The 124,068-nt window shown below is 32.1% G+C and overlaps 10 protein-coding genes, 1 long non-coding RNA gene and 1 other non-coding gene across 17 annotated transcripts; 6 read left to right on the top strand and 6 right to left on the bottom strand.

The window, feature by feature from the left end:
* Positions 1–177: 177 nt before the first annotated feature.
* On the bottom strand, positions 178–18,218 carry LOC123906963 (phospholipid-transporting ATPase 3-like). Of its 2 annotated transcripts, XM_045956996.1 has the most exons (27): positions 17,850–18,218; positions 16,595–16,660; positions 15,902–15,963; positions 14,588–14,669; positions 13,522–13,632; positions 12,563–12,640; positions 12,376–12,472; positions 9,877–9,983; positions 9,661–9,726; positions 8,478–8,599; positions 8,263–8,356; positions 8,091–8,168; positions 7,893–8,009; positions 6,921–7,067; positions 6,744–6,848; positions 5,661–5,803; positions 4,732–4,833; positions 4,592–4,655; positions 4,295–4,507; positions 3,100–3,265; positions 2,919–2,998; positions 2,589–2,828; positions 2,173–2,394; positions 1,918–2,085; positions 1,470–1,832; positions 1,270–1,376; positions 178–753 (listed from the first exon to the last, which is right to left on the bottom strand). In XM_045956996.1, the coding sequence occupies exons 1-27, from the start codon at positions 17,967–17,969 to the stop codon at positions 453–455; spliced, it is 3,621 nt and encodes a 1,206-aa protein (XP_045812952.1). In that variant the 5' UTR covers positions 17,970–18,218; the 3' UTR covers positions 178–452. The 2 variants fall into 2 exon arrangements, with proteins under 2 accessions (XP_045812952.1, XP_045812951.1); XM_045956995.1 differs by having other exon boundaries at positions 7,893–8,168; positions 17,850–18,166.
* A 5,286-nt stretch (positions 18,219–23,504) lies between these two features.
* On the bottom strand, positions 23,505–25,346 carry LOC123904393 (agamous-like MADS-box protein AGL80). Its single transcript, XM_045954066.1, has 2 exons — positions 25,226–25,346; positions 23,505–23,977 (listed from the first exon to the last, which is right to left on the bottom strand). Exons 1-2 carry the CDS (start codon positions 25,344–25,346, stop codon positions 23,505–23,507), a joined length of 594 nt encoding a protein of 197 aa, XP_045810022.1.
* Positions 25,347–33,912: 8,566 nt separating this feature from the next.
* On the bottom strand, positions 33,913–34,614 carry LOC123904395. Its single transcript, XM_045954067.1, has one exon. The coding sequence runs from the start codon at positions 34,612–34,614 to the stop codon at positions 33,913–33,915; it is 702 nt and encodes a 233-aa protein (XP_045810023.1).
* Positions 34,615–42,189: 7,575 nt separating this feature from the next.
* On the top strand, positions 42,190–45,775 carry LOC123911119 (protein SHORT HYPOCOTYL IN WHITE LIGHT 1). Its single transcript, XM_045962473.1, has 4 exons — positions 42,190–42,491; positions 42,713–42,922; positions 44,453–44,518; positions 45,393–45,775. The coding sequence occupies exons 1-4, from the start codon at positions 42,306–42,308 to the stop codon at positions 45,525–45,527; spliced, it is 597 nt and encodes a 198-aa protein (XP_045818429.1). The 5' UTR covers positions 42,190–42,305; the 3' UTR covers positions 45,528–45,775.
* Positions 45,776–54,864: 9,089 nt separating this feature from the next.
* On the bottom strand, positions 54,865–58,518 carry LOC123909880 (transcription factor BHLH089-like). Of its 2 annotated transcripts, XM_045960808.1 has the most exons (7): positions 58,367–58,488; positions 58,023–58,252; positions 57,272–57,460; positions 56,435–56,500; positions 56,138–56,206; positions 55,973–56,044; positions 54,865–55,421 (listed from the first exon to the last, which is right to left on the bottom strand). In XM_045960808.1, the coding sequence occupies exons 2-7, from the start codon at positions 58,140–58,142 to the stop codon at positions 55,293–55,295; spliced, it is 645 nt and encodes a 214-aa protein (XP_045816764.1). In that variant the 5' UTR covers positions 58,143–58,252; positions 58,367–58,488; the 3' UTR covers positions 54,865–55,292. The 2 variants fall into 2 exon arrangements, with proteins under 2 accessions (XP_045816764.1, XP_045816763.1); XM_045960807.1 differs by having other exon boundaries at positions 58,023–58,518.
* Positions 58,519–63,081: 4,563 nt separating this feature from the next.
* Positions 63,082–63,675, bottom strand: LOC123909913. Its single transcript, XR_006810037.1, has 2 exons — positions 63,492–63,675; positions 63,082–63,394 (listed from the first exon to the last, which is right to left on the bottom strand). It is a non-coding gene; the product is annotated as an uncharacterized LOC123909913 (long non-coding RNA).
* Positions 63,676–67,065: 3,390 nt separating this feature from the next.
* LOC123909975 (paramyosin) lies at positions 67,066–72,733 on the top strand. Of its 4 annotated transcripts, XR_006810103.1 has the most exons (13): positions 67,066–67,177; positions 67,250–67,294; positions 67,386–67,484; positions 67,575–67,685; positions 68,498–68,672; positions 68,785–68,841; positions 68,941–69,077; positions 69,177–69,236; positions 69,324–69,401; positions 70,120–70,193; positions 70,804–70,876; positions 71,348–71,531; positions 72,255–72,552. XR_006810103.1 is itself a non-coding variant. In XM_045960947.1 (12 exons), exons 1-11 carry the CDS (start codon positions 67,106–67,108, stop codon positions 70,853–70,855), a joined length of 960 nt encoding a protein of 319 aa, XP_045816903.1. In that variant the 5' UTR covers positions 67,066–67,105; the 3' UTR covers positions 70,856–70,876; positions 72,567–72,733. The 4 variants fall into 4 exon arrangements, 3 of the variants coding, with proteins under 3 accessions (XP_045816903.1, XP_045816902.1, XP_045816901.1); XM_045960947.1 differs by lacking the exons at positions 71,348–71,531; positions 72,255–72,552 and adding an exon at positions 72,567–72,733; XM_045960946.1 differs by having other exon boundaries at positions 71,348–72,552.
* Positions 72,734–88,378: 15,645 nt separating this feature from the next.
* LOC123908855 lies at positions 88,379–92,201 on the top strand. The gene is made up of 10 exons (XM_045959581.1): positions 88,379–88,447; positions 88,589–88,844; positions 89,376–89,456; positions 89,611–89,985; positions 90,088–90,223; positions 90,495–90,657; positions 90,745–90,873; positions 91,019–91,213; positions 91,807–91,929; positions 92,012–92,201. The coding sequence occupies exons 2-10, from the start codon at positions 88,646–88,648 to the stop codon at positions 92,120–92,122; spliced, it is 1,512 nt and encodes a 503-aa protein (XP_045815537.1). The 5' UTR covers positions 88,379–88,447; positions 88,589–88,645; the 3' UTR covers positions 92,123–92,201.
* An 8,652-nt stretch (positions 92,202–100,853) lies between these two features.
* LOC123909599 (hydroxyproline O-galactosyltransferase GALT6-like) lies at positions 100,854–105,295 on the top strand. Its single transcript, XM_045960465.1, has 7 exons — positions 100,854–101,816; positions 102,829–103,061; positions 103,260–103,550; positions 103,633–103,761; positions 103,861–104,034; positions 104,457–104,564; positions 104,762–105,295. The coding sequence occupies exons 1-7, from the start codon at positions 101,045–101,047 to the stop codon at positions 104,969–104,971; spliced, it is 1,917 nt and encodes a 638-aa protein (XP_045816421.1). The 5' UTR covers positions 100,854–101,044; the 3' UTR covers positions 104,972–105,295.
* Positions 105,296–109,019: 3,724 nt separating this feature from the next.
* LOC123908495 (wall-associated receptor kinase-like 15) lies at positions 109,020–110,438 on the bottom strand. Its single transcript, XM_045959148.1, has 2 exons — positions 109,552–110,438; positions 109,020–109,272 (listed from the first exon to the last, which is right to left on the bottom strand). Exons 1-2 carry the CDS (start codon positions 110,384–110,386, stop codon positions 109,217–109,219), a joined length of 891 nt encoding a protein of 296 aa, XP_045815104.1. The 5' UTR covers positions 110,387–110,438; the 3' UTR covers positions 109,020–109,216.
* Positions 110,439–111,468: 1,030 nt separating this feature from the next.
* On the top strand, positions 111,469–111,539 carry TRNAG-GCC. The gene has a single exon. It is a non-coding gene; the product is annotated as a tRNA-Gly (tRNA).
* A 1,091-nt stretch (positions 111,540–112,630) lies between these two features.
* LOC123910268 (glutathione S-transferase U17-like) lies at positions 112,631–114,021 on the top strand. Its single transcript, XM_045961356.1, has 2 exons — positions 112,631–113,037; positions 113,420–114,021. The coding sequence occupies exons 1-2, from the start codon at positions 112,714–112,716 to the stop codon at positions 113,810–113,812; spliced, it is 717 nt and encodes a 238-aa protein (XP_045817312.1). The 5' UTR covers positions 112,631–112,713; the 3' UTR covers positions 113,813–114,021.
* The last annotated feature ends 10,047 nt before the right edge of the window (positions 114,022–124,068 follow it).

The raw sequence follows: 124,068 nt of genomic DNA on the forward strand, positions 1-124,068 counted from the left end.
GTGCAATACTGCAGACCATTTCCTAAGTCGGCTGTACTAGCAGTATAGCAACTCCAATGAAACACACATTTGCATCTTAGTCATTTAACTAAATCTCGCTTACCATCTCGCTGCACCAGACACGAATATTGCTGCAGTTGACTTCGATAGTCTGGTTGTGTATCCAAACTTAAAAAATTACAAAAGGAAGTGCATTGAAATTGACTGAAACAAATCCACAACCTCTATACATACAAATTGACCAACTTTCTACAACTAGTGGAGTATACATTTGTGATAATTCTTGAAACCTCGCTGTAAACTGTTGCGGAAACACATAATATGCCTAAATGAACAATATTTACCTAAATGAAAATGACCAACATTTGATATGACTCATTTACAAATCTCCTATGGCCGGATGTCAAACTTACGACTAAAACGAAAGTAAATGTACAACCATCAAACCCAAATTACTCTTTTTGTTCAATATCCTGGGATCTCACGCTAGCACGTTTTGCGACATCCCAAGCATTTTGAGACGTATGTACACCAAGCTGTGTAGCAAAAAATGACTCGTAACCAGGTGAATCAAAAGCAAACCCGGTGTTCTTTGATATCGCACGTGGGAGTTCAGATATTTCAAGGGTTGTTTCCTCAGGTTGAGACTGGTTCCATATCTCTAGCCGTTGAGCCCTGCCGGAATCATCATTCTCATGTCTATGCAGTTCTTGAATAATTTGATAATCATAAGGAAAAAACCATCTCTGAACCCTGCAACCAGATGAACTAAACTGAATAAACAGAAATATTACAACATATAAAAAGAAATGTTTGACCCTCTCAAGCTATGTGTTGCTACCATATATGCAACTGGCATAAGTTTATTATTTAATTGGCACATGTGTCACATCCATAAAATAAATTGGCTGTCACCTCAAAAAGGCGCAACATAACACGATTACCACAAAAGATCATAATACAACAATGTTATCATCAATTAATCATCCATACAAAAATTGACTAGTTCTTGAGAGTCAAAACTAGGACGCTTTAGCTTTTGAAACAGGTTGGCTTCCAAAAAGTGACTCAACTAGGATATTTTAATAGAAGGCTTCATTTAAATGGGAATTTGAAATGTCTATGCAAAAGTGATTCATCCTTGTGCACCATGATCAATTGTTCCAGAACTAGATTAATGTAACCCAACAGCATAATAATATTTCCATATAAACAAGCAGAAGAAAAATGAGAAAAATGAGTCAAGAGTTCTTCAATTTTGAACCTTACCCTAGGTAAACAAAGTCACAAAAAAGTGCCGCAATAGGGACAAGAATTAGCATAATGTAGAAATACGGTGTACTCATCAAGACATATATGACAAAATACACATTCTCCTGCAGGTAAATGTAATAGAACTCGAGTTAATTGTGCCCAAAGGATAATAAGGAAAATAGCAAAGTATATTCTCCGATAAAGAGAAAATTTACCTGTCGATCATAGCGAGTTCTGATCCATGAATATATGAATACAAAAATAAACCATCCTAATATACTTCCACCAACACTAATATAGTGCCACCTTGTGATTGAATTAGAATTCATCAGAAGTCGGAAGTTAACAGTTATTACAACACATGTGAAGGCCATAGTACTAACATCCCAGAGTCCAAATATCTTGCCTTCTGAATTTTTAGCACTTAAATTTGAAGAACTCACAAAATAGAAGAATACTAGAGACTGGTAAACAGAAAGAAAGGCCCTTATAGCCACAACTCTCCATTTGAAAAAGGAATTTCTTATTCCCTCCATGTATAGTTCAGGATACTTCATGGATAGTGATGCACTAACATCCTTGCAAAAGGTACAAGTAAAATAATCAGAAACACATAATCATCTGAAATAAAACATTATACAATGATCGGAGAGAATGTGATACCTTGTCATATAGGCCAACCATGATCACAGGAAGCGCAGTGAATATAACATTATACAATGACTGAAACCAATCATCATAGAATCTCTGGCCTGAAAACCCAGTTTGGAAGTTAAACCAAAACTGAGTAAGAGTGAAAGTGAGATTCTTGTAAAAGAAGTATGTCACCACCTGCAATAAAAAAGTTTCAATTCAAGGATGCTACAACCAAAAAAAGAAGCTATGCAAACAATTTTATAGCTCACAAAGACATGATACCTGGCATATTCGAAGATATGACCACCGACCATGAACAAGAAGTAAATCTACAAGGTAACGAAATTGTGCAATTGCAAAATCACTAGCCATTACAGCTTGCATCCCCTCCATCCCACTTATTCCAACACCAACATGAGCAGCTTGAATCATGCTAACATCATTGGCTCCATCACCAATACCAAGTGTTATTTTCCGTGCACCATTCTTGACCAAAGCTGTGACCTGTAAGCACATGGAGTTATAAGCCAAGCAGCCCCAAATTCAACAAGGAAAGTAACTCAAGCACGTGGTCTAAATAGGATAAAATTGATTTAAGAATTACCTTTGTAGACTAACCTAAACTCTACTGAACGACAAGAAAATTAATAAGGTTTGCAGAAATAACATAGTCATTGGCATTGATGCATGAATGTTACCTGTGCTTTCTGTAAAGGAGAAACTCGGCAGCAAACAACAGAATGGCAATTCAAACTCAAATTCAGTAGAATGACTCTCAAACTTGGATCCAGTGCATACATTAGACATTTTCCATCAATTACAAGTGCTAAATTTGGTGCAGGTGGAGAACTAAAATAGCTTCGTACTTCCTCAAGGCACTTCGTCAGCTCTTTCTTAACTTCTTCTCTAATAAATCGCGCAATTTCTACTTGGTCCCCCTAAAGAAATTATAAAATAGTACTAACAATCAGAAGTATAAGAACTATGATTGCATCAGCAAAACATGTTGGTTAAAATATAAAGCTTACCCTTTCTTCAACTTCTCTAATGGCATCGGTTTCTGAACTGATAATGAATTGCTTCATTTCATTGTTTATTAAATTGCAAGCTGCAGGCAAAGAGTGGAAACACAAATATGAAATAAGTAACTACATAATAACCATGCACAAAAATCAATCATCAATATACAGAAAAACTGCCTCCACACACCATAGGCAATATTGATTGCTGTTTCAATCTTGTCCCCTGTAAGCACCCAAATTTTTATGCCAGCTCTTTGAAGAGTATCTATGCAGGCTGGTACTCCATCTTGAAGCTTGTCTTCTATGGCAGTGCTACCAATCAAAATGAGATCATTTTCGATAAGTTCTGCCACCTATATTATCTCCATAGGCATCAGTATGAACATACTATCTCATTTAGTGAAATATGTGAAAATAATTATACGTTTCTGCACCAACCAATTATAATTGGGTGCATATGACTAGTAAGTTTTTTAATACGACGCTAAAGAAAGATCATTAGAATAAAAAGTATAGTGGCAACGAGAATAGCACATTTATTTATTTGTGATCTACTGAAAACCCTAGCCATATCCACTGCAGACACCCAGGAATTCCGTCATTGAAGCCTCTAACACCTTCATTGTGTTGTGCGTCAGGTGTCTTGAGATAGTACTATAGAAGTCCTTATAAAGGTTTGGATAATCCTCACCCCTTGAAATAGTACCGTAGTCACCTTCATTGCCACCTTGACCGACCTCTATTACAGGTTCCAACACCTTCATTTCTAGGCATAAGAGTGTTGAGATCCCTCAGTGACAATAGGTAGGGCAATTATCCGCTTCATGGGCAATTAACAAAAAACTTAATGGGTTTGGCAGAAGGTACTCTAGTACTGACCCTACCATGCCCGCACATTCAATTATAATATATCCATATTTATAATAATATATCGAAAAAATTCAAAGCAAGTATAAAAATTTGTTGCTCTAGAAATTTATTGTTGTAAAAATTCAAAAGCAAGAAATTCATTTTATTTTTTGGGTTAATGTTCTTATGTTTTATTATTACTTAGTAGCTTTATATGTAATGCTTTACAATTAGGTTGGAAAAATCTTTAAATAGTTTTTCTGATGGATTTTTAAGCAATGTTACTTTTTATTGATTGATTTAATTAAACTGCAGGCAATGGGTACATGTATAAAATTCGATGCCCACGGGAGTATGTGTATGAGTACTATAGTACCCTATCAAGACCCTTCCCATTGTCATCCTAATCCATTTATGTTCACAGAATTTTGCTGAGAAACAAAAAAAAACTGAGGATGTTCACAAAATTTGCTGAGGAAAATAAAAAGGTAAATATGCACATGAAAACTACCAGAGCAGAGGTAAGAATGCACCTCATCTAACTTCTTTTCCCGGTCACTTAGAGAGGATTTAGCATGAAGGAACTTCTTGTTCCAGTTTTCGTAAACATCAGGATGTAATTCTTTGTATGCCAGGCACAATGTGCGTAATCCAGCAGATCCAAACTGTTCCAAATGCTCCCTGGTAACTGTTTTAATATCATTAGAACCATCAACTAGTCTCTCATAGATTACATTATCAGCACCCTGTGAAAAGCAACATCTGGAAGATATTACCTTCGTATCCAAAGTCATGCAATTTTAACCTTGTAAGTCTCAAGAAATTATTACCTTACAGTACAATACAAGCCTCCCATTTGGATAACGGCAAACAACAGATTGGCGCTTCCTTGTACTATTAAGGGAACAAAAATTACAAGTGCTACCTAAAATCTTGAAACCATTTACCAAAAAAAGAGATAGATAATTACCTGTTAAACTCAAGCACATTCAAAATCTCATATGAGACATCTTGAATTATGTCCATCTTTTCAGCATGAGATTCACGAACATATATCATTGTAGGTGTACGTCTGGCAGGGAACAATACTGATTAGAATCAATTCAAACTGCAATTACCTCAAAACCCCCAGTTGCTCTATAAAAAAAAAATGGCAGCAGAACCAAGAATCAATGTGCATATTTAGGGTGAGTTATAAGAAACGAAGTTGCTACTTGAGCTTCTAAAATGAAGTCTCCACTCAGACTCATCTTTCAGAAGATAAGACATAGTAAACTCCATACCCTTTATAATGATAGAATTGTTATAAAGAAAATGGATTATCTTAGAATTTTGGTCGAAGTCATCCTCATAAAACCCACTTATAAGGTGAAGACTGCCCAAACCTCATAAAGCACAAGCAGAGTAATGATATATCATTTCATTCAAGTGTCTTACATGAAGCACAAGAATTTGATTGCATGATTTTTTAATTGTTTTCCGCATAGCTAAGGTGGACTCTAATCTGGATTCAATAACTTTAGGTAAAGTCATGTGAAGGGATCACTGAGGAGATGACAAGTTGACAACCAATTATTCATCGGACAGTAGTCAAGACAGAAATTTTGGTTAGAGAATCACTATTACATAGCAGGACATATAGGAGAATCCAAGGATATCATGATCTCATGGATTATATTTTACAGATCTTCCTTTACTATGTGTATTTCTTATTTTTATTTACTAATTCCCTCCTACCATTCCTTGATAACTACGAAGAGACTTTATTGCATTCCATCTATTTAAACAGTCATAGACTGCTTAATAAACCACAACAGCTTTTACCCGTTCTTCTCTACAGTACAAACCCATAAAAGTTGAGGTAAAATGACAACAGTTTACATAGAAAGAAGTCTGAACCTGTAAAAGAAGAAACCGAAGTTCTTTGCAGCAATAACCAAAGCAGCCTCATCGGGTGATGCAGCCTGGTATCTGATCTTCTCAGGGAACTCGTCTCCCTCAGGAAGCACAGTATGGCAAATAGCAAGGCATCTGAAGAATTCCTACATAGCCAATTTTTTAAAAAATTGTTTCTTCATGCCATGTCATGTAAATATTTAACAATAGTACAACACTCGACCTACCGAATTCATGAATAAGTATATTGAAAAAATAGCAGCCAAGTGCTTAAAAAAGATAAGCTTAGTAGAAGAGAAATGAAATTTATACAACATGAATAAACTTCGCTTCAAGTAACTGATAGAATTCTAGACCCTCATTCAGGCTGTGTCGCCACCAACAATACTCGATTTAATTGCAATTGAACAGAAGATCTAATTCTTACAAAACAAACAGGCCCTTGATATTCCTTCTTTTACCAATTGAACAAAATTTGAAAACCAAAAGATTATCAACACAAATAATATCAGCATAACTAACATCCAACAATAAACTACAATGCAAATTTTGCAACTGAGTGCTAGTGTATAAATAGTTTTGTCAAATAACAACCACTTTATGAAAAAATTTCATGTACAGAAGTCACAAGGGAAACAAACAGACATTGCTTAGTGAAGATGTTGGCACTAAAACTACACGGAAAAAAGGATATAGAGCTTCATAAGTGTTGGTATCATGAATACATTATGCAGTTTTTAAAATCCCGGATGCTCAAATCATAGCACAAAACTCTAGGAAACTAAGTTTCTAAATATGCAGACCAGTCATAAAAACCTTGCATTGTAGTTACAACACATTGTAGAAGTAGATAAATCTTGTTAGTTTCTTCCATATAAATCAACCAAGAACTTATAATATAAAGGATAAGCAAGGAGGTGGCCAACTGATTTACCATAATAAACAAAACACACTAAGAAAGTTGTAGATATAGATATATATACAATTAAAGATCCTCCTAAATCAAATTTACAAACCATATAAAACAATTAAAATTGAAAGCTTAAATTGTGTTGTTAGAAATTCAAGTCAAGAGATATGATTTACCTTGCAGCTATCGGGATTTGGCTCATTCCTCCAAGCTCCTCCCATGAGCCTAGCATCATCAAAATTGAAACCCCTCTCTCGCACTGCGTTGGGTGAGATATTTTCCTGCAAAGAAAGAGAGATTCTTTTATAATCATCACTCTTTGATTACTTCCATTCAATCAACACATGTATTACCTCTAGTTTTATGCCCCTGCGCTCTGCTATTCCTTTCTCAATTTCAGTCACACCATTTCCATACACCTCTCCTCTAATTGAGCACTTGAAGAACTCCATTAAGTTTCTTGTAAGAGTCCCAGTTTTGTCTGAGAAGATGTATTCAACCTATTCAAATCAGCAAGTAAAACTGCATAATGCAACTCAGAAATGTGCCAAAAATATTACACACAGGACTACGTAACAACTTTTATAAGACACTAATTAATAATTAGATTTGTTTATATTTAAAAAATTTAAAAATAAATAAAATTGGGGAGGGGATGGAGGTAGAGGATAAAGGAATCAAGCACAATGATTCCAAACAATAAACGCTATATATATTGCAGAAACCGTACAGAGAAGAGAAAATACTGGAGAGGGCAGGATTAATCTATCAAATGCTACTTAAACCAATTGGTTTTATGAAAAGGATCACCCCATGTATAGACACTGAAAGGAAGACACTTTAGAATAAGTAAGAAGATCCCATTGGAAGAAGTTTTATCTATTCTGCTTGTTGAGGAAAAAAAGAGTAAAGATGTACTAGAGACTGAAAATCTTGTCTAAATGATGTGAGGGGAATGAACATATATATACAAGTCTTCTAATCAACCCCACGAATTAGGGAAAGAATCAAGCATAAATGATAAATCTTGTCAAAAGGAGAGCTAAAAAAATATAATCAATACATTATCACGCAATATCCTAATGGATACTAACCCTATTTACAATAGCTTAACACTCCCCATCAAGGTGATGCATATACATCGTATGCATTCATCTTGTCACAAGGAGAGAATTTTTTCTGTAATCCTATTTACAATATCAGACTTACTACACTGACTGGAAAAGATTTGAATCCCCGTGCAATCCTCACATACACGACAGCTCAAACAAGTGAGCTGCCACGGCTTCTTTTCTGTTGAGAAAACAAAATGTAGAACAACTTACCTGTCCAAGTTCTTCATTCAGATTTGAAGTTCTGGCCAATGCTGGGGTATTGGTTTCATGATGGTACATGTGCAAGTCGTTGTTGATAAATTTAGTAGACTGAATAAATTTGATCATCTGATACAACAACAAAAACAAATTTACTTCATCATCAAGACAACAGCATTTATAGGGCATATATATGGATGGGACACAAACCTCAATTGATACATAGAGTGAAATAGGGATGATTGTTGAGTATAACGTGATGAGGGTAAACATGGTCAAAAGAAAAACCTGAAAACATGGTAAGTAGAACCAACAAAAAGTAAGTCAAGAGGAAAAGAGCTAAAGGAGATGGCTTTTCATCTCAATGTGAAATATATAGTACCCCAATTCTATTTCCTGGATTGAACTGTGCTAAGCCATCCTCTTCTGTTGAGTCAAGATGTAAATAGAAATACTTCGTGTTTACAAAGATAGAACTGCAGTTTACACAAATCCAAGAACAACATTCATAGATAATTAAAATAATAGTTATAGTAATAATAACATAAATAAACAAGCAGTGCAGGATAGGCGTACTAATTGATTTTACAAACACACCTGCCTACAGCTCCTATAAAACACATCGTAAAGAGAGTTGCAAATAGAGTGAGTATGAGCTTGTCAAGTTTCCTCTCCAGTGTACTTCTTTTGGAGGGAACATTCATAGCATTCATCATCACCTGAAATGTATTCCAAATGTCATTGCAACAGTTTATGAACATTTACAGAAGGAAAACACACTGCTAATGCAACAAAGAATAAAAATAACTATAAAATATTATGAGGCAAATAATTCCAAGTAGTTTCATATAACTCAGTCAAGAGCCCAAATTAATCCGCACTTCCATCGAGAACTCATACAAATAGTACAGAAATCAATATCACCAAATGATAAGAACTATAGTGAAGTAAAACCTGCAAGTGGTGCTCACAATATTGAGATACCATTTCATAAACTTTAAAATAAATGCATAAATATCAAAACAACCATGAAGAAAGTGAATTTTACGTTGTTCTCTTCTTTCTACACACCATCTTCACCCAAAAGAATAATCACGGACATTTGATATTGAGAGTTCTGTTAAGAAGTCCCACATCGGATGTGAGTTGGCATGGACATGGGTTTATAAGTAAGAGGCAATCCTTACCTTACAAGCCGGTTTTGTAGGGTTGAGTTAGGCCCAACTCCTAATTCTAAGAAGTTCCAACTTTGGATAGTGATATGGCATTAAGAGTTTTATAAATGGAAGGAACCTCTCGTACAGGCTGGTTTTGCAGGGTTAAGTTTGACTCAATCCAAATTATAAGATGGTATCAGAGTCTATCCTAAATCCGTTTGAGCTACTCATTGGCCACTTGGGTCACATGTTCAATTCTATGTGTGAGGGGGAGTATTAAATTTGAAAGTCACACATTGGATAGTGATATTTCCTAAAGAATTTTTATAAGTGAGAGGTATCCCTCACCTTACAATCCTGTTTTGTGGGTTGAGTTAGGCTCAACCCGAATTTGAAGATGTATCATGTGAGAATTAAGAGATGAATCAAATGCTAATGACAATTGATTCATGACAACATTAAACAAGTGAACAACAGTAATATGTTAGCACTACATCTCAGCAATCAATGTATTACACAATCACATTTTTATGACCATATTTTGACCAAAAGCAAGATCAGAGACTAGAAAATTAAAAGAGGCGTCGATAAATCATCATTTAGCATCATCTCATAGTAGAAACCTTTGTTTCATGTCCTGTGAAAATAACAACCCCGACAATATGTCCTGTATTCCTGAGGCTGCATCCCTGAAAAAGGAGGAGATTTCAACATGTCAATACCAGTTTGGTTACACGAGTAGTACAAAACATCAGTATTTGTCAATGTTATTAAGCAATGTATAAAGTTTTAAAAAAATCTAATGAAGAAGTGAAGAGAATAAAAAAAATATGTCATACTCGCAACAGAAGTTGATTTGGACTGAGAGGAATTGTTTGGTCTTGAATTATAAGATTTCCAGTGAAGGTATACAATGAATTGTTTGGCTGTTCACACTGAATTTCACCTGCAAGTTGTTTAAGAAACAACACGTAACAAATTAGAACTAAATGTGAAGTTTTGCAAAAAGCATGGTGACTGTTGGTGTTTTGAGTAGCAGTAGGAAGAAAGGAGAATATTGCCTCTTAAGTTTTAATTATCAAATGAGAAAATGGTTACACAAGAGAGCTATTCTCTCCTCACAATTGATATCTAGTCAATACATGTATTTTCCAAAAGATCCCTAAAACAGAAAGGAAAGTCTTGTTTATAAACTTTCTAAACAGACTCAAGTACAGGGATCTATAACAGAAAAAAAAAAAAAAAAACTAACTAATTATAACTACCATAAAAAAAAAACTAAACAACCTATGCGAAAGTGTAAACTAATTCCTATTTCTTAACCTCCTGTGAAAGACCTGCAGAGTCCTTTTTGTTGGGTCATTACTGTCTTGCCTAACAATAACTGTGACCCTTATCAATCTGATTTCTGATATTAATTGTGACGAACACCTAGGAAAGACACTCTTGAAAAGCAGCACAAAGTTCTGTGGAGTATGGACAATCACAATTTAGGAGTTCCTAAAAACTTGGGGAAAATTTACCAGCATAGTACAAGTCAATAATCAGCCAGAGAGAAAAACTAGGATTTTTGTGGCCAGAGTTGGTGCTCGGCCAATGAACAGGAGAGACACAATGAGAAAGAATTTCTAGATTTCTGGAACATTGGAATAGTGACAGAATTAGGCCCCTGATGATGGTAACACTATAAATTAGAATAACATGTTGACATGAAGTATTTGAGAGAAACTGTGTCTGTTGGCTGTAACCGTTCTTTTTTCTGTAGTGTGATGGTGATCAATCACAGAGCTACTCAACAGGTAACTCACATCCTAATTGTGAGCTAACAATCAGAAATTGTCATAATTACAGTTAAATGTGTAATAAAATAAGTATTTTGACATAAATGCCAATATTCAAACTGATTATGTGTGAAGTTCTTACTTTTAGCTTATAGAAAGAAGAAAAATGTGTGAAGATCAAAAAAAATTAGGTAACTACTATATTCATTAATAATTACCATTAAAATGTCTCATACAATACTTTACCATGAACAAATTAATGATATTAAAAATAAAAAGTTTCCCGCTGCCCATAGTCTATAGGTTTCCCACTTATGTCATTCTCGTGGAAAAGAAAGCTATGGATACTACTAACTTGTACTAATGTGGTTAAAGCATTTGATCCAAGAGTTGACCTTTTGTGAGATAGGTTTTATGGAACTTGTTTATGATAACTGATGATATTAAAATATTACTTATTCTTCAATATAGGAATAATTTGTAAATATACCCTAGCGTATCCTAGAATGTTCTTAGCATAGCATATTCCGTAGCACATATTCCTTTTGTAATTAATGCTCTTAATTGTAGAATTGCTATATAATAGAATGTCCGTGATGCTCTTTAGACACATGGTTTCATCATATGCCTCTCATATTCTCTTACTTTTCTCCCTTTCAATAATAACAATCAACTTTGTATCTCTCTTCAAATGCAATCTTACATAAAATAACTAAACATATAGAAGTTGATTTTATTTCATTTCATACAACGAAAGATCTTCCTAAGCATCATGGTGACATGTGTATATTCCAAAGATCAATTATGAGATCCTAGGTTAGCATACATATATGATCCAGGTAGTGGGGAGTCTTAGTCGTAATCATAATTAGTTTTCTTTCCCATTATTATACTTTCCTCCAATTTTCCGATACACTTTAGTAGTTACTATAAAATCCTGGGCTGATCGATTTGATCCCAAAATTCAGGGATCTCAGACATCGTTTCTCTTGAGCATATATATTTGTTCAATTTTTTAAAAACAATACAACAAATTTTCAAATTCAACTATAAGGAGTTCGGATTTGGATCCTCTAAAGTGAGTAAACTGTAAAGTGAGGAAATCAAGGGTTGTGATTGTAACAACCACATAATTTGTTATGATTTAGCTAAAATATCTACTTTTGATTTATTAATTAACGATTGATATTATTTACTTTACACTCTAAAGTGAATCACTCACTTTAGAGGAGCCAGATTCAAGGAGTTCATAATAAATTAATAATGATTCATACACGGTGGAAGTTTAAGGATAATCTCTACACTCGAGTACTCAAATAGAGTCAAACAGGATTAATGCAAGAACAATTAGTTTTACCACCAATGCTAGAAAGGAAAATTGGAGATAAAAAAAGTAGTTGGTGGTAGGTTCATCAAGTATTCTTGAATAACAAATCAAATGCACAACATAGAATCACAAGTATAAGGCTTGTACCAAAAAAAAAAAAAAAGAATCACAAGTATAAGGTTAATCAATGATGATGCTCAGAAAACATGGGTCAGTCAATAAATTTGAACCTTTAAATTCAGAGGCCTTCTCTGGAGTCACGTAATCCCAAGTCTTTTCCAATGCTTTTCTGATCTTCAAATTGGTTTCTCCATCCAAATTAGCAGTCTATAACCCAAAACCCGGGATTAATAAACGGCATGGCTGCGCAAAGAATGTCAAAACAACAAATTTTCAGATTGAAATCAATGAATACACCTCAATGTAGCAGACACCATCAACATTTGTACTAGCTAGGAAAAGCAAATCCGCAGGAATGAATCCATCCTGCTTAACCTGCAACAAAGAACAAAGTTATCATAATCACAATGAAGTCAATAAAAGCAGTTTGAGAAAATGAATCGCAGTGGACTCAGATTACACAACTGCAACCAAAACTGACAAGAACAATTTTTTGGTACAAAACATAAACATTTTAAAATATTGACAAAGGAATTTGATAACATAAAGATATTTGGTTTATTTCCCCAGTCAGTTTTCAAAAGACCAATGTTAAAGGAAAACCCAAAAAAATATTTCAGCTCAGAAGGGAACACACTTCAATATGCAAATAAAATCCCACATGAGCACATACTTAACAAGAATTACAACCACATTGAAAAGAGATCATTCTTACTAATGTCTAATATTGAATCACACAAAGCTGGAAAAACAATTGTCATCTAGATATAGGTCGGGGATGATAATAACGGATTTCTCGTACAAGATAATGAGAAATTTATCAGATGTAGGAGGATAAAGCATTACTTTGAACATGTAAAACGGAGATTGTAGCCAAAAATATTACTCCCTCTATGCCTAATTTTTATACCTTTAAGCTTTTGACACACATATTAAAAAACAATAAATTTAGACAAATATAGATTGTCTCCTTAATTTGTTTTATAGAGGTAAAATTCATTTAATGCATGTTTTTGGTTATGTATGGATACAAAGGGATAAACATGTTTAATTGTGTCTTGGTTTCCTAAAACAATCAAAGATTTGGGGCAAAAATAAAAAAGATAAAAAGACTAAAGATTAGGGATGGAGGGAGTATAATCAACAAGCAATTTGAAAGCATACAACCTATTACCATTTTACTAATACAGATACCCTTGTAAGCAGAAGTTCAAATGCAAATATGTCAATAAAATCTTAACATAGACTGCCCTCACCTTAACAATGTCGCCAACTTGCAGTTTTTTCCACGGTATAGACACCCATTCTTTATCTTGCAAAACATGTACCCTGTTATTGTTTATGGCCATGTCATTTTGAAACCGTTTCTGTTGACCACAATTTAAGAAAACTAAATAAATCATCTGAATAATTTATAATGTGTAACTTGTATTACTCAACAACATTGTACAAATTTATACAAGAGAGAATCTATCTAAAAAAGGAAAATAAGAAAAAGAAACTACCAAGACTAGGGAACTAAATCAAAGGTAATAGACAGAAATATTGAAATAATAATATTGATTATGATTATAATCAACGAAATCAATAAGAGGAATAGAGACACATTGCTACTTCCATGATCATAATGAAGGTCGACAATATTTAATTAAGGATGCCATTTCAAAAATTCAAGATATTAGGTCGTCACCATGTAAGAAGGGAAACCTTGACACAACAGATGGAGTTGATACTGTGACTAGAAGATCATGAGTTCGAGTCATGAAATCTACCTCGTACAAATGTAAGGTAAAGCTTCCCACAGCAGACTTCCAATGGGTTCAACCCTTGAGTGAACCCTACCAATGGAAGGAGCTTTGTATCACTAGGTTACCCTTTTTTATGAGTTCATAACCATGTTTCTTCTTGGCATTTAAAATAATAAATACTTCAAGACAAAAGAAAATACAAGGATTATGGAGGTAAAGGGATACTGCATAATGAAAGAGGGAAAATAAACAAGGAAAAATAGAAAAGACAAGAAAAACTGTCCAGTCAATTGGCACCTGTTACTGAAAACTGTTAATTTTTTATTAAGTTACAAGTAAACTGTCCAATCAAAGGGCACATGTTACAGAAACCTGTTAATTTTTTATGAAGTTACAAGTAAACTGCATAATAAAATGTTTATTTCTACCTAACTTTCTCCTATATGACCGTTGTTTGGAATTTTCAACAAAATGCTACCGGAAAGATGAAACCAGAGTCCCCTTAACCTCAAAAACTTAGGGAAAACGTATATAAACAATAAAAATGCACATGGAAAGAAAATAGCATTCTCACCCAATCCTCAAATGCTTCCTTAATAAGAGAGAGGAGAAGCACCATAGATAGAGGAAGCACATTAGTGATCGGAGACACAGGGCTACAGCATCAGAAAATATATAATTACATCAGAAAACATCAGAAGATATATAATTACTAATAACTACACTTGTTCATTTTTAATAAAGCAATTGTACAGATTTTTATTTGCGGAAAATTACAAATGCGCAGAGAAAATAATACGGATCACAACAAGCAGAAGCAGATCAAGTACATATTACTGATAGTCACCTTCACAATAATTAAAGCAAGACAGAGAAACATAACGCAAAGACAAAGTAAAACGAGACAAAGTAATAAGTCGTATAAGGGACAGAGTATCATAGATTCAACGGAAAAATTACAATCAAAATCAATTGAATACTAAGGATCTGTTTTATGTATAAAAGAATATTGGACTAGACAGAGCAAGAGTAATTATTCCATGTTTGATTTAAGTAGTGGAAAGACACAACAAAAAAGTGGATGAGGAACAACACAAAAACCCAATATCTTGTTAGTCAGTAAACCACAGAACAACTAATTCTGTCATAAACGAACAAATCAAAAGACAAAAGTATGTGTTCCTTCCTACTTAATAATTGTGTCCTCTCTTTTATCTCTCTCTTATCTCTATATAAAGAATAAAATGTCACCAAAACAAAATACACACACACACCATCCAATATTATTGTTATTATTTATATGAAACAATGTAATAACGTAAAAGTAAACTATAATGTTTGCTGCTGTTCCATTATTAGTATGTATGTATATGTATGTGTATGTGTATACTACATATTAATTATATGATTACATTATATATTGTAAAAAATATTGTAGTAAACTTCACATCATTTCGTTTGAATTGTCCATTGTCCACCAAATAACAAAAAGAACAAGGAGTTACTCTTTGTCCTGTTACTCAAGGATTTACCCCGTGTTGTTCTTCTTGTCTTGTGTTTTAATGAGTATCAAAAACATCCTAGAAGTTGCTAAAAATTCGACATGACATCTAACAAAGCTTCATATAGAGCAGTTCAACGAGTGTGAATGGGTGGATTTAGACTTACTCCAACATTTACTTAGAGATGTGACCTGTGGTTTTTATATAGCTTGGGAAACACCCACCTTACAAGCCGGTTTTCTAAGGATGAATTAGGCATAACATAAAATCTAACAAGAAAATAAATCACTCCTTTTATCCTTCAGTCAGTATACCCTTTTCTCACAATTAAACTTGCGAGTAGCAAAACAACCATATAACAGTGAGTTTAACTAACATGTACGTACCTGATTGGTGTGGTAGACAAAATTGAGATAGTAAGAAAATAGAGATTAGCAACCCGCCTGAACTGCAGGATAAACAGAAATTTCCATCTTTAGTTAAATAAAAGAATTGTTTAGTTAGCAACAAATTGAACTCATTGACTCATACAAAACAGGATAAATTGATGTCAGCACAAAAAACAGTAGTAAATTATTGACTCCAAATTCACATATTTTAAAACAAGACCTAAAAGCCAAATATTTGTGCCAAATAAATTAAAAAAACCATTGGACTCCACCACCATGGTTTTGCTTTAATGGTGACTGAAAGAAAGCTAATTTAAGATTAACGAATTATAAAAAAGATGGTAAGATGAACAAAATGCCTTAAACAATCATAAAAAAGTGATACTCCTGGGTTGGCATTCTTAATACAACATCTACTTCGAACCAACCAGACAGATCTAATAAAATGTTTAAAAACAGATTCATAAAAATTGCAAAATCTGAAAAGTGTTCAAATATATGATACCATAAAGACAATAGGCATGCCATCTGCAATAACCATCTATGTACTTCGAAAATCAGCTGATGAATATAGCTTTAGCACAGTGCAACAATTCTTATAATGGCTAACCAAGCTTGTAACTTTCCGATAACTAATTGAATGCATCACACTGCCAAGAATTAAAATAAAAAATCTTAAAAGTAACTTACCTGTTCAAACAATCCTTTTGGCAAAAAAGTGAAAAAGTTGTACTTTGTAGTGGATATTGAATTGCCCTGGCATAATGTATAACAGTTAATAAAAATTCTCAAGTATAAGTATGAACATACAATATAATTTAACCCATGAAGCAGAAATCCCAAAAACAGAAAATTAGTGAACTTATTTCAATGAAATGGCACTCAATTTCATTTTAGTATGTTCATAATTGTGCTTGATTGAAGCTACATTCTTAAACGATTTTCCTGTGCAATTTGCCAGGCAACTTTCTTTCAAGTTTCAACCAATCAACCAATAAGTTCAGTAAAAGAACCAAAGAAAAAGATACTAAAAGTTGATTAAGCAGTGCAAAATATATCACAAAGAAGAATGTTATTATTATTAGTACCATGTTTAGTTCATAGAGAAAATGGCTTTTCACTCCCAAATACAAATTATATGTTACTATCATTAACAGGGTAGCTCAATTGATAAAATCTAAAACCCAATCCCCGCTTTCCACACTCAACAAAAAAAAAAAGTGGCATATGAATGAATGAACCAGAAAAAGTGGCACATCTCAAATCAAACCAGAAAAAGAAGGGAAAAAATAAGTTCTTGTACTAAGCAGTTCTTGTATAGCTCAATTATTCCCGCCAAAGTACTTACTCCATCCCATATTAATTTTCACATTAGCAAAAGAAGAAAAATGTCTCAAAATAAATATCAATTAAATTTATGTTTTCCATGTAATATTATTAATTTTATTTCCAATTCTACCTCAAATTGATACTACCATATACATTATTCTCAAGTTCATTATGCTCAATTATGCATTTATAATTCAGTCCATAAATCCTAGCTCAACCGGTAAAAATGCCGAAATTGCAGTGCGGACGCCATGACCGGGGTTCAACCCCGGTCCCTCACCTTTGTGAGTTTTAAATGACTTTTCCATTTTGTCTATCAACAAAAAAAAAAAAAAAAAAAAAAATTCATATAAAAGTGTGCCAGTGTAAAGAGTTTTTACACTATCAATCATATCATTAGAAATGTTACTTTTATAACATAATAACCACTTCAAAAATCACACATAATTTGTTTACACCATCACCATTAGTGTATGAAAATTAAACCCTAATGTTTAATACTTAATAATAATCATCATAAAATAACAATGTAACACTGAATAATAACATCGATGAAGGAGTAATAAAGAAAATAGAAAGAACGAACGAAAAGTGCATGGTAATGAAGAAAACGAACCTTGAATCGAGCGACGTGATTGGCTTGACGATCGTTACAGAAGATTGTGCGGTTACCGGGAGCTTGTGGCTTGACTCGGCCGAGTCGAAAATTTCGAGATGAAGGAATGTGTTGGTTCATTGTGGAAACTCGATCGATCGATCGAAGAAAGAATGAAGAAGATGAAGATTACGGTTACGTTTGATACTAATTTTATGCGTTTGGTTCAAATTGAACCGTACATTGTTCGTTTCGGTTTATTATTATGTGGCAAATATGAAGAGGCGCTGAAACTGAAAGCGAAACCACAGAGAAAGAGAAAGAGAGAGAGATTCGTAATTTGTTATTCTTCTTCTCGCGTTCTTGCATTTTTTTGCCATATTACAATACTATCCACGTTCTTGCACGGTTTCGATCGTTGATTTGATATTGGACGCTCTAAATTTAAATTGAGTATTATACATTAAATTGATTTCAACCATCGATTGAAAAGTGAGCGGTTTAGATCTATTACAACACCTATTATAACAATGTGCGATTGAATTGTGATTAATTGGATACAATTAATAATGATTAACTACAAATAATTAAGTGTATATTTGAACATAAATTGTGATTAATGAATATTACGTATATTCAATGACTTCGAAAAAAATGTATATTCAAGGACCAAGTTAGGAATTAAATGAAGTGAAAATATCAATAACAGGAAATTAAAGTTTGACTTGTCACACTTTAAAAACTATTTCTTCCGACCTCTTTTGTAAGCAAATATGCTCATTTGTATATTTATTAATGAGTTACTTTTTTTTTCTTCTTGATTTTATGTAAAGTTTCTATTACCATTCCTAAAATGACCTTAAATTGATATTGAAACTCTACAATCATTTTAAAAAGTAGAACAATTAATGAGGGTAATTTTGGAAGAATAAACTTGATTTTGGTAACTTTTACTTATATTTAAGTCCGAAAGTTTTTATTGACTTTTGCTTATAAATAAAGTCGGATGGAGTATAATTTAGCAAAAATTGTGTTCTCAACTATCAAAATAAAGAAATGAAAGACACAAAAGATTGACACGAAAATTTATTACGATTCATCTAATGTGGGATAGTTCAATCCTTACAATTAGGGGCAAATCTATTCACAGCTGACGGGGTGCAGCTACACACCCTGAACCTTGAAAAATTGTATATATTAATCCTATGTTTTTTCATTTTGAACCCCCTGAAAAATCAATGATCCATTCCTAAGTCTTCACACACTCTCACTAGAAGAAAAGGATGAAGCAAAAACTGTGTTATGGAATGGGCCAAGAGTTATCCCAAATATAGTCCTGTCGGATTATGGGGCATGGCCCAATAAGATAAGGCCTCCCTATACACGTCAGCATATAACGTGGCCTCCCCGACTCGTCACTACCGCACGGATATCACGTGCCCATTGCTCATCGCCACCTGAATCCCTTGAGCTTATCTATTAATTATCCCTACATAGCGGAACGGCTCCAACCAGGATATGGGCAACAACTGCTTTTCCTATGATATAGGACATATCCTGGCAGTCGAGTCTATTGGGCCTGCTCATTCCAGCCCATTAGACCGACCTTTGGTCCAGCGCCGGGGGCAACTATATAAGGCAACTATATAAGCTCTCCTATACAGGAGAGCCAAGTATTGAATTCTCTACACTCTCTCTTCTCTTATACCTCTCGTTCTCTTGACTTACGCATCGGAGTGCCTGCAGGTACAATCCCCCCCCTCCAGTAGATGAATTACTGCTCAGTGAACGATTGCTGGACATCACACCTATTCTGATCAACAGGTTAGATCAAACTGAGTATCATCAACAACATTAAACATAGCCGACAAACTGCAAAGTAGGAAATGAAAGAATGGAGGAGATAGAAGAAGTCTAAAACTGACCGTCGCTTTTCTCCTATTCATTCATTCATCATCATCATAATAAAACAATTTAGGGTTGTATCTTTATTATGGGTTGTGCCTTATGTTTCTTTTGAAGTCCAAACCGTTTTTGTCCATGAAGAAAAAATAAGATGGAAAAGTTATGCTAAGAGACATGTAGTGCCATTCATATTTTTTATTTCATTCCAAACATTTTTTTTTGTTAGTTCCAAATGTTTTTTTTAATATAAGAGCATATACACAGCTACAACACTATATTTTAGTTTAGTAAAAGAAAAACTATATTTTAGTAGTATTATAATTTTTTATTTTATTGAAATGTTATAATATTATTATCTATATATATATATATATACACGTAAAGAGTCAGGATCCGTTGACACCAACTAGTTTAACACTAAATGTCACACCTCTCAATAACGTTTTAACCGATATAAATTTTATAAAATTCATCGTTGGATTGAAAAATTACATCATATATATCATTTCTGTAAAATTTTAGAAAAATTCAAAATCATTTTATGTGCTATTAAAACACATAAAGATTAACGGTATTATCCAAAAAAAAAAAAAAAAGATTAACGTTATTTAGAAAACACAAAAACCGTTAATTTTGATGTATCTCAATAACATATCAAATGATTTTGGATTTATTTGAAATTTTACATAAATGATTGATGACAGTCAATTATATGATGTTTTTAGTAGCAATTTAGAGTAGTTTTAATAGCAATTGAATCCCGAAAGCAAACAAATACCTGGAAAAGTGAAGTTACTTGGCCCAGAAGCAAGAAAAGTGGAAAAAGCAGCAAAAAAGGGCAAAAACATAATAAACAGCGCAAGCCATCGTACCTATAATGAGATCCAGTGTGGCGCGATGAGAAGGCGATTTAAATTGAAGAAAAAACTGCAACAAATCTTTTCCATCGTACCACGATGACTTGTCATCGTGGCACGATGATAACGGCAAAAGAACGCAGAAAATCTTGAGGAAATCTTCCATCGTACCACGATATGATCCATCGTGGCCACGATGAGGCGAAAATACATGCCATTGTGGCCACGATATGTGCGATGGACGCGTAGAAAAAGCTCAAACCCAGCTGAAAAACTATAAATAGAGTTTTCCTCCTTCACTATTAGATATTCCAAAATATTCAGAAATATTCAGAGACATTGAATATTCACTCTAGAGTTAGGAGAACTCTAAGGATGAGGCAAGGAGACCAAGGAACTCCAAGACCAACAAGGTTCTTTTCTTTCCGTCTTTGTAATTTATTTTTCCTAGGTTAGGTGGAGTCGAGGATCTCCCTTACGAATGCTTGGTTTTGTATAATTTGGGTATAAATTCAATTGTTTTTGATTGCAAACTCTTTTATTGTCCGGTTTTATATTTATTTTAATACTGATCACATTAGAATAAAATCTAAGGAGCTAGTGGATATCAGATAGGAAACGAAGCTAGTTATCCTGAACGAAGGACGATATGCTAAGGTCAAGATGAGACCATTAAATTCAGTATCTGAGATTTTAGTATAGGATTAAAAGCTTAGCCTAAAACAATAATTTCTACCTGAGGCAGAGTTAGGACTAGTTTAGGCACACGTAACAACTTGTGACACATTGAGCCACTAAGGTGATGATACCAACGTTTGTAACAAAAAAGTGGAACTTGGGGCAAGGATACTTAAATAGAGTAAGGGTAACCTAAACTAGACTCTGAACAGTTTGTAATAGAAATAGGGAACGAGTGCTTCCGAACCTACTTTAGAAGACTAATCCTAATAGAGGGAAACAAGGGAAGTAACCACCAAGCAGGAGTAAGGGAGAGATTCGACCACACTTAACCACTCCGTGTGGTCACACACACAACATTAATTTTTCTGCCATTTACTTTTTGTTCTTTAATTTCCTGTCATTTACTATTACCCGCAAAGATACCTTTCAATAAAACAAAGCGAAGACCATTATCTATATTCCTAGGCGAGATTAGTAATTTTGGCACAATCTCTGTGGAGAACGATAAACTTATCACTTTATTACTTGGTAGCGATTCTGTGCACTTGCAGAACTACCGCCAATGATCTATATGATATAAACTTTCAATCCAACGGTGGATTTTGTAAAATTTATATCGGTTAAAACGTTATTGAGAGGTGTAACATTTGGTGTCAAACTGATTGGTCTCAACGGATCCTGACTCATATATAAATCCTAGATTGTGTATTTTATTCAAAATAGTTATTATTTTTGCTAATAATCTTTGTGTATATAAACAGTTGATTAAAAAAAATAAAAATAAAGAGTTGATCGATTGCCAGAACTACTGCTATGCATGATTTTTATCACATTCGATTTTGAGTACGGGTTAAATTGGTTTATATTTGCTCCAATAAATTTCTAATTAATATAAATGAAAAATTCGATAATGAACTAGTTTATCCAACTCAAAATTCTCCAATGAGATTTATAATATAAAAAAAAAAAAAACTTATGTTTCAACATCAATTTTTTTCATGGTCAATTATATGTTGTCATTTCCAGAGTTATTTTAAAAAATGTGTTAAAGATATTGCTAACCAATATTAAGAAAGAATATACAAAGGTAACTTCAAATGTGATGTACAAATAAGTTTTTTTAAATGTATAAACACATATTTAATATCTATATCACATTTAGATAACTTCTATTGTTACTATTATTTTAATAATACCTATTGTTTTAATTTTAAATTTACTACTTATACAAATAATTTTTTAACGTTATAATGTAAAATAGCGCATAAGACCCGTGCGCTACTTTTATGGGTAAAATGCTCGATTGGTTTGCCTCAACAAATATACAAAGTGGACCGTTGTTTGACTAACCGTACTAAATAATATAAATAATATAAGTGTTATTTCTAAGGAAAGTAATTTTTAGTTTTTTTTTTGACACAGGAAAGTAATTTTTAGTTAGAACTATGGATTACCATCTAGGAAGCACCGACACTTTTCAGATTAGGCGTGTCCGTGTCGGACACGTGTCGGTGTCTGTGTCCGACACTGACACCGACACTTATGATTATACTAAATTATGTCATTTTTCCAAATTTTTATCAGTGTCGACGTGTCAGTGTCCGTATCGTGTCCGGTGTCAGTGTGTGCTTCATAGATTAGATTACCATACATTTAACAGCCTCTCACGCTCCCATTCCTTGTCGCGATTTTTTTTTTGTTCAGAGATTTATGTGAATGGAGTAAATGAAGAGCCAAGATTTAATTCACATGCTTATCATTGAATCCAGTGGCTAGGATTGATTAAACATTTATATTTTTGAAAAGAATGTTAGTATTCAATAAAGATACATAAAATGTCAGGAAAAAGTATTATCCAAACACTTACTTATCCCCTGAATTTTATCTATCTAACAAATTTACCAAATCATTAGAAAAAAAAAAAAACAAAATTAAAGAAATGACACAAATAAAGTCACGAATAATTTCATTGATGACCATATAAAGCGATCAATAACATTGTAAAAACAAACATAGCTTAAAAAAACAAAGACACAGACACAAACAAAGACTAGCAAAGACACAAACAATGACTTAAAAACACACAACATAAATTTTTCAAAGGAGATATGGACTTATTAGACCAAAGACCAGTTATGTCCATATTAAAATCATGAAATGGTAACATTGTGATATACCAAAGCATATGTTGATTATCACTTTGCATACCATAATTCATGTTTTCCTCCAAACCTTACGCATCAGCAACATGACCCAGATTAGCTATTCCATTGACAGCTTCAATTCCATTCTCAGTCTCCTCTTCAGCTTGAATTTTTATCGAAATCAACTTTTGTTCGACTTCATTCAGTCTCTTCTCAATAAACCCCTTCCAATTATTGGCTTCATTAATGTTGAGATCTCTAGTATCACATTCTAGATTCTTATAGGTATCACTAATAAAAATGCCAGATTTCTTCTGGTTTTTCTCAATTTGTTTCATCAATATCTTTTGAGTTTTCTCTAGGGTTTGATTCGCGAAACCCTCCGAGTCTAGCATCTTTTTGTTTCTTTCAAGTTCGGGCAAACTCATGAACTTTCCTAACACATTTCTTGTTCTCAGACCAGGTGGCCAAATATCTGGCTGAGCACTGTTTTCAGGATAGATTATAATGCATGCTTCTACCCCACAAAGAGTGCTGAGTTCATTCACCTTCTTCAGTAAACCTATTGAAAAACATACATATTTAGATGTTAAAGATATATTTGACACAAATTATTGTAAAAATTGTAAAAAGTGACATTAATCGTCATTTTATAATTGATTATGAGAATATTTGAATTTTGTCCTATAAGATTATAAGGTCATACTTTTACCACTGAGACGCAAAATTGGTTTGAAATCCAACATAAGCAACCAGACAAAAATCCGATAAATTAACCAAATGTGAAACAAACAAATACACACCACAAACACAATGCAAAACGAACCCAATGCGGGGCATGAAACCACATAGCAAAAAAGGTGGCATATAAAAGTCCGCATGAATTAAATCAAAGATGAGCTTGAATAAATTCAAACTCATCTCTTCAGGAACAACAAATGAATTCGACTGCCGTCATGGAAATGAATTTACTAATTGATCATAACCAATGTTTTAAAAATTGGACCGAACAGGACGGTTCGACCAGAAACTGGAGCAAGTACCGGTCCGAACAACTTTGCTGAACCGCTAGTAGTGAAACCGGTAAAAACTGGAAAAACCGGTGTAAACCTCATAAACTGGTGAATCGGTCCTAGTTTTACAACGGCCAGTCCGATCAGTTTTTTTCCAAGTGACAATTGAATTTTTTTTTTTTTCCAGTTTCCTCTCACCAGAGTTAAAATAAATTATCTTTTTATTTTTGTATTAAAAAAAGTTTCAATTTTAATCCCTGAATCCTCTTTGTCTACATGGAATCAACATTTAACTAGCAGAATCAACTCTTGTTAAGCCGTCAGATAACTTTTAAGGATTGGTTTTGATGTTCATATTTATGCGTAAATTGTGTGCTTGAGCTTAATAGTGAAGCAGTTTATATTGGACGAGAATTGAACGAGGATAAGATTGAGAAGAAAAAAATATTACACAAAAGAACAAAGAAGTTTATATTAAAATAAACTAAAAAAACAAAAAAGAAGAAGAACAACAAAATATGTTTCGGCGGTTGTTGTTGTTGTTGTTGTGATTTTTTATATTTTTTGAAACAATGTTGTGATGTTTGTTGAATTAAGGTTGAGGGATATATATTGAAAATTTTAAGCTCCAAGCATTGAAAATATTGGGCTCTTAAAGTATTGAGCCTGAAAATTAGTGCTTAAAACAATAATCTTATTATTATTTTAATATATATCAATGAGGCTTAAAACAATATATTAATCTTCATTTTATTTTGACTAAATATATTTATTTATTAATTATCTGGTTTAATAACAGTTTAACCAGTTGAACCATGAACCAGAAGGACTCATTGGTTCAACTTCCTGTTTGTTTTTTAAAACATTGGTCTTAAGCATATCTTTCCAAACAGTTGAAGGAAACAACACAACAACCATTGAAACAACGACGATGAAACCAAACAATAACTTATGACAGCAAAACACCCCTAAAGTCGAAACAAAGACGAACAAAAAAAAACAAAAACGATGAGAGAGAAATCAACCAGTCAATCAAAAAGGAAAAAAAAAACAATAGTTTTTTTTTACAAAAAAATAATTAGTTTTTTTTTTACAAAAAAATTAATTTAAAAAAAAAACAATAGTTTTTTTTTTTACAGAAAAAAAATAGTTAAAAACATCAAAATATACAATTATAAAAAATGTATTAATAATTTTAATTTTTTCAAGATGAAATAAAATTAAACAAAATAACTAACATCGAATTACCGATATTCCTAAACCATTTTCATATTTTGCATAATTTTTAATGGCATAACATATGTTGTAGGTAAGACTAACAGAAACTTTTTTAAAAAATAAAACGGCAAAGCTCGTACCCTCTTTTCTTCTTTTGTAGCATGCATTCCTCTTTGATCGATTGGTTATATAAGCAAGTTTCAATTTTGTCTTTGCCATTACAATGATGTTGGAAAGACAAAATGAAACGAGCAGGAAGAAAATTATTAGCAATATGTTTTGCGATGCTTTTCTTATTATTCTAGGTGTGCTATTTATAACAGAAATTTGATGTAAAATTATTTTTCATTTAAAGCAAGAATGATAATTAATTATTATAATATTAATTACATGAATTTTTTATAAATACAAAAGTTAATTTTTTAACTATTATTCATATTCAATGTATCGTTTATTACTATTTCTAATTTATTTCTAAAATAAGATATATTTAACTAATATTTATTTCTTATTTGTTATAATAAGTAATAACCAATTATAAGATAAATTTCTCTATAAAAAAAAATTATCAGATAAATTTTAAAGTAATTTTTCACACGATGAATATTATATTATTAAAATTAAATTATAATTATTTTTTATTCAATTATTAAAATGAAACGGTATTATTATTGGAAATATATTTTAAATACTTTCCAAAAAATTTAAATTACTTTTATATTCATTAAAATTAATTTATTATTTTTGGATGAGGTAGAATTAAATTTTTATTCATAAATAGGTATAATTAATATTTTAGTTTTTTTGATAAAGCGAATTAACATTTTAATTGTATTGTTAACTTTTTGGTTGTAATATTTAATAATAAAATGTTATGACCAGTCAAAATAAATAAAATTAATAAAAAAAAATTAATATAGATTTCATGGTTTTTTTTACCAAAAGTTTATATTTCCATATTTTATTTTATTTTTACAAAAAAATATAGATTTCATAGTTAATATTAATTAAATTATTTATAAGGCATAGATAGTCTTAATATTTTAATTATATGTTTATTAGTAATAACGGTATATATCATTTTTAAGAAGATGGCGTTAACTTTTTTTTGACACAAGATAACTATAACGGCCCAACTGTCTAGAATATTTAGTCGAGACATAAATAATTGAATCGATATACATTAAAATTACAGAATAAAATTTTGTTCGAATGATACTTTAAATATTTTTCATTCAAACAACAGGTTACAATAAGGTATGTACATTAGCTGAGTACAATACAACGGAAGGGAAAAGAATAAAAAGATAGATATCTAAACAAGTAAAATGCAATACTGGAAGAAATACCGGAGTCCTATAGACTAGCTAAGGGCTCATTTTGATTTGACTTATTTTCAAGCTTATGAAAATAGATTATGTAGAGAAATAAACTTTAATATTGATTCATAAGTTTTCACCAACAAAAATTGTATCTTTATAAGGTGTTTTCTCATAAACTACCTTGAAAAACTTATAATAATACATAAAAATTTATTTATTTGCATAAGTTGTTTTACCTAAGCATAATAATAAGTCAATCCAAACGGATCCTAAGTCTGGCTCCAGTTTCAGCCTAAGAAGAAATGTTACAATAAATATCATATCTTTGACGTCAGTTTAATGAAAATCAATGGTTGAAATTAGAGTAGCACTCAATATTTTGATTTTGAAATCAAATAAAATGCATATCGATGACACAATATTATGTTCTAGAGATTTATTTTTGCCACCATACCGGTTACTCGTACGTCCTATGCATTTTCCGTATTACCATTCTATTAAAGTAGTGGACGTTATATGAATGAGTAATTTTTGAATAATTTCACCACTGTCGTCGGCTTAAGTAGCATATCAGTCGGTGGTCAATTCTCCTGCATTGGTCAAAGGCCTGCCAAGTGCTAATTTTAATGGCCAAAATTGCTATAAATAGATCCCTTCAGAATTTTTTGGTCTCACACCTCTCTTTCTCTTTCTATTCTTCTGTTTCTTTTATTAGTAATTTTAGTAATGTTAGTTTGTTATTTTTTTTATTTCGTGTGTTAATATTTGGGTACAGTATGATTAGTCGAAAGATTCAATGGTGATTCATTGAAATATGGTAGTTGATCCAATGCTTCTAGTACAACTGAAGCCAAAATATATGGAAGTTGTCAAAAAATCATGTATGGTTGTTCTATGTTAAGTGGATAATCGTTGACAAGTCGAACCTTCTTTTCCGTTTGTTTGTTAGCGTTAATTTTTTACGTTAATTCGGGGACTAAAAAATCACAAGAGGAGGTTGTTTAGTTTATTTAATTAGCGTGTTAAGATATTTAAATTGATGTAATTTTTGTGTCTAATGTTTTAATAAAAGAAAAATATGTGTTAACATTCATTTATCCCTTGCTTGCCTGATTATGTGATATTTGAGTTTCTGCAACATACATAATTGCTACTTAAGTAACGGACACCCTAACCAGGACGTCCGTTGCTTAAGTGACGGATGGCCAAACACCCTCAATTATACACCCATTACTTAAGTAGTGGATGGTTGTGGAGGCAGAACCATAAGCAGGAAAACCTACAAGCAGAACCAGTCATTTTAGGACTTGTTTTGTGTTTTGGTCGACCATTTTCATCGACATAAATTACGCGTAATAAATCCAAAAAGTGGACAAAAGATATTCGTTACAAAATTCAAAATTATCCAAACTAAAATATAAAATTATCCAAACATAACAATAACAAAAACTACTGAGTAACATGTTGTTATCTCATATTTTAGTCGAGCTAAAATATGCATTAAATCTCTTGTTTAAACTAGTGTTGACTACATTCAAAGATACCTTGAATTTGACATTCATAAAGTAAGACATGAATGTCTTCAAAAACAAGAGAGATTGTATTTAAATCCTCTTAATTATGAAGGTTAGGGTAATATGTTTAAGAATAAGAGAGTTATAATGGAAAGTATTCGAAAGTATGAATTTTGTATCGTACTTTAAGTCCAAAAAGGTAAAAGATGAAGAAATAACTTAGTTTCTTTACTATGTGATATAGTTATGCCTTTCGAGCATTCTTCTTTTCGATCATGTCTATTAGATCGAAATATTAATGATTATGGACTTAGAATATTTTCTTACTTCAAAGTGTAGTTCGATTTCGACAGTTGCAGTGTTTCAAGTAACGTTTCATTTCAAACGAAAGAAGACATGTGGCAGAAGATTAGTATTAGAACGTTAGGCAACAATTATCTATTTGTAACTATAAATACTAGTTTCTTAGTCGAAATCTGAGTCACAATTCGCATACAAAAATTCTCACAAACTCAAAGTACCCATGCTAAAGCGAGAAACGAGTGCAAAGAGAAACATGTATGAATCTGTGAACCATTCCTTTTACTTGTAATCATTTACAATTCAATGCAAAGTTAATTTCTGCAAAGTCTTTAATTGAATTTTTTGCAAAGGTGCAAGCTTAGTAAAACTGAAGTCATGCTCTGCCCTCGTTGTAGTGAAGTGTTCGACAAAAAGGCTACTGATGGCCTTAAGAAGTACATACCTTTTGCAAAAAATAAAGGAAATTGGCCAAATTCGAGGGTAATGGCAAGGCAGAATATGGCACATACCATACCTATCCATCAAAGGTTAGGATATCCAACCACTTTTGTTCCACCTAACAAAACACCGGTGAACAAGTGGTTTCATGGCCATTCAACAACCCCTATCAGGAATTCTGTTGAAAGAGGTAGTTCAAGTAACAGCAAATCAAACCAGTCAGTGGATTTGAAGAAGTACGCTTATAAGAATAACTAAATGGGAAAAAAACCCCATGATGTGTACTCAGTGGCACAGACACCAGCGTCAAAAGAAGTTTGCACTTCAGAATGTGCAAAGTGCTACAGAAAATAAAGGAAGGCAGATTATCGAAACGGACAAAGAGCCAGTTAAAGAAAGGTTATCTCAACCAGTGTCAATCAAAGAAATCGAAGACAAGGTTGAAGATGAAAATATGGAAGATGATGATCTTTTAGAATCAGACCCTGACTTCGATGTGTTAGTCAATGTCGTCTCTATCTTACCTACTGAATATGATGTTCGGTCAGAGGTTACAGATGGGGAAGACGAATTTGGTAGTGATGAATTGGCTCTTCACAAGCCAATGTGCTACTACGTGATGAATAATGGATGTATGGAGGAGCAAATGGCTACCTTCGAGAGGCCCACTGAAGGGATGAAAAATCATCTCAAGCCACTCTTCATTCAAGCCAAGGTTAACAATGTTGGAGTTAACAAGGTTTTAATAGATGGAGGGGCTGCAGTGAATTTGATACCAGAGTTTATGATAACTAAAATTGGCAAGTTTTCAACTGATTTGCATCCTCACAATATTGTGCTGTCGAATTATGAGGGTGAAAATGAATTTTCACTAGGGGCAATTCAGGTGGATGTGGTTGTTGGTAGTACTATGAGGCCAACTTTATTCTTGGTGGTGGCATCGAAAGCTAACTATAATCTGCTCCTAGGTAGAGAATGGATCCATGGCGTGGGGGCAGTGCCTTCAACACTTCACCAAAGGGTAAGCATATGGAGAGATGGAGTTGTGGAGAACATTGAGGCTGATCAAAGTTACTTCAGAGCCGAGACTCACCACATCACCAAACATTCTTTCGATAAGAAATTGGCAAACATTTCGCCATGTACAGAGCAGGGATTTGCCTATGCCCCTGCAAACAATGTCTATCCCTCTGTGAAACTAGACCCAACCCATGGATTTATATGGGAAGGGAAGAGGTAGATGTTGTTCCTTATGAAGAGGAAGGCAAAATCCGCCCAACTAGGTGGAACATTGATGAGAACTACTATGACTGAGCCCCAAGCATGGGCAAAGATTTCGGCATACATGGCCGAAAACAAGATCAATATGGCTTTAGAAGCCAATATGTTGCAAGAAAAGGCGGATGTTGAAGCCAATAGTCTCGAAGATGGCAAAACTTTGCCACCAACGCAAAAATTGGAATGCATTTATGACGAAGAGCCTCTAGGATTTGAAAAAGATCCCTTAAGTTCCAATCAGAAAATGCAAGCCCAAGATCCTTTGGAAGAAGTTGACATTGGAGATGGCTAAATAAAAAGGTCAACGTATATAATTGCCAACATTCCAAAGGATTTGAGAATAAAACTGATCAAACTCCTCAAAGAGTTTAAAGATTGCTTTTCTTGGGATTATAATGAAATGTCATGTTTAAGTAGAAAATTGGTGGAACATAGACTACCAAATCGACCAGATAAAAAACCAGTAAAGAAATTGCCAAGAAGGTTTGCACCTGACATCATGTCCAAAATCAAAGGAGAAATCGAAAGGCTGCTGAGGAGCAAATTCATCAGAACTGCCAGGTATGTCGAATGGTTAGCAAATATAGTTCCTGTTATTAAGAAAAATGGATCTCTTAGAATATGCATAGATTTTAGGGATTTAAATAATGTTACAACTAAAGATGAATATTCAATGCCTGTGGCAAAAATGTTAATAGATTCAGCAATAGGTTTTGAATATTTAAGCATGTTAGATGGTTATTCTGGTTATAATAAGATCTTCATTGCTGAAGAAGATGTGGCTAAAACTTTTTTTCGATGCTCAGGAGCCTTAGGCACCTATGAATGGGTAGTGATGCCTTTTAGTTTAAAAAATGCTGGGGCCACACATCAAAGAGCAATGAATTCGATTTTTCATGATTTTATAGACACATTTATGCAAGTCTATATTAATGATATTATTGTTAAATCCTCATCACAAGATGATCATTTGGTTTGTGTGCATGATCTTCCATCGTTCGAATGATTTTCTCAGACAAACCAAATGATCATCTTGTGATCAGGATTTAACAATAATATCATCATTATAGGCTTGCATAAATGTGTCTATAAAATCATTAAAAATCGAATTCATTGCTCTTTGATATGTGGCCCCAGCATTTTTTAAACCAAAAGGCATCACTACCCATTTATAGGTGTCTAAGGCTCCTGGGCATCGAAAAGCAGTTTTAGCCACATCTTCTTCAACAATGAAGATATTATTATAACCAGAATAACCATCTAACATGCTTAAATATTCAAAACCTGCTGCTGAATCTATTAACATTTTTGCCACAGGCATTGAATATTCATCTTTAGGTGTAATATTATTTAAATCCCTAAAATCTATGCATATTCTAAGAGATCTATTTTTCTTAATAACAGGAATTATATTTGCTAACCATTCGACATACCTGGCAGTTCTGATGAATTTGCTCCTCAGCAGCCTTTCGATTTCTCCTTTGATTTTGGACATGATGTCAGGTGCAAACCTTCTTGGCAATTGCTTTACTGGTTTTTTATCAGGTTGAATTGGTAGTCTATGTTCCACCAATTTTCTACTTAAACCTGACATTTCATTATAATCCCAAGCAAAGCAATCTTTAAACTCTTTGAGGAGTTTGACCAGTTTTATTCTCAAATCCTTTGGAATGTTGGCACTTATATACGTTGGCCTTTTTATTTAGCCATCTCCAATGTCAACTTCTTCCAAAGGATCTTTGGCTTGCATTTTCTGATTGGAACTTAAGGGATCCTTTTCAAATCCTAGAGGCTCTTCGTCATAAATGCAATCCAATTTTTGCGTTGGTGGCAAAGTTTTGCCATCTTCGAGACTATTGGCTTCAACAACCACCTTTTCTTGCAACATATTGGCTTCTAAAGCCATATTGATCTTGTTTTCGGCCATGTATGCCAAAATCTTTGCCCATGCATGAGGCTCGGTCATAGTAGTTCTCATCAATGTTCCACCTAGTTTGGCGGATTTTGCCTACCTCTTCATAAGGAACAACATCTACCTCTTCCTTTTCCCATATAAATCTATGGGTTGGGTCTAGTTTCACAGAGTGATAGACATTGTTTGCAGGGGCATAGGAAAATCCAAGCTATGTACATGGAGAAATGTTTGTCAATTTCTTATCGAAAGAATGTTTGGTGATGTGGTGAGCCTCTGCTCTGAAGTAACTTTGATCAGCCTCAATGTTCTCCACAACTCCATCATGTCTCCATATGCTTACCCTTTGGTGAAGTGTAGAAGGCACTGCCTCCACGCCATGGATCCATTCTCTACCTAGAAGTAGATTATAGTTAGCTTTCGATGCCACCACCAAGAATAAAGTTGGCCTCACAGTACTACCAACAGCCACATCCACCTGAATTGCCCCTAGTGAAAATTCAGTTTCACCCTCATAATTCGACAGCACAATATTGTGAGGATGCAAATAAGTTGAAAACTTGCCAATTTTAGTTATCATAAACTTTGGCATCAAATTCACTACAGCCCCTCCATCTATTAAAACCTTGTTAACTCCAACATTGTTAACCTTGGCTTGAATGAAGAGTTGCTTGAGATGATTTTTCATCCCTTCAATGGGCCTCTCGAAGGTAGCCATTTGCTCCTTTAGACATCCATTATTCATCACATAGTAGCACATTGGCTTGTGAAGAGCCAATTCATCACTATCAAATTCATCTTCCCCATCTGTATCCTCTGACCAGACATTATATTCAACAGGTAAGATAGAGACGACATTAACTAACACATCGAAGTTATGGTCTGATTCTAAAAGATCATCATCTTCCATATTTTCATCTTCAACCTTGTCTTCGATTTCTTTGATTGGCACTGGTTGAGATAACCTTTCTTTAACTGGCCCTTTGACCGTTTCGATTATCTGCCTTCCTTTATTTTCTGTAGCACTTTGCACATTCTGAAGTGCAAACTTCTTTTGACGCTGGTGTCTGTGCCACTGAGTACGCATCATGGGGTTTTTTCCCATTTAGTTATTCTTATAAGCGTACTTCTTCAAATCCACTGACTGGTTTGATTTGCTGTTACTCGAACTACCTCTTTCAACAGAATTCCTGATAGGGGTTGTTGAATGGCCATGAAACCACTTGTTCACCGGTGTTTTGTTAGGTGGAACAAAAGTGGTTGGATATCCTAACCTTTGATGGATAGGTTTGGCATGTGCCATATTCTGCCTTGCCATTAGCCTCGAATTTGGCTAATTTCCTTTATTTTTTGCAAAAGGTATATACTTCTTAAGGCCATCAGTAGCCTTTTTGTCGAACACTTCAATACAACGAGGGCAGAGCATGACTTTAGTTTTACTAAGCTTGCATCTTTGCAAAAAGTCAATTAATTCCTCTTCAGCTTGAGGGTATACCACTTTAGTATTCATCCTTTGGAATCGAAATCAATTGTGCACCTCTAGACAAGTCCATAGCATCAATCATTAGACATTCAACTAGCTCCACGTACGAAGCATCAGATACTTGCAATGGATCTTCGTATAGTTTCTTTGGTTGTTTGGACTTATCTCCAAATTTAAGTCTTCCATCATTCAGAGCTTTCTGGACCAAGTCCCTGAAAAGAACACATTGTGAGGTTTTATGACCAAGAAAATTATGAAATTTGCAAAAGCCTCTTTTCTTTCGTTGTTCCAAAGGAGGAGTTTTTAACCCTTTTGGGACAACAATTTGGCCATCAGTAACTATCAAATCACAAATTTCATCACATTTTGTTATATCAAATGTATAAGTCTTAGCAACAAATTTATCATTTTTTGGTTCGACAGGATTTTTCCCATTTGATGGTTTTAACAATTTACAAGTGTAGGGAGGTCCTGGTTTCAATTCAGCCACATTAACCTCATTATCATCAACGTCTTCATAATTTACACAATATTCATCATCATCATCTATTGTTTCGACATAAGCTATTTTCTCTTTCTTATGAAACTTAGATGATCTGGCTTTTTTAGCCTTAAGACGTTCGACCTGTCTAACCCTATCTGCTAATTGTGTCATATCTCTTAGATGTTGTGTATCTAATTTCTTTTGAATCGAATAGTCAAGGCCACCAGCAGCCATTTCGACTAACTCATGTTTAGGCACTTGAGTAAAGCATCTAGCCTTAAGCAATCTAAATCGATTCAAATAATCATCCACGGACTCTGGCGTTTTCCTTCTAACACTGGTCAATTCCTTCAAGCTAATTTTAGATTGGCCCATGTAAAATTGTTCATGGAAAACCCTCTCTAATTGAGTCCAATTGTGAATCAAATGTGGGGGAAGTGTTGTGAACCAAGTAAAAGCATTTTTGGTTAGAGAATTTGGAAAATATTTCATCCTTAAATTCTCATTGTCTGCCAAATTTCTTACTTCTATTAAATACCTAGCAACATGTTCTACAGTTGATTCACTTGTATCCCCAACAAACTTTGTAAATTTGAGGATTTTCCAACCCCTTGGTAGTTCAGTTTGAAGTACGTATTCAGATAATGGTGATACAAAATTAGGCCTTTGCAAACCCACATTGAAACCATTTTGGGCCAATATTGTTTCGACTAAATTGGCCAAGTTATTTTGTTGTGCAAAATTGTTTTGTTGCACATTCCTAACAATTTCATTATCATTTGGTTCCTATTAACCAATACTATTCCCTGATTCGGGACTTGATTTACCACTTGAGCTTGTGGTGTCTCTCGGTCCACTTGTGGTACTTGGTTCGCAGGAGCCCCAACATTTTCGGGCACACCTTGGTTCTAAATAGGTACTTGGTTTTGGATTGCTTGAATATTTTGGTTAGGCATTGTAGGAGTGCCAAAGAAATCTGCAATTCAACTCATTTGATGTGCTAACAATTGGTAATTGTTATTTGTGTTGTTAATCAAAGGTTTTAACACAGTTGCCAATTGTGACGTTAGCGTGTTAACCATTTCATGGTTATTTTCATCCATTTGTTGTCTTAATGACATGATGGTTACATTCGTTAAATTTTGTTGAGAAATTTCTCTACCCCTATTTCCCACTACAGATCCTGAAGGTGAAAACATGGTAACCCCTTCTGCATTGGTTGTGAAATTGTGTAGGCCTGCCATCAAAGTCGTTGGCATACCATATACAGAATCTTTGGGTAAAACAAAAGGGCGAAGTGGGCTCCTTGGTTCGCTAGGATTACCCAGAGTGTTCCCTACGGTATAAGACACTGAGGATGTAATTGAACAAGACAAAGTTGAACTCGTCGAAGGGGCAGTCACCCCTATGTGACTAACATTGGAGGAAGGTCCAGTCGAACCGATTGTCCCAGAAATATTGGCATTAGTACTTGCGTTGTTATTCGATGCTTGTGTTGGTTGTCCCCCAGGATGTCCAGGGACATTATTATTGTTGTTTTGATTATTAGCGGGTGGTCGAACCATTTTGGAACGAGATTTAACACTAGTCAAATTTGGTAAAGATTTACCACTTCTTAAATACATACAAAATCAAAACACGCAAAGTTTGACCACCAACCAACGAGTATTCAACACAAATTTTAGATACAAACTACTTTTTAAATGAATATAAACTGCACAAACAACCCGTACCACTGGGCGTGCCAATTTCTTTACACTGATTTTTGTTAAACAAGCGCTAGTTTAAATTAATTGCTTGAGAGATCAACTAGTAAATCTCGGGACAAGTGTTTGTGCATTGAATTCAAAGAGTTTTGAATATTCATCATTGAATGAAACATTTATTGTATTGTAGAAACTGTTTTAATGTGAAAAAGGTTTTAAATTGCAAGAGAAATGTAAATTGCAAGTTTGAATGTAAAAGAAACGAAAGTTCACTCGAACGAGATAACCATTTAAATGCAAGAAAATAAGTTTGAAAGTAAAGACTTTGCAGAAATTAACTTTGCATTGAATTGTAAATGATTACAAGTAAAAGGAATGGTTCACATATTCATACATGTTTCTCTTTGCACTCGTTTCTCGCTTTAGCATGGGTACTTTGAGTATGTGAGAATTTTTGTATGCGAATTGTGACCCAGATTTCGACTAAGAAACTAGTATTTATAGTTACAAATAGATAATTGTTGCCTAACGTTCTAATACTAATCTTCTGCCACATGTCTTCTTTCGTTTGAAATGAAACGTTACTTGAAACACTGCAACTGTCGAAATCGAACTACACTTTGAAGTAAGAAAATATTCTAAGTCCATAATCATTAATATTTCGATCTAATAGACATGATCGAAAAGAAGAATGCTCGAAAGGCATAACTATATCACATAATAAAGAAACTAAGTTATTTCTTCATCTTTTGCCTTTTTGGACTTAAAGTACGATACAAAATTCATACTTTCGAATACTTTCCATTAGAACTCTCTTATTCTTAAATACATTACCCTTAACTAGAGGTGGGAACAGGCCAGACCGGCCTACATGGCCTTAAGGCCTAGCCTACATAGGCTCAGGCCAGGCCAGCCTATTTCTTTAAATAGAGCAGGCCAATGCTTTTTTATAAGCCTATTTAGCTAAAAAGGTCAGGCCGCAGGCCATTAAAAAAGCCTTTGAGGCCTACTAGGCCGGCCTATTTAAGTTAACATGAATAATATTTTTATTACGATTATTATTTATATATTAAAATTTATACTTTGATTAAATTATAAATCTATTAACTTTTTAAGTAATTTAAGTTTATTAATCTACATTAGTTTTTAACATATATAAATGTATTATTATAAACTAGAATTGAAATATGATGACATATATAGTCAAATTCTCTAAAATATCAAATGGAACATTATTTTATTAGTTCATAAGTATATTTCAAAATAAATATAATTATTTATTTAAATATGTTCATATGAAATAGGCTTTTAAACAGGCTAACAGGCCACATCAGACTTTCAAAAGGCCAGGCTCAGGCCTAGAATTTAAGCCTATGATAGGCCACAGGCCAGGCTCAGACCTTCGATTTTTTGACAGGCCAGGCTCAGGCTTGGCAAAGCCTAGCTCGGCCTAGCCTATTCCCACCTCTACTTAACCTTCATAATTAAGAGGATTTAATTACAATTTCTCTTGTTCTTGAAGACATTTATGTCTTACTTTATGAAAGTTAAAGTCAATGTATCTCTGAATGTAGTCAACACTACTTTAAACAAGAGATTTAATGCATATTTAGCTCGACTAAAATATGAGATAACAACAAGTTAATAAGAATTACTTAACGATTAATTAAGAATTACGAAAAAAAAAGTACTTAACAATTACTAAAAATAGTTCTTAACCATTACTTAACAATTACTAAAAAAAAGTACTTAACAATTTATTAATAATTACTAAAAATAGTTCTTAACAATTACTAAAAATAGTTTTTAACAATTAATTAACAATTACTAAAAAAAATTTAACAATTACTAAAAATAGTTCTTAACAATTAATTAACAATTACTAAAACAAGTAATTAACAAATAATCACTTGGAGCAGTGTCATGTAACATGTGATCACTTTTATCTTCGACGCACTAGTTGTAGAGAGACCCTTGTACAGTAAAGTCAGAGATTCAGAACCCCACGCATAATCAGACACCAACTCCAAATCAATGAAGTACATCAGGTAGTGGTGGTGGACACTATTTTTGCTCGTGTCGGCAAAAATAGTGTATCTGACCAGCAGCAACAGATAAACTCTGGGGCGTAGTGCGAGTGCTTCTCATAAGACTCATCATCCTCTAACGCAGTGAAATGTCCTTCAAATAGGTCGTCCTGACATGGGCACATTTGGCCTTTGTGACCTCGATGTGAGCATTAAAAGCATCTGATCCAAGAAGATCCACAATCAAGGTAATACCCTCATCTTTTGTAAGCGAAGTGTGGTCCAGCAGACGGCCCCCGAGGGGGAGATGCAGCAGACATGACACGTCATCCAATGTCATTGTGATCTCCCCAACACTAATAAGACACGGGTCTAGATGTTGATACCCTGTCTTGGCGAGGTCCGCCAATCCAGTGATTGTTAGTCTTTCTCTAAACTATTCTTCGTTCGGTACTGTTCCTGTTAAAGAACTAGGGGGGTTGATTCAGTGATGGATAAATGAATAGGTATATTACTATGGTTAGTATCCATTTGGAACCTCCCTTCCTTGTTGTGAGGAGAGGCTTATATATAGGCCTTGGAGGAGATAATGAAGGGGGGGGGGGGGGGTTGATTAATTATGGAGTAGTGGCCTGATGGTGGAGTAAAGATAGGAAGTAGTGGATTAATTCTATGACCTAGTCTTTTTGGGCCTCCTCTAACTTGGGCGAGTGGCCCAATTAGGCGTGCTGAGCTTAGATAAATGGTACCCCGGTATTTTGCCCGGTACACAGCCCCCCAAGCATGAGACCTGAAGGGCGAAGTGATAATAAATAATCTACCATGAATAGTTAAGAAACAAACATAATCCTGACATGTAAAATTTTGCCCAAGAGATTTGGAACGATGTCACCTGGTTATGAGCAATCAAGGCGGCAGTGACGTCCATATTTGAAACAGGCGATGGGCAAAGTTGCAGCATCAACGACGATTGATAGCGAGACGACAGTGTTGGACAACAGGTTGGCGACGATAGCTCGGCGAGACGTCACATTTTGGCGACACAGTCCTCACTCATTTTTAATATGGTGACCATTATTGACGATATAGTCACAACTTCATGATGACATATATTGTTGTCGAGACAAACTTTAACTTTACAATGACCTCCACACAATGAAGATGATGGAAAGACTTTCTTTGAGTCACCTTGAAGATGAAGATCCTGGAAAAACTATCTTTGAGTCGCCCATGAAGATGAAGATCGTGGAAAGACTTTCACTTAGTCGCCTATGAAGATGAAGATCCTGGAAAGGCTATCTTTGAGTCGCCCATGAAGATGAAGATCGTGGGAAAGACCCTTGGGGCTCCCTTTTTTAGGAAAGACGCATAGCGCTCCTTTTGAAGATCATGGGAAAGACCCTTGGGGCTCCTTTTTAAATTATGGCAAAGATCCTTGGGGCTGCCTTTTAAATGTTGCTTTATTTCAAGTGCCTTTATCAAATGGAGCTTTATATCAAATGACGCTTTATCTCAAGTGACGCCTTATCAAATGGAGCTTCTCATGGAGCCTTACATGTATTTATACATGTTCCATATATTTCCTTTGTCCTCCTGGGATGGTTCACATGAAGCTGTTGAAATATTCAAGACACGTCACAATTAATTAACAAGATAAGTGCCACTACTACTACTGCTGCGAAATGGTGAAAACTAGAGAACTCAAAAGTGTGATGAACTGCGCCATGCTATTTTCTTTTCGATTGAATTTCAGAGTCTACACTATCAACTACTTGAATTGCAATAACAATTAACAAACCAGTAAAAACTGAAAAGCAGAAAACTCAGTCATTGCCCAACTAATCAGCAATTAATTACCAAAACATACTAAATAGTGACAATTTAAATAAATCTTATACTATACTTTAATAACAACTCTGATTAAATTAATGTGACGATGACGGTAATGACGGATTACATGAAGACTTTGATTAGATAAAAGGACGTTTTCCCTCATTCTTTCGATTTCTTCTCTACTATTTTAACTGATTGAAATGTATAAGTAGATATTGTGTACTGGGTAACATTTTCCTTATTAATACCAATCCTATATCTCTCACAATGTATCATGTTCCACGGGCCACGGTCCCCCAAGCATGAGGCCTGTATGGGCGAGTTGCTTAAATATACAGTGTGGATTGATCAAAACTCCTCAAATATTTCAATTTTAAGAAGTATAGATGATATATAAAGGAAAGTAGCAATTATCTTATCTTCATTTCTCACCATGGTTTTAGGAAACTTGCCCGCGCCTTTCACTCTCAACAAATATGTAGTAAAGCTACTGACAAGTTGACAGAATGTTTTGTCGCAGCTGATCCCTTCTGGCAATAGTGGCTGTAGGTATATGCTCTGGTGTGGCGTGGCGAGACCAAACAATCGGAATGTTAGTTGGCGGCTTTTATCTCGCCGCCTCCGAGTGGTATTAATAAGTGACCGCCTCTTGGAAGAGTGTTGTTTTCATGAAATTAAGTAAGCAGGTCCTTAGCAATGTGAAGACTTGTGAATAGTAAATATGATCGTGACAGACAGTGATAATGAAATTATTGGAGGCGTAGTAGTAAGTAGTAACATAATTTATTACTACATTCTTCTTTAACGACACACCATCTTCAACTGTCATCGTTGTTTCAACACCAATAACATAGAAAAGAAAACTTATAGTCATGATGATAGCCACGATTTAATAAACTAATAATTAAGGATACCAATTAATTACGGTTATTAGAGAGGCAGAGTGACAACTATAATAATAATAATATATGAAAAGAAGAAGTGGGAGTCACACATGACCTGTTTGGAAAATTCATAGAACACAGATGCATTGGTCCGTCTTAGCAGCACCGAATCATCGAATTTTGACCTGTTTATTGTCGCCTATTCCGCTGGGCGAAATGGTTCATATCGCCTCTTGTTAACTGACACCGCCATGGCTACTTCATAACCGCGCGCTTTAAGACGTGATCGGAATCGTCACGTCACCCGCTCCTCCCTCCCCGGAATCAGCGAAGGCATCGCACATCATCTATCTGGCACATCATCTATGGTTAGTATCCATTTGGAACCTCCCTTCCTTGTTGTGAGGAGAGGCTTATATATAGATAGGCCTTGGAGATAATGGAGGGGGGGTTGGTTGATTAATTATGGAGTAGTGGGCTGATGGTGGAGTAAAGATAGGAAGTAGTGCACTAATTCTATCACCTAGTCTTTTTGGACGATTAACAACATGCAAACCAGTAATTCGCCATTTAAGTGACGGATTTGAACAATTCCAAAGAAGAAAAAAATGTGAAAATAAAAAATTTAACCGAACAAATCAACTAACTTGCCATTGGACGATGTTGAAAGATGTTTGCGTGTTGATTCCGAGTAGAATGGCGAAGAAATGGTTGAATTTGGAGTTTTTTTTCGAGTTTTTGGATTTATAGTGTTTTTGAAACTGATCGAATGAGGGGAAAGGTGACGCGTGTTCCTTATATACGTAACACGTTACATTGTCCGCTACTTAAGTAACGAACATTTTAAAATTGTATGTCTGTTACTTAAGTAGCGGGTGCACAAAAATTGCTGGTAAAGTACCTTACACACAGTTCTTACTATGCTAGATACATGAAGATGATTATTATTATTTAAAAACTATAAAAAAAACTATTTTTACATGAAAAACTGCACCTAAAACAATGCACATAAATTTTGTAAATTTTTTTACACCTACGAAGCAGAAGATGAGTTTAATTGTTGTGCACCGTCGGTGTAAAAGTTTTTTACACATACATCCAATGACGCGTTGCCACATCACTTAATGAATGTGACACATCATGTGTTTTTAATTACCATACATGATGTGTCGTTATATTATTGGACGAATGTGCAAAATAACTTTACACTGACGGTGCATATAAATTAAATTCGCAGAAGATATCTCCCGAAATCTCCCGAACACATTAAATCATAATTCCTGATTAATAATATAAAGGGTATTTTGGGAATTCTGGAGTTGGTGAGCGATATAGGAGGTTAATAAATCCTAAACTCCGTTAATTTACGAGACAATAAGTCCATATTTTTGTTCTCGTTCGTTCCTGTTCTTTTTGTAACGATGATGATAGCAATAATTAAACAAAATCTTTAAAACCTTAGTGTTTGGTCTCAAATGGCAGCAGCAACATCTACTGCAACAACAAAAATAACACAATTGATCAATCCCACGCGCTCTTCACGCTCCAACCTTCACCACTTCTCAACAAACAATGTTCTTATTCTTCATCACCAACCCTTTCCTTCCAAACTCTACTTCAACCATCGCTCAAATCTCTCAATCATCAATTGCAATAGCAAGGTATATATATATATATATATATGATACTATATCGTTTTTCCTTCATGTTGCATCAAAGGGTCACTCAAAATTTTGTTTTTAGAAAAAGGGTATCTCAAAATATTGTTTTTAGAAAAAGGGTAACTTAAAATTTTGTTTTTTGAAAAAGGGTAGCTCAATTTTATTTTATTTTTGTTGAAATCTGGTTTATTTTTGTTTTTACTGTTATTTGTGATTTGAAGCTGAATAACTCAAGTGGGGGAGAAGCATATGAGATGGATGAAGGTGTTTTTGGGAGCTATGATGGAATTGAAGATGAGAGTGATGAAGATGATGCAGAGAGTAGTGTTGATTTGTTGATAAGATTCTTGCAAAGTATGTTTAAGAAAATGTCTAAAAGGGCTAAAAAGGCTTCTCGTTCTATTTTGCCAACAGTAATATCTCCTCAGCTTGTAAGTTTTTCCTTTTCTTCATTATCACATTGCAAAGTATGTTTAAGTATGAGTTTTTATAGTTGCCAAGTTACTCCTTTAGTGTTGTTCTATATTGAGTGTCACTCTAGTTTACATTTCACAAACATAAATAAAAGTTGTAAATAAGTAATAGAGCGAAACGTCCTGTAAGTACAACTGAGTTGGTAGCTACTGGGAGTCAGGGATGCTGATATGCATTGGTCCGGGTTTGAACCCGGGATTCCACACTCCACATTTAAAATGTGTGAGCCTAGCCACTAGGCTACTAGACCAAAAAAAGTAATAGAGCGAAACATTTTTACAAAATTATCCTTGTTAACCGTTAGGCTACTAGACCAAAAAAAAGTAATAGAGCGAAACATTTTTACAAAATTATCCTTGTTAACCGTTGATGCATATAGTATTAATTAGCGAGCAGGATTGAAAGAAAATAGTTAGTCCTACCTCCGGCTCTTTTTATAAGAAACAATTGACTTTTTAGGTTCATTGAATAATCAATGTATCTAAGTCTATAATATACACTACATACATTAGATATGCAATGAATCTAAGAAGTGAGTTGTTTCTTATAAAAGGGACCAGAGGGAGTATTATATTGGAAACATAAAGCACACTTATTTTAAAATATTTTGTTTTGTTAATGTGACATTCATTAGGAGATAGATGGAGAAGGATTACTATAGTACAAGTTAGACCATTAGTGATCACGATTAATAATGTGCCGATGGAAACACTAAACAAGTTTAGTCCATTCTATGTTAAATTATCACATTTTGTTAAGGTGTTTTGTTTTGCATTACATTTTGGTATAACTTAGGTATGCAAATCCTCGAGTCTCAAGAGTTTAATGTTGCTGCAATCTCAAAGTTCACACTTGGGACTTCTCGTTAAGCTAGAAGAGTCCTGTCTCAACTCGCATTTAAGTGCTATTAGGTTGCATTACATTTAAATTTACTTCTTAGAGAAACTACCAATAATGAAAAGTGTTAATAGCGTAAGCAACATTTCCAATATATCACACTTTATACTAACCAAAATATGTACTACATCACCAATAATTAGTTGATTTTTTATTATATTGCTCAAAGTTTTAGCTTGAAGTTTCCTTATCCTCGTTTCCCTTCTTTTCTTTTAGCAACTTTGCAATGAGCTTTGTGACGGTTCTATAATTTAGAGTTTTAGACATGCCTTTCACCTTTTCAATTTTTAAAATTTAAGATTGACGTTGTTTTCGGATTAGCTAATCTTGTTGTCAAAAAAGCTTATGATGAAAATCATAATAAGGGAGCTGTTAAAAGAAAAACAATTATTTCCCAAAATCAAAGATGAACCAAAACCATGCAGTTATTTTTGTGCCGTGGTTTCCCCTTTGATTTCTAAACAGTATGCAAGGTAGAATATAAATGTGCTGCGTGCTGCATTTTTTTAAGTTTAGGTGCTGAAATTTATCTTACAATGTGTCCGTCACTGCTTTCTCATTTTGCTTTTCATGTTGATGGGGAAATTCAGGTTTCTTTTGCTGTTGACGGGACTCTGCTACTTGCTTCACTTTCTGTTGTCAAAGCACTTCTTGAGGTATCGCTTCCTCATTACTCTGTAGCTTAATAAAGCGTTCATGTCTCGTCGAAACCTCATTTTGTTTTACTTTGCATTTACAATTATCTTTCATGAGCCTTTTGCTTGTTATAAACCTATAAACCCTACTGGAAGGGAGCGTTTGCAATAAAATGTGTGCAAATGATATTTCCCCTACTGTTTCTGGGGATAAAATGTGTTTCTCTTATTTGCTACATGACTTATAATTTGTTTTTTCTCTTCATAAGTTAGGTATTGAAATGTTATTTGCACACTGTTTATGCTCAATGCGCATTGCACACCGTCCTTGAGTCTCTTACTATTAATATACCTGTATGATATGCGGGTGAGTTATGTGGGAGGATGATAATATCCGTGTCATATGCGACATTGTTTATGATTTAGACAAAAAGAAAATGAAGGATGTGAGTGAACTTGAACAATAACTTGGTTTGGCTTTAGATTATTTGTATGTTTTTGGTCGCGGAATTTACATCAATGAAATACTTGAGTAGTGTTACAATGCTCAATAAATTTTTACCAAATACATATTTTATAAAGCTAACAGTTGAATTAAAAGTTTATATGATATAGATCGTCTCTATATGATATTGAGGTGCATCACGATTAATGTCTTAAACGCTTTTATGAAACAACAATAATTTTGATGCACCTTAATAACATATCAAATGATTTCAGATTTATTTAAAAATTTACAAAGATGATTAATACATCAAATGCTTACTCACATGAATTTCTGATCATAGACGTATACGCTTGCAAAGCTGATAGAAGGTTCTGGATTATGTAGTACTTCGCAAAATTCCTTTGATGTATCTTACAATAATCAGTGAATATTGATTATGAATTGCAGGTTATCTGCAACATTGGAGGCACTGTATTTGCTGCAATTCTGATCCTGCGTGTGATTTGGGCCGCAGTTTCTCACTTCCAATCCAGTGCAAATAGTTTCAATCAAGGGAGCAATTCCTTTGGTGCTGTAGCTTAGACAGATATGCTCTACAAATTTAGTTTTCATATGAAATTTTGTTGAGGTACATATTTTATTTGCTTCAGCTGAATAAAAGCACCTTTGGTGTTGAGAAAGAAGAAAAATAAAAGATCATGTGAATGAACATGTGTGTCACACTAAAGGATGTAACAATGAGTCATAAATGTAATTACATCATATATTGTAATTGTTATTTTCTCTAATGAAAGGACAATCTATGAAAATGTACTTCACCTTCTCATGAATTACTGTACTCAAATGTAGGGAGGACATTCTGATTATCACAAATGCAATATATGTTTAAATATAATACTCTTTTGAAAAATTTATTTGTCCTTTTTTTTTTTATAGAATCTCTTCAATTGGTAATTTTTTCTTGGCTAAATCTATTATTTATATATTTAGGAGTTTCTCTCTCATGGTCTTATTCCTATGTGGCACCATTTCCTTGATCCATGTCTTATGTGGCATTCTAATATTTCTCCAATTCCTATGTGGCTAACTATGAAGGCCTTTGCAATTTCTCTAATACATGATGATATCATTTTACTTAGAATCTTTGGCTAATTTGGAAATTCAATCATTTTTCAATTATTGTTTATAAATCGAATTTAATGCACCTATTAAAAATAATTTTAAAAGGAAATAATTGACTATTTTTGTACCAATTTCGTCAAAAAAAAATATTTTTGTACCAAAGCAATTGTTTTTAAAAAATTTTTTATGAAAGGAAGATTGTCAACTGCATATAATAATTAGGTATAATTGTCAGCTGCATATAATAATTTTTATGGTCTTCAAATTCAATTAAAAAAATATAAAATCTTTATGGTCTCCAAATTATTCTCTCACAAATTTTTTTCTAAATGGTCGTGTATCAAAATACTAAGGTCACACACACACACACACATATATATATATATATATGTATATTTATTGTATTACGGTAAAAAAAAATTATATATTTTCATAATTTTATAATTATATAGAGTCACATAATATAATTAATATTTTATTATTATTTAAAAAAATTGGAATATGTGTGTTATATTCATGTGCATTAATTTATTTAATTTATTTATAATATAATGGAATATGTCTTATTTACTAATTTACTACTTACCAAAAAAAAATTTACTAATTTACTAATATATTTTTAAAATTAAAAATGGAATCAATATATTTGACTTTTAATGAATTTAATTTCATATTAAAGACAAAATTACTCATTTGTCCATTTTTTTTTACTATATATATAACATTTGTCTGAACTCTAAAACTCACAATTTTTCAATCTTCATTATCTCTTATTCATCTCTCTCGATAATCACTATTTTTTCTGTATATCGTCACCTTTTTAAATTTCTTTATTTTTTCTTCTTTGTTCGATATTTCTTATATTTTTAATATATTGTTGTTTTACCTTTTAGATTATTTTCTTTTGGTCATCTTTTTATTTATTAATCCTATTTATTTTTTGTGACAGGGAAATAATTGAGAGGCAAGACGAAATGCATCACATTCTCACAAAATGAATTGAATTGAGAGCTTGGAGTCTGTTTTAACAACTGTAGTTTTGTTTTTTTAGAAAATCTTGCTTATAGCACTTTATCAATATCAATGATGTCTTGGATACAAGTTGGAATATCAATGATGTATTTACTTGATGAATCTATCAACAAATTAATCAAATGATGTATTTTTCCAATAGTATTAAGTTCATCATTATTGTATATTTTTCTATTGCAATTTTTATTTTATACTTCTTTTTTTAAAAAAAAGGAGATCTTTATTTTTGTGAATCTATTATCTATTATTTATATGTTTAAGAGTTTTTTCTCAAGGAAACAAATCTACGTGTCACTTTCTTATGAACTTTAATTTTTATTAATCCAATGTGGCATCCTCTCATTCATCATTCTCTTAGGTGGCGTCCTCTCATTTCTTTTACCGGTCAAAATCTCACGTGACAATCTCTCAATTCATTTTGCTGATATGTCATTCTTCTATGTTTTTTCCTTTAGTCATTAGTGCTCAATTATAAATATAGAAATTGTTCAATCAGGTTTTATGAACAAATGTCTACATATTAATATTTTGATACAATTGAAATTTTACATATGGAAACTTTTGATTATTGACCAACTCATTTTTGGAATATATATTGATTAAATTAAATCAATGCTGAAATGTATGAAAATTTCAAAAATTAAGGACCAAAAATCTACTATAGTTTCTATATATACGGGTCAACATGTAAGAGTGAGGGTCATTTAGTGTCTCAACGCCCCTTCTCTATTTTCTCTTCTCACTTTCACTGAACAAAAATATTTACCTTAAAAGGAATATAAAAAAAAATAAAAATAGTAATTTAATTGTTCACAAAAAAAGTTATTCTTAAACTTCATACTTATCGAACAGAGAAAATGGTGTGATTGTCTGAAATATAAAAGGAATGAAGTAATTGACTTCATAGATTATTTTTCTATTTTATTTTATTATTTTATTAATTTTATTAATAAAAAAAAGTTACATAGTGATTTATACCAAACATAATATTACAATAGGGGGTATTGATAAAAAAATAATCTACTTGGAGGTATTAAGCAAAAAATAACTTACACGGGGTGAGACATACATTTGTAGATTTTATTATATAAAAAATACGATAAATATCAATTGAAAGTAAGGAAAGTAACAATGATTTTATATATAAAAAAAGAAAGAATTAAAAGTAATAATATCATGTATTACTTTGTTTTTATTTTCCAAACATCACTGTAAGATAAACAAATAGATAAATTTTTTAAAATTTGCACCATTAACAGATGAGATATGCATAAAAAAAATGATATAAATTTTTTTTGTGTCAAACAAATGACAAATAATTCTACTATTCATTACACAAATGTGAAATTTTTTCACACGGGGGCACGAGCTAAAATACTTCAAAAGAAAACAAATGTCTAAAGGAGAGAGATGACGATTAAGAACTAATATATATTAATCGTTAGATTAGTTTTTGCTTAATGACCTTTTTTTATGAAAATAAAAGAACAAATATACGAACATGTGGGTTGGGAACGATGAGTGGAGTATCACTCTCCGTTCTACTATTTCTCCTTGAAATCTCCAAAATTTGGATCATTTATCATATTTAAATAAATTATTACATTAAATATAAAATTAATTTTACAAATAATTAAAAAAATCACAATATTAAAATTTTAATAATGCATATTTTTCATGTGTGAAAAAAAATGATCTATATTTTTCATAGAACATTAACCCGGGCGATAGCACGGGTAAGTTATACTAGTTATATATTTAGTCACTTAATTTATTTATCAATTTCGCTAGCTTGTTGTAACACCTACATCTAAAACACCAACGAATTCCAACACTTGTTCACTGCAACTTTTATAGGGTTCATTTTGAAATTTTGGGGATTTTAATTTGAGTTTTAGAAAGAAATTGATGATAACATAAAATAAAGATCTATGTTATTTGTAGGTGTATTTGAGTAAATTGATTTTGATTTAAAGACGAAGATACGAAGATTGTGATGAAAATATTCATATCTTCATGTATTTTTCAGATTTTTATTTAATTTAAATGAAAAAATTTTAAAAATAAGATTGTCCTATATCTCAACATTTTTTAATAAAAAAAATGAGAAAAATGATAATATGTGCATATTGTAAAAGATAAAGGACTTAACCGTGATAAAAAAAATATAAAGGACTAAAGTGTTGCCAATAAATAAGATAAATAACCTATAACATAATTTTGCCTATTTTTAATTTTAATTATATGATCTTTTTGTTAGAAAAGATACCATTGGATCTTGTAGTTATTGAATCTAATAGTGAACTATCAACAATTTATTTTAGGCTTAAATGCAGTTTTACCCTCGATGTTTTGAAAAATGCGGAATTTTACTACCCCTATTTTAAAATGCGGAATTTTACCCCCCCTATTTTATAATTTATTGGATTTTGCCCCCCACCAAAATTCTGCACAAAATCTGCTTCTGAGCCTCAAGTTCAAAGCTTCGCACAGAACTCTATTTGGATCAATAATTCACAAAACTCATACCGAAACGACCGTAATCGAGTTAGCTTTCCACAGAATCAAACCCCACTAAATTTGGAGTTACAGAGAGAGATTAATTACCGTTTTAGTGAAGGTCTGTCCAATTACTAATTCTGCAGAAATCTACTTGTGATCTTCAAATTCAACACCGTCTACCGAATGCATCGTAACTCTAAATTCGACGAAATTGAAATTCCAACAAGGGTAATTTCGTTAGCTTTCCATACATATAAATAGTATTAAAAAATGAGCTACAGGGTGAGAGGCATGACGAAAATACCAGTAGTAGTTTCATACAATAATTAATTTGAACAGACTTTCACTAAAACGGTAATTAATCTCTTTCAGTAACTCCAAATTTAGTGGGGTTTGATTCTATCGAAAGCTAACTCGATTACGGTCGTTTCGGTATCAGTTTTGTTAATTATTGATCCAAATTGAGTTCTGTGCGAAGCTTTGAACTTGAGGATCAGAAGCAGATTAATTACCGTTTTAGTGAAGGTCTGTCCAATTACTAATTCTGCAGAAATCTACTTGTGATCTTCAAATTCAACACCGTCTACCGAATGCATCGTAACTCTAAATTCGACGAAATTGAAATTCCAACAAGGGTAATTTCGTTAGCTTTCCATACATATAAATAGTATTAAAAAATGAGCTACAGGGTGAGAGGCATGACGAAAATACCAGTAGTAGTTTCATACAATAATTAATTTGAACAGACTTTCACTAAAACGGTAATTAATCTCTTTCAGTAACTCCAAATTTAGTGGGGTTTGATTCTATCGAAAGCTAACTCGATTACGGTCGTTTCGGTATCAGTTTTGTTAATTATTGATCCAAATTGAGTTCTGTGCGAAGCTTTGAACTTGAGGATCAGAAGCAGATTTTGTGCAAAATTTTGGTGGGGGGCAAAATCCAACAAATTATAAAATAGGGGGGGTAAAATTCCGCATTTTAAAATAGGGGGGGTAAAATTCCGCATTTTTCAAAATAAGGGGGGTAAAACTGCATTTAAGCCTTTATTTTATTTTTCTTCATCTTTATAGTGAAAATGTTTCCAGCACTATATATATATATATATATAGGGTCAGCCCCGACAAAAACTCACTCATAAAATGTGTTAATAACTAGCAGAATGTTTCAATTCAATATGGATGAATTCAAGCAAATTTGTATGATACATTTATAAAATAAAATAACCAAATTTCTTCTAAATTTGTAGCAATATTTTAAAATTCAAATTGGAGTGGCCGGTTCATCCATGAACTATGCATATATCCGGTCCGATCAAACATATTTTGCTTATTTTTATGTTTGGTGCAAATGAGTATAAATACAAGTGGCGGCCATAAAAGAATATTTCAATTCAAAGGAAAAAAATATAATTCATTTTAATCTAATACTACCTTAAAATGATTATTTTGCTTATTGTTTATATGCTTATAATAATAATTCTTGTTTTTTTTTTTACAGATAGTCAGATACTGTTGTTTATGGGGCAAATTCTAATATGGATCACTTCATTAAGTGGTCCATGGTGGATCAATCATGAATAACATTATAACGAATACGAATTTTACAAAATCCACCGTTGAATTGAAAGTTTATATCATATAGATCATCCATAGAAAAATTTAGAAAAATTGAAAATCATTTGATATGTTATTGAGACACATCAAGATTAACGGTTTATTAAATAACGTAAATCTTGATGGGTCTCAATAACATATCAAATGATTTTCAAAAAAAATTAAAAAATTTATGGATGATCTATACGATATAAACTTTCGTAAAATTCATATTCGGTAGATCATTTATCCACGGTGAACCACTTGTAAAGGTGGTCCACCATAGCATTAGCCTCGTTTATGCTTTATATTTTGGGATTTTGCTATGATATTTAGAATGATTATGGTTCACGCTTTAACATTTTAATAGATAATCATTTTGTTGGTATTTAAACATCCACTTCTTAAAATTAGACGAAAATGAAATGGTTATAATTTTGCTATGATATTTAGAATGATTATGGTTCAGGCTTTAACATTTTAATAGATAATCGTTTTGTTGGTATTTATACATCCACTTCTTAAAATTAGACGAAAATGAAATGGTTATAATTATATATTATTTGTGCTTTTTGTTAATTCCATAGATACAGATGCTTGATAGATGGTTAACGAAATTGCTTTATACCATGGCCACTGACAGGTTGTTTTTTTTTTCTTTCTTTGTTTTTTTTTTTGGCATTTGGGGCACCATTATCTTGCTTTTGGGGACACCATTAATGAAAATATGGTGATTTTTGTATAAGGGTGTATTGAAGACTTCCGGTTCCAACTGCGTAGGCTCCTAGACTTCCAAGTTTAAAGTGGATAATACTCTCTCCGTCTCAAAATATAAAAGCTATTTTGACTAATACACGTATGCCAACATACAATTTTGATCACTAATATCTTTAATTCTCTATTGGTAAAAATTATAAAAATTTGATATTTTGAAAATACTCATCAAAACAAATAGAAAAAGAAATAGTAAAAAGACTTGTGAAGAAGAAAGAGAAAAATGGTAAATGATGGTATACTTGATATTGGACGGATTTGGATTTCTCCAATTTTCTTTCATGTTTTCTCTCCTTTTTTTTAATCAAAGGTTGGTAAATTACAAATAATAAAAAGGAGAAAAAACCAACCATTAAATTAAGAAAAAAGAGAGAAAACATGAGAAAAACTTGGAGAGGATCCAAATCCGTATTGGACGACCCTATGTTGCTTTTTTACAAAACAAGTAGATGGTGGTAAAATTATCCAAGAACAAGAACAAAATTTCATATTATAAGAAAAAATGTCTCGTAATAGTAGTTCAGCTAGTAGTTACTAAAGGACATTATTAGATATGAGTAATTTCTCCAAAAGTATTTCATAATTAAGGATGGGGAGAGTATATTAAAGAATACTAAGAGAGAATGGCTCTTTTCTTTTTTCTTTTTTTTTTTAATAAAATGAATTCTTTAGAGAGAATTGAATTCAATTATTTGTTAGATAATAAATACATACCCCAGTGCTATATTATAAACAAAAAATAATAATTTAACACTTGTTAAGAAAAGTAAGATAGAATAAGTTAGAGTATGACCTTTTGTGTTTTCATTGAAATAAGTTTCATGAAAATATGTAAAATGAATTTTTATTGGTTATTGATTATGGGGAAAAAAAAGAGTAAATTAAATGCAATTTGAATCAAATTTCATAAGAATAAATAAAAGTAAATTTTGAAAATGATAAAAATTAGTTACTTTTGCTTATAATTTGAGACAAGAAAAAATGATTTTTTTCCTTATAATATAGGACGGAGGGAGTATATTATTACATAATACATGACTCCAAGAGTCATTTAATATATGAAGAATTAGAGAGAATTAATTCTTTTAAAAATATATTGGTAGTTTTATACATGTAGTTGGTTGGTGCAGTGATTTTAGTGATTGATAAGGATGACTCCAAAGAGTCATCATATTTAATATGGGAATGAAGAAACCTTGTGTGTGATTTATTAATATTCAAAATTTATTTCTTTTTTATTTTAAATTGCATAATATATCGGTGATTGTGTTCTTACTTCTTAGTGATTGATATGTGCGAAAGAGACAAAACCATAAATTAAACTTAGGGAACCAAGTTTAAAAATATAATTTAAATATAAAAAGTTTCTGTTGCAAATTTGCCTTGAAAACGTGAAAAAACAACTCTAGTCTGCTGTTTTCCGCCCCGGGCGGAAAACCTGTGTTTCGGGCGGAAATTTGAAGCAGAATAAGGGGGGCTCTCTGTTTTTCCGCCCCAGGCGGAAATCTTGGTGTTTCAGGCGGAAGTTTCCGCCTCAGGCGGAAAAAGCTGTGTTTCGGGCGGAAATCGCTGCAGAGTATTTAAAGGGTCACGTTTTCTGTTTTTCATAAGGTGTTTTTAGGGTTTCTAAAGCCAACAAAAGACTAGGGTTTATTAGAGAACTTCTCTTGGGCATACTCTAGGGTTGGGAATTGATTCATCACCTTGGGAAACACTTTCATTGAAATCTCTTGGTCACGGGGAGAGATTTGGGAAAAAGGGTAGAATTTAGGAAAACTCTAAATTCTTGAAACTCTTGTATTGAATCTTTGTAATCAAGCTTTTTCATTGATAGTGGAACGGAGAGTGGCTCTCTCCCCCAGAGTAGGTCGGTTTTGACTGAACTGGGTAAACAATTGCTTCGTGTTCTTTACAGTTTTTCGTTATCTTTTGTTCGTGATTATTATTGCTATTTCACTTAATTGATTGCTTATTCGATTTGCTCCACACATCAAGATTATTGGTGTGATTCAATCCAAATTCACAACAGTTTCAAATGCACAGACAAGCTAACATTTATATGGTGTTCGTTATTTTTAAAATAATCAATTACTCCATCTGTTTTTAAATATAAGATCTAATTTGACCAATACACGTATATCAATGCATAATTTTGATCACAAATATATTTAATTTTCTATTAGTAAAAATTATAAAAACTTAATATTTTGAAAATACTCATCAAAACAAATTAAACAAATCTTATATGATAATATTTACATCTATATATTATTAAAAAAATACGGTCAAAACAAAATAAATGTATAGTACATTTTAGTCAAAGTAGCTCTTACGAGGGAGTATAATATTTGACGTAGATTTTTAGCATTTCCAGTTTCAATATAAATATAAAAATTTGTAATATTTGAGAAAATCCATCCATATTGTCAGATATAGCCTTGATTTTACAATTTTCCTTGTTGAAAATACATATGTGGTTGCTATCGACAATGGATAAGAGTTTGATTTATCGATCTTAACTATATTTTGACATAAATCACCGTTAGCGGACAACATTTGAAAATTGAGATATTTAATCACATCAAACTCATAATGTTGTAAGTAATATATCAATTGAGTCTTTTCTATAATAATACGAAAACTTGACGTGTAAAATTTCTAAACAAAATTCTAAATGTCGTCAACATTATATGATTTGAATGCATCGTTAGAAACATGGAATTTAAATTTTCACTCAATATAAGAAGTTCAGTTGTTTGCTCATTGAAACCTAAAAACCATAGATTTGCGTCGCCTACCTTAGATTTCTCCCATAACCTACGTCTATGTTATTATATGTGCACAGACACAACTGTGGCCAGCAGAAAGTTCGACGACCAACTTACACTTAACAATCAATAAATCGTTGATATTATTCGTAAACTAAACGGCCAAAAATCACATGGGTTTCAATTTATTCAACATTGCTTCACAAACAAGAAACACTGTTGAGTCTGGAAAAATAAACAATGTTTGAGACCGTTATACAATCTATAACCAATATGTATTCAAAACAAGCACCATTCTTTTACAACAACAATAGTTTTAAAACTTATGAAGAGTATATAGTCTACTAAGCTACATCATATGTAAATGAATTCATTTCCAACACACGAACAAATGGAGTTGCTTAAATACTGACCGAAGCAACCCTGTGATGTAGAAAACGGGAATCAATTGTGCATTTGGACTTCAACACCTTGAGTATATGATTTATGGGAGCTCCGAAGTAGAGACTAATGTTCCTATTTGCATTTACTATCAGGTGATGAAATTTCATCGACTACGTTGCTCTTTCAAAACCACCTCCCAACTGCATATGTAACCACTCTGGTGATGAACCCCGGCTGTACTCTCTTGTAGCTTGTGAAGCAAATGGTATGGCGGTTGTATCATATCTTTGCTGATCAAACTGGAAAATAAGTTGATGTCGCATAAGAATGAAGTTGATTTAGCTAAAAATGTGAAGACTTGATTATATTTTTGGTTTAGACTATGTTCGATTTTGGTCACTAAAGGTTTTTTACCTGATTTTAGTGTATACCAGTGGAGCCTAAAGCTTTAGGGATTTAATTGTCTTACCATTGGATCGTCCATACTTTTTTTATCAGTACAAATTGAATTCGATGCTCTGGGGTTAACAACACTGACACACCCTACGCAACAACCACTTGCACTGGATCCTAGTGGTTGTGCTTCTAAATCTTATTCATACAAAATCCTTAAGTTTTTTTTTTTTTTAACAATTTTGCATACAAAACCCTCAAGTTTTCTTAATATATATATTAAGAAATTCACAAATTGAATTGATTAAACTTTTTAAACATTATTTTACTTGAAGCATGCGATAGGAATAAATATATAAAGTAAAGGGGGCTATAACCATCTTTCAAGTTTCAGGTTATTTGGATTTTAGAATATATAGAATTCAATATACATGTAAGGATGCAATTCAATACTTACATCTTTAGGAGGATACATTTCAATACCAGGTGTCAATCTTGAATTTACTGCTTCCAGCTTCATTGACAAAAACTGTAATGTAAAGCAAAGTTACAAGACTCAGAAATAAACTAGAAAGCATGTATACTTCACAAAGAATGAGAAAATCAGATAAAGAAATCACACCTCTACTTGGTGATGAAGTGATTGGATATAATTGATTATCTCATCAAGGACCAATGCTTTACCAATAACCTGAATAGAAAAAAACCAGCCATAAGGGATATTTTCAGCTCATCTTATCAGAGATTTACAAACACAAATATTCACCGATGATTTTGTTCTTTTCTTTTTCATATGAAAAGTAACACATTTTATTCTTTTTCCTTATGCTTATTTATTCCTTCATAGTTATACATTATTACACATAAAAATGTGGTGAGAGCAGAGACAAAACTCAAATGGGCGCTAAGTTAACCATACCTTGTTGCAACCAGGGACTAAATCCTGAAGAGTTTTCATCCTTTCACTAATCTTTTCCCTTCTAGCCTGTCCAACAATGTCCATAAATATTCCATTAGAAAACTAAGTCAATAACTCTAATTGCAAAATATCCTATAATTCAATGTTTTCTCCAATTTCCACAACAGTTCCATTTTCTCAACCCAACTTTTTAGGGAAATTTCAGATAGCGTGACTTGTGCTATAGGCTGGGTGTGGCAGTCTCTGAATTACAATCATCCCAGTTAGAAAACGATCCTTACGATTAAATACACAAAAAGTTACCTACAACTAAAGCAAGTATTAAGAAAATACTCCCCTTGATCTCAATTATAAGCAAAAGTACTTAACTTCATATCGGCCTAAAACTTTTAATTAAATCCAATTAATCTTCTTGATCTCATAAAAAAATGTGTTCTCAAAGTGTCACCCTAAAATAAAATCTATATTAATTTTGGACTTTTATGGAGATGTCATCATTAAATATAGCAAAAGAAGTAAAATTTATTTATATTCGAGACTACCAAATATGAGTATTTTTTTACTTAATAGTTGAGAGTATATAACTCCCTGAAGTTCTCAACATATTGATAAGTTCAGCTACAAATTAAAAAGAAGTAACACAAGCAAGCAATATCTTTCAGGATCAAATACTATAATCTATTCTATATTTACATAAGATCAGTGTTCTTTGAACATTAAAAATTCAACACCATACATAAAAATACACTCAGCAGTACAACTATCGATATAACTGGAAGAGAGGGGTTATCAAAATTAAATAGAATAGTTAGTGAGAAAGAGGAAGTAGAAATATACTCTTTCAGCAAGACTGTGGCTATCAGTAGCTTGACCTCTTCTAGCTCGGACATGGATGTAGTCTTGCTTCGGATTTGGCTGATCACTAGTTTCTTCCGCATGCTTTCCTGAACTGTTTTCTTCTCCTTCACCTTTATTGCTCTCATTCCTTGTCTTACTCCTTTTTCCATCACCACCACCACCATCATTCTGCACAAACCGAAATTCACAACTTCAACTCAAATAACAAAACTTCAATTCCAACAAACAAACAAAAAAGTTAGCAATTTGCAATAAGTAGATCCATTCTCCATATTATAATACCAAATTGCAAAGTCTTAACCATCTAATTTTGAACGAATATCAACCTGATAATTCAGAGTTCAACTAGGAAGTAAATAAAGCTCGGTCAATATGTCCCGGTGAGTTCAACTCAGTTGGTATGGACACGCAATATGCACAGGCCGGGAATCGAACCTGGGATTCCCACTCATTCCCCTTAAGAGGTGAAATTCTAGCCAGTATGCTATTTGACAAAAAAAAAAAATAACTAGGCGAATATTGCTACAAAACAACCATGAATCTTACTCAGTAAACTAATCGATTAAACCTTAACTGAAGTTCATTATGCAATTGAACATAACCACTTGTTATTTTACAATACCAATTTGCACAACTGAATATACTATACAAATTTTCTCATAGAACTAAATTCGTAGAATCATAAGCAATATCATATATATATTTATTAAATAATCGAATGAGCAATTACCACGGTGTTGCTATTGCCACCACCATTGCTGGTGGAAACGCCTTTAACCAAATCCTCTACCGTGTCGCGCCTTTTCCGGCCATAGTTCAACGGTTTCTGCTCTGTACCGGGATCTTCCATTGCAAAATCACCGAAGTCGTGGCTGAAGTGCGGTTTTTTGGACGGCGGGAAGTTCCAGATCTCCGGTAGGTGATACGACGGCGTATTGGGAGCAGCGTTGATTATTGGCGCTGGATCCATGAAAAGAAATGAAATTCCGAATATAACCTTATGGAGTTAACAGCGAGGGAAGAATATAATAAGAGATTCAAATTCAACTGAGACTGAGAGAGAGTGAATAATACTGAATAGTGATATATGGTTGGGTGGCACTGGCACTGGCAGTGTTCATATTTATCTGTCTACTCCATTTACTATTGCTACTATTTTAGACACAACTACCTTGGGAATCCCATTCCCTACATACAAGTCACGTTTCCATTTTTCCCTTCTATATATATACTAGTATATATATATATATGACTTCGTAAAAAAAAATCAATAAAAAAATTTAAAAAACTTTCGAAAAAGTTTAAAATTTAAATGAGTGGGATCTCAGTCAAATATTAAAGTTCAAAGAGAATTATCAATCGTGAGTTGTTTCAGTAATGATTGACGCTGAACTTGGTAGGGAGGACCTCGGTTCGATCCCTGTAACTGTGATCGGGAAGGGGCTGGAATCACTTGATGTCAAAACTGATCCCCGAGCCAGATTCAACTGGTGGTGAAAAAAAAAAAAAGTTCAAAGAGAATTGATAAAGATGATTACATATTATCGACTAATGATATTTGAACATTGATAAAAAAAAAAAAAAGTTTAAATCACATCTTATCTTATGGTATGGTATGTGTGCGAAAATGTTGGCTCAAAATAAGATTAAATTTTAACAACTGACATTATTTTGTACTAATTGTAAATTATAGAGAAATATTATTTTGTTTATTATTATTTTTTATTAACATGTCCATTATTCTATTTTTTTATTAACATGTAAAGATTCGAGCTCTTTTAACTAACATCAAATTGTGTTGGCAAACAAGATTTAAAAAGTTTTTTTTTTTAAGGGATATGTTCTTTTTTATGAAAGTACGAAGCGAAGAAACATAAGAATAAATCATGGCCGTACAACTACACAATAAACTTTCCCATGATTTCTGCTAAAGACCTACATACTATATAACAAGTTTGGTTGTTAAAAAATTATACACCTTGTTCTTGCCTTTCGTGTATTACTCCTTTGTTAACAAGTCAATCAACACTGGCGAATACAGAAATTTTCTTTGGTGAGGGTTAAAAAATATTTTTTATTTTTTATTATAGAAACATCTATAAAAAATTATGGCTTTTAAGATAAGTTATTGGAGTAGTAAATATCTCCTCAAAATATGTGCGACTATTACAAAATTTTCATTCGTGTTAAATATTTTCAATGTTGAATTTTCACATCTCAATGCAAATTAGTTGTACTAATAAGAGATAAGAGATATATTTGAAAAGGAGTAATATAAACATCCAAAAATATATAGAAGGTCTTATATTTAAGGAAAAAACATTTTTCTTTAGATGATAATAGTACTTAATTTGTACTTTTAAAAAATTTATTACATTATTTTTGAGAAAAAAATTGTTCTATATAGTTCCTTAACATGTGTCTTTAAGTCACATATTAACATTTTTCTAAATTTTATGGGGGCTTAAAAACATTTATAATACTCAGATTACTAGAAATAATCACAGCCACACAATTCTGATCGGAAAATCCTTAACAGTTACAGCGTCCTATTGTAACAACAGGAAATCCGTTTCCAATCCACCAAAGGCGCAAGGATGAGTAGAAAGCGTACCTTCTTGAATACGCTTGAGACGATAGGAGATGAATTATAATTTTATTTTCTCGTTTATAAAATACCATTTCATTTTTTTTAGATAAGCTCATTTCATTTTTATTATCTGTCTATTGGAATAGTGTCATGAATTCATGATAAAACAATTATATAAGGAAAAAAATATACCCCTTTGTATTATCTTGGGGGTACGTGCTTCAAAATAATTGGTTGCTTATTATCATTATATATTATTTAACCTATAATTTACGAAATGCTTCTGTAATGTAATATAACAACTAATTATTATTCTTATTCTTATTATTATTATTATTATTTTAGTTTTGTGTTGATTGTTTGTAGGGGTGTACATGGGTCGGGTAAATCCGGTTGACCCGGTCAAACCCACCCAATCCAACCCAAAAAAGTGGGTTGGGTCGGGCAAGTGGGTGGGTATGAATTTCAAAAATGAAAAACCCATAAAAAAATTGGGTTACGGGTAAAACCGGACCCAACCCAAAAAACCCACTTACCCACTAGTGCTATGTTTTTTGAAATATTTTTTATGAAAATACTAAAGATTTTTTCATTTGATCATTAAATATTTTTTATATTGAAAATAAGTTATACTATTTTTTAAGAAAATAGAAAGATTGAATAATTTTTATAAACAAATATGATAATTTATCGCACTATTTAAAAAATAAAAAGAAAAACTTGAATAATTTTCATGAATATATATTATAATTCATCATTTAGTCATTTTATATTAAAAAAAAACAAAAAAAATTATTTGGGTAGCAAACTATCTAACCCGTAAATTAGTGGGTTTACACGAAAAATATGTGATTATTTTTTATAGTGAAAAAAGTTACACTATTTTTCAAGAAAATAATATGGTTCAGTTATTTTTATGAAAAAATATGATGATTCGACATTTAAATATTTAATATAAAAAAATAGAAAAATAATTTGGGTAACCCACTACTCAACCCAATCCAACCCGGAAATTAGTGGATTTACCCAACCCGACCAAATGTTATAACGGGTGGTTCTTTTCCTCGACCCAATCCGGAGTATCCTATGTGGTTCGGGTTTTGGTTTTGGTCAAACCCAACCCAATCCGGCCCACATACACCCCTAATTGTTTGAGTGAGTGGTCTATTTGTAGGTGTGTATATATTTTGATCATTTCAAAGAGCTTAGTTACAAAATTAACACAGTAGAGCTGATGTATAAGCTATTGATTGGTGATGTTTACGCTTGTAGTATTATTAGTTATGAATTATAATTCAAGAGAAAAAATAACATACGGTGGTTATTCGCCTCTTAAATTGATCAGAATCTTCTCATCTTTCTCATCTATCGACATACCGAAAGATATCTTCTGATAGTATAAATCTTATCAAAAAATATCTTCGATTAGTGCAAATCTTATTAAAAAATATCATTCAGTAGTGTGTTTTATAGCGATTCCGGAAAAAACCCACTAAAATAAAATGAATGTGAGGCCCCCCCCGTTAATCATCAGTCTAGTATTTGATTAAAAAAAAAAAGGACTATCAGTACAGTATGGACCTTGTTTGATATTGACACACTTATATTGATCAGTTTTGTTTTATTGGGTCATCTTGTTAATATTTTAAGAGTGTGTCGTACTTGTACCCTATGTGTCCCCCCTTTATCTGCATAATAGTAATTATGATTATGATTATTGAAGACCTCATTTCATATAATTGACAATGTCCAGCAAGGTATGAGAGCGAAAGAGAAGTAAATAAGTAGCTAGAAAAATCGACAGCAATCCACTCCATTTTTCTTCCCCCAACAATTGACAGCAAGGTACGAGAGCGAAAGAGAGAGTAGAAAAAAATTGAGTCCGTGGAATATGTTAAACTACTACAATATGATGAATTAATGTTCGAATTTCGACAGGGAGATATCCCAATTTAATTAGTATCTGACATATATCTTGAATAGAATTAACTCAAGTGAAATCTATGGAGAGAAGTAACATTTCATATATAACAAAAACAACGGGTACTAGCTATGAAAAATATGTCGCGCGCTCTTATCAAAATATGAGCTACACTATTCACTTGTCGCCAACACACAACTTACATTAAAGTCGGCAAAGTTTGACAAAAATTGTAATGCAAGAATGAAAATAATGCTGCTGAAGTAATGTTTGAAGATGGATGGTGTGTATAATTTGCTACTATCACACAATCAATTTCATAGATGTCTTGTTGATGTTCCATGTCCCTCACCCACTAGAGAGCATAATGAAAGAAGACCCAAGACTTCACCTTTTGTTTTCGAAAGACAGTAAGGCATCCACTCAATTCGGGTAGCAAATATATACTTTACATTTTAATACGTCCAAGGTCCATAAAGACATCAACGTGAAACATTGCATTTATTAAAACCTTGAGGTGTAGGCTTCCAAATAGTGGTGAAAACCGGTCAAGTGGCCTACGACTTAACCTACATCATATTTAATTTTATTTTTTTTCTTAAATAGGTTAGATAGGGGTGATTGCATCGCAAAAGTTTGTTCTAAATTGATGAACAAATTAGATGGGATTTTTTCCCGTATTTATATTAGTCTTAAATGCGGTTTTGACCCTCAAATTTTACAATTGTGTGATTTTGGCCCTTCAAGTTTCAATTGTGTAAATTTTAACCCCCTAAGTTTTACAACTGTTTGATTTTAGCCCCCCAAATTTCATTGCTCAGTTTTTTAACCCCTCAAGTTTATCCTTTTTATATTTGCTAGCCGCCGTTTACTTTTTTGACTAAAAATTGCTTATGTTGCATTTTAAAATTAAAAAATTAAAATAAATGATTTTTTTTATAAAAAAAAAGTGACTTATATAATAACTTTTCTTGTTATATGTAGTTTATAAAATAATTTTGCTATACAAAAATAGTTTACACATTTTTTTTATGAACTACTCCCTCCAGCCTAATTTTTTAAAAAACAATCATTACTAAACCTTTTATTAAAAAAATACATTTTATTAAAACAAATATTTTTATTTTATAAATGTTTTTTTAATTTTAAAACATATTTTTAATTTTAAAACCATATTTTATTTATCTTAAAATTTTAAAAACTTTAAAATGACACATAATCAATTTTAGTAAAAAAAAAAAAAAAACCAATGGGATATACTTGTGCACAATTGAGAGCGTATCAAAGCCACATTTTAACATTATAGGGGTGTAATCGAAAAAAATATTACAGGAGGAATAAACAGAAATTCGCTAACATTACATGGGATAAATACTATTTAACCCAACATTTCTTAGATCTTTTTATAGTGTAAGAAGTCATTCTTCTCTGTAGAATATATCTGCACTGACTTTGGTCTTGTACATCTATCTAATAACGGGAATACCTGGCTTACAACATTTGCATATGTGATCCATACACCGTGGAAGTTTAGGAAGCTTGCAATACATTTTCTTATGACATTCAGAGTTATCGACACAAGGAATAATTTCTATAATGAGAAAAAATAAAACATAAGAATATATTACTAATTAAAGGAGCTATAAGATTATGTAAATAAGAAAAAATTTAAAAATAAATTGGTTTACCTTCAACATTCATTGCAACAATAAATAGGGAAAAGAGGTGGAATATAACAAAAAAATACTTCATAAGTTTAGCCATATATTGCAACCTTTTGCATGTAATAAATTGAAAAGAAATTGATCACTTTATGTATATGACAAAAGCTTTTTTATTGTAGATTAAATAGTGTTTAGCACACTTAGTAATATGTTTCTCAACTACATTAAAATATTGATTTTGGCCCTTTAATACACTTAAGATGTTGCGTACAAAAATTCCCAACTATTAATTTTATTTTTTTAACCTTTTGTTATAGAAAGAGGAATTTATGTTGCGTACAAAGAAAGTAATAATATTGTTATGCTTTAAGGAGCTAAATTATTGTTTTAAGATTTTAAAATAAAACTGATATTCATGTATTGGTAATTAGACTTGATGCTCGAAGCTTTGAAAGTGAAAATTTCCTTAGGATGACAATTTAGTCCATACCTAGTGAGAACCCGCAAAAAATACTCATAACGGGTATGGTAAAAACCCGCATTTTGGGTACGGCACGAGTATGGGTAATTACCCGCAAAAATGAACGAGTATGGGTGTGGGTACAGGTACACAAAATGGAATTGCTGTGTGTTGATTCTCTCTTTCCTTATCTTTTATTTTGAGCCAACACTAAGCACACTAGGAGCGATTTTGCCGCCTGGCGAGCCGGGGCACGCGCCCGGGCTCGGCATAATTTTTTTTTTTTTTAGGGTTTTTATTTTAATATGAAAATTCGAAAGTTAGTTTTAATATATATATCAGTTAAGCTATTTCAATGAAGCAAAGCGTGTGTTGGCCCAATGGTCAAACTTTTAGTTGAGCATGTAGAGGGTTTGGGTTCAACTCCCAGTTTTAGCCTTTTTTTTTTTACCTTTTTGTTTTTTCACTTCATTTTCTTTTATTTGTTTATATACATTATTAAAAATTCCATATATATATATATATATATATATATATATATATATATATATATATATATATAACATTTATATCGGTTAAAACGTTATTGAGAGGTGTAACATTTGGTGTCAAACTAGTTGGTGTCATTTATATTAGTTAAAAACGGTCTGATCCGGTTGAACTCCGATCCGAAAACCTTAAACTAATAAACATTTTAAAATTGTGCCCAGACTTAATATTATTCCTGGAGTCGCCACTGAAGCACACAATTCAATTTGAATTCGTTTTATTGCTAACCAGATCATTCTGAGATCATTGTAACGTTTTCTGTTGAGTTGCAATTTTTAAAAGGTAAATTTTAATAGGTTCACAATTCAATCCACCCCTTTCTTGTGAAAAACTTTGCTACTTCAGTGTGTTGTCACGGTATCAGCTAATTCATATGGGTTCATTCTATAACGTGATCAAGATTAAGAACGGAGAAATAAAGCAAGACAATTATAGAAAATAACTGAATAACAATCGGATATAAACTTTTTCGAACCAAAATTACATGTCTCGAACATTTATAAGGGAGTTCATCTACTCAACCTAACCTAGAAAAATAAAATTACAAAGACAACAAAAGAAATGAACCTTGTTGCCTCAGAGTTCCTTGGCCCTCCTTGCCTCCTCCTTAGAGTTCTCCTAACTCTCTCTTGAGTATCACTATTGTTGAGTGATTTCTAAATGAATAATTGTGAAGGAGAAAGACTCTATTTATAATTTTTTTCGTGGATTTGGGCTTTTCCATTGTGTGCGTCGTTCCCCATCGTGCCCACGATGCTTCACAGATTTTTCATCGTGACCACGATGCGATCCATCGTGCTACGATGGATTGATTTGTTTTATTTTTTAACCACCTTCTCATCGTGCTGCGACGGCCATCCATCGTGATGCGATGAGTTCTTCAATTTCTTTCTTTTTTGCTCTTTTTTGATGTTTTTTTTCACTTTTCTTGTTTCTTGATCAAGTAACTTCATTTTTCTAGGTTTTTGCTTGCTTTTGATCTTCAATTACTATTAAAACTACTCTATAATAGTACTAAAAACATCATATAATTGACTATCATCAGAAATCAACCGGTATTATCTTAGCCATCTAATTATGAGTAGTTTTGAATTTCAAAATTAAGAAACAGTTATAAAAATAATGATGTTCAATGTTTAAAAAAGATATTATTAAGAGCATTCTGGGAATATTTTTACATGAAGGAATTTTGACACAACAATTTAGTTGAGATTTTTTATTATTTTCAAATTCTCTTTGATAAAGTTGAAACAATCTTCAACTAAAGGTTTATTAAAAATATTACCTAACTGATTTTTGGTATCAACAAATACTAATTCAACATCATTTTTATTAACATAATCATGTATAAAAAGATGTTTTATTTGAATGTGTTTTGATCTTGAATGTTGGATGAGATTCTTTGATAAGTTAATATCACTAGTATTATAACAAAGAACTTTAACATTTGTGTACCTTAATGAGAAGTCTTCAGGTTGGTTTTTGATCCATATCACTTGAGAGCAACAATTTGCAATAGATACATATTATGCTTCAGTTGTTGAGAGTGTTATGATGTTTTGTTTTCTAGAACTCCAACTTTTTTTTTTTGGGTAAAGTAGCCTAGTGGCTTCTACAACTCCAACTTATAAGAGTTTAACCAAGAAATTGACAGACACCACTTGTGATTTTTCTTTCAAGTTTATCACCAGCATAATCAACATTACAATAAGCTTTTAGATCAAAATGTGATCCCTTTTTATACCATAAACCAATGTCTGATGTTCCAACCAAGCATCTAAAAATTCTTTTGACTGTTGTGAAATGTTTTTTTTTTTGGACAGGGTTCAAATCTTGCACAACGACCAATTTGTTGGGGCTATTGCTGTTAGTCATATTTCGATTAGGACCAATTTTTTGGAGAGGATTGAAATATTGCATAAAGATCCTTAGTTATGCTCCAGTTTCCAGCTTGTTAGGACCTACCGTTCTCAATTTGACACAAAAAGTCTCTCGTCGATTATCATATCGCTCTCAACATTATGAAAAACAACACTGGTGGGAGCGATATGAGTAACCGATAACGAACTATGCAGTCATTTACACAAAACTAATTAAAATAACGATAACAATAAAAGTTTTTTTTTTTTAAAAGAATGACAAAATGAGGGAGAATGAGAGATTTGGTGTGATTTTTTTTTCACACAATGGTCCCTCCCTTTTATCGAGTTATCCAAGCAATGTGATTGGATGGAGCTATGTCACTGCCTCCCACTTGACCAATCACATTTGGCCACGTGGCAACATAGTTTGACTACATGAGAGACTTTTTTTACTACCGACAGATTCACTTTCTAGAATGGGAACGAACAGTGTTTACAAGTTTTTTTCATTTTACACACTCGCATCCTAGGTAACATGGGGTAAAATTGGAAGGCCAGGGTGCGTGAAAAGAAGGACTCAAAGTAAAAAATTGAGTAGGGTACAAAAAGAAACACTCCCTACCCAACCCCCCACAAAAAATGGGCTGCTACTGTGCTGGGCCAAATCCGGAGTTATCCAACCCGGTCACTTGTCATAAACGGCGTCGTTTCAAAACATTTCCAGATTATAAAACGCTGAATCATTTGAAATACAAAGAAAACCGAAAATGGAGTTACTGAAATTTTCGAAGTTCAAGCTTCAACTACAATCTCTCCTAACCGAAGTTCGAGATCTTAGGGTAACGATTTTCCTCTCCGACGCTATTTTCCATTTTCGCCGTTTTTTGTTCCACTAACTTCATCTCTTTCAGGACAGAGAACGCTCCGCCACCGAACAACACCATCATCTAATCAAGGTTTTCGAAAATTGTTCAATTAGGTTTTCATTTTTCGTATTGAATTGATTTTTCGTTTGTGTTGATTTGGTTTGTGGTTTTTGAAAATTAGAAACAGAAACGGAATGAGGAAGAGTGTAGTAGAAAGATACAGGAATTGCAAGGTGAATTGGCTTCTGTTAAAGAAGAGCGCCAGAAATTGGAGAGAAAGGTTTGTGGAATTTATTGTTTATGTGATGTGAATATGATGGTGAAGTTTTTTTTTTGAAAAAGGGTTAATTGTTTTTGGTTTATAATGTAGGTGAATTATGTGCAGAATGATAATGAGATGCTTGAAAATAAGCATAAAGAGTTGAAGGGAACATTGAATAGCTTGCTTCAGTCCAGGGAAAATTTTGTGGTTGCTTATGAGGTTATTGTGTGTGATTAGTGTTTTTATTGTTTGCTACTAATTGTTATTGCTTGTTATGTTCTTGCATTATGCGACTTCAAGCGTGTCCGGTTTGTTATTAGGTTCCGCGATAGAAAGTGGTTTTAGATTGGATTGTCTATGTATTAAATGGAAAATTACATTACTGGTTACACAAGTTGCCAATTTCTTATCATTACTATTCACAGTATTTTATATTAATAGAATAGAAGGGTTACACATGTGGGAAAAACTGGGGGTCTGTTTTTTAAGAAAGATCGTCGTTATTGTTTAAAGGCTTAAAGCATAGTAAGCGGAGGGAAACGGCTAATGTTAAACTAATTAAGTATGACAGGAAGAGTGAGTTTTTATACCCCTCTCCTTTCAAGATTTTTAATTACCTACTGGGGTTCAATTTGGTTAATAAACTGAAGTGCATGAATTTGAGCATAACTGAAATAGATGAGGGGAATTTTGGGAGTTTTTAGAACACCATGTAATGAAATCAGAGTATGCTGTTTTTTTACTCAAAGTTCTGATCTATTAGCTAATACCTTTATCTAGTCCATATGTTTGACCATAACTGAAACTTTTCTGTGTTGGTGGATTGAGGGAGCAAAAGCGGAGTTAGTAGGTTTAGACAGCAAGATTTGGGATTAGAATTTTTTATGGTGCAATGGGAATTAGTAAAGCAACGAAGGCTCATACATACTTTATAGTGGAACTATAATCTTTTTTTTTTTTTTTTTTGAACTCCTGTTTATGGACTGCCATTGGTTGTTGTGTATTAAAGTTTTAAAAAATGGGTTATGCAGGAATCTACTTCTCACATGAAACGTTCAATTGAAAGCAAAGATAGGATGCTTAGCGTCCTCTCAGAGAAGATAAATTCTCACCTACTATTATTTGATTCTATAGAGAAGGAGGTGTTTTATATCAAGCAAATTTTGGATAAAGTGCAGAACATTGTCAAAGATAAAGAAGATGTTGGTAAGTAGTTTTTTAACTGGCACTGATTCGAAGCATGCATGTTTGTGGATATTCTTACCAACCACACAAGTTTCATTGCATTTTTAGTTATTTTTATCTTTCCTTTATTCAGTGACCAGCTTGAAAAACAAAATGGACCAGGTCTCTGCATTTGAAAAAGAATTTGTTGGTAATTAAGAAATCCCTTTATTCTGTTCTACCCTTTAAATATGTCAATGATGCATTCATCTAAGCTTTATTAACTAAATTTTTTTCCCTTTTGTTCTAGAACATATCACAGACCTAAGAAATAAACTGCAAAACAAAGAGGCCGAGTCAAGAAAAAAGGATAGAGTCATCTCAGAACTTGAAGCAAAGCTTGATGCGGAAAAACTTAGCAACAATAACCAAGATCAAATAGAAGATATATCCATACCACTGCGGATTAGTTATCTATTTGAAATTACAAAAGAATAATTTACATTTTCATTAAATGTTTTTAATTCGTTTCTTAACTAGTGCCACCTTCAGAAAACTATATTGGCAAAGGATGCAGAGATACATAATTTAATTTCAGACAAAGAGGTATCATATTCAACTTTTTCAATATGCTTTTTCAATTCTGATTAGAAATATTACTATTTTCTGACTTTTTTTAAAAATAATCCAAAGGCTTTGCATAAAGAAGTTGGAAGCTTAAGATTCATCTTACAGAGGTTTCAGGGCACAATTACTAATATGAATGAAGAGGTAGGTGAAATTTTGTTCATATTTTCTAGTTCGAAGGGTTTTATTTTCAATATTTAGTTTTTAAATTTTGTTTGTTGGCCATTTTGTCATTCTCTTTTTTGAACTTGATCTATGTATTTTTAATTTCAAAGGTACGAGGACAATAAGGGATACTCCGTGAGGTCCTTTTCATAATAAATAATTGTGTATTTCTTTGTCCTAATTATAAGAAACATATACCCTCTTTCTTTGTCTTTCTTCTGTTGTCCTGAATGAATTTAATTAATGTACTATAGAAATATTTGGAATAAGTTAAAACTTCCTTTGATCTTAGTGATTTAAATTCTTTTCATTGGTTTTAGTGAGTTAGTCATTTTTTCTGGTAAATGTAAATAGCACCGGAGATAACTACTTTCCTGGCCTTGAATTACATTGTTCTCAATTCTTTTCACTCAGCACATTGTTTTATAGATACACAAGTGCGTACGTTTGAATGATTTTTACATTTGTATTCTAAATTGGGCTGCCTGCATGGTTATTTTAGTTTGGCAATACAATTCAGTAAAAGAGTGCTCCTTTTATAGGAGAAGGCACGCAAAGTCTACTCCTAAAATCAAGGAGAGAGATTCTCAAATAAAATAAAACTGATATCAATAATAAATGCTATTGTTAGTTCTCAATGTTGAGGAGCATTTTTTTTTGGTATGTGTATTTCAGTACAATGCTTATTTTATTCCAGGACAAAAAGTTATTCTCATCAATTTTGCAACATAAAGAAGCAAGTACAATAGATATGAAGATAGAAGATATCAGGTAAAACTTATTTATTTAATACTCAGATATTTCTGTTTAAATTTATAGGCTTATTCAGTATAGAAAGAAAATAATATACTCCCTTGGAGACATGTCTTCCTTGGTTGGTAGTTAAGGTCATTCCTGTTAATTTTGGTTTTTATTTTATGCTATATTGACATGTTTTTAACCAAATTCCAAAACAAAACCAAACGATACGAGACTTTTAAACTGAAATTGAATAGGACAAGAAACATATTCAATAAAGAACATAATCTTTATAACCCAATATTTGGTTCCTATTACTCATTCATACCCATTCACGACGAGAGATTTGAAAGAAAGCATACCTGATGAGAAAGCCATAGTATTTCGATGAGGGAATTACAGGCGGCAGCATCTTCATAATGTCATAGCTTTGTGACCTAATTTCAAATAGACCACTTCAGTTTAGGCTAAGTTGATAACGACTGCAACACCATTAAACGTTGGACGTGTGGCCCACTTTTATATATATACTTGGTAATGAGGGAACGGAAGATATTGGACTGTCCTTCATTTGTAGGCTTACAGATGAATAATTCACTCATTTCATTTCATTAATATTATAATAATAATGTCTCTTTCCTAGGACCGAAGATTTTGTTCAAAACAATGAAGAGAAGTCTCAAGAACCTACTTGATTGTTGTATTACATGGCACAGGTTTGTAGAGTCTTTCAATCCTGTTTTGAAACACTTAAGTAATAGTGATTTGACCACATTATACAAACAACAACTGACATTGTTTATGACTGTTATCTATGTGAGAAACAATAACTTTGAACCATGGCGGTTAATATAGGACAACACATTTTCATGGAGATTTTTTCTTATTCTGTTGTCCTTCACTTCATTGTTAGCAAATAGCATTTGGTTAGAGTACCGCCTTGTCCGCAAATAACCAAAGAAGCACTGAAATTACAAATTTCAGAAATTGATATTTGTGAATGAAAATTCTGAGTTTAGTACTTTAGTTGTTTGTTGTATAATTTGTCATGTATTCCTCAAAAGTTTTCAATAAAAAGGGAAAAGAAATTCATATGCTTATTTTTGTAAACCGAGTTTGTTTCATAGAGTGGTGCTAAGAAAAAAGATAAACAGCATTCATGTGCTGAAAATATGTAGTCAATGCAGATTTATAAAGAAATTTAGGAGAAGCTATCATATACCAATAGAGGTTGTGGTTGGCATACTAATGCAAAAGGTCCACAGAAGTTTGGGTTTGCTCCATTTACCCAAACTCCTGAGTGAGGAATTTTGGATTGGGTAGCCATTATTGTAACTACTATCTGTATCCTGTGATGGAGGAATGGAAAAGGTAAATTTAAAATGTTGTAATGATTCCACAGCCAGTGGGGTAAGAGCCTTTGCTTGAAATAAATTAAAAAATGAAAGGTTTGAAAAGTAATTAATGCCTTTTAAGCAAAAATCTTACCTCTGGTCTAATTTATAAGCAAAAATCCTTAAAAAAAATTGGCCTCAACTATGGAGGTGATCTCAACTCCTCAAATATAAGCAAATGTCAACTATTTTGTCTACATTTAATGTTATTTTTCTAAAATTATCCTTGCATTAATTACTTAATGTTGTGAGTAGATGACCATTAATTAGGGGATAGATTAGTAAATGTATTTATTTTTATACATGAAATTAAGAAAATTAAATGCACTTAACTATCATTCTTAATTAGTATGAAACTATGGTTTTTTTGCTTATAATTGCAACAAAACATAGGTTCACACTTATTAAAAATTAAGAATAAGAATGATAGTTAAGTGCATTTAATTTTCTTGATTTTATGGAAAACAAATAAACACGTTTACTAATCTACCCTTAATTGATAGTCATCTACTCATAACATTATGTAATTAATGTAAGGATAATTTTGGAAAATTACCATTAAATGTAGATATAATAGTTGACATTTGCTTATATTTGAGGCCAAAACGTTATGGAGACTTTTGCTTATAAACAAGGCCACAAGGAGTATTTCATTATGTAAGGGAAACATCTGTCATTACCTTCTAAAATATATGTACAGGACAGTTAAACTATGATGAGTCGCAGGCATGAAGTATTATGCTTAACCCCACTGCAGTCACCACTCTCTGAATTTGGATGGGGTCATTTATTTTTTAAAAGAATTTTTAGCTTAATTCCAGGTTATTTTTTGTCAGCGATCTAATTTAGGCAAAATGTCGGTCTCTATTATTTGTTGTATGCATTTGTTTACTTGTATACTAAAAATGTTTTGTTACAGTGGAGTTCTTTTGAGACCAAATATGTTAATAGAATTATTCACTGGCATATAGTCTGCTTATTCTGCTGGCTTGCTTCAATTCTTCTTTGGCAGCTTACACCCAATTTTATCTCTAAAGACTGCCAGAAAGGTATGCATTTTTTTTATTTATGCTCCCACGGGCTGTGTAAATTGACGTAAATTGTTAGATGTGCTGATTTTTTTTTCTACTTTGTTATGTACTTCAATTCAAACTATCATCGATCGTTTTCCAATTTCCACAAATGTCTGACCATACACTTAGTGTATTATATAATTATTCAACAAATTTTGATGTTCGATTTTATAAGTAGACCTGATCCATATTGTTACTTGAACATCCTCCTTTGCTTATGTTGATATTTAGCTGTAGGAAGCAAAATGTACATACATGTGTGCTTGGGAACTTGCTTGGGAACTGGGGAACTGTAAAAAGTTTCCAACAGACAATGTTGAGGCGATGGATTTAAATTGTAGATGTAGCAATAAAACATAGTAACAGGCTAACAGCCCACATGTGTGCTTGGGAACTTGCTGTAATGGTAGGGTTTAAAAAATTCTTATTTACAGAATGAGGTTTCTGAAATCATTAGTGACTTCTATAGTTTGCTCCACCATGACTATCACACCTCTCTTACACTAAATTTGTGCCAAACTCAAACTCCACTACATAATCATGAGTAATGACCACCCTTTTCTCATTTCATAGCCATGAAAAACAACCATCCAATAACCCATAACTCATACAACCACCATGAACCCATCTTCAATGACCAGAAGCGTCCCCAAACAACCTAGAACGATAGCCAACAACTCTTCCCTATAAATCCAATTGCTAATGCACTCTTGCATCCACAAACTCAATGCGCCAGGCACCAAAACTCAATGCATCAAATCGTCGTTCTTGGTCACCTCACCATGAATATGAAACATGACACAGACACACTCCTTCAACACGGCTATCTTTTTATACACCACAATCTTCAAGGGAATTAGGATTGCAGCCACCTCCCAACCCTGTGCATATGCTCCCTACTGTTGTATCAACATTCGACTGTCAAGTTGCCACTGTCCAAGTCATTGACCAACAACCACCAAACCAGTCACCCTACTTCAACCAACTTTCAATCGCAAAACAACTATCACCCTCATGCAAAAATGGACCGGACTTGCCACTTCAACTAAAAACCAGGTGCAAGGATTTGTGTCTAGTCCAAATGAACCTGGAAGCAGTCTAGCATGAAAATCAGGCCAAAAAAGGGAAACCAACGTAAAACTGGACAAAATTGACAGTCTGTCATCATGGCTCAGGAATTTTTTTATTTTTTTTTTCTAAAATAAAAACTAACCAATCACTTATACCCTTTACTTGTAGGTGCCTTTTCTGCTTGTTTTCCTTCCTTTTCCCTCACAAACTAACAACCATCTCTAATTGATAGTTCCTGATTTCCCTTTTTTGTTTCATTTGCAAACAAGCAACAGTAGGTATGGTTATTGTTCTATTTTAACACCACTTTTATAGATGAAGGATGAAAGAAGGAAATTGTGTTTTTTGATTTTGCTATTGTTCATGATGCTTGAACCAATTGATACAAAGTGATTGTTTGTCTATCGTTTTTGTGACTCATTTTCTGCGATCTTGTGTGGATTAGTGGGGATATAAGTTGACCGCACTGTCATTTGAAAGTTCTATTATGCATAATGATGCCTTGGAGTTGAGCAATTTTCGAAACACAGGAAAACTCCAAGTGAATGAGCTATGTTTGAATATGATAATGTTAAAATGAAAGGGGCTATAGGTTATTGTTAATTTGTTATTGGCGATTACATTTTTTTTTAGAACTGCGTTTTTATTGTGTAGCACTTGCTTGAATTTCAGTTTGAGCTTGGAATGGTAGAGTTATTTAAAATGTAAACCAACATCGTTTAAAACACTTTAAATATTACCTATTCAATAAGATCCTTGAACTGGTGCCTACGCCTGTTCATTAATTCAATTCAACTTGATTGTTTCAAACCAAAGTTGAATAATACATATATGAATCTAAGTTTTGAGAGGAGTGAATTTTGACATGTAACATTAGCATTAAACGGTCACATAATCACCTTTGAATGTAGTAGGATGAAAAAATAAAATGATGTAGATATTTTATGATTTAATGGATTAATTTGTTACAAAGAAAATTAAAGAGTTAACTTGTTATAAATATCTAACTTAAAAGATGGTAAGATGTATTTGGCATTCTCTTTATATACAACTCGATAAAAAAAATAAATTAATCATAAGTATGATTTCTTCCCTCCCTTGCAAACATACTCTTCCAAATTAAGGTGTGAAATTTTCCTTCCAATCCATTCCTGCCATCCTCTCTAAAGTGTTCCCCTCTCCATTCCAAACAAAATCAACCTTAGAGTTCTTATTGTATTTTAGCTAAGATACAATGTTAGCTTATATGTAAAGGAATTGAAACACATGAAGACTTAACTAGACAGGACTTAACTATCTTTGGCAAAACCCGCCCAATTATGTAAGCTGGAAAATATCTAACATTCGTAATTTGGAATGATGACACGAGTTTGGTGAGAATTCCAACAACTAGTATATATAAGAAGCCAAATTGGACTCTTTCTCACACACAATGTGCAGTCTGTCTGGTATTTGTTTCATATGGTCGTTAGTATTGGCGGCTAAGTGTATGCCGACATGAAAAAATGTCATCCTTCCCGTAGATTTAGGCTTAGAAGAAATCATTATATGGTTGAGATTCTAAGAGAACTACATTTGTGTTTGTTCTTCGGTGCAAAAATTGATTTTGATTAAAAATAAATTCAGGGTTTGTTTAATCTGTAAAATAAATTGGGGGCTAGTTTAATCTACAAACGCACGATGAGTGAAAATTGATTCATGTTTGTATAAGTTAATAATGTAAAAGGGATTATGCTTCTAAAAAAAAAAAATGTAAAACAGATTATTGTATATTCATGTTTTTGGATTGTTTGGGTCAAAATTGATTTTAAATGTAAAATTCAAGGTTGTCAGAATCGGACCGGTCATCGAACCGGTGAGATCACCGGTTCAAGGTTTAATTGGTCGGACCGGGTTCAACCGGGATCAAACCGTTTTTAATTATATATATTTTAATTAATATATAAATAAAAATATATGAATAATTGTTCAATATTTCATAATTTCACACATTAAAAAGATAAAATATCACAAGTCAAAATAAAATAAAATTTATAATTCAAACTAAATGAAAAACAGATGAAAAACAAAAATTCTTCCTATTCCTACGACGTCGTTGTTTTGTTTCAGATTTTTTTTAAAAAAAAGAAGTTAAAACGACGTCGTCTTGCCCTATTTTTTTTTTAAAAAAAAAAAAATCTGTAAAACCGCTTGAACCTCCCCGACAGGTTCGCCGGTTCGATCCCGGTTCACGCGTTTTTTTGCCGGTCGGTTTCCTATCTGTTTTTTTGCTCAAAATCGAACCGTTTTCATAACCAGTTCACGGTCCGACCGGTTAGAACAGCCGGTCCGGTTTTGATAACCTTGGTAAAATTAATAAAATGAGTTTTAATATTTGTATTAAAAATTACCTAGAATAGACTCCCACCACCTAAGATGCTTCTGAGAGCACCACCATGCGCCAAATTAACCGAGTAAATCTCTTTTGGGTCATGCTTCGAAGACCAGTGGTCTTACATGCGAAACTATTGCTTTGTGGTATTTCAAGTCTAAAGTTACACCAACATAACCAAGACATTGATCTCAAGTGGTTAATGAGTTCTTCCTAGGACGAATTGTTCGAGAGAATCCGAGTTCTATTCCTGGTGGAAACATTCATAGTCAGACTTTATTTACCTCGCAACCACTAGCGGACATGGGGGTGGGCTGAGGTGGGCCGCGGCCCACCCCATCCCAAAATATATATTTTTTTATATTAAAGTATTAATTTAAATGTATTATTAATGATTTTAAATCACTCGGCAGACATATTTGTACAAATTTTAGTTTAAATATTAATTTAGAGTTTATTATTGATGATTATAAACTTGGTGCACATATTAGTTCAAATATTAGTGTAAATATTAGTTCATGATTAATTGAATTTATAGTATTAGATAAAATTAGCAATTAAACTAGCATATATAAATATGAAATGACATTAAAAAAATATATTCAATTAATATTTAATTTTTTAAGTTCTCATTTGTTGCAATTTTAGTCCTATCTCAATTTTTTTTTGTCATAAAAATAGCGAATTTCAATGCCAGAAAAATGTGAATTTTGGTCTCAAATTTGATATTTCATCTTTGGAGACAATAAATTACTTTTATGGCCAAAAATCACAATTTTTAGAGTAAAAATATAGATTGTTGATACCAAAATTGTAACCTATGAAAATAGAGGGACCAAAAAATTCAATTCAAAAATAGATCGACTATTTGTCGACCCACCCACAATATTTTTTCCGATTCCGCCACTGCTTGCAACCGAATTTTGGATTACCGAAACCTTATTCCCTCAAGAACCAAAAGGTGTAAAAACAATATAATATAATATAATATCTCTATCAATTGAGTTAAGCTAACTTACGCTAAGTAACATTTTACTAGTCCTTAAAGTGCCTAAAACAAAAGCAAATGAACCCTATAGTAAGCTTGTAAATTTAAGATAGTTATTTTAGATATTGCAGTCCACTATCTTGCTTGTTGAGCTGTCTAGTTAGTACTAGTAATTTTTTACGCATCAAACAAAGAGTGCATCATAAGACTATTTGCTCATTATGGTTCATGATGATACACTATCTTTAGCTATCTCACCACATTTAAGAGGCACTTTGGTAATGGTGAGCATGGATATGAAGCAATAAAATGGGACGTTGGATCCCGCGCGAATTGAATTGGGTCAGATCGAGTCAAATAAAACACAGTGGCCAGCCATAGTCATCGACCATAAATGGTTGTAATAAAAACTCTTGGAAAATGAATAAGTCTCCCATTAAACACGGTGAAAAGTTTGACCTTAACTAGTACTAGATCTAAATCAATAGTTGAAATAATAAAAACTTGTTGTTAAAGTTCGCGTAAATTGGGGCCGGTTGGGGAATTATTTCAACTCTCGGTAAAGATGTTACTTCATGCATTACAGCAACCTTCACATAATTCAATTGGTAGAGATACGTGCTACTAATATACATAGTAAAAAAAATACATATTATAAGTATAAAGAAGTGGAAAATCTAGAGTTCGAATTTATCCTTTTAAATTTAATAATGTTTCTAGTAGTTACTAAGTGAACCATTTTTGAAGGGCTTCTTCCTTTTTTAATCTTAATTACTACATTTTCATTTTTTTAATTGTTGTTTTAAGGTTATTTGCGCATGAAAATGGATTTCCTTACAACTTTTGATCAGGGCCGCTTTGAGTAAGGGCAACATGGTCATTCACTCAGGGCCTAAATAATAAGGGGGTCTCGAAATCAGTTTGTTAGATAATTTAGAAAATATTTAAGTATTAGTTAATTTTAAAAAATGGTGCAATTTAGATTATGGTCTAGTGGTTTTGTGATTTGTGTGAAATAATGTGCGTTTATGAGTTCGAGTCAGGGATTGGTTATTATACATAAGCTATCCTTATGCACCATGCATAAGTTACTTAGTGCACCCCCCAAATTACTTGTGCACCCCCCAAATTACTAGCACACCCCCAAATTTCTCATGCACCCCCCAAATTTCTCATGCACCCCCCAAATTACTTGTGCACCCCCAAATTTCTCATGCACCCCAAAAATTTCTCGCACACCCCCAATATGACTTTTGCCCCCCAATTTTATTTTTTTGGTCCCCTCCACATTTCTAGCCTAAACCATTTTGTTGTGGGAATGGTTTCAGAGATATGCACTCCAAAACCATTAAGTGTATAAGATGGTTTTAGAGTACAACCCTATAATTAGAATACAAACAATAATTGTGATTTGAAACCATTTAACCAACATAATGGTTTCCAGAATTTTTAAAACCATATAAACACACATAAAACCATTTTACAATACAAATGGTTTCAGTGTATAACTATCTGAAACCATTTAACCAACATAATGGTTTCCAGAATTTTTAAAACCATAAAAACACACATAAAACCATTTTACAATACAAATGGTTTCAGTGTATAACTATCTGAAACCATTTAACCAGCATAATGGTTTCCAGAATTTTTGAAACCATAAAAACACACATAAAACCATTTTACAATACAAATGGTTTTAGTGTATAACTATCTGAAACCATTTAACTGGTTTTAAATAATGATTATAATTGTACAAAAAAAAACAATTATGATTCTAATTATAGGTTGTACTTCAAAACCATCTTATGCACTTAATGGTTTTGGAGTGTATATTTTTGAAACCATTCCCACAGCAAAATGGTTTAGGCTTGAAATATGGGGGGTTAAAAAAAAATTGGGCGCACAAGTCATCTGGGGGGTGCGTGAAAAATTTTGGGGGGTGCGCTAGAAATTTGGGGGGTGCGCGAGAAATTGGGGGGTGCATGAGAAATTTGGGGGGTGCACGAGAAATTTGGGGGTGCGCGAGTAATTTGGGGGGTATGTGAGAAATTTGGGGGGTGTGAGATTAGGTGTGAGTGTGTGAGTTGAGATTGGCTAGGATTATTACATGTGGATGCTCAATCTAATGGATGTTATTGACTTATGTACCATGCATAAGGATTACACTTATGTATAATAACTTCTCCCTTCGAGTCATATCTAATACAATTTTTGTATTTTTTTTATGAAGGATTCAATTTTTAATAAACAACTATCTTTTGAAAAATAAAAAGGGCCTCAATTTTTAGTTTGCATTGAGTCTCAAAATGTGTCGAGGGGCCCTATTTTTTATCATCCAATTTTAAATTAATGGCTGGGATCTGCAATTTAATAGTATAATTAAATAGTTCAATCTAAAATTAATGGTTGAGATCAATACCTAGTATTTAAGGATGCATGTTAAGAAGACAAATACTCCATTCATTATCAATTATAAGCAAAAGCAAAAGTTAACTTTTCAGATTCATTAAATAATAAATATATCTGACTTATATTATAAATCAAATACATCAATTTTTAAATGAATCTATAAAGTACATTCAATCATTTAAAGTTTAATTTTTTAAAATATTATTTAATGCATATTGACTATTTTTAAGTAGCTTAACACGTGTCATTAAGACACGTGTTAACATGATCCTTTAAGATAAATTAGTAGTATTATCCGTTCGAAACAATACATGCATGAGAGGATCTAAGTCCTAGTTCGGAGGCTACTTTCCGCTCCGTATGTCATACTCCGTAATTGACAAGAAATCCAAGCAAATGATTAACTACATTCACAATGGTCCAATTGAAAGATCCAATTCATAACTCGGGTCGGATATATTATCAACACAAGTATTATTGTCTACTTGGTAGATATGGACCACATAGGTATTCCAAGACATAGAGGTGAAGGATATTAATTAGACAACACAAGGACATGGTTCTGGTGGATAAGGTTCATAATAACTTGAAACTAAAAATCGAAAATTTGTTTATAATTAGGAGAAGAAAAATGCTAAACAGTGTCCCCGGGGCATTGTTTAAGGAAGCAAATATAGTAATATGACATTAAATTTTGTGCAGTCAACGCCTCGAAACTCTAAAAAGTATTATTTTCAATTTAAAAATTTCCTTTTTTGGTTTCCTTAACCAGTGCCCCTGGGACACCGGTTAGCATAACCCTTAGGAGAATGTTAACTTGTGCCCTTAAGGCACATGTTAAGAAGATAAATGTGGAAAGTATTTATTGAACTTGTGTTGTATTCAATTCTCTAAACATTAATTCTTTGTATCATTAAATGTTATATTTCTATTTTTAGGTAGCTTAACATGTGCCTAGGGTTGGGAACAGGCCAGGCCAGACCTTGATAGGCCTGAGCCTGGCCAAACGATTTTTCTTCAGGACTGAGCCTGGCCTGCGGCCTATCAAATGTTATTTTTTTTGGCCTGACCTGAGGCTTTTAAAAGCCTGGCCTGACCTTGTAGCCTATTTAAAAGCATGTGTTATATTAAAGTTTCTCTATATATAGTCTTTTTAAATAGGCTAAACAGGCCTTAAAAAGTTCACATTTAAATTTTTATAATTTCTACAACATTAAGAAAAAGCTAATAATATGATTAGCACAATAATTAAAAACTAATAAAATAACAAATACGATTACGACAAAGTCGCCATAATACAAATTGTTTGCTAAGTGTAGTCAGCAACAAGCCAACAACCAAAATATATGATGAGTTGCTACTTGCTCGAGAGAATGAGAGATGGAATGGAGGTAGGGTTTCTATTTTTAATTTATATGCGTGAAATATAAAAACAAATATATTTTCTCTGTTTTGTTAAAAAAAAAAACTCTGATATTTTGTATTTATATTATAAGATATAAATAATTATTATTATAAACAGACCGGCCTATCAGGCTTCATAGGCCTTTTTAGAAGCATAAGTCTGGTCTATTTATGTAAACAGGCCGTTTTCAAAGCCTAAGCCTGACATTTTTAATAACCAGGTCAGGCTTATACAGGCCAGGCCGAATGCCCCTGTAGGCCGCCTGGCCTATTCCCAACCCTACATGTGCCCTTAGTGCACAAGTTAACATGACCCTTATAATTAATGTCAGATGGAGTATTGATCTTACCTAATCAGAAAGGACGATCGTGTTTGGCGTTGCTCCGCTGCGAACCTCGGTGGAATGAGAGGGGGTTGTGTACATGCAGTTGCTCCGACGCTCAAGTCAGTGATTTGGGTGAAGCAATGGTTTTCAGAGTAAAAGATAATGTACCTTGTATTGTTGAGAGAATGTTGTTTATATAGCCTTCAGCGCTGGGCCAAGACCCTTGATGACATTAATGATCATCAAGTGGATGCCGGAAAACAACTAGAAAAGTCATGATGTGCAGTTATTGTCGTTCCGATGACCGGCCGTTACAACTCGTCGAGCGTTGTGACCGTTTGACTCGTAGGGATTGTTTCATGGGCTGCTCCCCATTGGGCCTTGCTCGACGGCCCAGTTTGCAATTCCTCAGCAGTTGGGTTTCTAGGCCGAGTCAGAACAAATATAATATTGGGTAAATAGTGTTATACCCCCTGCAAAATAGACGAGTTTTGCGTTACCCCCCCTGCAAAATATTTTTTTGAGATTACCCCCCTGCAATGTCAAGATTCTTTGCGTTACCCCCCTAGCTTAACAAGTGGGCATATGACATGGAAGAATCTTGACGTGGCATGACACGTGGAAATTAATTTATTTTTTATTTATTTTTAATTGCCAACTCATTAATTAATGTGGGGTTTTAATTAAAAAAATGAAAAAAAAAAAAACTTAAAAGTTGTTATATTTTTATGAACTTACTTAAAAGAAAGTTTTGTTTTTTTTTTTTGACTAAAAGTTGTTATTATATATAAGAATTTTTTTTATATATATAATAACAACTTTTAGTCAAAAAAAAAAAACAAAACTTTCTTTTAAGTAAGTTCATAAAAATATAACAACTTTTAAGTTTTTTTTTTTTCATTTTTTTAATTAAAACCCCACATTAATTAATGAGTTGGCAATTAAAAATAAATAAAAAATAAATTAATTTCCACGTGTCATGCCACGTCAAGATTCTTCCATGTCATATGCCCACTTGTTAAGCCAGGGGGGTAACGCAAAGAATCTTGACATTGCAGGGGGTAATCTCAAAAAAATATTTTGCAGGGGGTAACGCAAAACTCGCCTATTTTGTAGGGGGTATAACACTATTTACCCTATAATATTTAACAAAAACTATTAAAATGCTGAGTCAGAGAAAGTAACACTATTATTAAAAAAAACTTGACTTAACTACTATTAAAATTTATACACGAGCAATTTGTATAGGTAAAATCCACATCCTCAGATGTGACTTTATTGTGAATTTTGTGATGCTCGAAAAACAATGTCCTTGTGACAATGAACTATCTCATTCTCATACAGCAATTACTAACTACATCGTACAATTCCCTTCTCATAGGAAAACCGGCATTATCAACTTGATTGATACTTGCCATTCAAAAAAAAAAAAGAGTTGATTAAGTTATATGTTACTTACCTGGTCCCCATTGATTAGGTGAAAGTACACAAGGACATTTTAAGGAGATTCAATAGTGCTCAATATTAGTAAAATCTAGAGCAATTTTTCTATGCGTACAAACCCAAATTAATTATATTATATTAGGATGCATACATGATGACTTTACGTCATTACTATTTTTTTTTAAGCAAATGCAAGCAAACAAGTAGGTTTTTACCATGTTTTTAGCACTTAAATAAGAAGAAATTGCATGAAATATGAGATAACATGATCACAAGAAAAGATGAAAAAAAAAAGCCTGATTTCTGCCTCCTGCGCCCAGCTTAGGGGCAGCTTAGCCCAACTTGAAAAACTGAAGAGTTGCTCGCTGCCATCTGCGCCCAGCTTGGGCAGAATCAAACCTGGCTCAGCACGAAAACTGCACTATATCCACAACATTTTCTAATTTTAGGGTTACGAAATTTTGGATCAAGAACTGCTTTTTTACGGTGATTTCAGAAGATCAAAGAGGCACTCAAGCAAAGATTCAAGTGTGGAAACACATCTAAACCCTTCTTGTAATGATGATTTCTTTCACTCATGTTGATGTAATTTCTTATTTGAACATGTTTGGCTAAATCCTTAAAATTGGTCCTTAAGTGATTCTAATTTCAATTTATCTTGAACCATGTGATTCTCATTTGATATGTTAATGAATTACGAAGTTAGTTTCTCTCAATTATTCTTTGTGTGCAATGCTTTACATGATCTGATCAATTATGTGATGATTTCAATTATTTGTTTTACTATGAAAATAGGAATGAATCATCAATCTAGGAATAATTGATCAATTGACTTTCACTTAAGATATTTTGGATTGTTAATTGAGATTTCAAGATTAAAGTTTATACTCCTCACTTGATCACCGATCATCCTAAGAAATTAGGGATTAATGATCAAGGGAGAGGATTATGTTACCAAGACATTGAGCATAATCAATTGTGTTTTAATCTGATCATGAAACTAAATTGAGTTATTCGTTAACATACATAAAATTACCGAGATAAATTGTTATTAGATGAACCGAAAAGGATCGATCGCTTTTCGTTTATTACTTTGAATCCTAAAGTATTTCCAAATTTTATGATTATAAACTTCAAACAAAGTAAACCCCCCCCCCCCCCCCCCCCCCCCCCCCCCCCCCTTTTTATCATTATGTCAATTTTCTTGAGTATATTTTCAATTTGCTTTTAAATTACAACAATCCCCGAAGAGAAAACGATTTTATTATACTATTTGACGACTATTTAGTACACTTGCTAAATTTTTATTAATACACCAATGAGAAAAATCTAAAAATGGGAAATATTAAACAGTGTTCTAGAGCAATGGTTAAAGAAATAAAAATAGTAATATAATTTTGAATGGAATGTATTTAATATGGATTAGCAGCGCAACTTATTGTTTGTTTGTTTTTCACTCATGTGTAATTATTTGGAATATATATTCTTTTAAAAAAAATTGTACTTAAAACTTTTGCTTTTGTTTCTTTAACTATTACTCTGAAGCATAGTTTAGCACGACGATCTTTAAAGATAAATAATTTATTCACATCATTTAATATTAATCAATCATTTTTTTTAAGAAGCCAAAAGAAAATATATTAGAAATATATTAAGCATAAGGTATGCCTATATATATATATATATATATATATATATATATATATATATATATATATATATATCAAGGTTCACAAAACATAACACGGAGCAAAAGAAATGATCACAACACACCCCCACATTATCCCAGATGGACACCTAAACAAATCAAGGGATTAATCCACCACAAATTCAAATAAAAAATAATTTTTTTTACGAGATTTCAAGTTTCAACCACCACCAAGATATCGTTTATAAGAAACACCTCCATGCGACTTTTGTTTGCGCAAAAAGCCTACTATTTCTCTCTTTCTAAATACTCCAGCTGCTAGCCAAACAAATAACTTGAATACCAGTTCACATATCTTTGCCAAATGTAAACGATTCCAAAATTGCACAATATGTTCACCTGCAACATTCGAACAAGGACCAAAAACGCCAACCCACTGCGGAGTTTTGCTCCAGAGAGATTAAGAGAAATTACAATAAAAAAAAAGTGATTACAGGATTCAAAAACACTATAATCACATGTACACATGATCGGATCCGCAACAACCAAGCCACGTCTCACTAAATTGCCCTTTGACGGTAACCTATTAATCAATAATTTTTAAAAAAAAAATTATTAATCAATCATTTTAGTTTTAAACTTTTAAAATTATGTTTATGTACCCAACCCTATTTAATTTAGGGTTATCTCTATGTAACTATTGCTCTAAAATCTAAATATCCTACACTGGCCAAATTTCTGCCAACAAAAATATAAGTTAAAAAAAGTTGCTAATTTCTCTCTTGATGTACACAACCGTGTTTTTGTTGAGGTTTGAGTTTCCTCCATTTGTTATGTCTCATTTAATTTATTCTTCATTTAGAGAGATAGACACAAGTGAAAATTAGTGGAGTCCACAAATTTGTGGAACCCACTTTTAATGGGTCTCTTGCGGTTGTTTCAGCTGCTCGCTACCCTTTTGATTTATTAATGTAAATGTACTACTCCAGTTTGAAATTCGATTTATTTTATCTAAAATTTGACTCAAATTATTTATCTTTTTCTAATAATTTTTTCTTGCATTTCAATTTACTAACTACTATTAATAAAAGTATTTTAATAAATTTGTACAAAAAAAAAGTATTTTAATAAATAAACTCATTTCATTATTTAAATTAGTATAATTAATCTTTCTTTAAGAGCATCTACAATGAAAGGGGAGTAAATATTTACTTATTTAAATTGAAAGTTGAAAGTTGATGGAGACAGTTTGAAAGAAGATGGCCCCATAGTATTATTAAAAACAATGATGATAAATGAAATTTTGAAATTTGTCTCACTAATTAATTAACTTTCATAAAAAAGGAACTCTGAAAAAAAGGAAGAAAAATAAACTCACCTTGAAACATATCTAAAAAATTTATTCATATATCCAACACCTATCATTAAACCCACAACTTTATAGGACCCATATTTTTAATCATTTCTCCCAAAAATTAGTACTCCTACAAACATCATATGAATGTAGCAAATGTCAATGTCACATATAATAGTGCATGCACAGAGTTTTTGTTCATTCAAACTCACTCATTCACTCACATTTGGATTGACTCCACTCCCTTACACACGTTATACGAACATAATTAATATTCTCTTATAAGAATTGTAAAATATCTGTCTAGAAAGATTATTATATTTGATTTATAACTTTAATTTTTTAATTATGCTCTATATATCCTTAATATAGTTTATATTAACAGTCATAATAATTTGAAAAAATATTTGGAAGTGAAAACAATTATCATCTATGAGCTAGTTTTGTAGGGTTATGTTAAACTTAATTCAAATTTTAAAATGATATTATTATGTTATATGTAAATTTATCTAGAAAAGGCAATATCATTTTCGAAAAATATTTTGAAGTTTCAAAATAATACTAGGATAAGCGTCAAATTTTGAATATAAGACACTTTCAAAGATTTCTTAGAAGGGTGATAAATGTTTATTTTATATTCCAAATTTTAAGTTCAAAGTTAGGATGGTTTTTGAAGACATGACCTGACCGACAAATCGTGTGACATACATGCATGCATGATTTGAATATTTATAGAGTCCTTCTCCACTCTATAAATAGAAATGTTATAGACATCAGATTTAGGGAGTTCATTTCTAAAAGAGAAAACATTACCTAAATAGAAAAATATTTGCATGCTACCACATAAAATATACAAGGATACAATTTTGATGTGGGTACATATAATTATCAATTGATGTATAAAAACTCAACATTTACAGTAATGCAATTTACGATTTTCGCAAAATTTACATTTCATAGTACCTAGATTAAAAGATATATCAAAAAGACATCAAACTTACAATTTTGGATAATCGCGTAAACTTATTAACTAATTAAGTTATATATAGAATCGGAAGAAATAAGCTCCGATCATAAAATTTTATGTGTAGATTTTCAATATCTTATAATTTTGTCAAATGAAATGATTGTGTTGTGTAGATGAAGATACTTTTATATGAGTGCGTGAAACGACGTCAGATAAACTCCAAAACAACACAGTGAATACCAACAACAACGTAGAAATAAATAATATGAAATGGTCCACAATCTCCACCACCATGTTTATGTTTATGTTTATTTCACACACGTTTACCCAATACTGTTTTTCCACGTGTCATTTCTTAGTGGGACCTCTTTTGGTGCTTATATTGCTGCCAACTATGACAAACAAAAACAACAACTGCCGTCACTGTTTTTCAATGTTTTTTGTGTTCCTTGTTTTTCTTATTTTCCTTAAAAATCCAAATTTGACTTGTTATTTTTTTTGGGTGTCATTTTTTGGGGATTTTTCAATTTTCGGGAACTTGATTTTTTGTCAATATTTTAAAAATAGAAAAGGTGATGAAAGTTATTAAACATTTCGATTGGGATTCAATTAATTTCAAAGTTGATCTATTTTAAGACTTAAGATATACTACTACTTCCATCTCCAAATAGTGTATGTGTTTATATTTTAAAATATTTTTTTGTCTCTTTGTTCTTAGACTCTTCTATAGATTATTTATTCATAACATATCTTGTGCCACGAGTAGTTTTATATTTATATAATATTTCACTTTTTAAAAAAAAATGAATTTAATCAATTCAATCACAACCGAGTCAAATGATAAATTAATGAATATGGATAAAAAAATAAATAAGAATGTAACATAGATTATTAGAAAGAACGCAGAAATACCTCTCAAGTATGTACAATAAAAAATTGTATAAATGTTTGATATGTTAACCATAGATTTGTGTAAAAAAGAAAAATATCATAGATTTAAATTTGCAATTCTCTGTCCGGTGAGCATAGTTTAATGGACGGAGGGATATTGGAAATTCAACCCTGATACTTTCACTTATTTATCTTTAAAAAATAGAATTCTAGTCATTAAACTAGTTGATAAAAAAAAATCTACAATTCTATCACAGCTAATCTTTATAAAGCAATAAAATCAAAAAATTAAACCCATTAAATCAACAAAAATTTAATCTCAATTCATATAAGTTAATGGTTCAGTGCTAAGTGAAATCTTTGTCCTTGTAATCATAATCCTAATCCTAATCCAATTGATAAAAGATATTGTATTATATCGTTCAACCCTCATACTTAAAAAAAATGGAGATCAAAATACATGTCTTATTTAACATGTATGCTAATATTGTTAAGTTGAATATTTTTATTTGAATTTGAATTCAAAATTTCACAATTTTATTTAAATTTTAATTAATAGCGTTTGTCAATTCGATTGTAGATAAAAAAAATAAAAATCAAACTATAATATGAGAAATGGAGAATTAGGCAATTTTTTTTTCTTTTTTTTTTGGTCAAATAAACTAGTGGCTATAAATTCTACTTTAAAGATGAATAAGTGGAGTGTGCATGAATTCGAACACCAATCCTGCATAATATATGTATTTTCCTACCAACTGAATTAATCTCTCAGGGAAGTCAATTTTCCTTTTTTTTTTTTTGTGGTCAATTTTCATTTTTAACTTAACCGGTTTGGTAAGATATTTATTATATCTTGTAGCTTATACTTATTTAATTAATTTGATTATGATGAGGGCGAGAGAAAGTTGGAGTCTTTTTTATAACTTCAACAAATACAAATAAAAGGTGGCTTCAACTTTCACAAGCTCTCTTTTATATATATTTTATAAATCATTTTTATCTTTTGTTTTTGTCTATTCTATTTTATTCACTTTCAGCTTCTGTTCTGTTCTTTCTTTCTTTCATATCATTGATTCTATGTGACAGAACTTTCTAGTATATATTGCTATTGTTGGTGAAGAAGGATCTGAATCAAAGGTTAATATGGGAGCATGTGTGTCAACTCAACAAGGTGGTTGTGTTGGTGGAAGGTTCAATTCTTCTAAGAAGAAAAATAGAAAAAGAAGAAGAATTGTTGGATTAAAGAGAAGAGTTTCTTCTAAGCTTTCATCATCTTTGGATAATAATCAACTTGATTTGCCAAGTTTGCCTCAACATTCATTTTCCAACCCAACTTTTCAAGGTTGCTTTTTAATTTTTTTTTTTGTTCTTTTGGTTTTGTGTTTTGGCTTGATTTTTTTATAGAAATGATTTTTTTTAGTATAAGTTTTTATGAAGTTGGTTTTGTTTTAGTTTTGTAATGAAATTTGTTGATTGTGTGTTGTTGGAATTGGAATTTAAATTGGTGTTCATTTAAGTGCATGTTTGAATTGGCTCGACGTGACATCGTCAGAATCACAGTGAGTCACCGTGATTTTGGCAAAAAGTTAAACGGCGAACCCAAACATACATTAAGAGGTCCTTTTACTTTTTTGAGTTTTTCAATTATTTTGATGTTTTTTTGAGGTGGTTGAAAGTTGTTGAAATTTGAAGTAAAGAAAAAGTTTGATGCTAAGCAATTACTTTAGGAGGATGATAGAAAAAATGTTAATGATTGGTGTAAATTACATTTTTCTTTTTTTTTCACTTAGCATTGTCAATATTAGTGCTTAGTTTATTTTTCTTGAAATTCTAGTTGAATTTTATATGAACTTTTTTGCATTTGTGGCTGCAGGAAATATTGAAGAGGCATGGTTCGATTCGGTTACAATGTTTGATTCCGACTGCGATGATGATTACCAGAGTGTTCCTGATGGTATGGTTTTAAACATTTTCAGAATTTCGATAATCAAACATTTTTATTGATCTGACGGTTATGATTGATTGACAGTGTAAAGAATCATTACATAGTAAATAGTGTATGAGTTAAATCTATAAACTAAATCGTTAAGTACAATCGATATACGCAGATGTTCTATCTCCGAATAGAATTGAAGGCGGATCTGTATCAAGTTTTCCGTCTTCAAGAGAGGCTACCAACCATAGAGTTTCAACTGATCAAGTGCAGAAACCGATTATTTCCGAGGCTGCAAGAAGTTCAGATGTTCAACATTTTGGTGTAGATGGAAATATAATTGAAGTAAATGAACCTGTGTTCCTCGACGACATTTCCTCAGTTGATGCAAATTCTAATAAGGACGAAGGAATTTTGGACAACTGCGGCATTCTTCCAAACAATTGTCTACCATGTCTCGCATCTACCATTCCTTCTCTCGAAAAAAGAAGATCATGTTCAAGTCCTCCTAATTCAAAGAAAAAGGCTCTTCCAAAACTATCTACTCGATGTGAGTTCGAATTCTTGACACAACATTCTTTTATCTTAATTCTTTTCATATATAATGTAGAATTAATTAATTCTTCTTTTTGCTCCTTTTTATGGTTTTCAGTTTCATCGAAAACACTTCTGCAAAGACCAATTGCAGGTTCTCAAGTACCATTTTGTCCAATTGACAAGAAAATGCTCGATTGTTGGTCACACATTGAACCGGGAAGTTTCAAAGTCCGAGGCGTAAATTATTTCAAGTAAGATTTAGATTCTGTCCGTAATTTTTTTTACGATTAAGAATTGAACTCGGTATTTCAGGGTTTACAACACTCACGCACACTGAACACCAACACTGACCTGTCATTAACACTAGACCTTGACGGTCGTTTTTTGTAATTTGTTTCGGAATGCATACAAGTTAAAATAAATGCATAATAAGTTTAAACAACACGATCCGTCGAAATCATGTTTTTGCATACATATTCATAGACAAAATAATGTTGATTTAGCTTTTGTTCTTTATGACAGGGACAGAAAGAAGGAGTTTGCTCCTAACTATTCTGCATATTATCCATTTGGTGTTGATGTTTTCTTATCTCCACGAAAAGTGGACCATATAGCTCGGTTTGTCGAACTACCTTCTGTTAGTTCCTCTGCCAAATTTCCACCAATTCTTGTTGTAAATGTTCAGGTACTCCTACTTTGCTTAAACTTAGTCTTTTTTCCACAAACATATTGTTTTTGCATATTCTCATACTCTTTGATTTGCGGTTTTCAGATTCCGCTTTACCCTACGACACTTTTTCAAGCTGAAACTGATGGTGAAGGAGCGAGCTTCGTTTTGTACTTTAAACTTTCGGAAAGTTACGCCAAGGAACTTCCTCTACATTTTCAAGAAAACATCAGAGTAAGTGATTCCTCGTGTCTCAATTCAGTGTTTGATAAAGTATCACCACTACATCTCGTTTAAAATGCTATAGTTCTGTTTTCTCTCAGTCGTCGCCCTGTTAAGTTCTTTAAGATGATTTCTTACATTGTAAGTCTTTTTACAGAAATTGATGGACGATGAAGTTGAAAAGGTAAAGGGTTTTCCGGTAGACACAATTGCGCCCTTTCGAGAACGGTTAAAAATACTAGGCCGTGTTGGCAATATCGAAGACCTTCATTTAAGCGCAGCTGAAAGGAAACTCATGCAGGCTTACAATGAGAAACCTGTTCTTTCACGTCCGCAACACGAGTTTTACTCGGTATGTCTCATCCACTCAAATTAAACTTTCATTAATGTTTTTCAATAAATTTTCCAGCCTAACCTTATGATGAACAATCAATATCTAATGTGACAGTACATTTTACATTAATAATCCTGTTCCTGTCCACATTTTTGTAATTCTGTAATTAGTTTAGTACTGCCATGATAGTTTTTGAATGTTTAGAGTTAATCTAGAAGTTAAACTCTCAAATGGACATCAATTTAAGAAAGACATAAATGTATGTCATTAAACTAAGCCTATCTTTAGTATTACGGTCCGTATGTCAGAATCATGGTATCCGCCGTGATTTTACGGAAACTACAGAGTGTAGTTTTTAAAAAATCACGGTGATCACCGTGATTTTGGCATATCCACCGTATTGCCAACATACACTAAATGTTAAGCTTTTTTGATGATTTTGTATAACTCTTTGATTACATTTTTATGGATTAATATGGTGGTACCTTTATATATTTGGCCCACTATTTAAAGTGGTGTCATTTCACAATAAAACATGTATAGTACTTTACTTTGTGACCTTTCTTTCAAATATGTTACTATATCTTATATTTTATATTTTTAAATTGTAGGGAGAAAATTACTTTGAGATTGATATAGATATGCATAGATTTGGTTATATCTCAAGGAAAGGGTTTGAAGCATTCATGGATAGATTAAAAATCTGCACTTTAGATATTGGCCTTACAATTCAGGCAAGTAGTTTTCTCTTATGACAGAAATTAAATTTATTTTATCTTATGCTTATACTAATTATTTATCATATAATATATTCAGGGGAACAAAGTTGAGGAGCTGCCAGAACAAGTTTTATGTTGTATTAGGTTAAATGGCATTGACCACTTGAATTACCAACAACTAGGGTTAACTCAAGATCCACCACTCTAATATTATAATTGCAAAAGCATTTGCATGTCTTGGAATTAATGATTAATAATGGTAATTTCAAGATGAGTTTTCAATGCAATCCTCTCTCTCCAGCTCTTTTCTTTTTTTAAATTGGATTTGGATTTCTCCAATAAGAGATTTCATGCATTTACGCAATCAGTAACTCAAAATTGATTCAACAACTCTGAGCTGCTGATTGCGTGAATGTGATATGAATTTGTGTTAGTATAGGTTTTCAACTATGCAATTTTCTCTAGTTATTTTGTTAATGTGAATTTGGGTTCCGTATGCTAAGATATTCAATACATTCATACAATCAGTAACTCAAAATTGATTAAACGACGACTCCGAACGAGTGGTTATTTGAATTGAGAGAATATCTTATTAGAATAGGTTACAAACTTACAATCTATGTAGCACCGCGACTTCAAATAAAATGTATCTACCGCCTAATATTCAACATGTGTCGGTGTCAGAGTTATATCCAAGTGTTTGTGTCGATATTTTATAGGTTAGGACAACTTGTCACAAACAATTATTGAAGCAACGTGCGTGTGATGATGGGATGGGAACTGTGTTTGTGTCTAATGAGAGTGGCAGTGCAAGCCACAAGTCAAAGGAGGGGTCAAGTGGCATAAGAAAGGAAACATGGACCTACTCATTCATGCTTATATAAATTGCAAAATGAGAGAGGGTCCATATACAACACTAAGGAAATTGCTTCATTATTTAAATGAAAAATTTATTATTATTATTGGTAAAGAAACAAAGATAAAGAGACAAATTCAAAAAAGTATAAGCTCTGAAAACAATGTCCTTTTTTGTGTAATAAAATGTCCTTTTTCTGTTTATTTTTTTATGGAGGTGAATTTTTATTGTACAACCTATACTCCTAACAAGTTGAACGTGTGCATAGTGATTGAATTGAAAGCAACCAATAATAGAATCTTAGTGTTGTGTCACAGGTTTTGCCTGCCGTGCAAAATTATGAGATTGATTTGATTCATCCTTTCCTTCTTTGAGTAATGCAAAATTGTAGTAGTACAGTATTCAATTAAAAAGTTACATAAATAGATGATAATAATTTAATTTATAAGATATATACATGATTTTTATTGGGGAAAACTCAAGTATCATATAAAACAAAGGTAAAGTTTAACAAGAATTTATAAAATGTGGCATTTCTCATCTTACAAATCGATAAATGCATGCATTATTATGTAATGATAGAGATACTCTTAAGATTCAATATCCGTGCTTTTTTAGTTAGGTCGACAAATGTATGGATTATTATGTAAAGATATACACTTAGTATGTGAAATTCATTGAAGCTCGATTGTAGAATATTTGGATTTCCCGATAAATATATAGTTCCTTCCCGTATTTAAGTGCGAGTGTTATGAGTTTTACATTGAGTGGATAAGAAAGCTTGTGGTTTTTCATTTATGAGGCTCTTTCGTTTAATGATTAGTCTTTTAGATCATATTAGACTCTCTTCATCAAATAATAATAGATGAATGAAGTCGTCAAAGACAAAATAAGAAATACCATCAAGATAGTGTTATTTGAGTGAAAGTTGTTGCGAACATCGACTCTTAAAGGAACCAACAATGATATGAGTTCTATATTGAAAGGGCTTAAATCTTAGCTATGAGTTTTGTGCAAAATAACTAAGCTTGATTTGGTGGCTAATGTGAAAGAGTTAAAAAGTATAACGATAAAAAGTTCAAGAGTTTTATCCTTACTCTCATCACAATACTAACATATATTGTGCATTTTTCATCAAAATATTCACTACACTGGAACAAAGTAACTGAAAGGGTAACGGTGCAACAAGTTTTTGTAACGGATGATATAATTGAAAGGGTAACAGTGTAACAAGTTTAGAAACTTAAAAAACTTATTTGTTACCTAAAAAACTTATAAAGAAGCCTAAATATATTTTGCTTATTAATTTACAAACAACTTGTTACACAATAAACAATCTTTATCAAGTCAGTACCAATATAACATTCTTATATGTTGCTTTACCAAACTGAAGGTGGCTTTTAGTTATTGAATGCTTTCTAGCTTGCAATTGAAAATTAGGCTCTTAAGAATGTTGACTAGCTTAGACTTCATTTTCACAAATATAGTCCACACACTTCGTTCAAAGATAACAACAAATGGTGTTGCTTGTAAGATCTAAATTTTCCCTTTTAATTACGATTAATCCTATAGTGGTGAGGATTAGTTTTTGTGCACACTTGGAATTTTCTTTTTTGCAAAAGTTTGCCAACTTAAGGAATTAATCCTATGTAAACATTTTTACAAGATTCCAAGGAATTTCATCATTATATATATATATGTAGTATTTTACTTTGCTTTTTTTTTTCTTGAGCTTTTACTTTGCATGTCTAGCTCATTTAATTTAGATAAATGTTAAATAGTGCTCCAGGGGTATTCTAAGAAAATAATTCTTTCTATACGTAACTCTGCTAAGTAGAAATGTTCATTGCATGTATAGGGTTTTTTTGGTGTCTAACAAGAAAAATTACAAAGTAAATATGTTCAAGATTATAGAAAATCAAAGCAACTCATGAACCGTAAGGAATTTCTAAACAAATTAAGGGATGAACCCACCATATATTCTCAAAGCATAATTAAAATTATTCTGTCGAGTCTTCAACCACCACCAAGCAAGAGTTTTTATCTTATCAAGCAATACATTGGCTGAGACTCCTTGATTAGAAAAAACCCTGTTATTTCTTTCCTTCCAAATAGACCAACAACAAGTCAACCAAAATGCTTGAATAACTTGACGAAATTCTTTTTTAAACATATAAGTATTACAAAATTGCATAGCATGTTCATTTGCTGAATTTTGTAATAGGGCAAGATATACACAACCAATGCATAATTTTACACCAAAGAGAAGTAGCCAATTTACGATCGAAAAACAAGTGATCGGAGGTTTCAGCAACTCCACAATCACCTACACACAAAACAGAATCCAACTGATTCATTCCACGGCGCAACAAGTTATCCTGATTTGTTCTTTAGCGATCTCCAACATACAACAACACCTTCAAGGGATTATTTTTATAAAAAAGTGATTTTTTTTTTTATTAAAAAAAAAGCAGTAACAATGTTTTGTGTTCTACATTTTGCTCATTTTTTAACAATAATACATATATTTCAAAAAATTCTTAAAAATACTACAGTATAGTATACTCATGTTACCAAATTTAATCCCTCTGTTCATTTTTTAGACAAAAAGTTGATGTCGTACATGGTGGACCTGGTTAAATATGTGTTTTTTTTTCTTCCGAAAAATAGCTAATTACAACAATTCAGTTTTCCATCTAGTAAACAAACATATGGGCTAAATAAATTTGGTAATAAGAGTAAACTATAAGGTTTTTAAAAATATATTTTAAAATATAAGGACTATTGTTAAAAAACAGAAAAATGTAAGGACTAAAATGATATTTAACCCAAAAAAATTCTATGAAGGTGTAGAGAGGTGCATATATTTATCGTGGAGCCGACTACCTGTTAAAGTGAAATTTTCTCATCTCACCCACTCACTTTCTCGCCTACTTCCCTAGCGCGCAAAAAAATTGGAAAATACGTTCCGAACTGTTTTTCTAGTGTAAAATTTACACTATAAAAAATTCGGAAAATATTTTCCGAATTGCCAGAAGGGATAGGGGAGAAAGTGAGTGGGTGGGATGATAAAATTTCTTTGGAGAGGGCCCAAAGGTTTTGGGCTTGTTTCAATATATTCCAAAAAGGCTATAGGATCATTGTTTCCATGATTCTTCTCATCAATAAATTCCCCAAATTCTCATCAATAAAATGCACAAACACATCAGATAATTACAAAAACAATTCATCAAATATATGAAGAAATTAAAGACGATGATTGCTTTTGAACTATTCGGTTGTTTTACATGATCGTTGTTGATTAAGAGATTAAATAGTTGAGTAAAAAAAAAAAAGAGATTAAATAGTTGGAAAAAAAAATAGTTTAGAAACATTTTAGTTAATTTTAATAGTTTAGGATTAAATGTATACCTTCAAACATAAACTACTACTTTAATTATGTTTAACTCATTTTTAGTAAAATCAATTTTATAAAAATAAAATGAAACTCATTTAAAATTGATTTTTGTTATGTAGAATGAAAAATGCACTTTATTGGATGTTAGTAGTGTTGTGGCAAGTGTGAGTGGTTAAGTCCCACATTGCTTAGAAAAGTGGTACAAATAAGTGTTGAACCCTTGACCTTTAGATGAAAGTAAAGGTTTGATGCCACTATGCTATAAAATATCCAACAAGTAGTTTAGAAGGCTTGATGAATAGGACCACTAAATTGAATAGTCTATTAACCAAGTAAGTCATTAGGAAGGAGACCACAACGACCCACGCCTCCCCCATCAAAATCAAGTAAGTCATCATCATCATTCTTCAAATTCAAAAACAAACAAAACCATACATTTTTTTCCATCTTTGATCAAGTCTTCTTTTCAATCATACATTTCCACTTCTTCTATGTCAAATAATTAATATTCTCTGATATTATTAGTTCGAGGTAATCTTTTTTTATTATTACAATACAACAAAACTCAATTGGAATAAACATTATATATAATATAATATATAAAAATCATGATATAAATTTAAGGAGAAAGCTAACATATTTATTTTTAGAACACATGTTAAGATGTTTAATATATAGTAGAAAATTAGTTTTAAAAGTTTTACAATTTAATTTTTTTAAAATCAAAATTTTGTTTTTCTCAATACAAAGTTTTTGGCACGCGGAGGCCAAAAAATCAAAGTGGAGTTTCACTTATATTTAATTATTTTATTCTAAAAAAAAAAAATACAAAGTTTTTATTTTTAAGTTTATTAACATGTACTTAGGATATATGTTAGCATCCTAAATTTAAATACATTTATTTGTTTAACTTAAAAGTAATTTTTTAGCCACTAGAAATTACTTGACCATGAAATAAAGTAATTAGATATATTTTTATTAGTTATGTATGTCTTTATCTCTTATCTTTTTAATACATTTTAGAAAATACACAAAAAAAAAAAAAAACACTAAACAACATGCTATATTGCTATTGTCGCTGTTATAAATAAAAGTTCTTTTTTATATTTATTGAATAAAAAATATATTACTTTGACAACAAAATTTTGATGTATAAACATCATTTATCTTGCGTAAAAAAAATCATTTATCTGGTTTTATTAGGTGTCATATTGTATGCTGCAACAAGAAACTATACTCCTTTAAAAAGAAAGAATAAAAAAATTGGCCACCGACCCATTTGGCAATTGGAGAATGAGGTTTGCCATGCACCACACCACCACATGTCTTCTTAGCGGCTATCCCACAAAAAGAAATTTTGAAACCACAACAAAATCAACTATATCTCCCCAAGTCTTTTCATGGAAAAAGGTAGTCCAAGAAAAAAAAAATCCTTTCTAAGAGAAGGTAGAATGACTATTTTTCTAAAAAAAATTAAAGATAATTTATTTATTAATTTTTTTAAAAAAAACTTAGATTATAATAAAAAAAAAAAAAAAAGAGTGTATGGACTAAGCAGTGCAATAAGAGAGTACAAAACCAAAAAATTAACATAATCTATAACAAAAGTTTTACCACCGATATAGCACCTAAAAATTGTAGTAGATTGGAGGATTCAAACTCCCACAAGAAATTCAGTCCCATAAGTTAACTAGACCACTAACCTACACTTAAAAAAGAGTAGTGGACACCTACCTCCAATTTTTAGTCTATTTTTTCAAAAATATTTCTCATTTACCTAAGTCACGTTATAATTCTTGAAGACCTCAAAAATGCTGTTTTGTTTTAATTTTGATTGGTTGCTTTGAATTCTGTTAGAAGTCTCACATTGGCTAGAGATATGGTAAAGATAGCCTTTATAAGTGTAGTGCAAACCTCAACTCTCAAGCTAGCTTTTGTGGTTGAGTATAGGCCTCTCAAATTCTAATATGGTATCAGAGCCTATCCTAGATCCATTTGTTGTTTGTTGTGGAGACCTCCCATATTTGGGCCACCCGTTGTTGTTGATCCCACGTTCCAGCTTGTTCAGTTCTGGACGTGAGGGGGTGTGTTAGAAGTCCCACATTGGCTAGAGATATGGTAAAGATAGCCTTTATAAGTGTAGTGCAAACCTCAACTCTCAAGCTAGCTTTTGTGGTTGAGTATAGGCCTCTCAAATTCTAATAAATTCTTTCAAGCCTATGATAAAATGACATGTTACATGTTGATTGAGTGAACACCCTATTTAAAATTGAGCGAAATTGTGCGAGAGAGAAAAAGTTGAATTGTGGTATCTCGTGGAACACATGTTGGCTTGCTATTATTGATGTCTATTGGGCCAAGTGTTGATTGAGCATGATCGTTGAATTGAAGAACAGTGGTATCATTACCGACAAAAGACAAAGGTTGTGAAATTCCTATCATTTAAGTTTATTTGTTAACTCACTAACGATTTTGTTTGACAGACATGTTACTTAAGACCAACAACAATTAAGTTTGGGGTTGTGATGTGACAAGAATTTATATGATGTTTTTAGATAGTTTTTAGTTTTTTTTTGTTTAGTAATTTTAGTAGTCTTTTGATAGACAAAGCATGGAAAATATCTAAGAAATGAAGTTACTTGACCAATAAGCAAGAGTATAAGAAATTACACAAAAATGAGGAAAAATTAAAAAAAAAAAAATCAGCAAATACATCGTGCCACGATGGAGCGTTATTTATTTGAAGAAAATTTGCAATATTTATGGGAAAAAAGTCAGAACCCATCGTGCCATGATAGAAGCCATCGTGTGACGATGATGCTATGTGAGACATCGTGTCACGATGCATATGCATCGTGGCACGATGGAAAAAGCTCAAGTCCAAGAATTTGCTATAAATAGATCCCTTCATCACCACTATTTGATAGCTCTCAACACACAAAGCTACAAGCAAGTGGAGGAGCTAGAAGGAAGGAGAGCAAGGCTCTCCGGGGAAGCAATCTCTCACCATTGGGAGTAGTTTTCATTGCGCTTTAACGAGGTTATTTTGTATGTGTAATTCTCTAACTCTTGTTATAATTATGTTTACGAGTAACTAAATTTTTTAGGTTAGGTTGAGTAGATGAACTTCTCTAGAACTACTTGATCCATGTAATTGGCTATTATATTATTGCAATTCCGTCTTTATTAATTATTTAATAATCATCTATGTTTAATGTTTTTCATTAGTATACGTATTCATGAAATTGATCTAGATATCGAATGAGTACTGACCCTACCTTTTGATATCCGAACTGATGATAATTATTCAACCAAAAGGGTTATTGCAGGGGTATGTAACTTGCGGATTGTGATTTTTGAATTAACGTGCATCTTTAATGCTTTCATAATTTCTCAACTCACCTAAGGGATTAGGGAGGGTGTTATTAGTGAATAGGGTAATAAGACACGAGAGTGATTATTACTATTTAGGGGTTAATTCTTCGTGATGAACCAGATTTAATTTGAATTGTGAAATATAATAACAGGTTACCAAGTAGTGAAAAGGAAGGGATTCGAAACAACCCATCTGTTCTTTTCATCTTGATTTCAAACAAACTTTATCTTTAATTGTTTCTTTTATGCTTTTAATTCCAACAAACTTGAAACCCTCAAATCTATTGATTTAATCCTAATTCAGTGATAATTGAATTGTTGCACACACTATTTCTATGGAGACAATCTTATTTACTTTACTACTTTAATGATTTTGTACACTTGCAAAATAGTCATCAGGCGCTTGTGGTAAGGAGGAAACTCCCTCACATTTGTTTTTTGATTGTGACATCTTTGGGGCTGTTTGGTATCAGATGACTCGTTGGCTAGACTTCTCTCTTATCCCTCGTCGTGAGGTCATTGCTCACGCTATTCAATTTGGAGGATATAGAGATGTTCTTTATTTGATTTGGGCGATGTATTGTTTGTTTGTTTGGAAGGAACGCAATAATCGTAGTTTTACGGTTAAGGCTTTGTTTAAGGATCAACCGGTGGGAAGTATTAAAATGGTCTCTTGGATGTGGCTTAAATCTAGAAAAAAAAAAAAGTTTTGATTGTCATCAGTGGTGCTGTTGTTTGTCTAAACATCTCATAGTTGGTTTTAAGTGTGAGGAGAAGGGGTTGTAGTTGGTTTTTGGCTTAATAAAATATTTTTTTAATGATAAGCACAAAGGAGGAAATATTTTTTTAAATCTATATAAAATTAATTTTGTATATTTGATTATTATCGATATATTTTATTTGGATAGAAAATATTTTTTCATTTCTTTTGGCTGACTTTCTTTTTACAATAATTGACTAATCTTAAATTTCAGTTACACTTTTCTGTCTTTTTCTTTTTTATTTTATGGAAATTTGTTGCAATTTTCTTGACTATAAAAATATTTTAAATAATTAAATAAATATTTTAAAATACCCTGATCTTATACATAATTTTTTTTTCTTTCTAAATTTATTATAAAATTGATGTATTTAAACAATAATATAGTCTAAATACATTTCGTAAAAAAAAAATAGTCTAAATGCATTATTTTTATAATAAACATAAAAATATAAGTTTTCTTCTATATAAAAAAATTAGAGGAATTAATTAATAAATATCAAAGTTATTGTTTTTACAATAAGAAACCCACATCAAAATCTTTCATTTTCATTCTCTTTCTTGTCTCTCTAAATTTATATTTATTCATGTGACTGCAACAAGAAACTTTTTCACAACCTTCCCCAAATTCCAATTTTCAACAATTCTTCAACCAAGACAAACCCATCATTCCATTCTTCAAAATCTCCATCTTTTTCCTTCCATTTTTGCTACCATTTTTTGCTACAAAAACACCAAAAAGATGAAGAAGGTAAAGCTTGAACTGTTCACACTCCCCAATAGACTCACACTGATTCAAATTTTCATGGTGATGATGATTCTCTATATGCTTTTCATGAGCTTTGAAATACCCTTAGCTTTCAAAGCAGGTTTTGGTTCAGAAACTGTTGCTATTGGTTTTCTCACCGACGCAATGCCACTTTTGGCAGAACAAAACCAACAAAAAATTCGACCCTTTAGGCTACCATTGAAGAAAGTTTCAACCTTGAGCTTCAACAAGAGCTTTGAAGGTGTATCAGAGCTTCACAAGGTAGCAAAACATGCTTACATTTCAGGGAAGAAATTATGGGAAGAAGTTGAAAGTGGTAAAGTTAAAAGCTTTTTAACTTCTAAGGTTGAAAACGGTTCAGATTCTTGTCTAAATTCAGTTTCAGTTTCTGGGTTTGAGTTTAGGGAAAAGTTGAAAGGGGTTATGGTTTTGCCTTGTGGGTTGACACTTTGGTCTCATGTTACTGTTGTTGGGACACCACGTTGGGCTCATGGTGAGAGTGATTCAAAGATTGGGGTTGTTCAAGATCGCGATGAAGCGGTTTTGGTTTCGCAGTTTATGATGGAGTTACAAGGTTTGAAAGCTGTTGATAATGAAGAACCACCTAGGATATTGCATTTTAATCCTAGGCTTAAAGGGGATTGGAGTGGGAAGCCTGTTATTGAACAGAATACTTGTTATAGGATGCAATGGGGGACTGCCCTTAGGTGTGAGGGATGGAAGTCTAGAGCTGATGAGGAAACTGGTAAAGTAAAAATGTAATTTTTATTATGCATGTATGATTATTACTTGTTTGTGTTTGGATTTTTTATTGAATTTAGGATAAAGGGTTTCTTTGGATATTGTTTGCATTGATTTTGTGTTGTTTGATTAATGGGGGTAGGGAGTTTATTTTGGACTTTGCAGTTTTTTATTGTAATCTACGAAGCACTGACACGACATTGACACCGATAATAATTTGAGAAAGTGGAATAATTGAATGTAACTGCATTTGCTGGTGTTGGTTGGTGCCGGATATTGAGATGTGTCGGACATCAGACACGCCTTTAATATGAAGTATCATTGCTACATAGATTGTACTGACATTGGGGAGTGGGAATTCTTTTTGCAATCTGCAGTGTTTTCTACAATTAACTTTGGTGTTTTTGTGCGTTGTGTTGGGAAAAAGAAAAAGGGTATATAGTTTTGATCAAACTATGAGTATCATGTATCTCAATGAAGACAAAATTACTATACAATCATTATAGATAAAATTGGTGTGGCCCTCATTGTAAAAAAAATATAAGAGGACTGTCTTAGGCGGTTAGGGGATGTGTGGAAAATGCTTAACCGCTATGAAGAACTACTGATCAAATGAAGAATAGTCCAATAGCTAGAGATAGACATGGACATTGACATTGACATTGACATTGACGGTGAGGTGACTAACGAGAGTTGCATGTCAAACAATTATGTGGCATTTTGCGGTAATAAGTAGTAGGGATTTATGACATAGATTGATCCATGTATGTAGCCAAATCTGTGACAGGGATTTATGGCACCGATTGATACATTTAGCTGACTCCATCTAGTGAGAAAATATCTGGTGTGGTTGTAATTGTTGACTTTCATAAATTAAATCTTGAAAGGCCAACTTTCCAAAAGACTCGAATCATTGGAGGATAGTGTAAACTAGTATTTGCTGATTCTTTTCACTCTCTTTTTTTGCGAGTACAGGGGAAACTAATTTATTTTCTGATTATTGTGATGTTATGAAGTTGATGGACAGGTGAAATGTGAGAAATGGATTCACGATGATGATAATCGATCGGAAGAGTGGAAGGCGACATGGTGGTTGAACAGACTGATGGGGCGAAAAAAGGTTGTGCCCATAGACTGGCCATATCCTTTTGCTGAGGGGAAATTATTTGTTCTCACCATAAGTGCTGGCTTGGAAGGTTACCATGTTACTGTGGATGGGAGGCACGTGACGTCCTTTCCGTATCGCACAGTGAGTTCACTGATTATATATGATAGAGAAATGATTTTTTTGCATCGAAACTTTGATGTCAAATACGGCATCCTTTTGGTTTTTGTGTGCATCTTGATATTCAATGTCTGTATTTTGATATTCAAATAACAGTTATATCTCCTGTTGTATGGATACATGAATGTCTTTAAGTGTTAAAGTTATATTCACATTTTGCAGGGCTTTGCTCTTGAGGATGCTACTGGACTATCCATAAACGGGGACGTCGACGTGCACAATATATATGCTGCTTCATTACCTACATCACATCCTAGCTTTGCTCCGCAGATGCATCTTGAATTGCTTCCTCAGTGGAAGGCTCCACCTATGCTCGGTGTGAATGTAGAGCTTTTCATTGGTATCCTTTCCGCTGGCAACCATTTTGCCGAACGTATGGCAGTGAGAAAGTCGTGGATGCAACATAAGCTAATCAAATCCTCACATGTTGTCGCTCGGTTTTTCGTAGCATTGGTAAGAGTAGCTGCATCTTATCTTCCACAAATAGTTTACACACTGTTTTGATCTTACTATTTTTCCGTTTCTCATATGATAGCATGGAAGGAAAGATATAAATGTGGAAATAAAGAAAGAAGCCGAGTATTTTGGTGATATTATTATAGTTCCGTACATGGATCATTATGACCTTGTTGTTTTGAAGACCATAGCTATATGTGAATACGGGGTAAGTGACCGGAGAGGGAAAAATGTTGCTTATTTGCATTTTGTATACGTTGTTAAGTTGCTATATTATTGTGTTTTTTATGAACACGGTTCTTTGCAGATTCGCACGGTGGCTGCTAAGTATATCATGAAGTGTGATGATGACACATTTGTTAGAGTGGATTCTGTCATAAGCGAAGCAAGACAAGTTCAAAGTGGTAAAAGCCTTTATATGGGAAATATGAATTACCACCACAAGCCTCTTCGCAACGGAAAATGGGCTGTAACTTACGAGGTATAACTTTTCTTTTGGTTTTTCTGCGCCGCATAGTGGTTATTCTATCTTTTGTTAGATAAATAACATATACATAAACACTTGATGATTATCACTTATGTTATAAGCCTATTTGTAGTTGGCTTTTGGTACACATTGTGCGGAACCTGAGTTTGAAATAGGAGTCAGGATCCATTGACACCAGGTGTCAATCTAAATTTTAACACCAAATATCAACCGCTGATTTTATTTAATCTAATGGTGTATCATAAAGTTTGATATAAATATGCCGTTAGATCCTAACTCTTGAAATAGTTGCTTTTATCAGTTCTTACATGGTGCATGTCTGGTTTTTCGGCCTCAATTGAATAGGGCGAAGTTCCACCAGATTTTGGAAATTCTATGCAATGATATTTATGACATTTACCATGTGTAACTTTCAGGAATGGGTAGAGGATGAGTATCCTACCTACGCTAATGGTCCGGGTTACATCGTCTCATCTGACATTGCTCGGTTCATTGTATCTGAATTTGAACGGCAAAAATTAAAAGTACGTATGCAAATTATTTTTTTTTTCCAGTCTCTCATTTGGATTCTGTTACAGTTTTTTTGTTTTAAAAAAAAATCACTTTTCGAGTTTTTTATTGGCCAAATGCATTCAAGGGCCCTTTAAGTTTAACGTTTGTAACTGATTGTCCTTTAAATTTGTAACAAATTACATTGTTAACCGACTTTGATTTGATGCAGTTATTTAAAATGGAAGATGTGAGCATGGGAATGTGGGTAGAGCAATTCAACAGCTCAAGAGAAGTGGAGTATGTACACAGCTTTAAGTTCTGCCAATTCGGATGCATTGAAGATTACTACACTGCGCATTACCAATCTCCGAGACAAATGACATGCATGTGGGATAAATTGCAACATCAAGGTAAACCACTTTGTTGCAACATGAGATGACAAATATAGAAGAACCACAGCTAGGAAAAGTTAAACTGTCCCAATAATGTTTATTTATGTAAATACGCCTTCTTCGGAAGGGGTTTTGGCTCAACATATCGGTTCGTTGTTTTCGCCCTTATTTGAACCATACTCTCACCTAAAAGAATAGAATAGATAGCATAGGCATGTTATATATATTGAGGAAGGGAGAGGGGGAGAGTGAAAGTTGGCTACTACAGCGGTCGTTGAAGGAACAAACCGATGGTTTGTAAATTTGTAGTGTAGACTGTAGAGTAAACCGGGGTAAAAGTGGAATAAAATTAATTTTCTTTTTCGACTTCATTTTTATATGATCTTTGATATATTTTAAGTTGCTTTTGAATGAAGAGTCAAGTCTTGTTATACCAAAATTTTTGAACCTAGAAGTTCATGATATTGGTACATGATAAAGTTAAGTTACAAATTGCAAAGTTCATATGAATGTATTCATTGTGAGACAGAATCATCTCCCGTCGAAATTGCCTCCACTTAGATCTCAGCCGTCCATTTGTTTTTGTTGCAATTGGTTATGTAATAAAAAGAAACACCGAATGATCAGGATCTCAACTAGACTCCCTCCGGTGAAAACCACAATGGAGAGTATCCTCATCCTATCGGTTGTATAAGTTACAACTTACGTTCTATGTCACAATCGCTAAAATTACTATCAATTTATCGGTTGTAGATTTAAAATAAAAATGTCTCAACCAAGAATAATTTGGTCCAAATGGTTCGAGGTTTTGAACCCATAGACAGGTGGTCAGGAGTTTTTACTATTTAGATATCTAAATAGTAAAAAACAAACTATCAGTTGTTTTTTACTATTTAGATATATATTTCTTGGTATTATAAAAAAATTTTACCGTAAAAAAAATTAGGATATATTATATTTAAATAATAGATCTAATTCCTACCAAAAAAATAAAATGAATAATAGATCTAATTGGACATATATAAGAAATAAATTCTTCTTGAAAAGTTCAAAACGAGGGAAAAGGAAAGGTGCGAAAAAAGAAAGTCATACTCGGTGGAAGTCTTGGAATAAAAAATTCCAAAATTTTTTATTTTATTTTTAGAGAAAATTGATGTTGACTATATTGTTTTTATTTGAAAATAAATACTCGTAGCACTCACGCATTGTATGTTATAAACAAAAGTTAGGTTTGAAGAAAGTTGACTAACCAATCTTTGATTCCCTTTTACTTGTAATTTACGTAAGTTAGAGGAGTTATTTTTTGGACTTTTGGTATTAACTCTCGGAATTAGATAAATAGAATTCTAGTAATTTAGAGTTCGACAGTGAGGTAAATAAAGTTTAGTAAACAATTGTTTCCACTAGAAATTGAACTCGGATTCTTCCGAACGATAAACTATATGGGATATACTTTGTTGGCGTAAAAAACTATTTTATTCTTTTTATTTATTTTCTTTCAAATTAAATAAAAAAAAAGACCATTTATTTTAAAGAATCTCGCGTTTATTATGTGTTGAATTAAGTTTTTGGATTTTGTTCGCAAAATGTTTTGGTGCATGCATAATTTTATATTGAGAATTTTTTTGCCACCTTACACATTTTTTCGCACGTCTTACGAATTTACAAAAATATCCTTGTCCACTAATTAGGTAGCTGATATACCCCAAAACACCCTATCAAATTTTTTTATTTATTTAAGCAGCAGATGATATTTTTTAAAAATTTCTCATTTTTATAAGCGGAAGGATAAAAACGAAAATGTGTAGGGCACGCAAGAAATAGATAGAAGACAAAAGGTTTTTATGTCCATAAATCCTAGCTCAATTGGTAGAAATGTCGAAATTGCTAGCGTTGGACGTCAGAACCGGGGTTCGAACCCCTGTCACTCCACTTTATGTGTGTGAGATTTTAATGACTTTGTCATTTCGTCTATAAAAAAAAAAAAAAAACCTTTATAAGTTTGTATAATGCTTGGTTGTTTTGTTCATTGGATAGACACCGGACTAATTGTATCTTCCTATGTTTCTACTTTGCACAACTTGTGCTTTGGGTTTGCTTTGTTTTATTGAATGAAATGTTCTATCTGTTTTTGAAAGGAAAAGGAAAAAAAAATTGTTAGAGATAATTATTCATTTTAAGGGATACATTTTTATCCATAATTTTTTTTATAATAAATTTTTATCCATAAAATTATTTGACAACTTATTTTAAATAATAATTTTAAAAAATAAATTTATGTGACTTTATAAATATCAAATGATAAAAAAAAATTCCGAAGAAAACTAGTTGATAAATATAAAGTCACATAAATATAGGGAAAAAAATACCGTTTTGCATTTTTGATGTATTGAATTAAAGATACATGAATTTTTGATGCATTGAAAGATGCATGAAGTTTGACAACATGCAAGCATGTAACAAAACTTTATATATCATGCCGTGCTTAATGCTTATTATTTTCCAATTGAATTTGTATTTCGTTCCTTAATACTAATACGAATAGTACTATCCACCTTTAATAGTTTTAATTGGAGTTGAGTTTCATTTTGACCTTCAAAATTGTCTTTAATGAAGTCATATATTCTCCTAAAGAAGAGTGTTATGAACACTCTTTTTTTAATTGGTTTGATTCGTTGCATAGAATAGGTTTGTAGAAAAAATTTAAAGTGGACTATTATTTTGGGTTTTAAATTCGTTAAAATATTATTGAACGATATAATATTATTCAAATATTACATCAGTGTAATTTGATGTCTCTCCATATTAAATTGTTTATAACCGTATCATTCTCCAAATCATTTAATGTTAGTTAAAATGCATAAGTAACTATGTTAGAGGTGTTAATGTGTTAAGTGACATCGTCATTTGTTAATGTTGTCACATTAACACAAGTTTTATACTAGTTAGTTAAAAACTAAATTTTTATGCATATTGGATTTCCTTCATCATAATCTTAGAATTGATTATCTTTCTCGCATGATAAATTGCTTCGACCAAATTAACATTCTCTCGAATTATGATTCCAAGACCAAATATCTTTCATATTTTCTCGCAAAAAACGTTAGACAACAACTCCATAGTTACATGCATAATGCATTCTCCTGATAATTTCTCTTTTCATTGAAACAAGTTTCTTCTCCACGTTTATAAAAAAAAAAAGAAGTTTCTTCTCCACATTCTTCCCTCTCCATCTTCCCCACATCCGAATTCAACATTCATTCCACTAATTCATGTTAATTTGTTGCCAAATTAAAAATATTTTTTTTATCAATAATATCAATTTTTCCTTCTTTTGGGAAAAGCATTATATCATTCAGAATAGTTGCTAGCCAGTGTGAGATAAGCAAATGGTGCTTTCCAGATGAAACTTCAAGCCATTGTGAGAATAAATTTGTAGGCTTAGGTATAAAGTAGAAAGAAAAAAGGTGATAGACAAAGGTAGAGATGCTTCTTAGTGGATATGAAAAGAGTTAAAGACCATAGACTTGGAACCTAATTCTGCATCCCTTACTATTTTATGGATGCTTCTAGCTGAACTTTGCTAAATTTTCATTTAAGATTAGATAGAGATAAAGTTATCACAATTTTTTTTAATGGTAAATTTTTTTTTCCTTAAAAATTATAAATATGTTTGGTTTTGCGTTTAATAACTATTTCGCATAATTCAAAGCACTTCCACCATAAAAATATACTAGTACTTTAGAAGTTATAAAATGTCACTTTAAAAATAAATGTGCGTTTAATGTCATTCCATCTCATTTCGTCGAAAGAACGAACATAGGTTATGTGTCTATTTATGCTAGTGGTGGATGGACAAAAAATGCATGTTTGGAATGAAGGTCCAAATATTAGCTTCGTAATATTACGGCAGAATATACACATTGAAATGCGAGAAAGATCCATTCAACGCCAATCCAAATATAACATAAATTTTGAAGGAAAATTTTGTCATTTATGTAGTAATATATGATTTGAGAGAATAGTCTCTATAATTATAAGTAAAATAAATCAGAAGTACACGACTCAAAATAAAAAACGTAGGAGATTCAAATATGTCAATAATAACAAATTGCATGTGCACACATTTTCCACCATAGGACACAAGAAATGAATGGCCTAATTTTCTTAATCTATAAGTCATACATAATCTCCCCCTTCCAATCCATGAAAATTCCATATACTCAAAACTATGAAACCCTTCACATTCTTGGTTCATGATCCTGGTTGATGAAGTAATTACCATCCAAACCTTACAAGATAAGCCTAACCAAAGACCATGCCACAACATTAATCAACCATGCAACCCCTGAAAATAGAGATTAAAAAAGTCATTAAATATGAATGAAAAGATGGATTGCAATTTATACACAAATAATTAGATATGACACTAATACTGACACATAGACATCCATAATAATTTAAGAGGAAAAAAAAAAAGAAATTAATTAGATATGACGAGATATACTGGTGTTATATTAATGTTTGATACCAATACTTGTCAGACATCGGACACATTTTTAATATGAAGTATATGTGTTAAAATATGTTCCAATTGACAACTAAAAAAGGGGATAATTTTGCTTACCATTTCTAAAACCATGATTATAAGATGATGTGAAGAAACAATCCGTTGTGGTGTTAATTCCATTAGGACAATTGCATAGAAATGAATTATAAACTTCACTATAACCACAAAATCCATAACTCTTTTCACATGCGTCACATGAGCTAGGATAATCATTTGTGACACTAAACTTATACTTAAGAGCTATTCCATAGTTCCACTTTTGAGGATCAACTTGTTGATCATTGTAATTGTAAAAACCTGTATAAGAACTGCATTGAAGCTTATCAAGATCCATATCAAATGATGGACCAAGATTAACCGGTGTATAAACACAACATGTCGAAATCGGAAGATTAATGTTAATACTACTTGGCCTACAAGAATGCATAACATCACAAATTTGGGTATTTTGATCACATTGAAGCTTAGAATTACTTCCATCATCATAACTTCTTGTTTTGCATATCGATGATGAGTTCATCGAACAATCTACTAAAGCGAATATGGTGCTATCGTCGAAAGTAAAAGGCGCGTTCCAATCTAAGCCGAAACCTTTGCTAGGCAAAGTACAAGAACATGTTGACATGGTAGGATCTGAAATGTACATGACTTGATTGGAATAGTCAATTGAGGTTATAGGGTAGGAACCTGTGTGTGTTGTGAATGTGAGTTTTTGTTGATTACAAGTTATATGTGGCAGGAAGCGAGGGTCGCCGCAACCGGGGCCGCTACCGAAAGGGTACTTGAGAGTTTCTTTGCCACAGTTTCTTAGGCACATTTGAGATTGTATTGAAGAAGGAAGTAGGAAAAGGAAAATGGTTAGAAGAGGAAGTGAAGGGAAGCTAAACTTCATTTTGTGACTTAGAATGAGGGCAAGATGTTGTATGTGGAAAAGGTAACAAGTTTTGGTGTTGGTGTTAACTTATATATTGAAATGTTAGAATAAAATGGAAACAATAAGGAACTTTCATTTTTTTAAATGTTGGGATTTGTTTAATGCTTTTGATTATATGCTTTAGGCTTTTTGATTTACTTTTTATTTTTGATGTAATGTTAGGCTTTTTCATTTATGCTTTCTATCATTGGTGTTAAATTGCTTAGATGGTTAGATTCCATAAGGCCTCATCTTTGCTCTTTTATAAGTTCCATAGTAGAATTCTAATTTGACATGTGTTCTTGTTTGAAAACATAAATCAATCTCGGAGGAGGTAGATGATACTTAGAATTTTCGGTGATAGTATGGATGCCCTCACGGTGGGCGTCAATGTTCACGTATGTAAACACAAGATTCATTCAAGGTCAAAAACAGTATAGTGTAATGATCATTCTTTTGAGTGCTCTAGAACTCTCTAGGGCAGCTCACCCTTTGTATTAACCGCGTGTTTACATACGTGAATATTATCAAAATTGTTAGAACAATATAGTCCTTCTAATATTCTTTATTCTTACAATGCAATATTTTAGGAATTGAAATTAATAATTGTTAAATGTTAATATAGTTAATATTTTCTTGAGTCCCCAAAACAAGGGTTGCCATTCGTTTGTGCTTTTTGAAGGCTAATAGTGAGTCCAGTCCAGGCACACTAGCTGCATATAACAAGTAAAAGGGAATAATTAAAACTTAAAGATCATATCATATGAGTAGAATAATATTGTAATGATTATATTTCTACTTTTTCTCCAATCCCTATAATTTTCTTTGTTATTATTATCTCATTATCATCCACTTCAGCCATTTGGACAAAAGTTGGTGGAAGGAAGAATATTTAAAACGCAAATAACTTTAAAAAGAGAATATATTCATCTACATTTATAATTATACATTTTCACATTATTTACTACAATGTAAAAAATTTCATATTTGCTGTTTTCTACCAGAAACTGGTATAGTATCTGCAATATATATAACAAATGTTCTTACAACATTAACAGAAAGCACCAGTGGTCTAGTGGTAGAATAGTACCCTGCCACGGTACAGACCCGGGTTCGATTCCCGGCTGGTGCAATTTTTGCAATTATTTTGTTCCATTTACGTTCTTATTGAAATCGATGCAGGTGGGGGGGGGGGGGTACATTTAGCCAAATTCTATTGGGCTCATAAGTAGCTAAACTTACCAGAGTGTAGTCCCATTACTGTTGCTATTATTAGAAATAACATGAAAGTATTATTTAAACATGAAGATATTTAAGAAAAAACATTTTTTTTAAAGTAGCTTATTGGCTAGGAAGTTTATTGGCACCACTTATCAATAACCCTATAACGAATTTTACAAAATTCACCATCGGATAGAAAGTTTATATCATATAGATCATTCTTATAATATAAGCTACCAATAATATTCAAGAGTTATTATGTGTTTTTTTGTACGATGTGTCGGTCTTTTTTTGGCCTTTGTGTGGTCTTTTGTACTTGTGCATTTGCCACCACTTAATAAAATTTTGCTGATTTTTTTAAAAAAATAATACTATTTTTTTTTTGACATTTTGGCAAATTTTCAACTTAAAAAAAGTTGCTGCTTCAAAAAAAAAAAAAAAACTTAAAAAAAGTTGTAAAAGTCAAATGCAAACACTAAAAGGAGTAAAAATAATACTTCTTCCGTTCTCACATAAACAAAAGTTCTTGTTTCAAATTCGTTGAATATCTAGGCTAATGTTAAGTGGTCCATCGTGGACAAGTGATCTACCGAATATGAATTTTACGAAATTCACTGTTGGATTGAAAATTTATATCGTATAGATCATACATAATTTTTTTAATTTTTTTTGAAAATCATTTGATATGTTATTGAGACCCATCAAGATTTACGTTATTTAATAAACTGTTAATCTTGATGTGTCTCAATAACATATCTAATTATTTTCAATTTTTATAAATTTTTCTATGGATGATCTATATGATATAAACTTTCAATCCAACGGTGAATTTTGTAAAATTCGTATTCGTTATAATGTTATTCATGACTGGTCCACCATAGAGATCAAGTGGTCCATATTAGAATTTATCTGAATATCTAATGTATATACATTAATTATTCAATGTACTTAATAAAAATCTTTACTTAGATATAAGAATCATAGAGTAGTTAAGTTCATACCACAAATTTATTATCTCTCCGTGTATATATAAGGACATAATAGCCATCATAGAACTGTACTATAGCATTCTCCTTTCTTTAGAGATGGCTACAAATGACTTGAAGCTTTTGGGTGGTTGGTTCAGTCCATTTGCTTGTAGGGTACAAATTGCTCTTAGCATCAAAGGTTTGGATTATGAGAACATTGTAGAAAATTTGAACCCCAAAAGTGATTTGCTTCTTCAATCCAACCCCACATACAAAAAAATCCCAGTTCTCATTCATGGAGAAAAAACCATTTGTGAGTCTGCAATCATAGTTCAATATATTGATGAAGTTTGGAAAAATAATGGTACTTCTTCAATCCTTCCTTCAAATGCTTATGACAAAGCCATTGCTAGATTTTGGGTTTCTTACATTGATGACAAGGTATTAATTTTAGACTCCTATTTCTTCTATGAAATTTTTATATATTTTTTTATCTTTGGTCTTTAATATTTAGCGGAGCTCGAACCCATAACCAAACCTGTCTTTTTATCGCTAAACCAAACCCATTAGTTGAAAAATGTTCAATTTTAAGTCTACAAAATTGAATTATTTTTTAGTAAAAACAAAAGATTGAAAGGAAATAAAATGTTTATCAAAAAGTAATCTTTAGATTCATGATTCTATAAAGAAAAACAGCATAATTAATTAACTTTCATTTTATGAATAAATTTTGTATGAGGTGTGATGAAATTTTATCATAAGATATATATTCATTGTTTAATTGTCTATGTTTTTGGTGTATTTTTTGCAATTGGGATTGTAGTTCTTTAATTCCTTGAGATTTGGCTTATTTGCTCAAGATGATGAGTCAAAGAAGAAATATTTTGAGGAACTAGAAGAAGTGCTTTTGAAGTTGGAAGAAGTGTTCAACGAGTTGAGTGAAGGAAAGGAGTTTTTTGGAGGAGAAAATATTGGATTTATTGATGTTGCTTTTGGATGCTATTTGAGTTGGTTAAGGGTCAAAGAGAAATTCACAGGAACTAAAAAGTTTGATGAAGCTAAGAATCCTGGTTTGGTGAAATGGGCTGAGGCTTTTTCAGCTCATCCAGCTGTGAAAGGAATTTTACCAGAAACTGATAAGCTTGTTGAGTATGCCATAGCTCTGGCACAAAGATTGGCTGCTGCTGCTGCTGCCGACGCCGCTCCTCCTAAGTAAATGAATATGTGAGATTAGTACTTTTGTTTTGACATTGTTATGTTTAATTCCGTTGTCTTTCGTACCTTGTTCGTAAAACTTGTCCCTCAGCTTACCAATCGAGCTATTTACCGGAGACATTTGTGGCTTTGTGCATCGTGATGAACTTGTATTCTTATGAACTATGTCTTCATAGTGATGCATTATAATACGCCTAGGTTGCGCTTGAATTGGTTTACGAACAATTTACTTAAACTTATCTATTAACATGACTATAAAATGTTACTATGCTAATTTAACTTTTTTTTAAAAAATAAATATTGGTGATTGTTTTTAAAATCATCTATCCAATGAATGTTATATACAACAGATTTTATCCTGATCTGAATAAAATGTATTGACATTTGACAGCCGCTCATATCACCACACATTTGTATCCTCTACGTCTCTTTTCTCTACATCTCTCTCCATTTAGAATATTTTATAATATTCTAATAATATTATGTGAGCAAATATCTTTATATAATTATATTAGCTATTTATCGATTATGAGCCTTAATTGATTAAGTGGTCAAACAAAGTTAAAAGACTAATTAGATTTATATTTATAATTAATTAAGTAATTAATTAATAGGATATGGGCTCAATATGAGTGGATGTCAGGATGGCCCATTTCGGGATAATGGGAACCCTAATGGGTCATCACACTATATATAGGCTATGGTCCCCAATATACCATACATAAGCAAATAACCTCTTCTCCCCATCTGAAGAGAATTCAAGGCATAAGGAGTACCGGTTGAGGAAGAACCACACTAGCCAACGGATACTTGTCGTCTGTCTCTCTCTTTACGTTTCAGGATCGGTTTGTTCTACTTCCATCTGACGGTTAGTATCTAATGGATTCTTCTATCCAGGTATTCCTAATACTAATTCTTCATAAATCAACATGTCGTAGATCCTGTTTTATATGCATGCTCCTTCTGTTCTTTCTAGCTTCCGCACTATTTGTATAAGAGCATGACTTGTATGTAATTAATTGGTAAATTAATTATTAAAACCTTTCAATTGGTATCAGAGCGGGTCTTCATAGTTGATTTATCGGGAATGGTCAAAATAAAGATTTAAGTTTTTGGTTCTGTAAATTATGCGTGAACCGTTTGAAATTTGGGGAATTTTTTTGTTTATCGACAATTCCTTATTTTTGTTGTGTCTTGTTATAAAACTGGAAATTGGTTTGGATAACAGGGAATTAAACATCTTTTGATTAAGTGTAGTGTTTTATTTTACACTACTTTTATGAGTAGTCTGTTTTCGGTTTCCATACTGTTGTTTTTTTTTTTTTGGTTTGGAAATAAAGCCCTAATCTTTTGGATTAATTAATTCAAATTATCATTCTCATATAACAAAAGAATTTGGTTCAATATAAAGATTTAAGAATTTGGTTCAGTATAAAGAACTAGAACATCGACCCGTGCGGTGCACGGGTCTGATTAGTTGTAAGTTATATAATGATTAAATAAGATATGATAATTCCGATAATGTAAGGTATATGAAAAACGTTGAGTAACATTAAACGATAGTTCACCAATAACTTTGGATAAATATTCATACAAAGAAAATTATGTTATATTACGGAAGATTTTCTTATAGACCACATTCGAATTCTTAGTCGTATCTTCACCGTTATCATCGATGATCAATATTTTTAATCCTTTTCAAGAAGTAACTCTTGAAATTGCAACATACAACTAACCATGTGAAAACACTGGCGACGGAAGATATATCCCAACATGCTTTAAAGATTGTCTCTGACTCTTATTAATAATCATCGCAAAAGAAATCATTATAGGAAACTGTCTCCGTTAAAATTTAAAAGGAATTCTCACGTCAGATGATGTTAGAGAAAATCTAGGTATGAAAACCTGATCACCAATATTACTTCCTGAAATAATTTTTCCTTCAAGAGCACATTTTCCCAATCTCGTAATAATAAGTCTTGTTCCATTGCATAATCCTAATTTTTTATTCAAATTCCTTAATAGCATAACTGGAACTCCAACTTTAAGTCTCAACTTGAGATTTGAAAGTTCCGACGTAGAAATCGTGTTCAAAAATTCGGGAGTATGAACATCATCCACTGTTTGACCGTCTACATTTTGTGTGAGTGGAGTATCATAACTCAAATATGTTTTTTCTTCACCAGAAATTAAATCCAACATACAATCATTTATTGTGTCGACTATTGAATTTTTAGGAGCTAGTATAGCTCTACTTTGGAAATGTGTTATATCTCATGTTTTGTAAAAGTTGGGGATATGTGTTTTCAACGATAGAAGCAAGAGGATCACCTGAATTTGGAACAATAAATCTGATGGAATGTCAAGTTCTAAATCATCGTCGTTGTCATCTCCAATTTCTCCATCGCCAACACCCAAAACCCTTTCAGAAAACAATCTTCTTTGTTCAACGTCTGCACTCGAAGCACCACCGAGAAGCCTCATGTTTTTACTAAATGTTAAAACTTCACAAAAATTCCAAAGAACCGAAGAATTAATAGTAGCATGAACAACTTCTGACCTTGTACCTTTGGGTATTATTGGTAGAATTTGTCTAAAATCTCCACCAAAAACAACAACTTTTCCACCGAAGAGAATGTGTTTATTTTTTTCATCAACAGACTTGAGAATATCTTTTAAAGTTCGATCAACAGCTTCGAAACAGTGTTTGTTCATCATTGGTGCTTCATCCCACCCATATAATGAGCTTTGCTTTTTGTATTAATAGCATCAAAGGGCTTTTAGGAACTATGGTACATGTTGAAAACTCGTCAACATTTAGAGGAATACAAAACCTTGAATGTGATGTTCTACCGCTAGGTATAAGCAATGCAGTGATCCCACTTGAGGCAACTGTTAAAACTATCTCACATTTTGAGCGTAATGCGGCTGACACGGCCCTCCAGATAAATGTCTTCCCTGTACCGCCATAACCATAAATAAAAAACACACCAGGTTTGTTTTCGTTAACTATTGTCATAATTGTGTCATATACTTTACGTTGCTATGAAGTCATAGTTGACATCAATCTAACATGTTCCTCAGCTAATGATTGTCTGTTATAATTCAATTCGTCGTGTATTAAACTATTTTGTATATCAGGAACTAATGATGTGTCTGCTCAAGGCATTGGAGAATAATCTTTTAAACTCTTCCCACAATCATCTCAATATCTGCTAGTGCATATTGTATCAATTGATCATCGGTTAATACTAAATTTACAATGTTAAAATCAAAATAATGAATGTGATTAGTGACATGACTATGGTTGTGTTTGGTTGTATTGCAAAAAAATTTGATTTAGCATAATTGAATTTGATAATAACTTTCCAAATCACACGTGATAATAATTTTTCAAATCTCACATGATAATTATTCTCTAAATTTATGATCCGGTAGAAAAAAAATCATTGATCAGGAAAGACATAAAAATATTTCGTGATGAATAATATAGTCAACAATAATTTTGATATGATATACTTTTAAAATTGATGGTGCTTATCAATTATTGCACATAATTTTAATCACAATTGGTATACTTGCCATAGTGGTTGGAAATATTGCCTTGCACTGAAGGGTTGCGGGTTCGAATCCTAGTCAAGACAAAATTGTATTATTTTTTAATAAAAATTACAAGATAAAATGGAGGGAAAACAGAGAAAACAAATTAGGGTTTAGAGTTTGCTTGTGTATACAAGCATATAATATAAAAGATTTGGTCGTTTGAAACTTAAGTTTAGATTAAAATTTAAGAGATGGTTACATGATTGTCCATCGTATATAAAGATTTACTTTTGGTTTAAGTGAACATATGTGTTTTTATTTTTGTTTCATCTCTTCGGATTCTAGACTTATTTTTTATACGGATTTATCGATGCATAAGGTTTATTTGGAATGATTAGGTTAATTTCGGTGTTCAAACCAAATTTTTTAATTTGACTTATTCATAAAGTTTGTTGTCTAAAAGTAAGGATTTAAATTTGATTTGATTTGATTTTTTTTTTTTTTTTTTTTGTGACTTTAGTTTTTTAAATCAAATCTTTCAATCTATATTTATAACATTTCTTATATTGTTATACTATTTTGAATGAGTTTATTTTGGTGATTTGAAAATTAAACTTATCTGAATCTTTATATTCAATATTTATTTTGAGAAAGAAGGTAAATAAAGAATTGTCATACATATTTGGTTATTATATACTTTACGAAAGATCATTTACCTTTATATAGCACTTATCAGTGATTCTCAAAATATTATGATCCAATCTGGTATGTACAAAATTAAAGGTTTCGATTCTTTAAATTTTTTGAAAATATAGATTCTATAATTATTTGTTTAAATATAGAGTTATGAAGTTTTTTGTTTCCTTTTGTTTAAGAAAAAAAAAAAATAATAATAATTATAGAATTTTATTTATTGATTTAAAGAATCATTGAGTATATATGTGAACTAGTTCTAGCATGACAGTATTTTGCTACATAAAGATGTAATTTTTATTTGATTTAAAATTGAATATTTGGACTATAGCATGATTATGATGTTTGAGGTTATTGTTATTAAGTTTCTACAATAATTTTTTCCATGCTTTTCAAATTTATTTCATGCTAATGTTTGTTTAATAGTGAGATTTTATTCTCACATAAGGGATGTCATTTAATCTTATGATTATCAAGCGACGTCATAAAGAAAAATGGCCTACATTTTGTGGGTAGTGCCTTGTAAATTAAATAACTTTCCCATTTTAATTTATTAAATTGTCTAGTAATGACGATTGAGTTGGTTGAAACAACATGTTGCCGAAGTAACCTCTGTTGCGTAGATTTGATTCAATTGAACTTACAAAAGATGTAGTGTGAAATTATTCATGTGAGTTGTCGTCGGGCCGAAGCAAGGCACAACTTGACCGGATAACTGCATACTTGTGATGGTAAATGTGTGGTGATTATAAAGTTATTTACCATGTGGATAATAGGATGCCCGAAGGTGACTATTGTTTGACAGGACTTATCACCAATGTTTGATCATTGCATTGAGAGTACCACTTGCAATTAATTCTTACAATCCGAAGATTGGGGATTGATGGTGCGCTTGGTATCTTGTTTGAGTATTTTAATTTACAAATAAAGTTTTGCATGTCTCTATAATAATTTATTGACATGTCGAATAAAGTGGTGTTGGTGTAAATCCATACAAGTATTTAATTAGTGGATTGCATTGACACTTATAATGGTAAACATGTGACGATTATAAGGAATTTTTTTTTTTTTTTTGTCAATGTTTGATCATTGTCACGAAATACCACCAGCAATTGATGTGATTTTTTAAGGGCTTGACATCAATGGTGCACTAGGTATCTTGGTGATTAATTTTTGTTCTCTATAAACTAATATAGTTTATGTATCTGCAAATTCATGTTAGAACTTTAATTCTTAAAATTCTAGCGATTAGCAATAAAGGAAGAACATTGTGTTCTCGGATCTAGACCTTATATAAAAGTGGAGAAACTCAAATTCTCTCACAATTTAGTATATTTTAAGTGAGACTCAGGTTAACAAAGTGAGTATACTCCAAATCACATAAGTCATATGGTAATAAAGTTTTGAATTCCAGAGACATTTGAGGTATTATTTAAGATCACATAATATTTTGTCATGTTTTCCTTGCTTAAATTAAAGTGCTTCTAAAGCAATGAAGCGAAAAATAAGCTCTCGTCGGAGAGATAATATTTCATTCGGATTATTAAGCAAAGAAAATCTCAAGAGCACATTAGGTAACTATTTAATCTTGCTAAAGCGTTGTGGTATCGACAATCAGGTAACTTGGTCGAAAATTTAGCATTTAGTATTTTATTTGCACAATTAGTCTTGTTAGAAATGATTTATGCAAGTAGTTTATCGTATCATATTTTTTGTGCACCATTCGGTGATCGATTGAAAATATGTTGTTAAAGTTTTGGAATTTTAATTTAGTTCATAAAGTGTTCGTTAATTGATCACGGATAAAATATTTTCCTTTTCATGTTAGCCTGTGTGTTTCGTTGCCTGTTATATTTACATATATGGGTTCTTGAGGTGCACATACAAAATTTGTATGTAGCTATTTGGTTAAACTTCCTGAAATTTGTTTTATAAGCTATTAGTACCCATAGGAGACTTATTTTAATTGTGGATTCGGATTCTGAAAATTTTCTACAATTTTTCGAACATAAAACTTCTATTTTGTATTAATGACATGTTTTCTTTTTAAAGAACATTTCATAAAGTGTCAAATGAAGAAAATATTGAAGCAAGAGAAAATAATATAGTGCTCATTATGTAAATACCTCATAGGATAAAGGCAAATAAAGAATAATAAGAAAATTTGATCTAAACTGACAAATTTCCATTGATGTTGAAAAACACATCAATCTGGCGGGGAAATAAGTCGGTGAAGATTGATGGTTTTTCAACTATTTGTTAAATTGTTGTTACTAACATATATTTGTATTTAAAAGACAATTTGGTGAATCATCATGTGAATTAAGTTTTTGCTTTAATGTTATAAATTCTTTATTATTATTATTATTTTAAACGAGAGATTCAATTTGTCTTTTAAATTCAAATATTATTATAATCAATTCAGTTATGACTTGTGACAATCTATAATTGTTGAAAATCTTGAGAAATATAAACTTTGGTCCCAAGTTAAGGAACATTTTGAGACAAAAACTACAAGTCTCTTGAAGATATTGAGTTTGGGGGAGAGATATGGTAAAAGAACAAAATTGAGTGAGGAAGAATTGGTTCTAAATCAATTCATATAGTTACTATTTATATAGTAAATTTGGATCCTCATAAGGACATTAGCGTTCTTCCTCTCAATTAAAGTTAAGAGATTAATTCATTAAGATCAAACTCAATACCTTCAAGAATTAAAGTATCAAGTGTCATAAAGTATTGACGGAAAAGAGAAATCATATTCGTTTTGTTTTGAAAACTCTATTAGGACAGTCACGACACTTGTTATTTATTATAGTTTTTGGAGCTAAATAATATGGATATCAAGATAGTGATTTTTTAATGGCAACATTAAGAAACACAATAAAGTGCAATCAGGTTAAACTTTATGTCAATAGACACAAAGTAGATAATGTGCAAACAAAAGAAATCCATTCATTTGTTAAGAAATATTGTCACACAAAAGTCTCATAAGGTGATTGTCTCATTTGGTTTTGAGATACATATTATGGAGAGTTGTGGGTTATACAGATTCAATGGGAGTATGCTTATATTTCTAATAAGTTTATTGAGTCGATTTTATTTTATTTAGTCAACATTGATATATGATTGTTGTGTGAAACCAAGAAATCACTAACAAAAGTTTAGTGACAAAAGATCTTGGGCACATCTCTTTTGTATTAGGCACTTTGATACTTAGATTTCTCAATGTATTATTCGGTTATCACAAAAGAGTTGTATCAATAAAGTTGAAAGTAAATTCGACATGAAAGTCAATAAACTAAGGGATTGCCTTAATCACAAAGGGAGATTGTTTAGTCTCAATCATTGTCCAAAAGAAAATCTGGAAATTTAGAAAATAAAGCATTTTCCTATATGCTTTAGCATTGAGGAACTTATGTATAATCTTACTTATACGCATCCGGAAATAGTGTATATAATAAGATCATTTGGCAGATACTTGAGCAATTCAAAAACTTGAATTGTTGAAATGAGGCAACCATAAAGATTGTTATAGAGGACAATAATTTGTGCTCACATATCGGAGATTTAACAATTTGGAGATCATATGGATGTTCAACTCCGATCCTTTTAAATGTCTATATATAATGGACAATCTAACTCAAGAAATGATTGTAAGTATTTATGTCACTTGGTTGCATAAAGTAAAAGATTTTGAAAGATAACTCAAGTTATATTGTGACATACATCGGTCGGATAATGTTTCAACATCTATTTTATAAAGTTTCTTGACTTATTAGTTGTTGTTGAATGATAGAACATATAGAGATAAAGTTTATGCTAGCTGACTCATTAATCAAAGACGTGACACCTAAGGTCTTTCATATTATTTTTGTCACTAAGGATGTATTGGATTAGTGGGAGTCTCTCCTTCGTTATGTTCTAACTTTGGTTTTAACACTTTATTAAAGTTTTCTGCAGAAATAAAGCTTAAGGTTATTATTGTTATAACCGGTTCTGTACCTTTTGTGCAAATATTGAATTTGCAAACTTCAGTTTGATCTCACTAAAGTTTTTAGTTGGACCAGTTGGAAATAAGCATGATATAGAGATCACATTGCATGAAATTTCCATGTCACTCATCCATATCAGATCTATGTCGTCAAGTACATTGATGTGGTGGTCGTCGGGGTTCCGTCACGTTATACGTCAGTGACGACAGCCGCGGTGGTCCCATTATTGGTGTATGAAATGAACCAGATTGTAAAGTTGAAATCTAAAGATAAATAGCATTCGGATGCGCACCTAAGGAATAATGATATAATTATTTCGATATGTAGCCCAAGTGAGAGATTGTTGGAATATTTTATAATATTCCAATAATATTATGTGGGCAAATATCTTTATATAATTATATTAGCTATTTATCGATTAGGAGCCTTAATTGATTAAGTGGTCAAACAAAGTTAAAAGGCTAATTAGATTTATATTTAGAATTAATTAAGTAATTAATTAATAGGATATGGGCTCAATATGAGTGGATGTCAGGATGGCCCATTTCGGGATAATGAGAACCCTAATAGGTCATCACACTATATATAGGCTATGGTCCCCAATATACCATACATAAGCAAATAACTTCTTCTCCCCATCTGAAGAGAATTCAAGACATAAGGAGTACCGGTTGAGGAAGAACCACACTAGCCAACGGATACTTGTCGTCCGTCTCTCTCTCTTTATGTTTCAGGATCGGTTTGTTCTACTTCCATCTGACGGTTAGTATCTAATGGATTCTTCTATCCAGATATTCCTAATACTAATTCTTCATAAATCAACATGTCTTAGATCCTGTTTTATATGCATGCTCCTTCTGTTCTTTCTAGCTTCCGCACTATTTGTATAAGAGCATGACTTGTATGTAATTAATTGGTAAATTAATTATTAAAACCTTTCATCTCCATCCTTTCTATCTCTCTTAATTTCACTCTCTCCCTTACTTTGTTTATCATTTTTTTAATGAGGAGAGAGATTGAAATAAGAGAGAAATAGAGAGGAAGAAGAGATGTAGAGAAAAGAGATAGAGAGGATCCATTTTGCCTAACACACACAATACTGTCACATACAGCCAAAACAAGTCAATTGGTCTACCGGGGGGACCAATATTTTGACGACAACCTTTGACAGAGCATAACAATCCCACGATTTACCATTAGCAGCCCTCTTTGATGACCCAATTAGAGCGAAGAGGAGAATTTAGAGCTTAAAAAAAACAATATATTTGAGCTAAAATAATTTGAGACAATTCAAATTCTTTTATCATTTTTATTTATTTATTTGGATAATTAATTTTGAGAATTTTTAAAATGATAAACATTTTTTGTTAGAATAGAAAATATTTGTTAAGATATGCGATTGCTCAGATGTGGGAGCGGCCCTCCGCTTTTCTGGATTTTAGGGCCGGCATGTTTCATTGTCGTGACGTAGTCCGATTCGCCTGCCTTGAAGACAGGAATTAGGCCCTTACTGATGATAGGATTTATTCGAAGCAAAGTAAATGGTCCCCTCTCCACAACGGGCATAAGGTTTATATTATAATTTGTAGAGAAAATATATTTGGTTATTCTAAGTTTTATAATTAAGGGATTTAGTTTATATTTAAATATATTCACTTGGTTATGTCAAAAAAGAAAATATATTTACTTGGTTATAAATAGTTTAAATACCAAGGTTATCATACTATTTTATTAAGTAAATAAAGAATTTTAGGTCATTGACATTATTATCAACAATATTTATGTTTCTTATTGTTTTCTCGTATTCTTTCACCTAAATACTACAAATTCAACATTTCTAAAGTATTTTGCCCAAACAAAATTTAAGGCATTTCAAATGACACAAAAGTTAGGAACTTTTTTTGTTTTTTTGAACAGAAAAATATTATTAATAATAACCGGTCTCTGCACAAGACGAACAGAGGCTAGAAAAAACGGAACAACAAAACAAAGACGCCATATATAAGCGGAAGACCAATGAAAAAGC

The sequence above is a fragment of the Trifolium pratense genome, linkage group LG2 (genome assembly GCF_020283565.1).
Source record: "Trifolium pratense cultivar HEN17-A07 linkage group LG2, ARS_RC_1.1, whole genome shotgun sequence".
NCBI lineage: Eukaryota > Viridiplantae > Streptophyta > Magnoliopsida > Fabales > Fabaceae > Trifolium > Trifolium pratense.

Bases quoted from the DNA above. Each gene is read 5' to 3' on its own strand.
- LOC123909880 (XM_045960807.1), bottom strand. From the start codon at position 58,262: ATGGATCCAGCGCCAATAATCAACGCTGCTCCCAATACGCCGTCGTAT. The intron at 56,501-57,271 runs GTATATTTCTAC...ATTGTTGGACAG, and splicing joins GCCACAGTCTTGCTGAAAGA to GCTAGAAGGGAAAAGATTAG. The intron at 56,045-56,137 runs GTGTGATTTCTT...TTTACATTACAG, and splicing joins CACTTCATCACCAAGTAGAG to TTTTTGTCAATGAAGCTGGA.
- LOC123904395 (XM_045954067.1), bottom strand. From the start codon at position 34,614: ATGGCTGCTGGTGGCCTTGACTATTCGATTCAAAAGAAATTAGATACA.
- LOC123908495 (XM_045959148.1), bottom strand. From the start codon at position 110,386: ATGAAGTTTAGCTTCCCTTCACTTCCTCTTCTAACCATTTTCCTTTTC. The intron at 109,273-109,551 runs GTAAGCAAAATT...CTCTATTTTCAG, and splicing joins TAATCATGGTTTTAGAAATG to GGGTTGCATGGTTGATTAAT.
- LOC123904393 (XM_045954066.1), bottom strand. From the start codon at position 25,346: ATGGTTGTTGTGTTGTTTCCTTCAACTGTTTGGAAAGATATGCTTAAG. The intron at 23,978-25,225 runs GTTATTAAACCA...GTTTTTCAATAG, and splicing joins ATGGTTCAACTGGTTAAACT to GTTTACTGAAGAAGGTGAAT.
- LOC123909599 (XM_045960465.1), top strand. From the start codon at position 101,045: ATGAAGAAGGTAAAGCTTGAACTGTTCACACTCCCCAATAGACTCACA. The intron at 101,817-102,828 runs GTAAAGTAAAAA...GATGTTATGAAG, and splicing joins TAGAGCTGATGAGGAAACTG to TTGATGGACAGGTGAAATGT. The intron at 104,035-104,456 runs GTATAACTTTTC...TGTAACTTTCAG, and splicing joins AATGGGCTGTAACTTACGAG to GAATGGGTAGAGGATGAGTA.
- LOC123909975 (XM_045960947.1), top strand. From the start codon at position 67,106: ATGGAGTTACTGAAATTTTCGAAGTTCAAGCTTCAACTACAATCTCTC. The intron at 67,485-67,574 runs GTTTGTGGAATT...TTTATAATGTAG, and splicing joins GCCAGAAATTGGAGAGAAAG to GTGAATTATGTGCAGAATGA. The intron at 68,842-68,940 runs GTAATTAAGAAA...CTTTTGTTCTAG, and splicing joins ATTTGAAAAAGAATTTGTTG to AACATATCACAGACCTAAGA.
- LOC123911119 (XM_045962473.1), top strand. From the start codon at position 42,306: ATGGCAGCAGCAACATCTACTGCAACAACAAAAATAACACAATTGATC. The intron at 42,492-42,712 runs GTATATATATAT...TGTGATTTGAAG, and splicing joins TCATCAATTGCAATAGCAAG to CTGAATAACTCAAGTGGGGG. The intron at 44,519-45,392 runs GTATCGCTTCCT...TATGAATTGCAG, and splicing joins TTGTCAAAGCACTTCTTGAG to GTTATCTGCAACATTGGAGG.
- LOC123906963 (XM_045956995.1), bottom strand. From the start codon at position 17,969: ATGAACCAACACATTCCTTCATCTCGAAATTTTCGACTCGGCCGAGTC. The intron at 15,964-16,594 runs GTAAGTTACTTT...TTTATCCTGCAG, and splicing joins CAAAAGGATTGTTTGAACAG to TTCAGGCGGGTTGCTAATCT. The intron at 12,473-12,562 runs GTGTATTCATTG...TTTGGGTTATAG, and splicing joins ATGGTGTCTGCTACATTGAG to ACTGCTAATTTGGATGGAGA.
- LOC123910268 (XM_045961356.1), top strand. From the start codon at position 112,714: ATGGCTACAAATGACTTGAAGCTTTTGGGTGGTTGGTTCAGTCCATTT. The intron at 113,038-113,419 runs GTATTAATTTTA...TTGGGATTGTAG, and splicing joins TTTCTTACATTGATGACAAG to TTCTTTAATTCCTTGAGATT.
- LOC123908855 (XM_045959581.1), top strand. From the start codon at position 88,646: ATGGGAGCATGTGTGTCAACTCAACAAGGTGGTTGTGTTGGTGGAAGG. The intron at 90,224-90,494 runs GTAAGATTTAGA...TCTTTATGACAG, and splicing joins CGAGGCGTAAATTATTTCAA to GGACAGAAAGAAGGAGTTTG. The intron at 90,658-90,744 runs GTACTCCTACTT...TGCGGTTTTCAG, and splicing joins TTCTTGTTGTAAATGTTCAG to ATTCCGCTTTACCCTACGAC.